Below are 112,861 nucleotides of genomic sequence, written 5' to 3' on the forward strand. Positions count from 1 at the left end.
GGGCCAGCTCTTAGGAGATAGAGGGGACATCTGAGGCAGAGCGAGAGAGAGGGAGAGACAGGAGCAGGGAGAATGAAAGAGAAAGAACGAGCAGGGTTAGAGAGACAGAGGGTGAGAGGGGGAGACAGAGAAGGAGAGAGTGAGGGAGACAAGGGAAGAAGAGAAGGAGGGGCCGCGATTGCACGCTTTCAACTGCCTTTTGTGGGCCTCTCTGCAGATGTCACCAGCTGTTCCCCTGCACGGAGGGTTCCAGAGCGTGGAACATCGCCTCCGGCCCCGTCCTCGGCCACCTTTCAAGTGTCAATCAGACAGGAGGGGTTGGGGGGGTGCGGTGACTGAGGGGTGGAGGGCCGGTTGAGAAAGGGGGGAGTTTGGTGGAAGGGAGGCAAAGGGGGCCAACAGACTGGGCTTCGGTCACTGTCCTGAGAACAGTGCCAGCGATTCGCCATTGATTAAGCCCCCCCCTCAACCCGCTCAATAACAGAGAGGATGGAGCCAGCCGTGTGCGGCGTGCAGACAAAAGAGGCCCGTGGGCAAGGTTAGCTGGAGATCACACGGCTGCAAGGCTACTGCTTCCACAGCGCTACCGTTAGCCATAGTGTTAGTGATTAGCGATAGCCAATGCCCCCCGACCCAGCCCCTCCTCCCCACCAGTGCTCCTTGGTTCAGCACACGCAGAACCGTGAGGGTGACCTACGATTAGTCGTGTGTGTTGCAGCGGGGAGGAGGGCGCGCAGCGGCGGGAGCAAGAAAAGTTGTCATCGCCAGTGAACAAGCAAACATAAAAGAGGCTGACATATGGCGTGATTGACACTGAGACAAACAGTGTCTAACGACGAGGAGAAGGTGTGCTTAACACCGCTTAACCTTGGAGCGTCTAGTCGGCTGACATAACTCCAAGACACTTTTATTGACGACATCAATATCTACTGTACGCGGTGTGTGTATAACCTTCTGATCCAGCCGGGGACGATGGCGCTGAAACCTGCAGCACGGAGCCGTTTAATCACCCAGACAGGGTCAGTGGTAGAAACCCACAGACAGGAACCCAAACAATTCTTCCAGGGTTTATATTGGCAGACAAGTCCGCGTCGAAAAATGGTGCCGCCGTCACGTTAATGTGGTATAATTCAAAGGCTGAAAAAACACGCTGATTCCCTGCTTTCATTGACAGCCTAAAGTGAGAGTCACAGACTCTCAATGCATCTTATCAGGCAGTGTAAGTAGGTCTATTATACACACTATTGCCGCTGCCCTGCTGATAACCTCTGTGCCGAGGCTGTAAAACAAAGGCCTTTGAAGAGGAGAGGAACCGGTGGATTTCGTGTGATTTATGTCTTCTGAAAACAAGATGGCTGAGCAGAGGTCCCAGACCACGGCTGACCTCAGTGCTTCCTGTCACCTCGTCCTGCGCCTGCACCAAAACATGCGCACAAAACAAGAACATTCATCATTATACATGCATTCATTAATAACTCGATCTGGAGAAAACACAGCTGTGCCACCACATGGAGAGATAAGCATCATGGTTATCATGGCAAGACAAGAAATCTTGAGATCTGTTGCATTGTATGTGTTTCCAGACTGTCGGCTGACTGTCTGGCCGTCGAGCTCTGTGCCACTGTGAATGAGAGGAAACTGATTATATATAGAAAACTGTTTATATTTAGCTCTGTGCTGTGCAAATAATGTCATTTCAATGCCTTGTGCTAATCTTAAGGAACAGCCTTTCAGGAGCATTTGTACACAGGTTAAGGTGTTATATAATTTCCATTGCTGATCTCTCCAAAACAAAATAACAGATGTCTTTTTCTTCACTGAAACGCCCTCGTCGACGGGTTCGTGCTCATTATGGATCGATCAGAAAGATATTTCCTGTCTCATGAACAAGAGATGACCCCTCTTCACGTTGTCGTCACGAAACAAAAGGAGGCCAAATCGCTCCTGCCTGTCAGACATGTAGCAAAACACAACTTCAGTCAAGGGGCCAGCACTTTTTCCAAGGGGTAATATCCTTGAGCATTAATCACACCAGTCATAAATCAAAAGAGCGTGACCACCCCTCCACTTCAGCACGTCCCTCCTTCACTTCCCATCCTCTCTCTCCCTCCTGTGCTGTGCATACACTCTGCAGTCTGCACAGTTAGAAAAAGTTGAAAAATCATAAATCAAAAGAACGACCTCAGCTATCCTGCCACACGCCGTCCCCCCTCGCCACCCCCCCCTCCTGCCACACCATCACCCTCTCATCCTCCTCGACCTTCTACCCATCAAAGTTCATCAAACGCGTCAGAAATCAAGAGTGGCTTCCTCAATATTTCCTCATCATCCGCCCCCCCATCTCCCAGATTTGCAGCCACCACTGACTGAACCCGACAACCACCGGGTCACCGGGTCAGCGTGAGGTCTCGTGGCTGCCCGGCTGAATGTGTCTTTGTCTCACCCGCTCTGAAGCTCGGCTAACTTTGGGAGCCTGCTTACTTACTTGCGGAGGTGGCCCCGTGGTCACAGAGTCCCGTGTTTTTCTGATCCCCTCCTGCAGAAGTGAAAAATAGCAGGAAACGTATATCTGTCATTGTCCATTCAGGAGATCACCTGTAAGGAAACGAAGCGGCCAGCAAGTGCTGACACAATCATCCCTGCGCCTAGCAACACATCCTGGTTCCGGCCCAGACGCGAGGGACCGTACAGTACGTCTGAGCTGCTCCGCTTCCTGCCCCACAAGGCAGAGGGTGGGGGTGGGGATGGACGGCAGGTTATCACAGGCTGAAGGGGGAATTCTGGAGAGAGAAAATAAAGACTTTTGTGCTCTGAGGTTACATGAAGCATTGAAAACAGGGTCAGACACACTGAATCAGATCATATCTAGCAGTTTTTCCAGCCCCATAGTTGCAAAAAGCACCAATAAAAACAAAAATAAAAGGTCAGGGGAAATGCTACCCAGGCCACATTTAAACAAAAAAACAAGGGAATCACTAAATATTAGACAGCAAAGATGAGACACTCGCAACACCTGCTTTGTGTGATTTTCTAGCTTTTGATTTGGACCCAGTTCTGTTGATGTACCTCTGTCAGTCACGCATGTTTTTTCTTTTTCTTAACCCTGACTCAGCGAACGACCGCCGTTTGATCTTCTCTGCTGTTGTGATGTCGTGTTCCTCCCATTACAAAGAGTACCAGGAAACGGTGGCCCCTGGAGAGATGAGAAAGAGACCCTGTTTATCCTGAGCAGAACCCATACTCGTGATTACAACCCAGCCCTGCACCTGGCCCCAGTGACATGCCAAGCACACACGCTTTGGTACCCTCCCCAACTGCGTGCGTACACTCACACACACACACACACACACACACACAGGCGTGCACACACACTAACTTGCTCCAATCACACAAGATGAGCCAAAAAATACTATGTATGCACGAGTATGCACATGCAAGATAACTGTTAGACTGTGAGAAGACAAGTATCCACAAGACTGTTAACATCCACACTCTTATATGAGCATCTTACATTGGTTTGATTTTGATGCTGAAGAGCAGATTAGACATTTTGGGTAGTGGTTTGTTTTACATGTCCGTAATTCACTGATAATTTCGATGTTATAATGTTTTAGTGTTTCTTGAAATAACGATAGAGACAGTGTTCATTTGGGACACTTGAAATGAATGAATTCCCATTCAATTCTTGTCAAGAGTGTTTTGGTCAGTGTGCAGCAGCAGGTAAGCTGAACATGTGAGAGTGTGAAATTTGTCTGCAGACAAGCATAAAAGTTCCAACATTAAATTCATAATTTATTCCAAGATATCCATAATTATTACCAAATTACCTTGTGTTTTTTTTCTCCAGGATACTTCCTAAAAAAATGGTTATAGATCTATAAAATGTTTCTTTGAGCTGTAGCCTTTAAAATAAGAAAACAATAATTAAAAATATATCTCAGATAGCACACCGAGCTTACCCTAAAAATATGCAAACTATACTAATGTTTTAATTTCAGACAAACTAATCCGATCATTCAAACTCATGATACTATCTGCTTCTGAATAAATGAAAAAGGGAAAAAAAAACCTCACTAAATGTATTGCTTTAATTTATTAATGTGCACTATATTTAGAATATTTTCACCACTTTACCTTCCTGTCTGGCAGCCCTTTCTGATGACAAACTGAATCTGTTATATCGCTCTCTTCAAAGCCACCAGACTCCTATAACAAAAACAGTAATTTTACCTCACAGAAGAAGGGCTTGCTGGTGTCACGCTTCCTCGATCGTTAGTTTGTTTGAGCTCCACTTTTTTAGTTTGGATCCAAACTAATGTGTTTAGACGCCAAAGTCACACAAAAGCACAAACAAACCAAATACAGCATACACTTAAACCTACTTTTAGTGGGCTAAAATATGTCTAGCTGCTGCCTCCAGTCTACAGCAGTACATTGTTTAGCTTCCTACATCAGTGCTCCTGCTGCTCCTCCAAACTATGGCACGCTGACCGCCATCTACTGTAGGTGATACACCGACTATGGATAATATCTCATGGAACCCCATTAAAAAAGAATCCAGACTGACCCTTTGAAGTGTTTATTGCTTGAAGACCTCACCTTTGAGAAGTTTGGAAAAGCATTAATGGTGTTTCACTCGTTGTGTGAGCTCTGAGGAATTAAAAAATATACGTCAGTTTTGAAAAGTTCTGAATGAACGCTTTGACCTCCAGGGTCACCAGCACCTTCAAGGCATGTTTCTGCGATTAAAACAAGCAAAACGTGCACTAAATCTTTGCTTGATTTCTAACTTGTGTTTTCTTTATGAGTTAATAAAATTGTACTAATAATGAAACACAGCTATCAGCTTTGAAGCAGGTTAAAGGGCTTCCTCTCTGTGGGATTCAGGTCTCGCACGCACACACCCTGACACACACCGCGTGCAGGGGCATTGCTTTCTAATAATTTTGAAGGGGGCGTTTACATCGATATGCACGCTGGCCCGAGCTGAACTTTACTCACAATTGAGCCACAAGCCAAAGGGAAGTTTTTATTTGTATATGATCTCACCCAGGACACATACACGACACTCATCCTAAAAATACGCTGCCAGAAACCACCAAACATGTTGAACTGAGGCCACAGAATCCAGTTTGGCAGCAGGGGTTTGTGCCGAGCAGCCGTCGCAAAAACAGAAGCGCTCTGACATCTCGTCTTTGTGCTCGTGAGGAGTCACATTGCAAACCGGCGGAATCAAGAACTTTTGACGGGCTTTTCAGTCTCTTTTCGAGCTTGAGGAGCTGCAAGCTGCATGTTTCGTTCTCCTTTTTTTTATTTGCCTCTTCTTTTCTCAGCAGCACTCAAGTTCACTTACTCAGTGTCCGTTTCTGTTTTCTCCTCCCGTCTTGCTTTTTTCCAAATCACTTATTCTCGCCTTTGAATTTAGGCAAAACTTGGGAGAGAGAATTAATTTGGAGGTCTCTCTTTTTGCTTCTCTGTCATGCACTCACATTTACAAATGCCTCTTCTTTTTCTCCCTCTTTGTGGCGAGCTGGCTGCCAGCTCTGGAGGAGCTCCATTGTCTCTTGGACCAGCACCTGTCACCACAGTGTTAAAATGCAGAGGAGAGGGGCCGTATGGTGTAGGACGCCCTCAGCAGGCCACTGGATATGTGTGTAAATGCTTCAATTTGCACGCACGCACACACATAAACACATGCACATACTCACAAGTTATTCCTTGTTAAAGTGGGGACGGGTGTGCTGGAGGTGCCGTGGAGGTCATCGAAGCTGTGTGCGTGTGTGTATGTGTGTGTGTGCGATTAATCCACTGAGCAAAGGCAGTTTGAGCTGTTAAACAGCTGAGTGTCAAAGGGCTTTTATCAGGGCGGACACATACACTCACACACATATAATTCACACCACCGACACATTCATGTACCGTCCAAATGCATCAAATTAGACTGTATCTGCACACTAAGTAGATGGCAGAGATATCATTATGACAAGGACACACACTTCTTCCAGTACGTCTTGCGCCCAGTGCTGCGGTGGACCCAGCTGTTGCTACTTCTCACTTTCAGAGAACACGACAAGAGCATGTGATGAGGACATGCCGCAGCAGTGCATGCATGTGTGTGCCATCTTCTTTCATCGCTTTTCCTCTTCTACCTTCCACTTTTCCGGCTTTTGATTGTAGCTTAACATATGTCGCGTTCACTTTTCAAGAGTTTTTATATGCTGCATTTAATTGAATGAACTGGAACCTAAAAAGTAATTCCAATCATATTCAGCACATGCAATGAATTATTAACACTTTTTTTCTTTTAGTTACATCATGTAGTGTCCTGTTAGATGTTAAGTTCACCTTGACACAGTGACAGCTACACTGCGTCTTTCAGTATTGATGTTACTGGATCAGCTTCTGAAAAAGTGAAACCCCACACAGGCATGTCACAGTTAAAAAGCTTAGCCGCTGAAGCGGTGGAGACTTTGTCTAAAATATAGCAGTTAAGATGCCTTCGCTTCTCAACAGATTAAAACTATTTTTGACCACAGTTCACAATTGCAATTATATTCACTAATGCTGCCATTACCAAGAGAGAAGCATGTTGTTGTCCACAGTAACTGCAGTATTATCCTCTCAGAGAAGATGTAAGTAGCACTGCAATTATAACTTCAGCAAAGGAAAATAGACTGACAGTGGGCTGAGCTTCACTCACTGCATGCACAACCTCAAATCTCTGTCAGATGTAAACCTGCGGGGAATATTAGAAAAGTAAAACTAGTCTGACAGTGGCGGTGAGAGACATGTCTGCACACCTTAGCCAGTGAACAACAAGATATGAGAGAAAAATTCAAATCGATTGTGTACTTCTGGCAGTAGCAGCAAGACTGGCAAAATGTGAATAAACAATCAACAAAAACCAGGCTCTAATCACAGGCAAATGTGTCCATCTGCATTTTGCGAAATGCAGCCTGTGGATCAGGATTGTGGCATTTTTGGGCTTTATAATTTTGCTTTTAAGGGTATTTCTTTATCAATGTATGGCATCACATTAAAGCGAGACTCTAACAGAGGCCACTGTAGACACAAATGGTAATTACAGGATAATAGCACATTGAATCTTCTTCATTTTCCAAGATGCTTTTGAGTCAGTTGCGTCAAAGGCCTCATTAATGGGAAAGCTGAATTGGATCACAATGAATGGGACCACAAGCAGGAAACCAGAAACATGTCTGCTGGTATAGAACCATGTGTCTACAACTAGTTTTACTCAGTAATGTCAGTCGCAAAACAATATTTAACTCTTTGCTAGCATTAGCTAAAATCATACCAGACCAGGCGGAGCTGTCGCGACAAACCTCACTGAGAAAAAGTTATACAGTCTTGATATAATCCAGACAGAGGGCAATTCAAGTCAGTCACACCTTCATAAACGTTGAATGGTGAAACAGTGAGTGATGAAGACAGGCTGTCATATCCTGCCATAAGCTGCTTAGCATGCAGACCATGTTGTGACTGTGTGTCCGTGCATTCATGGGCAAGAGCATCTTTTGTACATTGTTGCACATTTCTCATGTCTCAAACGTATACATGCACACACGCACACACACACACACACACACACACACACACACACACACACACACACACACACACAGGCAGATCTACTCAGAAACACAGACTTTTGCACAACATGTCCTCCTCCCCCAGTATAACCTACATCTTTATCTAAATAAAGGCATGTTTCAGATTATCATGCTAATGCGAGGCATTGTTTACCAAACCACTTTCCTCTGGCCTCCTAGACCCTCCTCCTCCCTCCTTCTCTCCCTCCTGTCCCTCCCCTCCTACCCCCATCTCTGCGCGGACCTCCTGATTGTGCATTTGCAGCCCCCAAGTCCTCCATCCAGCCATTATCTCCTCTTATCTCTTTATAAGTCCCCATCGCCCCTGCCCAGAAAATGTCCTCATATTGTTGCTCCGGAGGACTTAAGACGCTCTTGGCTGCAGTGAAATGTCCTAGCAGATGTTTCGCCATTTGAGTGCTTTTTATTGCCTGGGCTTTCTTCCTTTGAGAGGTGGAGGGAGGGAGAAAGAATAGGATAGATGGAGGGGAGCAGGGATGGATGGAGGGGAGGAGGTTTTAAACATTAGAAGGCCAACAGCTGGTTGCTTCTCCCTCCCTGGGTGCATTAACCTCTTTGGCCCTCTTGCAGCAGTGCCAGTACAAGGAGCCTCTCAGCATCTGGAGCTTAAGTAGGGCGAAAATATCACTGTCGCCGCAGTCAGGGGACAGCAAATCCTGGAAACAGGCTGGAAGATGGAAGGGCAGGTCATGCCACCGCGAATGTAGAAGACACACCAGTTTGAGTGTCTTCTGCAGCATAAGGCTACTTTTAAGCCTTTGCTGAAAACTAAAAAACATCCATTAAAATAGTGAAACAAGCTTGCGTAACTGAACTGTAAGCTCTACTGAACCCATGAACACTACTTGCCCAGCATCAAGGACAGCAACTGGCAATTAGCAGCTGAAGAGTCAGATATTTCCCTCAGGAGATCAAAGCCTAAAAATCTAGTAGATGTTTGACTGAAATCCACTGGGTATCCAGAAAAGTGACTCTAAATGATGCTAATGTTGCTCCGTTTTGCGACGTTGCTCCTGTTTGCCAAGAACACAAAAGCTTTCTAGGATGAAAATATGTCAGTGAGACAGCTTGTTCCACTTCCCCTAAGGGACCAAAAGATAAATTATTGCTCCTTTAAGAAGAGTCACAAACTGCAAGTGAGATAAACTTCTAATCTCACCTGTCAACACTCCTTTGTTTTGCATGCAAAGACATAAAAAGAGGCCCATGTCGCATGAATAATAGTGCAATTCCCCGGAAACTAAACTATTCCTTTGAGTTATAGATATGTATTGAAGTATTTAATCCACTTAGTCGTGTTTACTTACCGACTTTCATATCATTATTGGGATGATATAATATGCACATAAAACCCCAAATTAAATGACAAACAGAGAGGTGAAGTGCAATCAAGCAGGGACCTGACGCATTAATTGCAGAGTGTTCGAGATGGACCTGAAGGCACTCCTGCTGCATACACACACACTTTACACACACACACACACACACACACACACACGCAAGTCAGTCGCCATTCAGCTGCCATCACTTTGAACATCCAAAGTGTACCTTTTCTTGAGTAAACAGGCCAATTGTCTGTGTCTCTCTCAACCCCTCGGCAGCTGCTTCTCCTTAAGCCACTGCCATCGCTGTCATCATTACCATCATCATCATCATCATTATGATCATCAGCCTGCTTAAACACAAGACAACAAAGGTAGAGACACACAATGGGCCTCAGTAGCTTTGAGGAACATATCAAGGCTTAGTGAGAGAAAAGATAGAGGGTTTACCGTCTTTATGTGAATGGGCAGCCTTTGGCTCGCGCAGGGCTTGGCCCTTTCTTCATCTTTACTCAGTATTGGGTGTTGTGTGCTCAAGGGAAAGGTGTGTGAGTGTGGGTGGGTGAGAGCATGACAATAGGGGCAGGTGCTCCTGAGTTTACCTTCCTACAGTTTGTTAGCTCAGAGAACACACACGCAAACACACAATGCTCAAGGAGAAGCGTTCTCTCCCTGACACTCTCGTCCGTCGTCGGCGTCATGATGATCTCTTCCTTTTTTGGGATGAATGTTTATCATATCACTCGCGTCCGGAAGTGACAGCGCTTTCACGGCTTTGCCATTGGCACAAGTAGATGACAAGCGCCCACTTCCGGTGTTGAAAACGCACATAGCACACTGTACTCCCTGTTTAAACCCACTTATTTTATTTAATTAAAGCAGCACTCCGCTGATTATACGTGTCAAAGTCAATTTGCCAGTTACAGGGAGTTCAGCACAGCTGGTGAAAACAGCTGCATAATCTGTGGATCTGAAGGGAGCTTTCTAAAGTCGACAAAAATTTGTTAAGTCTCAAATGCTTTTAAAAGACGCTACCAGCTTTCATCAGGGTGAGTTTATGATACATGGTTTGTAAAACTTGGCCCATGCTGACGTCTAAAATTCAGCCGCTGGAGCACCAATTGTAACCATTCTTTCCCTAATCTATCTCTCAAGGAGATAGATTAGTAAGATTAGTATAGATTAGTGTTTATGCTCGCTCTGAATGGCCACATGCACAGTGGGGTGAAAAGCCTGCCGCTATAGAGAAAGGAAGCACACAATATGATTGAAACACGAGTGTAATGGAACACATTTTCTCTCCTGAAGTCTAGTGTCACACACTGTTGTATGAAGGATGTTCCTAATAAGTTCTTATCCTGATGACTGAAGGAAAGATTAAACTTAAACTGAAAGTCTAAAAGTGAGAAAACTCTCTATAATGTTAAATAGTGTATGGAAAAACATTACGTATATTATAAGAGCTGTTTGAGACTGCTGATCACATTCTTGACAAGGAAATTGTATTTAAATACAGCTGAAATGTTTAAATGTGGACACTGATAAAATGAAAATAATACGTTTAACTGACTCGTATTTCTGTTGCTGACTAGCGAGAGTACAGTGACAGTAAACTGACAGGAAGAGGGGAGAAGTTCAAACCCTGCTGACTTTCACACTGCTGCACACCTGGACAGCTGCTGCATGAAGTTGTCAGCTTCAGAAAGGTGTGGTGCTTCTAATATCTAGCAGACTGGCCTCTTCTTCCTCAAGCCGTCTCCTTCTTCTTCTCTCACTTTTATGTGTACAACCGATTGCAGCAACGTCTCGGAGCACAGACTGTCATCTGTGTTTTTGAGTGATTATTGGTTTTCACCTCTCTGTGATCGTTTCATCTTGGCTTTGAGTGTGACCTTTTGAAGCAGCTGTAAACATTTAGCCTGTAGACATGGTGGACACATTCGACAACTTTATGGAAATGCAGTACTAAATCATTAAGTTTCTGAACTTTTGCAGTTGCTGCCTGGATCTGTAGCAGCACAAGTTGAATTCAGTAAACCGAAAATGGCTCAAATTCCTCCCGCTGAGCACCTTTATGAATCATTAAGGCTAATTATTGTGTAAAATTTCTCTCTCTCTCTCTCTTTTTTGGCCTTGTTTACCTCTTCTTCTTGAAACGGAAGGAGCATCGAGTCATTTTCTGGCAGCCGCAGGAGATGAGGGCTGAAATTGCAGGAGCAGACACTTCCATGGCCAAGTCTCATACGGCAGCACAGCTAGAAATTAATTAAAACGGGATGAGAGAGAGAGGGAGCAAGAGAGAGAGAGAGAGGGGGACGAGAGAGAGAGAGAGAGAGAGAGAGAGAGAGAGAGAGAGAGAGAGAGAGAGAGAGAGAGAGAGGAACAGACGGAAAGGGATCACAAGGAAAATAGAGACACGCACAGTAAAAGGATGCCGTGCAAAAGCATTGTTACTTGTGTGTGTGTGTGTGTATGTGTGTGTGTGTGTGTGTGTGTGTGTGTGTGTGTGTGTGTGCGTGCCGGCTGGCGTGTGAACACCAGTTGTCCTCTGTCGACTCTGCCACAGTCAGACGTGGGGAACAGTGCGATCCTGACACAAATCCTTGGTAAGGGTCCTTTTTCTGCCCTCCCTCCCTCGCCCTTTTCTCTTTGCCATCAGTAAATCCGGGTTTCACTACAACTTAAGCACTTAGCTGTAATCCCCATGAAGAGGCGATAGCCCTGCACAAGTCACTTTTCGACCATTAAAGGCATACAATAGGGGCGTGTTAGGGACTCACTTAAATGGATTGAGCACAAAGCCTGTGCTTGATAAGTTTTTAGCTGGGAAGAATCCGCCGTTTACACCCCTCCTTTTGTGCATTCTCTTAGATGTACTTGTCTCAACAGTCTAATCCGATTTTATCCCTTTTTTGCGTTTGTTTAATTCCTGCAGCACAGAAAGGCTTTAGAATATGTCCTATTTCTTTCTTTCCCCCTCTCCCTTTTTTTTTCCCAAACAAATGTCACAGTGAAAGATGCACAATGGAGGATATCTCTACCCACTTCCTACAAACGAAACACAGGGGATGATGGCCTCTTCTTGATATTTCCAGAACTGTCCCTTCAAATTAAGCCACTGTTTCTAATCTTTTAACATGGTGCATCAGCTGGACTGAGGGGGAGTATTTTGATACGCTTGTCTCCCTTGGACCAAGGCTGCGGAGGAAAGTGGACTCCAGACTCTTCAGAAAACACTAATACCCATCATCCTCTGGGGGCAAGGAAGAATGCTTTCCGATACCGCTTATCAAAGCAAGAACACTGAAACACAAGCAGCCAAGAAAAGAGGCCAGGGACAAAACCGGCATTGTCACTGCTCGTCATTTACACACTGGTCATAGAGGGGCATTTCAGAAAGACAAGCCACAGTTGTCACATGTGAAATCAATTAAGGGTAGAGCCCGTGGAAATCCAGGGTTGGGGATCACTCCGAGGGGTGATTGCCACAAACAAGTTCCAGACCTGAAGGTCAGAGTGGGAATTTTGTATATTCAAGGACATGGGAGTCGGGGTTTGGGCCATTATTATTATTGCATGTCTGGAAACACCTGCACACCCCAGTCCCTGCAGTGTTTACTGGTCAAGAACAAACCAGGTCCTCTACTAAGTGGTTAAAAAGTTTGATGCACATGTGTCAGATGAAGTGTGCTTGTACTTGCTATCAATAATCCCTCAGTGATCAGTGAAAAAGTCCAATGCCATGTGAGTTGCTGTCAGTTGCTTGCCGGCATTGACCCTAAGACTCTTTAAAAGGCCAGTAAAGAAAGTGCTTTTAGTTCTACAGACAGATAAAGCCTGACAAGAGTGCACAGAGAGAGAAAGCGAGAGGGACGCCGCTAAGTCGTTGAGAGCCGATCTAATCCAGAGGTTTGAGTGTTTGCCACTGCCACCATGTCTTAAAGCAGATCTCAGTAGGAGGTGGTGAGATGCTCCTCAGGGCTCAGGACTCTAATGGTTTGATTAAGCTCATCCAGCCAGGCCTGCGCTGCAGAGACTAAACCTCCATTTAAGGACCAGACAAAGACAGGACCGCCGGGACGGATAAGAGTATTAAATCTGACTGCCAGGCTCACAAACACACAGATGTAGATTGTACACAGTGTATAAACATACACACACACAGCCAGTGAGGGTAAGTGTATATGTGCATCACACACAGCAGCAGCAGACCTTCCTGTAAATGCTGTAGCACTACAACTTGTATGCACATAAATACAAAGAGAACTACTGTTTGCATGCTTTTAAACTGAGCATAAATACACAGATAAGCATGAAATATTAGTGAGTTATACTGACAATACTGACACATCATCATGCATAACAATAATGCTACACACACACACACACACACACCAGTGTGTTTTTCATGTTCAGCATTGTTTTGGAATATAAAGGGTTAAGTCCACCAGCTCGCTCTCCCTGACTTTGCTGGCTGGGCTGTAAGGCTACTAAGTAGCAGCTGTCCACCTGGCGAAGGAAGACCCTTCTACTGACACACAGACACACACACACACACACACACACACACACACACACACACACACACACAGAGACATACACGTATATGCCCTGTTGAGGAGAAACTAAAACTCGCTCACACTCGCCTGTCTACATGTTCGTGCATGCACAAACACTCGCACCGACTCACACACACACACACACACACACACACACACACACACAAACACTTTCGTGGAGGAGAGGCCCAGATGGTCAGGGAGCAGAGCAGTGCCCAGTGTCAGTGAGAGAGAAAGAGAGAAATGGAAAGAGAGAGAGAGAGATAGGGAGAGAGTGAGATAGCTGGAAAGAGAGACGAGGGACGGCAGCCAGACCCAAGTGGAGGAGCTGAAACAGAAGACAACATCACACCAGTTCAGCCGGCCAGAGCTGCAGACAGACTGAAAAAGGGGCCATCTCTGTTACCAAACACACACAATCTGTAATCACATGCCTCCACTGAACTGTCGTCTCCACCGCCGCTTCAAGGTCTTCATGACAACAGAACATGATTCAAACATTTTGGAAAATATGCGTGTTTGTTTTGTTTCTGAGAGTGAGATGAGGTACAGACCTGGAACCAGGAGGCAAGTAGCTTAGCTTAGCATAAAGACTGAGCCAGACTGTGTTCATAGTTGATTATCGTTTGTGATTTAAGGGAGAGTTTTTTAGTCTAATTATCTCTTGACGAACAGCAGTTCACCTGTCTGTGCGGTGTGTTCATTGGTAGACATGTTTTTTAACTTTGGAGACAGTCAAGCTAACTTTTCCCCCTGCTTCCAGTCTTTATGCTAAGCTAGGCTAACCGTGCCTGACTCCAGCTCATGAGACTGATATCAATTTTCCACCTTTCAAACCATTCAAAAGGTTGAACTATTAAATGAAACTACGTGAAATGTATTTTATCTATGAAACCAACGGGCAGCACAACAGTTTCAAACAATGAGAGAAATAAATACGAGCAATTGTTGAATCTAGTTCAGCCTACATACTGTATAAATATTCAACTGACAAGCACAAACAGGAAAACGGGGGGAAAAAACAAAGGCAGGCATCTGAGCAGCGAGTTGTTTCTGGGATGTGAAACCCTTCGTCCAGATGGCGATATTTTTTTCCAGCTTTAATTCATTTATTTCATGTCACAGTTGTGCTTTGATCGCTCCTCTCTAATAATTAATGTGGTTTTTGCTGCGCGCTGCTCTTGAAGTCATTGTTCCAGTCTCCGCTGCACCAACGTGAGCTGGCTTTGACTTCTACACCTGATGGGAGAAGCGCCTCGCTCTCCCCCCTCAGCTCACCCTCCTCTCCTCTGTCCATTTATCTGTCTCTCTATTACTTTTTCTCTCTTTCTCTCAGCTTTGAATCGTCTCGAAGGGGGTCTCGCTATTGCTTTCACACATTTGTGCTGACACACACACACACACACACACACACTTGGACTGTCTGGTGTCTCTCCAGAGTGGTTGGGATACAGTGGTTGGCATGTGTCACTCATCCATTATTGATCAGATCCAGCTGCCATCATCTACAGATCACTTAGAGATACACCATTGTCTCTTTCTCACCATCACACTCTCACACCCAAGCAAACTTGCTTGTTCGCTCACTAACTCATCTATTTTTCTTCGCTCGGCTTATTGTCCCATTGGCACTCAAAATTGACTATTAGGTTTTGCTATAATTATTCCCACACCTTCTTTGGATTACTTTACATTTTGTCCACAAGAGAAGGAATTTAATTTCTCTCCCAAAATTCAAAACACTCTACATCTATAATGTACATGTTTTTATTATTAAGGCTACATGATCAATCACACACACACATCCAGCTCCCTCTTTGCAGCTGCAGCCAGTCAAAGGTAGCAGAAATGAAAATATATATAGGTGTTTATAAAGGGTTTATTAATTAGAATTATGCCTTTGTGGATGGTTAATAAATGTTTTACTAATTTGTTTAATTGCCCCCGTTGTGATACTTTGCATTTTGAACTCTTTAATTCTTTGGTAAGAACTCGCTGAAACGTTACTTATATCTCCACATTTTTCAGCCTTTTAAAGAGAAAGAAAAGCAAAATGATTATCAGGCCAGAAAGATCTTCCTTGAAAGCACTATTTGATCACTTCCCAACCTCAAAAAAAATCTGTATCTGTACCATAATCCATTTATTAACTGCTAATTAACTGCTGATTTAGTTCATTTTAAGAACTCTTCAGCATTTATAATCAAGTCTCATCCTGGAGCCAGTTAAAGGTTTTTCACAAGGAAAAGTTATTACCTCTTCAATCACTGATCTATAAAGCATCAGCATGATCAACCATTAAAAATACATGTATTTACAATAGTATAAACCCTTTACAAATGGTGCCGTATTAGAAAGACGTGAATTCAAGTCTGTTTGTAGACACAGGCTCATCCCACATGGACAATTGGCATGGGGCCAACGTGGAAACCCGTACACAAATCCATGTACAGCCCATATTTCAGCCCATGCAGTTTTCATGTAGGACCCAACTTCAAGCTGGTCTTCTGTATGTTGCCCGGTTGGGGCCCACCTTCTACCAAGTGTAATCCTGCATGAAATTCATGTGGGCAATTGACATGGGACCATTATGGAATGTGTGGACAATCCCATAGAGGGCCCATTTTTCAGCTCATTTACTACCCACATGGGCCCCACATACAAATGTCAGCTGGGTACAGCAGCAATTCAAAGTGCTTTAAAGGAGAAGAAAACAGCAGAAAATATGTTATAAATGGAGGTCGTATGTGACAGGTAAAGAGGCCTCCGTGGACAGAAAATAAAATAACTATATCAAATCCGAGCAGAGCTTCATCCACTGTTTTTTTATTACTTTGCTTTTGTGTGCGCTGCTTTGTACACTTGCTCCAAGAGTGAGTGAGGGGGAGCGAGAGAGAGACACAGAGATGCACTTGTTGGTTGAAGGTTTAGGGGGTAAGAAGAGGGGGCCTGAGAGAGACATGGAGGGAGGAGGGAGAGTTTGCCCTCTGCAACATATCCACTCAACCATGTCTGTTCTCAACCCCCCCTCTCACTCCTCTCTGACTCTCTTTCTTTTTTTCCAAATGCAAGTCACCGTGAAAAATGTGCTGGTCCAATATTTGCACAGAAGTGGTGCTGGGACAGGCAGATAACCTATCAGTATTTGAGTTTGGCTTCCCATGCTCCAAATAGCCATCCTCCGCCTGTTTAGCTTATTGATTGGCTTGGCAAGAAACTAGGTCCCCTCAGCAGTGACCAAGGTCATACAACACATGGACTCTGTGCCACCCATCCAAACCCCCCCCCCCCACAACACTGCCACAACCCCTTGAACACCCACCACAATCTCTTCCTCCTCCTCATTTCTCTCTCTCACACACACATGATGTGCACACATGCATGTTTGAGTGGACCAGTGTGGATGCATTCGCTCTATCAGACATACTTGCACAAAGGGAAAGGCACAATATAATGAAGTCTCAAGTGTGGGAGCTTTAGAAATGAGGCGCATTAACACTCACACTGATTCAGGGTGGTTTGTGAATGGATGAAAAAAAAAAAAAGAGATGTGTCATATGGGATGTTTAGTTTTCCTCTGTTAAACATTTGCTGTCAGGTTAACTGAAAAAAATTACTTTGATTTGAAAAATATTTGAAAAACTTATTTTTTTGTGTAGAATTTGCATATACTAGGAAAAAGCTTGAAATGCATGAATTTAAATACTGTACTGTACATCTGTGTGTGTGTGTGTGTGTGTGTGTGTGTGTGTGTGTGTGTGTGTGTGTGTGTAATGACTCAGGGTATGGACCACAGGCAGCGTCCTCCACTCCTCTGTGGGAATCAATGAGATTGAATTCTGAAGGTTTTCTCAGGGGCATCAGCCCCGCTTGTCGATACTGCTCAGTGTCACAAGTGCATTTTCTACACACACATTGCACACATACACACACACAAACACACACACTTCCAGTTCACTGTCCCAAGCCAGACCTCTCCCTTGCTCCTCTTCTCAGCATCCCCCTCACTACATCTCCCGCTCTTCCAGTCCTCAAATAAACTTGCCCCATTTTTCACATCCTGTGTTTATCTGCATCACCCCATCTTTCACTATCTTCAGCCTTTTGATCTCTGCGTTATTTCTGCTTTCATACCATGTAGGAGTGTTAGGATCAAACATCAGTTGCGCTTTGTTTGAGCTCATAAACTCACAAGTACAGTATGCAAAGGTTAAAAATGAACTTGAACTTGCAAAAGTTCCCATTGAAAGTCTCTTTTTTTCATGGAGGTCAGTCAGAGATCAGCATCTCCGAAAGCAAAAGGGATTTCCTGGATGCATGAGCAGGGCTAATATTTGTTACTTCAGCCTCATTGCTCCAGTTTAGAGGCAGTCTATCTGTTCCATTCTCTTCCTGATTTGTAGTCAAGTAAATGCAGACAGTGTAACCTGTGGCCGGCGGATGATGAGCGAGACAAGCTGTGTGATTTATGACCGCTGCTGTGATGTTCTGCCGTGTTCCACTGTGACATATATTCCTGATATTCCCAGAGTCCTTGCTCAGGAACCCACCGGGCTCTGAGGGGTGTCAGCTGAACCCCCGCCTCCAGTTTCTAATTTGAAAGGGCCCTTGAATACCTGCTGGCTGCAGGCTAAAAGTCACACACACAAACACACAGATACAGTTGATACACACATAATCACTTACCGTTGCACTTAAATATGGCTCTGGGGAGCTCGAGTGTCATTCTCCGGGAGGAGTGAAGGCCCCTGGGCCACAGCTGTGTGTGTCTGAGTCCGATCTGGTATCCTGCCACACAGAGGGAGGCCTTGGAGCCCGAGGCTTGCCTTGAGGCTACAGCCAGGCCTTGAAGGACATGAGATACACAGAGAGGAGATGCTGCCTCCCTCCTGCACCTCGCCAACAGATTCTAACAAGAGACGAACAAAAAAGAGAGACTGAAGTTTCTCTTTTGATTTCATGTTTGCTCTTCTATAAATACACATGCAAGTGTTTTTTTCATCCACATACGTGTCCCCTACACCCTCCACACACACACACTTTGAGTGTTAGCCCCCGTCGCCAAACAGCTGTCTGAGATGTGGCAGCGTGGCGCACCCATGCTTCATCATTGTCATCTCCCCATCACCTGCATTCCTTCTCCTCCTTCGCCGTCTCCTCTCCATCCCTCCATCCATCAGTATTTTCAGACACAGGGCTCTGACAAGGGCACATCCATCCCTTGGTCATACATCACCTTTATATGGTGGAGGGGGTGTGGACAGGAGGGAGGGGGGACGCGGTGCTGTCCCAAACTCCTTCACAAGTTGGGACAGAGCCAAGTTGCTGTTTGTCCTTTTCCCGTTTCCTTTGTGTCTGAGGAGTGGGTTTCTTTGTTCAGTGACACCCCGACTTGTTTGTTTGATTTTCTGTTGTCGTGTGTCCCAAAAGCCAAAAGATATTTTTATTATCAGCTTTCTTCAAGGGTCATTATTTAGGTCTAATTTTGGTGTAATCAGTAGGCTTTTAAAGGGCTGCATTTCATGGTGAAATCAATTAATTCAAGTTTGCAAGTTTTCAAGTTCAAATGACCTTTAACCTGCAATTATTCGACATTGACTGGCACTGGCTCTTGACAGCGCTGACCTCAGAAAGTCAGAGAGAACAACATGGATGATGCTAACATAGCTTATTAGTTGTGTTGCAGCATCCATTTTCATTTAACCTTCTCTGTCAGAGTATAAATGAGCTCAAAAAATGAAAGTTTGCAGACAATTATTAGACAGAAATCAACGGTACACATACATCGGTCAAACAAACTGTGTGAAATTCTTGTCTTGTCTTGGCCGAACTAACAAGCTTGCCACTGACCAAAAGTCAACTCAGAAATTAGTCTCTGTTAGCCCGCATCTAACATGCCTGCTAACAGACGGACAGCTTTTTCCCTCTTAAATAAAACTTTTAATTGAAATTATGTAAATTATGTACAACCCAAATAACAAAATGCTAGGGGAGACTAAAGAGCATAGTTTAGAGACAACAGAAAGAAGCTGTGGAGCTATTGTGACTAACTTGCCTAGCTAGCGTGTTAGCAGTTAGCTCACCAGCTATGTTACTTAGCTTGCCCTCTGTGTAGCCACTGTGTCACCACACCTCCAGAATCAAATATTACACGGAGATGCGCAGATGAATTTTGCTGTGATGTGATCAGGCCTTTAGTCTTAGAGTTAAGAAATCAATTGGAGGTCAAAGGTCAGAGTAAGAAAAGGAGAGGAAACGTCAAAATAGGGGACACTTTTTGAAAAATCACTTTCAAAAACAGAACTCAATATTTCCCTGCACCTCCTCGGTTCGCCTCTTCCCTTCAGTCTGATGCAACACTTTACCTCGGAGGGTGACTCCTGCTGACCCTGCCTCGCTCCTCCCTCAGCTTTCTCCTCTATCCCGTCCTCTCTATCCCTGTCTCCCTCACCTGTTTCTTCACTTTTCACACCTGGGCTCTATTCTTGGCTTTTTTGTTTACTGCTTCTGTTTTTCCAAAGTCCCGTCCTCCCTCTCTTCCTCTTTCCCCCCCTCTCCTGCTGCACCATCTATCACTCACTCCCTCCTTCTCACCTCTCCCTCTCCCTGCTACCTTCTCTCTGTCTGTCCTTGCTCTGTTTCTCCTCTGGCTCACCTCTCATTAAGCCCCTGTGCCTATTGCCACCATGCCCAGTGTCCACCCACACGTCTCACACCTCTCTTTCTCGCTTTTTGTCTCTTATCTCTGTCCTTTCTCTATCCATATTTCTATCATGCCCTTATACTCAAGCTTGATCTTACATTGATGTGAGATCTCATAGCTGGACTGTTTGAAATGGATAACATTTGAAATTGATATAAAAAATGTATTTATCAAGTGAAATGAGGCTTCTCATTAATCCAACAAACTGCCAAATTGACATTCAAGTATATGCTAGTTTATAATATTTATATAATTTAAAGTGACATGAAACATTTCATCTCTCATCCCTGTCGCCTTTTACAAGTGGGCAAATAATCCTGGACTGTAAGTTATTTTCCTTTGTTATTGAAATTACCATGATCATTGTGTGTATTGTCTTATACTGCTAACAGAGACAGACAGAACAGCATAGACATATATTGTAAAAACCAATTTATTTTCTTCTTTATTTTGTGTTTTTTTCAATTGCTAGACTTTAACTTTAGATGTTATCATATTTTTGTGAGATGTCTTTGTAAGTCTTTACATATATGCAAATAATTTTACCAAACAAAATGGTAACACGTAAAGAGGCGTGTACATAATGTCACCCATGTGCTTGTAGTATGCATGTGGATCCCATTTACATAATACCTTCATTATAGAAAGGAGAGTGCAATGGAAAGAGCTTGAATAAGGCTATTAACATGACCTCTTGTCATTTTGATGAATCCTTTTCAATTGAGGAAAAGTCCAAGAAGCTCCTTATGTACACACTACAGCACATTGATATGTAGTTCTGCAGAAACACCTTGGAGTTTACACATGTCGTACAAGCGTGCATGCTTAATGAAGTGTCCTGAAACACAAAAAATAATGGATGAGGCCAAGGTTGAGGAGCTGCATTTCTCAATGGAGCACTGGAAATCTCCAGTGTTTCCTCCGCCAAGTTCATTTTTAATTATATCAGGTCAGCCTGGAGCGTATTGTCATGCTTATAGCACTACTGCTTCCCCCAAGCAAGAGCCACCTTTAACATTTGCATGTTGTCATGTTAACCCATGGTGAGGTATGTTTAACCTGAGGGAAGCAACAAGCACTGTTGGGAAATTTAATATTGTATACACAGTTGTTACTGTGGTTAAACTGTTGCCAGAACTACATTGAGGATTTGTATATGATTTTAACAGACACCTGCCAGCCAGTCAGAAAAGAGTATTCTCTGTGGTCGCGGTACTCTCAGCCTTTAAGCATACAATACATCATACATCAGTATCTTACTCGCAGCGCCCCTCTCTCCCTCCCACATATGTATGTGTTTAGATCACCCGGCAGCCTTACCTTGACCGCACGACTCCTCCATTGATTACTGCCTGTACTTCTTCGCTCGAAAACACAATGCATCACAAAGACCAAACTGTCCGTGAAGGGCTAAAATAATTGTTTATAATAGACCCTCCACTTGCAATGACAAGAGTGCTATGATGTGTTTTAGGGTGTAGACAAGAGCTCCCGCTTTGTGCTCAGGTAATTTTCTTTCCAGGCGTAAGTGGTCAAGGTCTGGCGTTTTAAAACGCATGTGAGCGATGCGGTGCGGTGTGGGGGAACCGTATTGTTTCAGGAGATGCGCCAATGTCCATTTGGAGAGCAGCAACACTCGTCTCCCCACTTGAGGAACAATGGAATACACTTCAGAGATGCTGCGTATGAAGTATGTTTATGAGTGCGCTCGGACAATGGCGGACGATGTTACACAACACAAGAAACGGGTTTGGCTCTGAGAGAAATGAGGTGGACCCAGCAGGCATCCTTGACATTCACTGATAATTAAAACCCGTTGACATGGTGAGAAAAAGACTGATTCACTGGCGGTGTTTACAGTAGCATATGATTGCAGAAAGAGCTGCAGCCACTTTGAGTGCAGGAGAAAGTGGGCTGGAGTCATTTGGGGGTGGGGAATTGTTGAGGTACAGTGAGAGAGAACACATTGTGTTGGTGTTTTGTTTGACATAAAAGCCTGCTAACAGCCACTGTAAACCAGGAGCTCTGCCAAGACTCACAGGTGTCATCGGGGATCTGGCTACGTGCCACAAAGAGAAGACCCAAAGGCCCCGAGGCTCACCTGGAGGTGTCACCCTGCTGCAAGATGTACCAAAACATCGAGGGGAAGGGGAGAGGTCAGGAGAGGATGGCGATAAGGAGGAGATAACATCTGAAAGTCACCAAACGTGTCAGCAGCAAAAAGGATAGATGGTGGGTGTATATGTGACGCAGACTTCACTGTATCTAATGCTTAGAGAGGTGAAATGATTATGGAAAGGAATTTTTCACTCTAATTTGTTGGGTGATATAATGACATGTTAATGATCCCAGCATCTGGCCGTTCCATCAAAGGTGTATATTTATACTGAGAAAGAGAGGGTAAAACAATACAGCATGCAGAACAAATGCCTTTGGTGAGGTCAGAGTGTCTTCTAATGACCTCATTTACTAACAACAAACCCTGCAACCAAGCAGGCAAACACACAGCACAGCAAGACCTCTCCTTTATCCCTGTGTGTCAGTGGACGGAGGGGAAGAGGGATGGAGGGAGAGAGGGGGCCAAGAGGGAATAAGGAAACATGGAGACAAGAAAGAACGAGCAAGAGACGAGATAGAGGTGGAGAAAGTGTTGGCTGAGGGAAGCGAAAAGAGAAAAGAAGAGGTGGAGGCAGCAAGGTAAGAGAGCCTAAAGGAGCAATGCAATCAAACAACACAAACACAGTCTCCGTGTGACTGCTCAACCTTGCCAAAGAAAATAGGTTACCTCTGCTTCTCCGGGTGCCCAGGGGAGGCGCAAACTGGCAAGAGTTGTGCCCCTGTGTCATCCTGCAAACATTTAACCACAAAAACTGCCCCGCAACACTGCTGACAACCTCACCGCCTCCCTCGTAACACATGACAACATGTGACGTGTAATGTGAAATATGTTTTATGTGCATACAGTTCCGCACAACATTTTTAGGTAAGTGCGCACTCTAAAAATACATAAGAATTACATCACACAAGCTGGATGTTCATTTCATCCGTGACAACTACAATGAAAAATATTCATTGATCCTTTTTTCATGATGAAAATGAGACTAAAACGAAGCAGAAAATCACATTTAAAAAAATAAATTGTCAGTGAACTGAAAACTGACTGATGAATGGACAAATGAACGTCTCAGCTCGTCAGCAGCTGGTTAGCTTAGCTTAGCTTAGCTTAGCATAAACACTGGAAACAATGGGAAACAGCTAGCCTAGCTCTGTTCAAAACTGAAAGCATCACTCATGAACTCAACATATCTCTTTTAATGTATGTAAGAAACTTTGCTGCATATAACCTCCATTAAAACTGTGGATTGTTGTTTTGACATTTAGAGGTGCTGGTTTGTGTCTGTGAGTTTGTGTCTCTAGGACAGAGTCAAACCAGCTCTTTTCCCTTGTTTCCAATCTTAACGCAAAGCTAAGCTAACAGGCTGCTGCAGCTAGCCTTATATTTAAAATAAAGCTAAAATATAAAATATTTGAAAGACAGTGACAGTATTGCCTCAGAATGCTTAAAAGACAACAAAAATGTTATTGTTGAAATCTAAACTAAGATGTCTTTACTTTTTTGTTGACATAAACTGGACGAAAATGAACAAAACCACTAAAATGTGACTAAAACCAGAATGAACTTGTTTTTGTCAGAAGACTGAAATCAAATCATAATCAGGTGCCAGAATTCCCAACACTGGCTGTATGCAATTCCACTCGACTGAAATGAAAAAGAGGAGCCGATTCAACTGCAAAGGTTCACTTCTTTTCTTGACAGTGAGCATAAGTGCATCCAGCCGTCCCTCCATCCCGCTCTCCTTCCATCCATCTGAGCATCACTAAAGCCCATCTTAATCTCCCTCTTCCACAATCACGGAACAAAGAGCAGAGTGCTGGCAGATCCTTGTTTTTCTAACTAATGTCGATTACATATTTGATAAACATGCATTTGCATTAGCATTAGCCGAGGTCAGGATTAGCAGCGTTCATCCTCAAACTGTTCTGTCTCTATGCTTCGCCTGTTTGTTGATCTTTTTTCTGGCGGTGCCTTTTTTTTTTTCCCCTCTCCTGTTGTTTGTGGCCATCTCAAATCCTAAAGGACACGACTCCACACAAGCGACGGCACAAATATTTGAAAGGGTGATTAAAAATCGTTTGGGAAAACAGATTATTGACTTTTTTTTTTTAAAGCAATCTGTAAACACAAACAGGCTGCTTTAAGGAGTCAGAAGGGGTCAGAAACAGTCACATTTTATCTGATCGTTCAGATTCCTCCTCACTTTAAAAGTCTCATGAATAACATCAGTCATCGGTTTGTATTTTACAGCTCAGATTTACTCGATCCCTCAGTTTCACGGACCCTTATCCCTTGATATGTAACATTTTTGCAGCAAAATCAACAAGTATAGAGACACACACACGCACCGAAAAAAGGATTCGTAAGTACTTCATAAATGCCCGTCTTCGGTCTTTTCCTCGCCTCTGCACAAAGGAAATAAAAAAGGAAGAATTAGCTCCAGACAGTTGGGGCTCACGAAAAGTTTCAAGTGCCTCTGTTGACCGCACACAAAGACACTGATCTGCTTAGCAGGCTTAAAACTCTCTCTCCCTTTCTCTCTGTCTTATGTCAGGCTCTTCCTAAAACCCTTCTCATACCCCCCATACACACCCCACACACACACACACACACACACACACACACACACACACACACACACACACACACACACACTCTGAGATGCCTCGAACGCCGCGGCCCAGATCACTAGTCCTGAATGAGGATCTTAAAGACCTCTTCCCAACCACCTATTAAACAGCTTAGAGGCATATAATTGTCAACCAGACGCTTCTCTCCAAAATGGGTTTTTGAAAGCCACATTGTTCCTCTCTGCCACCAAAGGTTGAGTAATCCTGAGGCTTAAGCAGCCCAGAAATGGTCCGTCTCATTCTGTTTCTCTCCAGCTAATAAGATCCTTCCCTTTATGAATACTCCTGCTGTAATTGTTTGACATTAATGCTAATCAAGCCTTTGTCTTTCTTTGTAACTTCTCCACCAGACTTGCAAGTGTTTGTCTCACATTTCGCCTCTGCTGTGCTCGATAATTCTTCCTCATGAAGCATTTCCTCTTGAAGGTTTGTTTAGAAAAATATTTCTCTGGGAAAAAGGAGGGCAGTAATAATTGGTGATAATTATAGAACATTCAGAAAAGTGTATGACGAGAACAAACTGATGCCATCGTGATGAAACAGAGGAGCCGCATTAGTATCCAGAGTTGAACCTAATTGCATTTGCGGAAAACAGTATCAGACAAGAATCAATCAAGGAGTCCTGTGGCCGCTGCTAATCAGATTTTATTAGTGTCCTTATTGCTCGCTCATGGATCACAAACGCAAAAAAGAAATTAGGCGGCGACTTTCTCCGACGGTGCGCCTGTTTTAATTGGAGAGATGACAAAACAACTGCCCTGGAAGTCTTGATATCTGGAAGATAATTTAAGGGCCGGAGTACAAACGAAGTGAAGAGAGGAAAAAAAAAAAAAAAAAAACACTCGCTCCTTAATTAAAATGTTTTGGTCTCCTTCCTCCCTGACCAGACAATTACCATATTAGAGGCCTATTAACCTTATCAACGCAGGCAGAAAGACCCAGAAGATTCTGCCTCTAATAAAGCAGGATTGTGAGACGAAGACATTTGGTTGATTAAACTACATCGACGCAACCCTGATCTCCATGTTTCACTGTCTTGGTTAGTGGACTCATTAGTCTCTGCAAAATGCAACAAGGCTGAGTTTTCTGAGGACATATTGTACAGAAATTCATACATTAATGTAAGATTTTTCCCCTGTTTTATTCATGTCATTTGGTGCAAGGGCTGAAGAAACATGTCCGTATTTATTCTCTGTGTCTTGCTGCCCGTTCGTCCTGACGACTCAACAATGATCTCCACAGAGAGGGATTTTTTTTCCTACATTTCCATAAAGACAAGTGCACCTGCAACACTGTTATTTCTGTCACCGGGAACTTAAATAAAACGATTCGAGAGATAAGAATTGTTCAATTAGCTTTCATTGAAGCCAAGTGATTGGTGGAAATGAAATCCCGGCTCTCCTGCTGGATCTCCGGGTCGAGGATTTGTAGAGAATGATTGATGTGATTGGTTGCTTGTCCCTCCGAGAGTCGTCCAATTGCTGGTCCATATGGACCCCTCTGACCCCTCCAGCCTCTTCATACTTCCAACTCCATGGCTCCATTTAGCAAACAGAAGCTGCTAAAGGACTGCTAAGTTGTACTTCAGTGGTCCTCCAGTCCAATCACTCATTTACCTGAAGTGATTTTATCACTCTCCAGAGATAATCATGGAGAGTCCGACACAAAGTGCTGGGTTATTGAACTGACAACGAACAATTAACAAAGTTACAAACCTTGTCCATGTTCAGGCTCTGCGTTTGAGGCATCTTTAATAAGGTATTACTGGGGTGAGTTTGGGGCATAAAAAGTGCTTTATTTAGATGCTATGATGTAAATAAATTCTGCTGAGTTAAAACTAGACATTAGTCTCTAAGTAATGGACGATGGATATCCTCTCCAGATGGATTTCTCTCTGTCAAGTAGCTCTAAAAGGTTTTGGGATTTGTGGAGTGGGCATGGCCACTGGTTTTTGCATTTTGGGTCCTGCACTCGCAGTGGTTGGTCTGAGGGGAGATTTTAAGAGGGGAATTATCTGGAATGGAGAGGGTGGAATGAAGGCGATTTGTGTGTATCTTTGTGTGCGAGTGTGTATGAGAGAGAGAGAGAGAGAGAGGGAGAGAGAGACCATGCTTCAGTGGTCCCTTTGGTCAGTGTGCAAAAAAAAAAAACCCACAGAGGGACCCGAACGCATGGAGCGTTTTTGAGAAGGCTGCCTGCATCAGCTTTGCTCAGATCTCCCCTAATCCTTCCCACTTGAACCTTAGTCCACCACAATCTGCATGCCAACAGATTAACACAATATGCAAAGATAATTCAGCCGGCCCAGGACTGACAGTGATCTCGCAAATCTCTGAACGGCCAAGGGAAGATACCTTCCCAAAACCCAGATTAAGTCCACAGATCTGAAGCCTTAGACCCTCTTAGGGCATATATTAGCATTACTGCTGGATGCTTTATTTATATATTTATCTGATTTTAAAAACAGATAATGCTGCCTGGTCAGCTTGAGTGTCACAAAATCTGCCTTGGGTAGGATGGAGGGATGAGACCATATCCCAGATTGAGGGAGGAAGAGCAAGAGCGGGAGGTGGAGACAGAAAGAGAGAGCGCTCGGTAATCCATATTATATGATGGCGAGGGCGAGGGAATTATTTAAGAAGCTCTTTGTTGTACTCTTTTTGGAAGTGTCGTTTGGGATGGGATGAGGGCATCCGGGCCTATTCTGTGACAGATTATGTGATTTCAATTAAGGAGATGAAGATTGAAGATTGGAGAATTATGACTTCCATTTTCAGGGGGTGTAAAATCGAGAGATTTGGGTAGGAAGGAGAGAGAGAGGAAGACAGAGAGATGGTATGTGAGTTATGATACAACACTAATGTCACCCAAATGTTCAGGCAAACCAATACGAGTCTTCAGCAGGCTGAGTCGAGTGTAAATGTAGTGCAAAAATCCATCTTTTTCGTTTTGACGGACTGTGCTGGACGGATTCGTCCTAAGTAGTTGGATGCAGTTTTGTTGATGAACTACGTCATTGGGAATAAACCGACACACACACGGAAGCAGCCTGTCCTCACTCAAAAAACAGTCGTAATTGTCATCTGTGCAAGCAGTTTACCACCCATATTTCTATCTATTGTTAGGCTGCAACCTCTATGGGCAGTGATAATTATGATGGGAGCAAAGGAGGAAGTCGGCTGTAGTATAAAGAGCAAGAAAGTCTGTATATGGAGGGGGTGGGGTGGATGGATGAGTCAAACAAAAACAGGACTTTCACCCAGAGAAAGTCAAGTTTGACTTATATTAACTTACGTAACCACCATACAGTACGTACTATATGAGAGTATTCAACCCAGTCGCCACACAAGGTTATTGGATGAGTCTGCAAAATGCTGGACTATACGTTCAGTGACTCTTTGTGTTTTCCACATACTGTCATGGATCAAACTGGCCTTCCTGAGGTCCAACGCCACCAGTGTTGGAGCCTTGCTTTGCTTTAACACAGGACTGTTTTTGGTCTGAACGCCTGCTGAGTCATCTACCGTCCCAATATCAAAACCCCGACTGTTGCCTCACTACATATACGGCCCATGACCCCCTGCACCGGAACAGAACATTGGTTTTGGACAACCATTGTGAGGCAGCATCATTCATTGTGGACATAGCTACTTGTAGGATACTGGGCTGGAGTACTGTATTGAGACAGGTGTGGAAAAGCCTCCACCTCTCCTGTGGAGAAACCCTCAAGTATGTCAGGGGTTTGTCCACAGACACACACACATTAACTAAACAGACAACATCCAATTCGAACAGCCTTAATTTGCATCTCCACTCCCTCAACTCATAACTTTTTTCTTTTTTTTTGGGAGAGGGTGGTGGTGGGGACGAAGTTGCCAAACTCCTTCCCCATTGTGTTTTTCCCAGTGCGGTGCTGGGATAGTTTGGAGAGCTTGCTGTGTTCCCGCGGCGACAGACTGCGGCCCCTCTCTGCCGCGCTCAAGGGCCCTTGAGGCGGCCATTATCTGGACGCCCGCCTCGCTGAGGCATATGGGTAATTACTGAGCTAATAGAGTGATGGAGGGAGAGGCAGAGGCAGGAGCCTAGGCCAATTAGATGATGCATTAGTGCTCTGTCTTTTGTAAGCACCTAATGTGTGGGGAAAGGATGGGGTAGATAGAGAAAACGTGTCATTTCTGAAGGGTCAGGATCCTTGAGCAAATGCAAACAGTCTCTCTCTCTCTCTCTTTCTCTCTCTCTCTCTCTCTCTCTCTCTCTCTCACACACACACACACACACACACACACACGCACACTTATGGGACTCACTTGTGCACAGTAGCTGCACACACATTCACATAAGCGCGTGTGCACAAACACACGCAGACACTGAGACCACATTTGCACAATTGCACTTAGAATGCACCAAACCACACATACACACACACACACACACACACACACACACACACGCAAACACACACACACACTGATTACTGTGCTTTGTTTTGCTCTTTTCTCTAAGTGTCTGAAGAGTGTGAAGTCGTAATTATTGAACACTCTGGCTCTACCTCATGCCTGTATTCGGAGATACACACATAAACACAAACACACACACACACACACACACACACACACACACACACACAAACCAAATGCAGATGAGTCCAAATAAACGAGGAGACCCTGCCCAGTCTATTGAGGTCTGCTATGAGAATCCACTCCATCAATTACATTAAAGAGGCTGCCTAATGATGGCCACAGCTGTAATCACGCTCAGCTGAAGCATTTTACACCCCGCTTCTTTGTTTTCACCTATTATCATCCATCCCACAAAGGAGAGAAATGCTATCTCAAGCATCGGCACAGTGTTTTGAGTTAAGAATGTGCTTTTTGTCATCATCCAGTTTTGTCAGACTGTGAATCAGTGTTTTGGCAGTTGCAGCTGGAGTCATTGAAGTTGGCAGGCAGCGGGAGCAGCAGAAAGTTGTCAATTTGTTGCAGAGTTTTTCGTCTTTCCGTTGTTCGCTCTCACAGGCTGCAGCATAAAAGGACAACTGGCTTCAACTTTTAAAAGCAGTTTGGATGTAACACTCGAATATTAGAGATTTACCATCTGACTTATAGCTTTAATAATACCTTTAATGCCCCAACTATAAGATCTACATTATAATTATCGCAGTGAATTGTGATCTCGACCTCTCTAACTTTTGTAAACAGCGAGGACTGAGGCACACATTATGAGTGCCAGTCTTTCTCAGCACCACAAACATGTTCTCTTAAGAGCTCCATGTCATTAACTTAATTATTATTCCACTGTACAATTAGCATCAAAACAATCTCATCAAAGGGTGAACAGAGCCAGGACTTTATTGCTGGACGAAAGCATGTGATTAACACTCCAAATCGATTTCATTGTTACACCTGCAACAATAACTCCGAGGACCTTTGCTTTACTCTCCATGTCGCCTGACTGAGGTGGCCGGCCACTTCAATATCAACCCCTCAATTACAGACATACAGAATGTGTGTGTTTTAGTGTGGCGCTGAATATTGCACGAAGCATTGTTATTAATTCAATCCCAACAGATGAAACTGTAATAGCCATGTATTATTGTTCCCTATCAGAAATAGCAGCTCTCATTATCAAACAAAAGACTCTATTGCTGATATCATTATCAAAAGGGGAAACGGAGGAGGGGGTCTATAGCTTTCAGTGTTTAAATGACTTTGTTTCGCAGCCCCTGAGTGCGATTTTACTGTTGTCGTGATTGGCATGTACGTTTTTTAAAAAACAGATCAGCTTCACATCTTTGACCTTGTTGCTGCTGAGTGACAATGTGTGAAGTTAGTGGGCGATTATTGGTAATGGTGAAGCCACGGCTCTTGTATCATGTGGTTTTTGTTTTATGGTGGAGGTGGAAATACCTTAATTGCACCTAATTCAAGCCCATCTTTGATGAGGAGAGGGGTGGTGGGATAAACTCAACTACGCTTGCATTTTGGCAGACGCATTGATCTTTTGTGCAGGCAGGAGTAGCTTCGGGGAGGTTCAAAGACATTCCCCGACTGAATCACCTTGAGGAGCTTGCTTCAGGCGGTCTTAGCTCCGCTGACTCACAAATGAAAGCGGCACACAGACGGTAGCTGGCATGAAAATATGTTTTAAAGACCCTTGAAAAGATAGTGTGACCGCTCAACACAACCTCAGCCACCCAGGCATGTCTCATTCATGCAAGTATTTGAACTCTGACTGCAGACAACATGTGGAGAACCGAGTGCTGAGGTTAATTTTGAAAGTATGATCAAACCAAGGAGCAGAGAAGGAGGGAAACTAAGATTTATTGGTAGTAGTACTTATTCCAGTCAGACACGAGCCAGCAGACTTGATCTCAGCTACTCACTGACTTTGCACTAATTTCTATGCATAGAATCAGATTTATCTGCTTGAGCTTGTGCAGTTCATACAGAGCCATTACAGACCGCGAGCACCGACAAACTCCCAGTAATACACAAGTGTAATCGCAGTTAAACAATTCTGAAATTACAAACTCAAAATACCAAATTATATTGTCAACCATGTGAGCATGATTTGTAGATTTGTCTTTCCTGAAGATGAATTCACTTCTTTAAGTCTGATATTTTGTCTTTTTTTCTACTACTTGATCACTGAGCACCCGTGGCTCCATGTGAGATATTGAGAACTTTTGTTAATGGGATTCAATCTATATTAATAACGAACTTCATGTTTTAGCAGCATAAATTTGAAATAAATTAAATACAATCAATTTTTGATATGATTTATGGTTTTATATTTTTTCTATGATAGCCATTCAATCCATATACATTCTGAAATTATCTCTCTATATAGTTATTTTTAATACACTAGTTTTTGGCTAAGTTCACCATTTCTATGCTGCGTCCAGGTTGCTTCACAGGAAATGATGCAGGATGAGAGCCAGCACTGTTTTCCCTCCTTGATAATAGTTTATCAATGAGTTTGCTCACTGTGATTATAGTGGCCAAAAATATTAGTGACAAACTTTGACATTGCACGGTACAGGTATAGGTAACAATGGGCTAATGACATTTTAACCAATCCCCCGTCTGCGTAGTATGTGTGTTAGAAAGATTTACATACTTTACATAAGCCTAACATGCTGTGTAAATACTGCTCAGCAAACAAGACGGTGGGCTCAGCCTCCTCTTTCAACCCCTGGCTGTTAGTGATACAACTGAGTAACGGACTCTGGGACAGCGGAGCCGCAAACAAAACACATGCTAATGTGTGACCTGGCTCTCGAGTCTCACCTCCTGCGATAGAGAACCATAGTTCTCAAGTACAGCCAACCTGGTCCTTAATCCATCAATGGGAGGCCCTCCTCTCCCAACATTCAGACACATAACCATCCTTCCATCGTCCAGACAGAGAGCCCTCTCCTCTCCTCCTGAGCCAACCCCCCCCCCACATAGTGGCCCCTGCCCTGGGTAAGACCAGTCCCCATCTCCTCTGGGCTGAAGGGCCCTTCAGACGTCTACTGAGAAAGAGCAGAGGGGTGGGAAAGAGAGGAAGAGGAGACGAGCAAAGAACAGAAAAGACTCGAGAGAGGGGAGAAAATGCTAAAAAAAAAAAAAAAAAAATGACAGAGATGTGAAAAGAGAAAGATTGAAGGAGGAGGTAGAGGAGATGAATATTGCATTGGACCCCTGAGGGTTATGGCTATAGTTCATGTTGTGTATTAATGTGTGAAGCGTTAGTATTCTCTGTCATGCTAATCTCACTGTGTTTCTTTGTTGTGTTGGCTGGTGTCTGCTAGTGTCACATACACTCATCTCTTCCTTTGCTTTCTTCTCTTTATGTGCTACCCTTTTGGAGTGGACGATCAGAGGGAGTAATACGGGGTAAACAGTGCTGTTGTCTAAAAGGATCACATTTGAATAACTAATACACTGTTAGCATTAGCATACATTAATTATTCAGCCCTGCAAAGGTGCTAGCCATTTTCCAAATAAGCCTCAGTTGTTTTTTCAGTTGCTGTTTACAGAAGGAATGCTTCCAGGAATCAGGACACATGAAATGAAAAAGAAAAAAGGAAACTGTTAAAAGCACCTCAGCTTGCTATCATCAGCTCTGTAGACCCTTGGGCTTAACGGAGCTACGTCCGCCCCTCGTTTCGCATTTTTTATGCAGCAATCAAAGAGGACATTTTCAGAGGTGTGGCAAGTGTTGAATAGTCAGCAAGCTGTTTTTCAGCTTCCTCCTGATTACTTTATCGGTTTGAAATCTTGGATGGGAAGAGAAATTGCGAGAGCGAGCCGAGCCAGAATTTCCTGGAGGTAGCATATCTCTCAAGTCTCAGTTGGTGTGGATGGAGCAGAGGAGGGGGATCTCCTCCTGCGTGTTTATCCACAGTAATCAGGAGTCTGTGGAGCAGGAGCGGAGGCTTGGCAGTGAGGGGGCCCTGCCACATTAGAGAGGAATGAATAGCAATGTGCCAAAGCCTGGCACAGCAGCACTTTAGACACAGCATCCTTTCTGATTTGGTCAAAACTTTAGGAAAGAGAGAAAGAGAGAGAGACGCTGAGACTGTTAATCTGGAGCAAACTGGACCAATGTTTCAGTTTTGTTGTGTTGTTGTTGGTTTTTTTTTGCTTTTTTTCCACCCTTCGCTCATGAACTTTTGCAGCAAAGCAATGGGGAGGAACAAAAGAAGCCGTTCTGGGTTGACAAAGAGGAGAATAGATGGTATGCGAACGACAAGCCACCATCTGCTCTGGAGGACGACCAAAATCTTGACACACTTCAGCAATCCCACAATCCCCTGCTCCAGGAGCGTTCCAGGCGCCCCATTCATACTCTCCCCTCCGCTCCCAGAGTCTGTGTGATTTCCCCCTTTTCTCTCCTCCTCAATTAAGTCATTAATTCCTTTCTTCGCCCCCCTCTTAATGACCGCAGAGGCACAAACAAGCCCTAGTTGCTTCCTATTGAGGCCCTGTGATTGGGCATAATTGCTGCGAGGGCCTAAGTATGGGGAAGCGGGAACGAGGGAGGAGGGAAGCATTGTTTTTTGGCGGCGACGAGGAGGAGAGCAGGGAAGAAGATGCACCCTTCCTCTCTTGACCTGTGCCACATTAGTGTCAGTGAACATTCGCCTATCCTGGATGGAGGCGCGATGACAATGAACTGAGCGAATCTGGACTTAGAGGGGGAGAAAAAAAGCCAGAATTTTGTTGTTTCATAGAAAACACAGGGGACTGCATAAATTTCCATGTTAAACAGCAGATCCTTTGTCCACCTCCTAATTATTATGACACATCATGTCTTCATCAAGCAAGTTTCAAGACTGCCATGTGTTGAGTGCTTGAGGGGGAAAGGTGCTTTTGTTGGCAGCAGAGGAAACCATCTTTTAAAGCAACCACGTGACTGCAACATCCATTAAAAGACCGCAAGATTGTGAACAAGAGCTTTGCAAAGAAGTGCTTTTTAGGGTTTTATTTGTTGCAAGATGTGTGTGGCAGTCACCTGATATATGCATGGCACCCAGCACGTCTTTCTGCAATCCGACCACATTGTTTCAGGCAGGCGAGCTCTTCCTCGCTCCAGGTTTTGGACTGGAGCTTGGTCCAGTTAAGGGAAGATTCAGGATTGGTTGTGACTGGTGCTGGCTCACAGTGTGCAGCTAACATCTAATGGCTTCAAGCTAGCAATGTCCACCAAGGATGCCCTCCAAGGGAGAGGGAGTCCAACATTCCACCCTAAAATCAGCCGTCTTGTTTGGCTGATTGTGCATTATGTGACCATCTGCAAAAAATGTTGAGTGTGTGTGTGTGTGTGTTGTTGTGCTTGGTTAGAGGGGTGGGGCTGCTGTAGCTGAGGGATGTGCAGGGAATTAGACAGTCTTTAATAACACATTTTGGGGATAAATGCATTTTTGAAATACTCACAGATTGCTCCATTTATAGATGTGGAGAAGTAGAAACAGAGAGAGAAACAGAAACAGAGGGAGAGGGGAACAGATATAGTAAATCTCCAGATTAGAGATTAGCCATAGTAGCAGATTTAAAGGGGTGTCTGGTCTTCAGCCAGCCTGCTCAGGCATCTATCTGGCTTCTGCTGGCCAGGCCTGCCGTGGCCCTTCTAAGTAGATCACTCAACCTTTACTGGGGACGCCGTGTTACCGCTGTTATCTCCTATGGTCTCTCTTTCTTTCTCTCTCTCTCTCTCCCTCTCCCTGTTGTCGCTCAGCTCTCAGAACAGGACACAAAAGGTTCTGCCTGAATCAGTCCTAGACAGAGGACCGGATGGATGGAGAGCATTTTGTCCACCCGCACTGGCTAGATCTCCAAGCTTTTTGGGCCCTTTCACATGATTTCCTCCCTCAAAATAAAGGTCCAAAGCCCCCTCGCTAATGTCCAGATCAGAGGAGCAGTTAAGCACCGCCGCCGACGGCTCAGTTTGCTAGTTTCGGGAGGGGTGGAAGGGGTGGAGGAAGGCGGGGTAGGCATATTTTCTCCTTTTTAACATGTAGAGGGTGGTGTAACATGGTGAAAGTGGGTGTTTGCGTGATGCAATGAGTGATGTTCCCCTTGGCCTAATGATTATCTTTGACGTTTTTAGGCCCTGTAAGCACTTCTTATTGGGAACTAATTCCTGTTTTTACATGGGTGTAAGTAATCTGCTGTAATCGTCACATTCACCCAAACACACTCACATATGTATGCACAGAAAAGCAGTGGGTCAAATAACTATTACACACCCTCGTGGTGTAAATCCCATTGAGGCTAAGCTTTAGGGGCTGGGCACAGGGGGTGGCTCCAAAGGTAAGAGGTTAAATATGATCTGTGGGAACTTTTACCGCCTCAGTCGTTTAACCCTTTTATACCTTTTTAATCGGTTTTAGAATATGTTTAAACAGACATTTTGGGCATCTGTTTACCTCCCAAATCTCTGGAGCATATGAGCTCATTGTCAACAGCTGGACACAACTGCAAGTGCACTGATCCAGAGACTTAATTTAAATAACAACACCATATTTTAAAATTACCTGCTGTGCATCATTTCCTAAAAAAAAAAATGATACCCATGGCTGCAAATAGATCCACTTAAAAAAAAAAAGTAGAAACTTTTGCGAGTGAAACATCAGGAATATTTAATTATGCTCTTGAAATGATGTGAAAAAAGACAGTGTATTGCACACTTTTGACAGAGCCTTAAACAAAGACTGAGCTGCTATATCTTGCCCTGCATTATTCTTCTCTAAGCAGCTTACAACCCAGTTGTGGACTGATACAGAGATGAAATCTTGGAGAGGCGTGTCTCTGGACCCAGGAAGCGGTGGCCACTGATTGAAGAATAGAGCTCTTGGATGGAGGATGTGCTCTGGGGGTATCACACACACCCCAAAAGACGGCAGGACACAATGAGAAATCACAGCTCTTTCACTTTCCGTCCATCTGCCCGCCACGGAGCGTGCTCAGTGTGTGCCACTTGGCTTAATTCTGTCCCATCAGCCACCACAAAAGCCCCCCCAATCCAATCGTGGAGATCAGACCTCGGCCAAGACCATAAGACGGGGAGCCAAGGAACAGACCAGAATCAACAGCCCATTCTCTCAAGATCACACACACACACACACACACACACACACACACACGCTCACAGAAAACAATATGGGGGAGAGAATGACACAGAGAGTGTGGACGGAAAAGTGAGGAATATTTTCACCTTTATTTCTTTTTCTCGACCGAGCCGACTCTGCCTCCAGGGATGGATGAAGAGATCAGGCAAAAGTCAAACAAAAAAACGAGAGAGGAAAAGTTGCCGTATGTTACAGCTGGTACGCCATTAAAAAAAAAAAAAAAAAAAAAAAAAACAGGCCAGGATGAGGCGAAAGATGAGGGCAGAAAAATGCTTTTCTCAAATACCACACATTCTTTCTCTCTCTCTCTCTCTCTGTCTCTCTGGTTCAGCCTCTCTCACTCTCTCACTCACTGACTGTTAATTGTGTGAGAGCAGGTCATCAGTAGCAGTGCATTAGAATAATGGAAATAGATGGCAGAGACCTACGGATGGCAACACAAGCCATCTTCCCTATTTGCATGGCTGTGTGCTCCGGGACAATTATGTCATTATCACAGACCTCTCTCTCTCTGTGTGTGTGTGTGTGTGTGTGTGTGTGTGTGTGTGTGTGTGTATGTTTTCTCTATGTGCGTGTGCTGGGTGACAGGTGGGCAAACGAAGCTATAAGTGCCAAGGAAATCTGAACTCTTTCACTTTCTCTGCTGTTTTTCGAACAGCATGTGCTGTCCCTGTTCCGTTCTCTCGGTCCCTGAGGTTTCCGTAGAGATGATTAACATTTGAATTATTATTAAATTATTCAGTTTTAACTCACCTCAACATCTTACTTGTTGTGATTCTTCCTGACTTCTCTCCAAAAAGTGAAATCCCTGCAGAGAATATAAAACTTTTGTCAACCTTAACAAAGCATTTTTTTTTTTTAGGATAGCTTAGCATAAAGTGAGTTAGCATGGGGAAAACAGTATGGTGTTTAATTTGACTCAAAACCAGGTGAGTGCACAGTATCACTCTCGCTCGTCACAGCAGGGATGGAAAAGACAGAGGCTGAAGTCTCCTCTCCTTTAGTTGATCACTGAGTGCTGACCCTGCTCTTTGATTGGCTGTTCGGTTTGATCACTGACATAGACACACAGCTGCCTGAGAGAACATGCATTTTCATTGGACCATCATGTTGGAAGAAGTAAGTCTGACACTAACGTACACTGAGTGCAGGACTTACTTGCCAGGACTGTACTCAAAGTGGAAAAAGAAAGAAAAAAGTTAGCGTGACAAGCAAAGAAGTGTTGAGAGGTTGCAAAGGCCCAGCATGCACTCGTTACAACCCTAGGCTCATGGGGTTGCATTTGTGCACACTGAGTAGAAATGCTCTTCGGTGAGGATGCTTTTCAGTACTGTTCTATGAGCTTGTGTCATGTGCACACTCTCAGTATTTATGGGTGTAGGTTTTAAGGCTAATTAAGTGCCACAAAACAGCTAGGTCACATGTAACCCCTGGTAAAACCACAACATACTGTTTTCACCAACAGATCCTGGAGGGTGAACTTTTTAGCCTTTTGACAGATCCAGGCTACAGTTCCCCATTTACGCTAAGCTAAGCTAAATAGCGGTTGTAGCTACACATCATATTGAACATTCAGATAGGAGAATGGTATGGATCCTCTCATCTAAACTATTCTTTTAACTCAAAACCTCAAAATCTTTGTGCTTTCATTTCTTCTCTTTTGGAATAATTTCATGCCAAAAAGTAGAATTTTTCCACAGTGTAAAGCTTTTGTCAGCCCTTAAAGTCAACAATTTTCACGCAACGCAGGGAAATTCCCATCTTAGCCTAAAGTCTCTTCCACCCATCACCTTGTGACCCTGCCAGGCTATACAGGGATCCAGACAAGGTCCTTCCTCTGTTTCCAGGATGCTGGTGAGAAAAAAAAACCCCAGAAAGGGTAAAAAGAAAATAGTTAAAACTCATCAATGACAGCGTCTTCCCTCCTTCCTCCTCTTCCTCCTCCACCCCTGAAAGTGGGGGCTTTCAGCAGTGGCGGGACCTCATCAGGGACCCCAGACTTAAGAAAACAGTGCTAAAAGAGGAGAGGGACGACCTTTGACCCAGACAAGTGTCCTCTGCCTCCGCTGTACAGGACTGACACTTCCTGTACTCATCAAGACAGGGAAGAGAGGGCCACCTGCTAACCATGCACTGTCACCTCTGTCATGGCGGATGCAGCGTGGGTTTGTGTGTGCGCGTGTGTCTGTGTGTGCGTGTGTTCCTACTTAGATTTGTTCCCACTGGAGTAAGTAATAACCTATTGAAATCACCACCAGCCAGGCGCTTTTCACTCCTCTTTCAAAACAGCCGGAAACATACAAAGTACATGTTTTTGATGGTGGCAGCCGGATCACGGCGCCGTCTGAATTTAAAAAATTAGTATTGACATGACAAATCTGAGCAGTTATGAACACGGACAACAAGAGGCCATTAAATCCATCAGCAGTCTTCAGGCTGTTTCGGTAGCGTCAGAGATGTTGGACAACATGCATTTATCTCACTAGCAGCAGGCATTGTGGAGAAAAGGTGTGAGGTCTTTTTTTTTCTGTGAAACCTCTTAGCGTCCCATAATCAGGAGTGATAATGTGTCTCATTCTATGCTAATGTGTGTGTTTTACAGCAATCAGGCGACAGGTGATGATAGCACGCGCTGAGAGATGTTCTGCTGTGTGCATGTGCGGCGGGTGTGTGTGCGAGCGCGCAAGTGTGGACGCAAGGCACCATTAGTGACTTCCCAGGTCCTCTTCAGGAATACAATGGGCGGCGAAATTGCTTTAATGGAAAAAGGCTAATGTGAGACGCACACACACATGTACACGTCCACACACATGAACACACCGCCTTAGCAAATCACTCAAGCCGGTGAGAGGTAGAAAAAGGGAGAATATTATCACTTACACTTGAAAAAATAGAGATGGAGGAGAGAGAATAGACAGCGAGGAGAGAGTTGGCGCTGCTCTTCTTCCACTTACTTCATGCTTCCACCCACTAGAGTCGGTAGTTTTCCACAACAGAGGCACAGATTCTCAAGTAAAGATATAGCTTTTTTTTTTTTTTTTTTTTTTTTCCTCTAATCTGTCTGCTATCCTTAAACAGGCAGGTGTGATTTGTGAAGAGAGACAGGAATGGAAAGAGTCAGATGTAATGACACCCATTCTCTGTCAGGGCTAAGACCATATGCTCATCACTTCCCCACATCTATAAGTATTTTTTTTTTCCCTCTCATGCCCTGTTGTCGTCATTCTTAACTTTAACTTGCTTTGTGTGAAACAGTTGAAATGAGTCGTGTTTGTGCTGCTCGTGTAGTCCTGATATGGCACTTTCACAGCACAGGAAGCAGAACAACAAGTCAGTGGAAGAGGTTCCTGACTCCTGTTTTTCCCCTCTGCTGTGTTCTTGCTGTTGCCTCATCCTCCCAAAATAAAAGATACACATCAGTTGAGCAAGATGAATGTGGGCCCATTAACCCAGATGTGGACCCATTTTAACACAATAAACACACAGTGTGTTAAATGTGTATCTGCTGAACTGGAACCTGCGAGGATCACTACTTCCTGTTAGCAGCTGGCTGCCAGGGCCCCGTGATCTGGACCCACTGAACGTACAATCGACTGAAGACAACTGATGCGCATTAGCATAACTTCAACAAACAACACACGCTCTCTTTTCTTTGAGAGACAGGTCCACACACACACAGACACACACACACGCACGCTCCTGCACTGCTCGGTAAGACGAGGCACGTCCCTCCTTTGCTTCTGAATGGTCTCATCTGTGCCCTGCTCAAGGCTGGCATGGCCTGCAGCATCTGTTTGACTGCAGGCCATGCCATAAGGTGCCAGGACTCCAAGGATCCTCTGCACTCCCTCAAGAACACTGCTCTACGCCCCGCTAACCCCACCCTTAACCCCTTTTCACCCCCTTTCACACCTCGCCTCAGACGCTGCTCTCTCACCACTAGACACCATGGTATCATGAAGTCCAGCTAACTCTGTGGCCTCCCGAAACCAGCTCTCCTATCCTCTCCCTGTCTGTCTCACTCATCACTTTGGTCTTCCCATCAAAGTTCCTCCCACCTGGTTCCCCCTTTCCCAGTCTCAGCTGCCCCCACCTTTCTCCTCTCCACCTCCCTGACACCCCTCCGTCCTCCCTTCGTTTCCGTCTGATGCCCCCCGTCAGGATGTGTGAGATGTCATCTACCTCCCTAATCTGCTCCCCTCCCCTCTGCCTCCCTCGTCTCCCTCTGAACCTCCTCCTTTGCTCTCTCCCCCGAGGGGCGGCGAGATGTCGTCTGGCTGGGACGGTAACTTGGGCTGTGTGTGTGTGTGTGTGTGTGTGTGTGTGTGTGTGTATGGTAACAGAATGTGTCTCATCACCGGGAAGACTTGCGCCTCGGAGGAACAGACAGATTAGCGGGTAGATTCTTGCTCCCAGCGCGGCGTTCAGGCTGCATTCGCAGGAACGTCTCCTTAACAAGCATCGCATTCCCCTCAAGGTCGCCTGCGGCAACCCCACAGCCCCAGACACAAGGAGAGGAGAAAGTGATCCGATGGCACTCCCTCTGATAGCTTTCCTTATCTCTCTCTTCTTAGCGGGACAGTGAAACTTTCAAGCCTCAACACAAACATGAGATGTTAGTGCGCGGCACTAACAGGAGCTCCTGCTGAGGCCTCTTCAGCCCTCGACAGTGTGGATGGAGTGAGCCAAAGGGGAGAAAGAGAGAAAAAAAGAGGGAGAATAAACGCCTAGGAGGAGACACGGTCAGGGGGAAGGGGAGGGCGGTCTTATGACAGAGGGGGTCGCCGGCTAACAAGCGGTGTGGAGCCACAGAAGGTGTGTGTAGCTGAGCGTGAGGAAGCAGTTGAGACAGCACAGGCCCACTGAGATGACCGTGGAGCTAATGCTATGTTAGTGAGCTGCTAACGGCATGCCTGGGCCCAGGCGCGCCGCCCTTCCACACGGATCACAGAGGCCCACAGTGCAACGAAAGGAGACACCTCAGGTCTGGGGGGGAGGTATTACTAGTGACACGTCTTTTGGGCACCGGTTGGGACTCCTTTACCATCTGAGCCTCTCGTGTCATGACTCACACGCAGGCATGTGGGTTATATAAAGAGACCCCTAAATCCAATGTGGCGTTGAAGGTGAGGTAGACCAACGCTCAGAGCAGGAAAAATAACCGGCACTTCAGATCGAGGTATATGGAGGACGCTTTACACAGCGAGACACCTTGGGTAATTTTAGTCGAAGGGGAGTTGAGACGTCTCTCAGGGTTTGCAGGCATTTAGGATGCACTTAGGCCTAGTCCACACGAGCACGGGTATTTTTAAATGGAGCTTTTTATATTTGTTTGGCCTTTCGTCTACACACAAATGCAGGTTATCTGTTTGGCATAGTTGACGAGTAGACAAGTCTTTGGTCTGTTACCTTCTTTGCTTACATGAGCCAACTTTGTGCAATGGTGGCTAACCTAGTTGACGGGACTTTTTACATGTTTTGCATGTCAGAATGCTACGGAGGTCACTGCTGCATAGTCCAACACTCTCGTAACAAAATATCACCAACGTCGACAGGTTTGAACAGCTGGTTGCAGGTAATAGCTAATTGCTTTTTGCAGACTTCTGATTGGCCAACGTGGCTTTAGGGTTATATCGCCCCCTGTTGGTTTGTCATGCTCTTGATAGCGCTTCAATTTATTTCAATGTATTTTCACTTATGTTATTTCATTAAATTTAATTTTAATTGAATTAATCTTAATTTCCATTCCATTTTATGTAATTGAATTGGATTTTTATTTCCCTTCAGGTTTTTTTTTTCTCATTCATTCTCTTCTCAGGAGCAATTGTTTTTCCTGCTTATCGCTGATTGCATTTTGATGCATCCTTTCAGTGATGCTACAGATGTTCTGCTGAGGGCTTCAGGCTAAAGTGAGTCAGCAGGTTTGTCAGTCAGTTGAATTAAATCATCAGTAAAGATCAAGAGATGAGGTATTTTTTTTCATATGCACTGGGCTTCTTAAATATCTTTGGGGAAAACAACCACAGACTGACAAATACCTCAAAGGTACAGTCGATTTTCATTCGTTTTTTTTTTTTTTTTAAATGCGTCACTCTTATTCAAGGGTCAAAGGCCACGCATGTTAAACACAACGTTTTTAGGGTGACTTCATATGACCTCAAAAGCCTATGTTTCCTGTGACCTCACAGCGACCCTGCTGTATTGAGGCAGGAAGGCAGAGCATCACAGTATGAAACCATACGGCTAATGAAGCTGCACCAGCATAGGTCAATGCCCTGTTTGTAAAACCACTTCAGGCAAATTTGAGCTTAATTTTGGGGTTGTGCTTACAGACACTGATACTTACTGAGAGTGACTCCGTGACTCCATGTGAACTGTCTCTCACAGTTACCTCATCAGTGCTGCAGAGCCTCATTTTGTTCAGTGTAGTGCAGGAGCTGAGGTAAGAGACAGAGCTGCTTTGTACTATCTGATCAGATTAAGGCGTGAGACAGCCCAAGGCAGGGGGGCAGTGACAAGTAGTATTACAGCAGTTAATTAAAATCAGACCAAGAGGAGATTTAATAAGACCTTTATTTTTATCTGGGGTGAACCACTTCTGCTAAGATATAATAGATTTTTATCTAATCTGTTTTTTTACTGTAGGTACATTTTGATCTATTTTTGCATAAACTTTCCTCTTCTTACACACAAATGTCAGTGGATTTGATGATGCATTTTGAAGAGACACATTTGTGCTATGAGTCGTAGCTGAGTGATGCTTTTGTAACACCAGTGGTTTTTATTTGTGGCTCTGTTCTTCCTCTGCTTATTGATATTGTTTGGTCATGGTCTCTTCCCCGAGGATGACACTGGACACTGGCTGCTCCTGCCTGTTACACCACACATTTCCAACAATATGAAGTAGAAGTAATGGGCGGAGAGTGGACAAAATGTATTTTCTGACTTTTCTGACGACATCAATGAACTAGCCTGGATTCAAAGAAAACCCCACTGGAGTAAATCATCCCTGTAAATCTTTTTACACCTTTGCCTGTTTTACAGTGCTGTTCACCTCTACCTTACCATGTGCTGCTTCTAATGTTGTTGACCATGTAGCTTGTGTGTGTGTGTGTGTGTGTGTGTGTGTGTGTCTGAATGGGGGTATGGGGGGATAATGAAGAGGCATTGTGTCTCTTCATAATGACATCATGGCTCTGACAGAAGCTGGAGAAGATGCCCGGGGTCTCAGAGCGGAACTCTTCAGCTTGGCGCAAGTGTGTGTGTGTGTGTGTGTGTGTGTGTGTGTGTGTGTGTGTGTGTCCATCCCTGGGCTATAGGAGTCCTCCTGGGCTTTGTGAACGAAAGTCAAACCGTCAAAGACAAAAACAAAACCTGACCAACAGCAATATGAAGCAGAGGGCAGGCCATTTGGCTGCTGCCCGCTTGCTGGTGCCTGTGTGTGAAAGCGATGGGTGCGAGAGCTGAGGGGGGGCACATTTGAAGGGAGAGAGAGTGAGAGAGAGAGAGGTGGGAGAAGACTACAGAGAAAGAGAGAGGGAGGTCCAGGAAGTTGCAGAAGGGGTTCAGGGGTCAATTCACCCTGCAGGTCTGGGTGACGCTTTCAGGCCTCAGAACGAGAGGCCTGTATTGCATCATGGGAGTCCTTGGCGTGTCCTCCTGATCTTGCCTCTGACCAGACGGATCCTTCCCTGTGGCTTTGTACACACGCAAACACACACACACACACACACACACACACACACACACTGTATATAAAACGCATGCACCTTGGTTCTTTGTGTGTGCGGAGCCAAATAGACAGTGGAGGAAGAAGTACTCAGATCCTTCACTTCAGTAAAACTACTCGTACAGCAGCATAAAAATACGATAAAGTACAGGATTATTACTGGCAAAAAGTATTGAAAGTAAATGAAATAATTCTGGAGTTGAGTATGAGCTAGTTTTAAAGAAATACTTCAACTTTTCAGGAAATACACTTATACAACTCTTGCGTCGGTAAATTTCAGGGTACAGGTAGCAGCTGGCTAGCTTGATTAGCTCACATAAAGAGTGGAAACAAGGGAAAAACAGCTAGCGTGGCTCAGTCCAGTGCTAACACTATCTGTCTGTCAATCTTCTCATCCTCTAACTGTCCACCAGAAAGCAAATAAATGTAAAACTGATACTTTGACTACTACTACTAGAATGAGAAAGGAAAGAAGAAAAATAAAAGTTTTTGCTACACAACTTTTCAAACATACATTTTTAAACTCCTGGTTTAATATCTAACAGTGTATTGAAGCTATTTTATGAGCTTATTGTGTCTTTTTATGTAAGATTGTAATCTGTGAAAAAGTGTGACCACTTTTGAGAGTTTCAGATATAACAAAGCAGCATTACACAAGAAAATAGATTCAAGGTTTGTATCACACGCTGTTTAAGTCCATATCAGACAAATTTGAGGGATAAGTGGAAGAACTTCTTCATGTGCAGCAGCAGAAAATAAGCTTGGAGGGATTCTGCGGCTGTTGGGAACACAGTGAAGGCACATCTCACATGGACGCTGAGTAAGATTGACAGGTTTCTTCTCTGAGCTGAAGTGAACCTCTCGCCCTGAGTGTGTGTGTAATGAGAGACAGGTCTTATGACAAGCACTAATCAGCCCAGACTCTTGACCCTGTGGCGGTGAGGCTGACACGAGGGAATACACCCCGGCACTGCTAACAGCTCCCCTGACCTGTGTGTGTGTGTGTGTGTGTGTGTGTGTGTGTGTGTGTGTGTGTAGAAGATGAGCATGTGTCATTTCAGGTGATGGAGACATCCCAGGAATGACTTCACATTCAGTTCAATCACGCAAGATGTGAATATTTTTTTAATATGTGTAAATTTTCTAAGGGTCCTACAGTTCTACAAGTCTGTATACTAACTATGAAGCTACAGCTAGCAGCCAGTTAGCTTAGCTTAGCAGTAAGACTTGAAACAGCTAGCCTGGCTCTGCCCAACGGTAACAAAATCTTTCTACCAACACCTCTAAAGCTCTGTTTTGGTTGTTTGTTTCATTTACGTGTTGGACTACTTCTTTGCCAGGAACACTAACTTCCTGGAGTCTCTGCTGGAGAGCCCTAACCAAGAATTAGACTAATAAGACGAGCACATAACCGCTCCAGAAAGTGGTGAATTGTTGTTTTCCGCTTAATTTTTTTCTATAGTTTTAACAAAAAACAAACAAAAAGTGTTTATGCTAAGCTAACCAGTTGCTAGCTCCAGCTACAAATATTCCTATTCCTCCGCCATGATTTTTAATTTTGCCAGAAATACAAATCTTCTGCAAGTTGTTTCAGCGATTACAAAGATGTAACATGAAGGGAGTCAACCGATGTCAATCATGATGAAAACTGCTTGTTAAATAGGAAAGTAGAAATAGAGCAGAAAAACTGCTTTGTTATGTTTCTCAAACTTATTCTCAAATAATCCAGACATTTTTAAGACTGGAAGCTGGTCATAGCATTACTGCATGAGTACCAATGAGTGCTTGAGATTTATCATGCTATGCGTGTGTGCGCGCATGTGTGCTGGCTCATATTACTGTCACGGTGACACTCAGCAGGAGTGACAGTGGCTTTCTAGGAGTATTATCAGTACTGCTGATAAGAGCGGCTGTAGCCTCAGAACACACACACTCCCACCTCCTTACGCAGTGAATCTACAAAACAAGCATCACTAGATGTACTGATCCAGGTGTGTTTATTGTTATCCAGAGTGCACTGACAGACTAGTACAGACATACAGCACAGACAAGAGTGAGCATTCAACAGGAAACAGAAAAGAAACAAAAATCTGATCCCACTGTGATGTTTATGTCTGACAAAGAGGGTTAATATGTGAAATATTGACCTGGTAATTTAAAGTACCTGCCAGTTAACGTGTATTAATCCGCAGTGCAGTGGTGTACAACACATCTACAGTGGAGTGATTATCTGTGTATTGTCAGAAAAATGTATTAAGATGCGTTTGTTACTATAGGCTCCAGTAAGTCTCGTCCCCATTATACAAGAAGTGATACACGGCATGTAGTGTGACCACGGAAATGTTTCTCACATGATTCAGTCATTTTTCATATTACAAAATCAGCATTAAGGTCTGCGTGTCAAGTTAGCAAAACAAACAGAATCAAATGAAAAGGATTTGATTGATGAGGCAGTAAGTGATTGACATGTTGGACATAGTAAAGGCTTCAAGACCTGGGTGTACCTTTCAATCATCTATTCAAAGGTATATTTACAGGACACACGTTATTTATTGTTCCATAGATTTTTCATTGTATTAAATATATTACATAAATCATGTTCTTACATGCAGAAAACGCAGTGTTGTACAGTGCAGAGTTTCCTCTGATATTCATAAAAACAAGTACTATCTGTAAAAGGGCTGGTTTCAAATGTGAGGTTCAAGCCTCATCCTTCTTTATTCCTTCTTGAATGAATGAATGACACACACTCACCGTCCACACGGGGAGAAAGCTTACACTCTCTGTTAAACTTGCCCTTTTTCCAGCTATGATCTATTAAATAATTCAATTTCAATACAACTAAATTCTTCACTAAACAACAAAACCTCCTACCTCATAGTATTTTGTTCATTTACCTTGCATAGTGTCCATCTCTTTTACTGCATATGTGGGTTGGTTGGCAGTAAAAGGGGTTGGGGTGGGGTGGGGGGGGTTCACGACTACGTTTACATGGCTCATGAAAAAGAACATTCCACTAATATTTTACATGCAGCCGTGCATACTCTGAGTCATCCGCCTTCTTGAAAGCTGCCAGGTGATATTAAAGTCTTTCATGACATTTAAAAGTCGCTGCGTTTCTCCTTATGTGCATGCGTCTTTACCACAGCCGAGCAAACTGTTGGCTATGCAACGCACAGAGCTGACCGTAAACAGAGAAGAGGTTGTGTGTCGCAAACTGCAGTAAAATATTCTGCATGCTCTGTATACATGTCCAAGGAACGCTCCTAAAACCCAAATAATATTGGCATAACCCACGTGTCTCAATTGGAAAAGCTCCATTAAGAATAAGGCCTGATTTAGAGGATCCGACTATGCTGTTTACATGACCTGTGTAAAATTGGGAATATTGTCAGATTCGGAATAATAGTGGAATATTACTGTGCATGTAAACGCAGTCAGTGTCGTAGGAAATGAGATGTCATATCTGTGTGGAGATCAGAGCAACACAATCTCTGCATCAAAAAAAAAAGCTCAACCTGTCTCACTCACAGCTAATCTCAGTGGGCTCCATGAGGAATGATCTAAGTGTTATACATGGCGATAAACTGAGCGTATTGCACGGGGGTCTTCAGGAGAGGTGACTTAGGTCTGTGTCAGTTTGAATGGCAAACATGCAGTGCTTCATGAAAACACAAGAACGTCACCTCCCGCTCTCCGTCGTGTCATTTTGGCTTACAGCTACTGTACGAGGAGTGTAAAAGCAACAATGTTGTAGTGGATCATCACTCGGTACCAGCACTTTCTGTAGAAATTATTGCACCACACATTGTTTTAAGTTCCCTGCACCATAAAGGTTGCACAGTAAACCCTTTATGTGATAAAGAAATGAGCAATTTACAAGGAAGGTAATACTGCTTCTTGGCAAATTCCACACACACACACACGCAGGCGCGCGCACACACACACTGACAAGTACACAAAATGGGAGATGTGTGCAGAAATGCATTATCTGTATTTACTGTACGAGTTCATTTGGGACAGCCAGTCTCCCAGCATGCAACTCTGGTTTCTGCAGTCCCACAATGCACGGCGTCTATTTGGCCCAGTCCACTCTGGCAAAAAAAGGGTGGGATTTGATATCATCCACACCTCCCACACCCGCCCCCAGCCTTTCCATTGGGTTGTATTGGAGCAACTACATGGGAGGACAAGACAGAGACCAAGAGAGAATAATTAAGTGTATATAAATTCAGTCATCACGCACTCAAAATACTTTTTTAAGGAATAATAAGTGATGCCATAATGTCTGCACATCCACTCCTTCACACCGGATTCATGGCAGATTTGTGCCACATTAGGCAGAAACAAATCCATGCTAACCACATTAATATACATCTGAAGATTACCAGTGCTGAGGATTTGCAATTGGCTTTAAGACATTAGCTTGGGTCAAGCTCTATGTGTAGGATGCGCGCTTATCTGTTATTATCTGTCAGAAAAATACATCTACTCTTCGTCAGTTCACGTAGTTACAGTGAGCTCTGGTTTTTAGCATCTTTGGTGAGGAGGTCTCACTGCGGTCACGTCCGTGCTGCTCTTCCCAGACATCACTCCTCTATCTGATAGGACTGTGACGTCTCTTACTCTCATGTTTTGTCGATGAAGATACAATTTTTGTAAGCAACACCTTTTTTTTGGTCTGTTGAGCCACTGTAGAAGGTTGTGGCAACCCAGGTCTTCGAGTGTGTTAAACTCAAACAAACCATTAAAACTCTTGTAGGAAATTACTCATTGTGCATCTTCTGCATAAGCTGGGTAATTTTAGATATTGCATATATGTATTTTGCTAAGCTCTGTCGAGGTTGAATTATTATTGTGTTTACCAACCAGTGACAGAGAGAAGTAACTTCAATTTATCTACAAATCTAACTCAGTATTACTTTAATAATAGCATGCAACATGCAGGATTCACACTCACAAATCCCCATTTAAGAACAGCAGTGAATTACTCACGTTCATGTTTCATGTTTCATCATCTTTTTGAGGTGGGGAAAATCTATTTGAGTGAGCCACTAAATTATATTCTGTTCTTGAAATGTTGAAATATCAACACACACACTGGCAGCAGCCCAGTAGACTCTCACCTGCTCCAGCAGAGATCTGGCCTCCTCTGAAACAGACTCGGGGATGTTGAGAGCGGTGTGGCGACCGATTCCTGCTGGATGGCACCGCAGCAGAGACTGTACAGAGGGAAGGAGGGGTGGAAAGAATAGATAACTATCAGTGAAAACAAAGAAAACCGAGAGCTAAAGGGACAGATACGCCGACACCCGCAGTGCAAAGGTCAATGCGAGAGCACCAGGACTGGACAAATAGGAGGAGACCAAAGAGCCCGAGCACCTGAAACAACACTGATCACACCAACTACAACAAGGCAGTGACTCAACTACTGTTGCTCTTTCTTGGAACTGCTGTGCGTGTCACAGAAAGAATGACATGTTTATACATTATACATCATTTACACTGAGCAGCGTTACTGGAAGGGCCAACAGTCAAGCAGCAGTAAACATGAAGCCGTTTGTATTTGTTTCTAGAGTGAAATGTAACCAGGTCAAACTGTCAATTACAAGGAATTGATGCACTCACAGAGGAATGAAAAAAATAAAAATAAAAATCTCCAAAGTGAGAGAAAGGGAGCGCAAGACCTGCATGTGCTTTTTCTAACCACAGACTGCAGCCCAATCGTTAAAATAATTGACAATAATGACCGTAATCACTACATGTTGCAACGGAACATCTTTCAGTGCATCAACACCTACAAAGTGAAAACGCTGGAGCAGAACGTGTGCGGCGAGAGAAAACTGTTTGTGTTGGGAGACCCTGTGTGTTTCCTCCATCAGTTAGGTCGGTTGCCTCTCTCTCTCTCTCTCTCTCTCTCTCTCTCTCTCTCTCTCTCAATACGTGCTGCGGGAGTTCTGGCTGGCTTCCTAGCCGCAGTCAAGACTGCTCCAGGCAAGATCTTATCCTGCAAGGATCAAGAGACACTATGTGTGCCTGTGTGTGTGTATACTTGCCAGCACTGTACCCAGACATAATCATCAAAGGAGACATCTGTGTGACTGACTTTTTTTTTTTCCCAGGTAAGTGGGTGTGTATTGTTCAACATAATAGCACTAACCTAACACCCCGACTCATGTTTGGGCCATTGATGGGAATCACTGATAGTTGATATGAAAATATGCCCACTGGCAATCAGTTAGAATTTATTCAAATTTAATAGACGATGAAAAATTGATGGGATGCTCCTGCACCTGCAATGGGTGTCGTGTGTGTGCCACTGTGAGCGTATTTGTCCTTCAAGAGAGCAGCAAGATATAATCAGCGTGTGTGCATGTACAGCATGAAAAGGCTCCTCTCTTCCCCCCATCTTAAAAGACTGTCGCTCAGACAGCCCTGATCCAGGACCAGCCGAGTTCCAGTGCCTTGAGAGCTGCGCTGGTCTTCACCTTCCACGCCGACCTCAGATTGGCGTGCTCAAAGCCCAGCGCTGCTCCAGGAGCCAGCAAAGAGGCCCGGGGAGAGCTGACCCCCTGGCCCAGCAGATGGAGCTCAGGCTGGGGGAGAAAGTCACACCGACACCCCTGGCACTCCCCGGGAACCAGGGTAAGAGACGGCAGCCAAGACGCACCTCACACACACTCCCACGCCACAAACAACTAACTCCACTCTACTCAAACACATACAGACACGCGCGCAGAATCACACACAACCTGGCATGACCATAAAGAGTGTGAGAGAGTTGAAAGCCAAGACACCTACAGACATCCCACAACACCTTAGCAACAAAGATAGTTTTTTTTTTGTGTCTACTTTTTGACTCACCGTGCCTGTCAGGAGCTCAAACAGGATGGCGCCCAAACTCCACCAATCGCACGCTGCCGTCTCCTCACTGATACCTCCCACCTCTGAAACAAGAGCGAAAAAGCAGGAGGACACTGAATTAATCAATGAATTAACAAGCAGAGAAATGGCTTATGTGCTGGGGAAGAACTCGGGGAAGAATAGCAAACTAGTGAATAGTAAAACAAACAAAATCACTGACTGATCCGAAGCTTCGAGGCTAAACGCAGAGGACCCCTTAGGTGATTACATCATTTTAGGTGTCTTGCTTTTAAACGCTTGACATTAAACACAGCATCAGACTGACATCTTGGATTATTTAATGTTTCACTGAATTGACACAATCAATTCAAAATGAGCACAAAAACATGGACACAGTCACACACAGACACACACAAACAAGTGTGTGTCTCATAAAAGGGTGATTTGCATAATAAAAAAGCAGTTAAATTGAGGAAACCGTCTGCTGCAACTTCACACCATCTGCATGACCTGACCTCAAACACACACACACACACACACACACACACACACACGCACGCACGCGCACACACTCACACACACACACCAAGAAATGTAAAGCAGGAACAAGTGAAAACAAATAGTATGTTTTTTTCTCGTTCCTGAAAATAATCTACCCGACAGACTATCACTTTCACTATCAATGGATCTGCTGATTATTTTCTTAATTAATCGATTCCTCCTTATCAGGAACAATGAATCAAAAATGTCACAATTTACTGAAGCTTATAGTAATTTTATCAAATATCTTTTTTTAGCTGTTGAACAGTCCAAACTGATTTTCAGCTGACAATTAAAAAACAAGAAAAGCAGCAAACCTTTTGCTTGAAAACACTGTTAAAAACTATTGAAAAAAGTAACAATTAAACAATTATCACATGGACAAATTGTTACCACAGACCCTGATGACAGTCTGTCAATGAAGGTTTTGTCTTGACAACCAAAACTTATGAAAGGCTCTTAATCATTTGCCATCTCTTCCTTTTCTAAAATCCTCCCTCTCTGGTCTAAACACACTTTAAAACACATAAACTACACAAACATAACGACCACAAAGACCATCTCAAGATGAACACTTCATAAGAGGCCTGTCCACCTTCAGTCTGGCTGCACGTTCTGCAGACTGATCCACAGCCAGTCTGACAGCCAGCTCCATGGAGGGCTGCTGGGACTGCGCGTGTGTTTTAAGTAAGACACAGAAACCAAGAGTGATGCCACAGTCAAAAGTGTGTTGGTGAGAGTGTGTGTGCGCTAGCTCCGCTGGGTACCAGATGGCCTCTTGTGCCGCTCAGCTTCCCTCTGCTCTCTCCACAGGGCCGGGACCTGGGGTCACGGCTGTGTGTGCCCAGAGACCAGGCTCCTCAGCTGAGGGAGCATAAGAGACAAAGACCCTCATCTCCTAGAGGCTGCTGGGAACTCCAGGGGTCTGCGCGGCTCTCTTGCAGCTAAGGTTAGAGAGGGCTATGATACGAGTTGCATGTTTCGTATACACACACACACATATACATACACATACAGCCAACTGAGCAACCAGTCTTCAGGGCTCCCCAGGACTACTGTTTTGACAGCCAAGGAGAGAAGATCGTCATTGAACGGACCAGTGATACCTGCGTAGTTATGCGCTGGAGGGGAAATACTGGACACGCACACACTCACGCACACGTCTCAGAGCAAGGTCGATGTCATCACAATGGATTAATGTCTAAGGAGCTGCAGGGAGAGTACAGTGGAGCTGGCTACACTTACCGCTCTGTCAGAGTGAGGCAGGGAGAAAGGGAGATAGAGAGAAAGAGGATGGGAAGGCAGAATTAACTGGATCCCCACCACAGGCCATGGGTCATTCATACCCCACCGTTACACTGTGCGATGTGTACATTTTAAAATCCGACCACACCTCCACTAACGTGCTTTCTTGAACAGCACATGAGAAACTTTAAAATGAATCACGGGAATTCTAAGAAAACAAAGGGATACTGAGAAGTTCAGATACAACAATACAGCGTGTTCACCTCACGGCCTCTTCTTCTTCCCTTTCCCCTCAACAATGCAGTTCCCCCTTGCTTTGTATCTTAATCACACTCCATCTCCTCTCTCCTGGGGGCCATAAGGAACTTTCTCTCTTCTCCTCTTAGACCGACTTCCCTAAAAACTTAACCGACAGTCATTGTTGAAAGAGGAAGTAAAGTGTGCGCAGGTAGGAAGTAAGGAGGGATTGGTGTGTGATGTTCCAAGACTGTGTGTGTATGCGTGTGTGTCTTATGAGCTGGGGAGGCTCAGTTGAAATGGTGCCAATTGTTGATAAAACCAAAAAGTTCTGTATTTAAACACTACAACAATGACTCATCTTCACTACGAGGGAAGATAAAAATAATCAAATCATAAAATAGAAGCACTTTCAGGGCGCAGTTTCTTACTTGAAAAGCTTTTCAAACAATGAGATGACGGCTCCGCGTCAAAAGGGGAACTAAACTTTATCTTCCATTAGATCGTGCCATAGCGGAGCAGGTAAAAAAAAAAAAAGAACAAAAACACAAGTATGATGATGGAGTCCTCAGTTACCTCAGAGGGGAAGAATATTGAATTTCCCTTTTCTTAGACGCTGAAGATAATCGGTTTCGGCCTTGCTTCCCTCTCAACAGAACAATAAACAATTCCCATTTCTGCTCAAATTAGGTTGCGTCACGGTCACTCGACAGCTTTTTTTTTTTTTTTTTCCTTATTAGACAAGAAAACATTAGCCATCAGATGTTTATGAATAGTGATGAAATGGTGAGAAAGTCAACAAGCAGAAGCGCAGAATAAATAGATGAATACCCTGCCACAGTATTTTCCAAGTCCACTCCCGTGTTATTTGGGTGTGAATGTGCGCATTTCAAAAAACATGTTTCCCTTCTTCTTGCACGCACACACACATACACACACACACACACACATACGGTCACAGCAGGCGCCCTGCTAGCTTTCTGGCAAACAGTCATAAATCTGTCATCAGGAATGAAGCCATCGCTAGAGCTGACCCTGTCTGGATAAACAGCAATACATAACAAGGGCAGGAGAGACACACACTCACTAACCTCTGCGTTAGTGTGTGTGTGTTCACAAGCACATACATCTACAGATAAGTGCACGGACCAAATGTAGGGTTAGCAGGTAAATACAAGCAAGCAGAATAGGCGAATGCCATTGCTTTGTAATAAGTGTGCTCCCACATTTACAACAACAACAACAACAACGGAAGATGGACATATGAGACACATAAGAAAAGAGAAAAAGTTGCCAGTGGCTGAGTAGGACAGTCAGTGGATGTTGAAGTGGCGCTATCACTTAACAACAGCTTAACACACCCCCTGCTGGCTGATTATACGTATTACATCCATTGATCCACATGGGAGCAACAGTCGTTTAACTGACAAGACCTTTCACACCTGGGCTGAGGTCATTCCAGTTCCTGGCTTTTCTCCCTGACATTTCACAGTTTTTACTGGGCATCTTCAGTCGTAAACCTGTTTTTAATACTTGTGTGGGCTGAATATAAAGCCACCCAAATGTCATTTAAAGATCCAATTGCGACAGGAGCTTCTGCAGATGACATGCAACTAATACATAAAGCCGAGTTTCTGAGTTGATTGTCTCCCCCAGCTCCTCTCAACATTCACAGATACTGTGTCCAACTTTGATTATACTCCGATTCGTCTTTAAACCAAACGGCATCTCAATTTTACAGCACTGAATGCATTCATTGATCAACCTCGACAACTTTGAAAGTGAATGAATTATTCATCATTCATTTGTAAAGTAACACATATTCAGCTTCTCACCTCTGAATAAGTGTTCATCTTTCCAGGTTTTATGTCATTTCAAAGTGAAAACCTTCCAGTTTTTTGCCTGCTGCTCAGATGAAATATGACATTTGAGGACAGCAGTTTTAAAAAATAATCAATAAATGATTTGATGGGGAAAACAACTATTATCCAGGACTGTCTTAACAACGCTTTAATAACTAACTGTAAGTCAAGTGTACATTTTTAAAATACAGAAATTGAAAACCCAATTCATTTTTCAATAGACGAGACTGTCCGGCACATTAAATGTCACCTTTCAAACCAAACATCCATGCTCTTAGACAAGTGTAAAAAAAAAAACTCTCACTACATATATTCACAAGAAAATTACAGCATTAATTAAACAATGACTTGAGTGGCAAACACGTCTCGGTTTTGCACTTAGACTCTGAGCCACATTATGCATAAAGCTCCTTGTGCTGAGCTTTACTGCTGTGTCTTTAGGTCATCTACTGCCAGCCACTATATGCCTCTATGTGCTTCTACTTCCATTAGTAGGCTTTTAAACATGCTGTTGCTAAGGGAATAAAAATGCACACTTTGGATATTAGACAGAGCATTTGTTGCTTTCAGATTTATTACAACAGTGGCATACTGTTATGTTCTAGTCACAAGGAGGATTTAAATCTGAAGTGACCTTCCTGGCTTGAGAGAGAGGATGAATATGAGTGATAATATAAGTGCGTGGGAGAGTGAATGGGTGTGAGGGCCATTGTGTACGTCTCAGAGTGTGTCCAGTGCTTCCAGCTAACACTTATCCACCCTGCATATTTAAGAAAGATGTAATTAAACACATCATGCATAATCCATCCAACAGCTGGAGTGTGAAGCCATGTGCTCAAAGCAGCAACATATTGGAAAACGCATCCGCCTATAGATGTCAAATGCGTGCGCACACAAACACACACAAAAACACACCCCCACCACACACACAGAAGTGCTAAGTAGGGACATGGTGCTGTAGTCTAGCAGCAGTTTGTTTTAGGCAGCTTGTAAACAGCATGCCAGAGCTGCCACAAGCCTGCTGGGGGCAACACATGAGGTTACCGCACAACTGGCTCACTGTTGCACAACAGCACACTCTACAGGACAACGACAGGAGTGCAACAAGATCCTGCTTCTTGAAACAGTGAAGCAAGAAAAACAAGAAATTTCTAATTCATCCTCAATATATTAACCACTGTGAGCATAAAATTTTAAATAACACTGCCATGATGATTTCTGGATGGATCCTTCAGATGACGTTCTTTTAGCCGTGAATTGGAAAAAGTACCTTTGTATATGGACTTATCGATCTCAGAGAGTCAAGAAGAACCAGTGCTCATGTGTTTCTACTGTCGCGAGTGGTCTCTGTACACTTGGATTATTCATGCTTGGCTATGAATGAGGGTTTTGTGGCCATGGGAAAGTGGCCTACTTATGGCCCCACATGCCTGCATAGAATTAACCCCACACAAATCTCCAAACTGACACACAAACACACACACAAAACGAGGTTCCTCATGAATTAAGTATAGAATGAGTGCATAAGAGACATCAGAAAAATAAAGCGTACGTAGCACGTATATGTGTATCTCACCTGGTGCACAGTACATATTGGCAATGGCCTCTTTGTCACAGGACTCCTCCACGTCACTCCAGCTACAAAAGTAGGTAAGCTGAACGTGGCCTGAGGAGAAAGGAGGAGACAGAAAGTGTTCAGCTCAAAGTGTATAACATTCATATCGTGCTCTGCCTCTTGTCAACCCCGTACAGTCAAGTGTCACTCTGACTGGCTACTTGTCAGTCTGACTCGCTACTTTTCAAACTGTTTACTCACCTTTCGAGCACTTCCTTCATCCGTTCCTTTCTGCCTCCCTACATCCCTCCGCGAGCTTTTCAAGCACGCAGCCCCTGCGATTACTCCTGTTTAGCGGCTACCCGTTAACGCTATCATTAGAACTAATGGTGTCATTAGGTAGCCGTGGCCATTAGCCTGGGCTAGCCAGACTGATGCACCACACTACGCCGTTGATGGGCCCTTTAGAACAATAATTACCACCAGGGAGACGAAAACAGCCACTCAGCTAATTAGACGCTTGTTGATAACGAGGTTGAGAGAGATGATTGTAGGACGACAAAAGAAGAAGTTGAGGGGGAAACTGTGACCTCCCGGTAAACCAACACTTTCGCCTCTGGAAGAGCCTTCATTTTAGCAGATTGAAAACATCATGGTTGACTACAGAGACAGTCCCTCAGTCAGACTTTCTGCTCTAAGACAGGAATAAGATCTTGATGTCATATAAGTTCTTACATTTTTGCTGGAGAAAACAAGCCAAAAAATATGACATGCACAGAGTACAGCAGCTTCAGACGGATGTGATTTTATGCTTGCTGTAAGAGAAATTTGAGCAGAACAAATATAATGATAAAGAATAAGTAAATAAAAAAACTCTCAATAGACCACCGGATAGCCTGTAAATCATTGCTCCTTCTGCAGCCTCTGTTCAGTGCATGACATTTCTAAATCAAGTTTATTGTAAGGTGACATCAAAATCTTCAAGAAGCATAACAAGATTTACTTAGAAGGTCCCTATTTTTGTCATTGGGTGCATGTTTTTGTTATAAAATATATGAATCCCTTGTTTGAGATCTCTGGTTAATAATACAGCAAGCAGATGTTTGCAGTCCCTCGGCCCATTCATGATAGAGGAAACCCAGTCTTAACTTTCTGAATTTAAACTGTATTGTAATGCTGCTCTGACTTTATATGTAACTTGCAATATTCCGGCTAAAATTATAAGAAAGAGTCTTAAAGTTTTTAAAGTTTAGGAGACCTATGGGACAGATGACAAGACAGTGGAATTTTACAGAACAAAATATTCTCAGAGGATTTCCTGTGTCCAGTGCTGTGTCATGAAAAAAGCTGTGGAGGTCTAACCTTGGTGGTTGAGCAGGATGTTGCTGGGGTTCAGGTCTCGACAGATGATGCCCTCTTGGTGCAGAGAATCCAGCGCTGCCACCATCTCCACGGCCCAGCATCGTACAAAGTCCTCCGGGATACGAGCTTGGGACGCAGCCAACGACAGCTCGTCCAGCTCTGCAAACAGCCGCGACACTTCTTTATCAAATTCGCTGCCACCTGTATTTCTAATAACTCTTGATGATTCACCATCGAGACCTAATAAACTCTCAACCGCCGCACAGGCTTCAGTCCCGTTTGTGGCTGGGACAGAGGCTGCGCTGTTGCCACAGGAGGTTGGAGCCAAGTCTGTATTTACTCTTGTACTGGCCTCTAGTTTCTCATTAAGCGAGTCAGTAACTGGAAGATCAAGGGGAAGGTCATTATTTTGGCATGCAGGGTGAACCACCATTTTGTCAGAGGCCTCTTGCCCAAACACCAAGCTGCAGTCATCCCACAGTGAGTTGAAGGGAGAGGAAGATGCAACACTGGTGTCACATGTTGCAGGGGCTGTATGTAAAGACGACAGCTCCTGCTCCAGCGGCTGCTCCTCCCCTTCCTCAGACTGGCTGTGAAGCTGTAAAACATCAGGCTGGATAAACTTCTGAGGAGAGGCTGTGGCCTCGAGGCCCAGACACACACCCGACGTCTCTAATTCCTCCTGTAAACAGTCTACAGTCCCACTCATTACAGGCAGATTGACCAAAAGGTCTGGTGGATGACCCTCATCCTCAACTGCTGCCTCTTGAAATGAGATGACAGGCACTGACTCATTGGAGCCTTTATCGCTACAGTCGAACCTCCAAAGCTCCGAGCTGTGGCCTTTGACCTCCTGAGCCAGCTCGGGAAGATCCTCTGTGACGTCCGAGCCCAGGTCGGATGTAGAAAAGATGCCGACCGGCTTGTGAGAGGGGCGCTGCTCTCCCAAGTCGAGACAGGCCACCTCGCTTGCACTGTCTTTGCTGTCAATACGGAAAAACTCCATAGGTGTGTGTTTGGACTGATCCAAAGACAGAGGCACAGCAGGGGACGGCAAAGGACTGAAGACGTCACTGTGTTCCTGTCCGTCGCCGCGGTATTGCTCAATGTCAAGGGTGTGGCCACTTTTCTCTGACGACTCGGTGAAAAAGCCAAGTTCCTGAGAGCTGATGGGTGAAGAGAGGCTGTCGTTGCTAAGCAGTGAGCGGCTACGCGAGGAAGTGGTGGTTGTCTCAATGGGCACTTCCAGTGACAACATTTCCTGTTCGCTCTTCTCTTCCTCCTCCTCTAGTGCATCTGGTTCTACTTTGTCTTGTTCATACTCGTTGCAAAGTGCCAAATAACTGTTGGTGCACTCTTCCTCAGAGGTGGCTCCAGAGTCTGACTGGGCCCCAATTTGTTCAATAAGCCTTGGAAGGAGAACAGTTTTCTGAGGAGACGTGATGAGGTCCTCCCCTTCCTTCTGCAGCTCTGAAACAGAATCAGAGCAAGCAACCGGTCCAGATCCAGAACTGACTGAATCTACATCCAGCTGTGGTATGGCATGTTGTGGCGAGTGTACAGCCACAGTGTGGCTCTTCTGGATGAAAGGGATGTCAAAGCTCTCCTCTGGGCTGGAATTCCGAAGGTACTTTCCAATGTGAGACCACAGCTTCCCGCCTAAAGATGAAAGAAACAGGGCATTAAAGACCAAGAAAAAAGGAGAGTGTCTCGAATCACAGCCACAAGCAGAAGTATTAAGAGGGTGAATTAGAAATTAAGAGAGAAAACTGCAATTTGTGGATAATTACAGCACATGTTTTTAGGAACTCAGCAATTTCACCTGTGTTTCAACTGGGGGAACCTTGGTCTAAATTTAGAACAGACCACAGTTTCCATCACCCAAAAAGCTCCTGCTCCGGGGGTAGCAGCAGTGAAAGTTGCTGCTGATGGTGTATTTATATCTAAACCACGACGAAAGTTATTTGAACGCAGTTATATTTTACGGCAGAAACAAGCCCAAACTAACCTGCTATGTGGAATGGCCCCTATTCAGACCCAGACACCCACAAATACACACACATTCCAGCAAAATGTTTTACCCAGACACTGTCCTGTATTTTCAGGCTGAAATACCACCTGCCCTGGGTTTACTGTAAGTCAGTTAGTTTATGATTTACCGGGCCCACTATAGGAGCCTCGAGTTGGGAAAAAAAAGCACAGGAGTCACCTTTCAGGCTGTGATAATTTCAGTTTTTAATGATGCTTTAGTGGTGCACAATACCAAATTAATTTGCAATTGTAATTGCAGGACTGGTTATCATCAACTTGGGACCAATGCTTAGTTGCCTGCGTTTGGTAACTGACTGAATACTGAGTGAATACGCAGGAACCACTTGTCACTATTTCCAAGGTGGATGACTTCCTGCTACGTGTCCAATTTACCTAATATTCACAGTTCTTCAGATGGTGTGAAAACACAGAAGAGACTTTTAGTTCCTGACTTTGGTTCCTGGGGCTCCTTAGTTACTGGGATGCTTTGGAAAAAGGGTCATTAGTTTCCACTTAGGAACAAGTAACCAAGGCAAATAAAAAGAGCCATCATGGAGCCAAATTTGGCTAAACAGGGTTGGTGGGCGTTTTAGGTTCCCAGTGTAATGTTAGCTTTTTGACTTGTTTCTGTCTTACAGACACACACAGACGCAGACACAGATACACACACAGCTGTAGTGTGAGCAATTGGAAGCCAGCATCTGTTGTGTGTGATGAGAATGGATAGGGAGTTCACAATGATGATAATGATAGCGGGGCAGCTCGATGGCTTAGAAAGTAAAACCATCCACATGTTGTTTTGTCCAATGTCACTCAGGTCACTGCCTCCCTGCGTCTGCCTGTCTATCCTCATTCAGCCCATCAGTTGCTAACAGCATACTATAGAATCACAAGGGGCAACCCTGGATTTTCGGAATCACAGAAATCAGATGTAACTGTGGTGAAACTATGCCTTTTCTGGCATTTGATTAGCTTTATTAGATCATGTCGAACAGCCCCATATGATAGCCAATACTGTCCACTAATAGTAGCACAGGGTGGTTATAGAGTGCGCCAGATTGAATAGGTTACAGGGCATTAAAAAATATGGCTGCATTTCATTGTACGCACTCACCCACACATGAGCTACACACACACATTCTAGAGTGAGTGGGATGTAAGGAGGCCCAGGTGTTGGCATAGCTAATGAAGCATGGCGCCACCTGGTATTCAGAATAATGACCTGTGACACACACCCATCTCTATCAAACATCTGTCTGGAACAAGGGCAGAGAGAGGGGTGGGAGAAGAGAGGAAGAGGGATCAGGCAAAGGAGGGGAAAAGACAGTTGGGAGACAAAGAAGACAAAAGAGGGAGGATGAAACTGATGAGCACGAGACGTGTGTGGCTTACCTTCAGCATACTGCAGCAAAAGGAAAACCGTATCTTCAGAGACGATGAATTTCCTCAGCTGCACCATGTGGGGCACAGAGTGAGGCATGATGGTCCTCTTGGTCCGCCCACAGTCACTGCTCTTCCTCAGACCCTGCAATAAGAAGGGAGAGGAGGAGGTGGTGAGTAATTAAAGGTGGAAAAAAAAATGTGCATTTAAGGACAGGAGGTGAAAAGGAAAATTAACCTAAATAAGGAGGGCATGAGAGGGGGAAAAGGAAGGTGAGTGTTTGAGTTTGTGTAGAATAAGCGTAAAAAAAAATAGAGGAAGGGAGTGTGGCAAAGGAGAAACCTCTCATTAAAGAGGTGCCAGCTATGCCCCATGGCAACCCAAAGTCACTGGATTCATCAAGCCACATACAGCGCGTGACTTTAACAGAGCCACACAAATCTATCAGCGCTACACGTTAAGTTCACATTGGCTGCGTGTGTGTGTAGGTATGGGGGTGTGTGTGTGGTGTGGTGTGGTGTGCACGTGTGTGTAGTCATCTGTGCCTGTGCTGTGCGTTGGCATCTGGCACACGTCTCACACCTGAGAGCAGAGGAGCTGACAGGGACAGGCCCATTAGAATCAATTACACCGGTCACACACAGGGGCTTCTGGCACACTTCACACTTACACTTACAGTCAGGACGACGAGGGTGGGCACTCACACACACACACACACACACACACACACACACACACACACACACACACTCTACACTTACTTTGAGGATGAACGTCTCTTGTGTTCTCTTGTCCATGACCAGAAGAACCTGTGATGGAAGAGTGCCATTAATTGCCAGGTATGAACAGACATACACAGTCTAAGATGATGTAGTGGTTATGTCCTCCAGAGCAGTGTTTTTCAACGACTGGGTCAGGGCACACATGAGGGTCACTGCAAGATAAATGTAGGTCCCTAAATTATACTAGAGAAATTGGCATTAACAGGTCGGATCCTGCTGTGTCGACCAAAGCAAGTCCCAGCCACATAACACTGACTGAAGGGAATATATAGCAGTGTGATGGTAAAAAAAAAAAAAAAAACAGGAAAAGGCAAAACCAGCTACAGAAAAAAACACCTCACACCTGAATTCACGAGTTCATTAATGGATGGCTTGATTGATAGAAAATTAAACAGCAACAATTTTTGATAATCTCATCAATAGTAATTTATCAATTATATTCAATTTTCTCTAATATAGAGATTTTCTGCTTTTCCGCTTTTTTTTAACAAAACAGTATCTTTAGAGTCTGAAGAGATTGCCTTCCTTGCATATGGGCAATCTGCCAATCACATGGCTCGTCAATCACATTTTTTGATCGTTTATCAGATGCAAAAACTCTTTAATGTGCTGAGAAATTTGAACATTTTGGAGCATGTGTTCCTTGAAAAGTATGTCACTACACAGCCGCGCCATGCTCCATAATGGACACAGTAATTGCTGGTGTGGCATCCCTACAGGAAGTCCCAATCCCTACTCATCTGTAAGCTCCTACCATCGCTCATTTCACTTTTGTTTACTTTCTCCCTCTGGCTCTTCCTAATATCTTTATTTCCTCCCTCCTTCCCTCTGACATCTCCATTGCTCTTCTGCTCCCTCCCCGTCTCAGGGGAGAGCTTGAGCATATGTGTGTGTGAGCCAGGCTGTGTTTGTGCGTACTGCGTACGTTTTGTGGGTGCATTCTCTCCATGTGACCCTGGCGGGGACCAAACAGGTGCAGGCTAAATGGATATGAATGGAGCTGTGAGTAAACAGAGTGGCAGAGCTAGCCAGGGCGCTAATATAATTAAGACACAAACATCAGGGAAGGGGGGAGGTGGGGAAGAGGGGCAGAGGGGGGGCAGTAGGGTGAGGATCTCTCTCCATCTGTCCCCTCTGTCCCCATTAAAAGTGAAAGGAGGAAGGAGGAGGAGGAGGAGGAGACAGGAGAGGAGAGGCGGGTCATTTCTGGATAGCATAGCTTCTGTGTTTTTTTGTTTTTTTTTGCTGTGTCTGATTTGTTTCTGACATATTGCAGATTTTGTACGCACCTCTGCGGAGTAACACATGTTGGTATGGTGTCAACATTTTCCTTGGGGTTTTGTGTGTGTGGAGGACGAGCATCATCGATTCAATGTTGTGTGCCGCTCTATGAGCTGCTTGCCAAGTCATTTCATGGCTGAGTGGTGAAGTTGCTTCGCCGGCAGCTGGTTGAGAGGACCAGCAACCTAAACTGACCTTGTGGTAGTCATAACTGACGCTAAACATACACACACTCAGCCCTTACCATACCATCCAGTAAATCCATTACGTTTTTATTGCCTCAGATAAACGAGATGGTTGAAGAAGGAAAGGACACAAGGAGGAGAAAACTGAAGATGAATGCTGTCCGCATTTATCTGGTCTGGGGAAATCATCAAATAAACGAGTGCCTGTCAGACTGGAGTGGAATTAGTTGATAGGACCGTGATTAACTGAGGGTTTTATCGGAAGAATTCTTCTATTCTGAATGTACCATAGAATTCAAGGAGAAAATTCTGATCAAATAAGGTGAAAAATTTAACACTGATCAACTTTTTTCTTTTACTCACTCTCAGCAAAAAAGACAAAATATTGATTATGATTATAAACGAAACATTAAAGAATTTCCAGACTTTTCAACAGTCAACTTACCTTATCTATGACCCCCAACACTCTGTAAGCTCTCAGCTCCTCAGATGGACTCTGCTGGCCTCCTCTGCTGGTGGACGGGCAGCACTGCGCCCCCAAAGCCTTGGAGGAAAAAAAGCATCATTAAAATATGATCATATTCATTACTGTAGGTGTCGTAACCTCTTACAAAATGAGATCCAAGGAACATGTGAAAAACAGCAACAGTCTGTGTAATAGTCAAAACAGTCTGCGAATATCACAAGGCAGACGATGTCTCATACAAACTCCCTCAACTCCCTCTCTTTTAGCTCTGATTTTGGTCTACAGTAGTGCTTGAGAGACGCATCTGGGGTTTTAGCTGCTAAATGCTCCACAACTTTCACTGCCATTTGGGGTGAGAGTGAACCAGAACAGTAAAGTTGCAGGTCAGACAGCTAAACAATAAGCTGAAACGCACTATAAAGCTCTGTAAAGAAGAGCGGAGCTGCACATTCAGATGATGAGTCTCTGTTGGTTAATCACATTTTCACATTGTTCTCTGTTGTCATTTTATAAATTGTATTATAAAAATATCAATTACTTTGGACTGCCAATGTCCATGATGAAAAGACAGGTTTAACAGTTTTCAACGCAGACTTGCTGTGATGTTTTCATCAGTAATAAACCCAAAAGCACCCTGATATACTGCCTCAAGTGGTTTGAGGACCCTGGTGGATGCATACGTATAAAGTACATTTGCATAATCTAACACAGACAGCATGCAGGCCAGCGACATTTCCCTCCCACTCACCACTGTCTGTGTTGATCCTTGACCCATGTTGCTTCTCAGATGCTGACTGGATATCTGCTCTGCACGCATCAGATACTCTGCGGTCTTCTTTTTCACCGCCTCTCGCCGCGTGGGACTGGGCTCACCTGAAAAGTAGTGGGTGAGATCAATGATTTTTCTTTACGAAGCAGCTTTCATAAGTGTGGGGTTAAAAGTTTCTGTACTAGAGTGTACAGATGTATCGCCTGTGAAACACTGAGCTAACCAGGGAGTCCGCTTAGTTCTGAGTTGGAGTTAAATTAATTTATTTTTAGCTTACTTCATCAAGTAAAGGAATTTTAAAACAGAACTGAATGATTCTGGCTATACTGCATGTGCACTTGAGTAACTGTCCCTCCTTTCTTTAACTTGGGGAACCAGAGTAAAGAAAGATTTGAAAACGACTCTTGTAGGTATAGATGTATTTTTGTTTTATTTTTTAAATGGCACTAACTGGAGACGGCTGGCCTAAGAGAAACATTAGTCTGTCCCAAACTGACCTTGCACTCCTTGCAGCAGCAGATCCACTCCGCTGCGGTAGCAGGAGAAAGCTGCCTGGAAGTCCTGCTCTTTCTCCTTCTGTACAGCCAAATGGATGAGCTCACTGGCTCTGTCTAGATAGTCAGACTTCACGTCCTTAGAACTGCCACCACTGGCTTTCTTCAGACTGCCAGAGAAGAGCGGCGTTCGGCCTGACCAGCTGACCTCTGGGTTAGGGGCTGAGGAGGCAGGGACGGGGGCAGGAGATGGGGTGCGGCGTTCATGCAGGGAGGGCAAGCGAGGACTGCAGCTGCTGCTAATGTTGGTGGCTCCCCCCTGTGGCTGGTTTGGGGAGGTGCGGCCTGAGGCCATGCCATCATCCAGCCCAGCCAATGAGTCTGTATCCACAGCCAGGGAGGTCAGGTCGCTGTCACTGGACGGGCCTGAAGAGGAAAAACAATGCTAGGGTCAAAACACACAGATACATACAGCATAAACTCACCCAATAATAAGTCTATATACGATTCTATAAAATATAAGAGCTGATGTATATGAGTGATGTTTTATGCATAAACAAACTTTACCTCCATACTCAGATGTGATTGTCAAATCATCTGCACCACTGATGTCTCTTTGAACTGAAGAAACAGGCAAACATCTGTGAACTTGTGCGAATTAACAGTCATTGTAATTTAAGAGTCAGAGATTTTGTGTCATATTACCGTCAGAGCTGCAGTCTGATAAACTGTCTGCCAGGAAGTCAGAAAAGGGCTCAGCTGGTCCAATGAGCTCCGAGCCGTCGTGGACTTCACCCCCCTTGAAAGCAATTAAAAACACTGCAGCTCATAGTCTCTCTGGGAGTATGTTTGTGTTTGTGTATGTGTGTGTCAGGGTACCTTGAAGAAATCTTGGATGTGCTGACTACTATAGAGAGCAGGGATATTGGCAGAGAACTGCAGCAGATCCTCAGAGCACTGTCTTCTTTCCTCAATTACTGAGTCATCAAAACGTCCTGCACATCCATACATAGACATAAAGATACATACACACCAAGTGAGACTGACTGAGTGGTAACAATGAGCTGTCTTAAGAGGGCAGAGTCATCACTACTTCTCCATGGTTCAAATGTCAAGGATTTCTACTCTTATAGAGAAGATTTTTAACACTAGCAACCACATGTTAAAGTACCAGAAGACCATTAAATAAACAAATAAATCAAACAGGGGAAGAAGGCTCAATAGACCTAAAAAAAAAAGACATGCCTTTGGTCTCTTTATCTTTATCAGGACTTCAATTAAAGGTGTTTTGGGAAATCACTTTCTTACCAAAAACTTTGGCCCTGGCAAAGGGAGGAAACAGCTCCGACTGGCTACATACATTCTTGTGCAGCTGCCAGAGGTTTTGATGAAGCTTCCGGAAATCACTGTACCTCTTCCATACTGTTATCTACAGAAAGAGAGAGACAGAAGAGAGATAGATGAAGATGAAGAATTGGGGAATCTGTAATTTTGTGTTTGAGGACGAGTGAAGCTTCACCAAATGGATCAGATCAATTGTGTTTAACAAACACTGCTTCAAGGAGTCACTTGATTTTGTACTAGTCTGTAAAAGATTCTCATTATCACTTTTTACATCTTAAAATATCTGAATCAGTCAAATGTTCATTAGGTTTTGTTAAAGGCTTAAAAACGTAAACTATAGAGCTCCATAGCCTGAAACTATCATGAGTCAAATGTTAGCTTTTGCTCTTATGCGACACGTACAACAATCTTACTTATATGACAAGCTAAGTCATCTCAGAGTCATCTTGTGCAAAAGAACTTACAGTAAGTCACAACATTCACTCACAAACCTGGATGAAGTAGTTCCTTACTCAGTGGGATAAAGCAAAGCATAATGGCCCAATGTTGAGAGGCAAGTTGAGTTTGCTAAAAGCCAGCTGCTGCTGGAAAAACTGGACTGAGCACCACTCCCAAGCAGGAGCACTGCTCAAGAATGGAGGTATGTGTTTCCAGGCCAAACTCTTTCACTGTCTCTTAGACATGCAGTAATTGACATCATCCCTTCTGCATTAGCGCTGTTTCCAGGCTACACTGCATTCCTAAGTGTGTGTCCAATACATGTGTTTAATACCACGTGCTCATGGATATGTTATGTGAAATAGTTAAATGTTCTGTAAAAGACAAAACAGCTGTTGTGAGCTAAGATACAACAGTCATTCGTTGATATTTAATCTTTGAAAAAGCCTGGGTGTCAGTATTCTGACAGAAATACAGTGAACCAGAAAAACGAAGCTTTGCTTTATAAAATCTTAGAAACATCGAGTCACACACAGCTCACACACCCTCTTACCACAAATTTACCGTGGCACTTTCAACTTTTATAGGTCTTTTATAAGTCAATTTATAAAATTGCATATTTTGAAGTGTGTAATTAGACTGGTCTTGAAAGGTCTAAACCAACTTAGTCTGTGATAATAAAGAACTTACTCTCTTTACATAATAGCAGTGCTTATCTTCCAACCTTGTTAGGAAAAATTCCTCCCAAAACATTCCATGAAACTCCCTTCTTTCAACAAAATCAAAAGTCACCAATGCTTTGCATTCTCACAAGTTCACAATATAAAAATAACAGCTGCATGTCTTACCTCTTGGACATCCTCTGGGTTCTTCCTGGAGATGATCTGTGTGGAGGAGGGAGAAGTAAACTCAAGGACATGTGAATGATTCCTATCTAAAAGTATGTTGATGCTGTTTTGCTGCAAAGACTTTCTTGCGAGGCTGGGACAAGTATGAGCGGGGACACAGCTCCAAGTGCGACAATGAGTGCATTATATAGGGAATGACGGAAGCCTTGAGTGTAAGAACGAGACATCACCAACATTCATAACAAGCAGGAAGGCAAGCAGGCGTCTGTCCAGACCGATGAAACTTGAAGTGTGTCTACATATCTGTTAAATCATTCCACACACTGGTTAACTGGAGATCTGACAGAATTGTGGATGAATAATTGAATATGTCTATCAATTTCATAATCAAAGGACTCACTTCTCTGTACCAGCACTTGATCTGTGAGTCGCTGTGTATTAGTAAATGGAACAGGGGCCCATTCTTACAGATTTAAGTCTAATTATGCAAAACCACTGGTTAACATGTCTGTTTTTTTTTTCCAAACTTGAATAATTTTCAGACTCTGGTAGCTTCTTACTCTGTGAGACAGATAAAGGGTATTTAAGATACTGATATGTAACTTAGGTTATGAACCCAGGCTTTGAGACTTCTCCATGCCAGCTTAAACGGTCTGATGTGGCCATTAGGATGCCTCACAACTTCCATTACTTTCTTCAAGGCATTTCTCAGGGAAACCTGCCTCAAAACAGAATGACAATATGAACCAGCTCTCTATTTAACATTAAAGTTTGGAAAGATTTTTGTCGTACGTAAAGATGTTTAACATTACCCCCTTAATGTTCGTCTATCGTAACGCTACATATGCGACTAACTACGCTAGCTAGTTAGCTATGTAGTGGTTAACACCAGGTTAACACATCGTTTAGGTCGGATTCAATCAATCTGGCTAATGTAAGTTAGCAGGAAGACAACCCCTGGGGGTAAAATAAAGAAAACATTTAAAACTACTGGCAAGTCTGAATGCGTCTATGGCGTTTACAAAAGCTGTTGCCATTGCCAGCTAATCCTCAAGAGGTTAAAGAAACGTTACTTGTGTTTGCATCATATTAGCTTAGTTAGCATAGCTCAAGCTACACAGCTAGCCACAGCTAACAACATCTAGCATTAGCCTTGCTGTCATCCTCTATTCACTTACCCTTGCGGTGACTTTGTACACAGTATAGCCTTTCTGGTGCTTTTTAGGATCCGTGACAGTATAAAACCGAGCGAGTTCTCCTCTGTCCCGCTGCGATATCATTCTGATAATGACAACATTGCCAAAGATACCAGCCAGCTAGCCGTACACATTCATACCCTGACAGTACAATGACAGGCAGGCAAATGTATTAGAGCTCCCCCTTGAGGAAAGCCTGTGAAACTACCTGCCTCAACCACAAGTTCTATTTAGTGCATGTAATGAACACCAAACAACACAAATTGAGTGATATATGCTAGTGCCGTTTATTACATACATAACCATGGAATATGCATAGAGAATACATGAGAAATATATGATATAATGTAGAGTAAGGCGATATCGCTAAAATCCTCTTTCACAGTCTATGTCATTTTGTAACAAACATGTAAATAATAAAGCTACTGATATCTGAATTTCTATCTTTATGTTCAAGTTATAGTGCTATAGGTATTATGGTATAATTAAGGTTCACACTTGGTTATATAAGCTGAAATCAAACTACCTTAAAACTGTATAAATTGAGTGTGCTGTTCACTGACTTGTCTCCAAACACATATGACCAAGCATTTTGTGCTTTCATGAGTTCAAAGTAAGACAGCAATATAAATCTTAATATGACAATCAAGATGACTGTTGCTAAATAATATGACATCTAATCTGTGATTAGCAGTTAATAGCAAAGACAAAGGAGATGTTATGAATAGAGAAAATGAAAACATAAAAAACATTACACACCCGGTCCTGTAAAGCTGAATGTTGGATTCAGTTGGATTCAACAGAGCTTTTATCAGCTGTGCCTCCCTTTATCAAGATTTCAATGGCTTGGATCTGATGTAAATACAACCACGTTACATTATTGCAATCCAGAGTAGCAAAAGTATGATTCCTGCTGGGTTCACAATCCAAGAGGTGCCAAGTCTGCTTGACGCTTTGTTGTTCTGACAAGTGACAGTTGGTGTCTTCATCATCTCTCTGACAAAACCAGTTTCGTAAAATAAAAAGTGGTTCTGTGAAAAAGAAAAGATGGCATAAGGTAGAAATAGCTATCTTTTATGATACTGCAGAAACCAAGCATGAGACAATGAAAAGCCTCTTTTGTTGTCACTGACTTGAGCTTAAACGTCACACACTGCATCGGAAGACAAATAAAGACTTGACCCTTGTCTTCATGATCCTTAGGTAGATGGTGGAGTTGATTGGAGGTAGAAAAGCAAAGACACAATCAAATAATTCAGACTCTTACTTACTTTGTCATCAGAGGCCATTTGGATTTGTGGAACGGCCTTTAACAAACTCTCATACTCAGCAATTTCATCCTGGTCTGACATGGTGGTCACCACAGACGTCCTGTCCGAGATTAAAAGAGAGCTACTTCAAGAGAGCATATTATGACACTATATCTGTATGTAACACAGATATAATAATGATAATCTATGGAGGGCTACATCTGTTCTTACCGGGAGTTTGTGTTCATCAATGGGTGCATTGTATTTGGATGGCTAATACATGAGGAGATCTTGATTGCAGGGTAGTAGAGGAGGAAGGCCAGGCACATCTCATCAGTGGTTGCTAACCCCATCTAAAGGAGGAAAACAAGAAACATGGCAGGTAGTAAAGACATGAGATTCTCAAGTCTTCTCAGTTGGATAACACTAAACAATACAAGCGCTTATGTTAATGTGTCCACCTCCATTAGGTTTACATTGAATTTCACACATCTTCAGCAGTCTTCATGTTACTTGCATTTCTTTTTAGGTTTTTCTTGGGCAGGGCTGATTTGATTTAAAGCACATTACAGGGCAATGACATTAGATCACACAGTATTAACTCACCTTGGTGACTTTAGTGCGATTGGTAGTATTGTAGGTGCACTCTACTGCAATTTCATCACCCTGTAATGGGAGACAGGTAATGTGGCATCATAAATTATAGAGCACTATAGAGCCCAAACAACTCATACGTTCCCAAACAACAGTCTTGTAACATATGGGCATAATATATGGGCATGGAGGCAATGCATACGTACCTGCTTGATGGTCTTGATGTTTCCCAAATTAATGATCTGCTGTATCTCAAAGTCATAGTTTTCATCCAAGCTCAAGAAGTCAATCTGTGTTCCATTTCTACATAGAGAAGATGTATGAAATGAGCACTCATATTTTGGAAATGGAGGCCAGATATGTGAAAGAGTCCCCAAATCTCCAATCTCTCTTTCTTACCTGTAGTGGCCAACTCTGACTTTCCTCCCAGCCAGGTGAGTATGCAACAGCACAGCGAATACTTGTAAATCAGGCAAAGGATTCACAAACTAGGGGTGGAAAGCAAAAAACACGAGGAACACAGTCATAAACAATAACAATAAAAAGACCTCTTGAGTTTTCTGTAATAACCACTGCTGCAGTTTGGAATCAATACTGAACCACTACAGACCTGAGAAATCATACTGGTATTGCACACTCCATAGGTGTGGAATTGAGAGGCTTTTGGAGGGATGTTGTACTGCAGATGGTTAAATAGCAGCAGACCTGTGGTCATGACGCCCACATCATGCTGCCGGAGTTGGGCTGTATAGTACAGTCTCAGTCCTGAGCTGTCTGTTCTGCCTGTACAGAGAGAGACAGATACTGAATGAACAGAATGTACAGACTAAAGAAAATACATATACTCCAGTACTTTGCTCATACAATATGTAACGAGCCATTCCTTAAACAGTTAAATCCCTCATAGAATTGGAATAAATGCCTAAACTCGAACCAATATTACATACATTATAATATCCCAATTCAAGAACTAGAGGTGTACAATACAGTATGAAAAGGATCTACAGTATTTACCTGTTTCCATGTTGGGATTATTGTAGTGGATTTCCAGCCTATAGAAGGTATCGCTGTCCTCACCTCCGACAGGAATACCTGCATTTTCTGGCAGCTCAAACACCTGAGTTTTAAGGCACAACACTGACATGGATACACACTGAAGATGACAGACAACAAAATGAATCAACAGAGTTGGATGCTGTCTCCCTCACCGCTCCTCCCACTCCCCATGCAGCCACCACAGTGAAACAGGCATCCCCGATGTCGCCCATGTAGCACGGCTTGTCGTAGGGCTGCGTCACAAAGGAAGGGCAGCGGTAGAGAAGCATGTGATGAACAATGTCGTGGTGCTCAATCACCGGTGCAACCTGAGGGGAAGTGAGAGGACAGTTAGTACAGAAGGTTTAAATAATGAAGAATTAAGGTTGAAATGATTATGAAAATCATGCTCATTGTTATGTTCATTTTTTAGGTATGGGACTAGTTTTGGATTACATCATTCTTATTCCAGCATCAATGATTTTTGTTCTAAGTACTTTTATTAGAAACCCCAATCCACTCAAAACCAGGCAGTATTATGGTGTGTAAATCAAACATCCCATGTAAGGAATGTCATTAACTTAATGCTTTTGATTGAAGGTGACTGAGGAGCGAAAGAAAAAAAGGGTTTTATTTCTTTGCTTTAATTTATTCATAAGGACAACACACATAATCCACATTTCTGTAACTGTGCCAGTGTCAGCCAGCTGGCTAATTTGCAGCTCTGGTCGTTCGGCGCAATGTTTTGAAATCTATAAAGTGCTAAAATGTGCATAACAAAGAGAATAAGATGCCATAAAGACAGCAACAAAGGCAAGACAGGAATTCTCAAGGCAGGACACAGACCATGCAGAGCACGAGGACACAGTAAGACACCAGGACAGTAACACACCAAACACCATTTCAGCACATAGAGCAACACACAGCTCAGCACCACAGTCATGCAGAGCAGCAATAAACAGCATTAATAATAATAAAAAAAAACTATTGTTACACTACTCTTTATAAAATCTTGAGAGATGTAGTTATGGGTCTGCAAAATAGCAATATACACATATACACAATACACAATACACACAAGCTGTGCAAGACAGAGTTTTAAGCCACAGCTTCTAATAAACATACTAGACTGTCAATAAAATACCAGAAGAAAGGATGATTACCAGATATATATGATGTTTTGTACTTAAGGTTGGAAACTTCATGACCTTGCAGTGGTAGTAGGTTTGACTGGGAGGAACAGTGATCTGTAAAAAATAGACAGATAAATAAATAAAGGTGTCAGAAGAAGAACATTTCTTTCCATCCATTCATCCAAAGTGCACATTGAGAACAATAAATCTACAAACTGCAAGGTGTTCCAGCTCCTGTCAGAGTGAGCTACCAGGTGAAAAAATAAAAAACAAATCCACTAATTTTCCCCCAATTTCCACAAGAACGTGCTGTCTATCATTGTCATAACTGGTTTGAGGTATTCTCACATTATCCACTGTGGCATTGAGATAGCTGAAGTTGGTTAAGGTCGTCCTGGTCATGTAGTTCAGCAGGTTGACTTCTTTGGTGCCTCGACGGGCCTGATGGTAAGAGATGTCATCTGTTGGTCCGTAGGCATAGATCAGTTTGATGGGCTGAGCCTATAAAAGAGCACATATTTACCCATGGGATACAAAAGACAACATGAAAGGGCTTTATTGGAGGAAAATGTATGTTACTGTATTAGCAAACCTGAAAAATCAAGCCACTCTTTACTTTTACTTTCCTAAACTTCAATGTTTTTACTCTGCAGTTTACTGTGTAACCACAAATGTCAGCACATACAGCCGGGTTTTATGTCCAGTGACATAAAGCATTTCAAGTGTTCAATGCAAAACAAAATCTCGTGCGCCTCTTTCTGTTGCTTCCATTGTCTTCATATCTGAAAACACCTGAATTCAAGATAAAGGACCTTAACAAAAGAATCCATATAATAGAGTTTACCTGGATACAGGCAGGAAACTTGATCTTTGCGTGGAGAATCACATCAGCAATACAAAAGACGGTAGCATTTCAAATAATGAGCCGTACGCTGAAGAGTGGATTAAGATTAAGGCTCAAGATCCATGGTGTGACACAACAAACAAAGTTTAATTGAGGTGCAATGAGTTGGTGTGTTACTGTTGCCATGGCAACGGCAGCTTCCAAGATGGGGTGATGGTCCACCATTTTTACAGAGCACGGTTCATCAGTTTGATACTGTCATTTGTTTCCAGATTTTTCTGACATATACATTGAGGTAATTTCCAGTTTTGTAATTTATTCAGTTTGATTTAGCATGAAATAAAAGACTGGATATAACGCTGAATACTCAAGTAAACCTTTGCATCAGTGGTCACTCCTTCTCCTTCTTTTTTTTTTTTAAATTATCTTTACTTAAAGTGAAGTTGATATTTTACGCGTGCAATACTGCTGCAGCTGCTCATCAGCTTTGCATCTAATACCACACGTGCAGAATATCCTGTAAAAAGTTAGAGATACGATCCGAATGTCTTACAGTGATGTGGACGTCTTGGTCATCACACGACTGGATGGTCCTCTGAAAGGTCACGATGGTTTGACCGTCACTTTCATTCAGAGAGAGGAGTGTGTAGCTCTGCTGATTGTCCACCAAAGGCATGGAGTTCCCTGTGGCATAATAATCCTAATGGACAGTGAGACACATGTTTGCTGTCAAACAGAATAGTTCAGCACAAGACATTTTTCCTGTTATTTCTAGAGCAATCCAGGTATGGGGGAGACAAACAAAGTGCTGCACATGTAGTAGTTCATATCTGGTGATGGCTTACTGCGAAGTAGGTTCCAGCAGGTCCAAGTCCCCCCATGATGATATCTGAGCCCTTCATGCCTCCGTTCGGACTGAAGCCAAAGCCCACCCAGCCTGTTGTGTTGACGATCAGCTCGAATGTAATGTTCCCTTCCAGCTTATCAAAGCCCCACTTTAGGCAGACCAAATGGTTCTGGTCCAGGTACTCCATGAAGGGCATGGTGTGGTCCGATGCTCCTGCAAGGAAGAACAGGTAGAGCAAAGGAATCAGGGAGCGCATGATGTCTCTGTGAAGGTGAAGATCTTCAAACTGAGCTCAGTGTTTGCAGAGCAGCCAAATACCCTCCCACCCTCCACCGACACACCTGCGTTGCTAGATGAACTCAGGTGATACAGGCAAAAAGTGCTCAGTCATGGAGCACTTGCCCTTGTCGAGTAGCACATAGCGTTTATTACTTTGCTGTGGCCTTAATCACATTCAGATTTTTCTGCTGAACTCCACTTTCAAATTCAAGGATTTCTTCAAAAGCTTATTCTCAGTGTTAAATCTGCAAAGTCACTGTCTTTGATGTGAAAGCAGAGGAAGCTCCAGCCTTCCACTCAAAGTATTTTCATATGATTACACATTCATATGCCCCCCCCCTCATTGAGATCCACCTGCTCCACCGGTTCTTGTGAGACCACTGCCGGCTTCAGGTGTTTGATATATGAGGAGGTCACGAGGAGGGAGCAGGAATGAAAGGTGTACCTCTCATTCTAGCCAGAGTCAAGCTTGTCGATATATTGACTCCGGCCAAAATGAAATACCTCTTGTCCCCTGTCTCTCTCTTTGCCACCTTCTCATATACCAAACACATCCAAAACAATTTTATAGGAATGTGAATAGTGTGATTATCCTTTGAGCATGGTACTCAGACCCTCAGCACTTAAAGGAAAAGTACAATTTTAGTAATTCAACATTGCCTTCAGTGATACACTCTTATTCTCTAATATATTATTATTATTATTATTATTATTATTATTATTACACTTCATTGCCTTTCAAGTGCTTCACCTTGATCCGCTCCAAGTGTGTCAACTTCCATTAGTTTCTCAAATGCAAACAAGTAACATTTTAAGGTTTTATTAGAAAGATTTTACCAACACTGAAAGGTGCATGCATCCACCCCAGGCCACAGAGATAGCAGTGAGGGCCTTGCTTGTCATGTAATAGCACGTTGATCCCAGCAGAGGCCGACTGCAGCATAATAAATAAAGCCAGGGTCACTCCCTTCAGCCAGTTGTTAACAACGTTGTCAGTAAACACACCACAGAAGCTGCCTTGTAATTAGAATAATACACCGGCATTTTAACTATTGTTTGGCATCAGAATAAAACCAAATAAGCGTAATGTTGTCGAGAACTCGCTCCGAGCATAGTTTATGTACTTTGAAAAACATCCTACAAACCATCAAAGAAATAATTAGGAGATTAATTAAAGTTTAAAAAAAATCTTAAGATTACGATTTTAAGTTACTTTTTTTGTTTTGTTTTGTCAAACTGTTATTGTTTCACAAGGCATATTTGCACTTTGACTGCTGCTATTGTTTCAGTAATCATTATAATAATTAACAGATTTATAGTTGCATTTTTTCTGGTTTATGAATTTAAATTAAATTACTTATTATTTGCGTTCCACCTTTTTTTTTTTTTTTTGCTTACTTTTTAGTTGAATTAAGCCAGATTCTGAGTCTATGTTATTTTTCTCAATAACTCGTCAGGTCTTGGAGGGCCGTGCCGGACCGAGCCTACCTTTCCGGTTTCTCCCCGCGGATCAGGTCACTCCCTCCGCGCTGTCAGCGGCTCTGTACGCGCTGCAAACTTACAGTCGCGCTGGAGCTAGTCTGTTCCCACCGCCTCTTTTCCTGCCGTGTTTGTTTGTGTGTTTGTTTTTTCAGCTTTTAAGTGGCAAACTGTTTTTAGTGATGTGTTAAAGTGCGCGGCTCGGCGGCTTTACAGCGGGAGGAGTTATTACCGAGTTTCCTTCGCTTTTAGTGGAAAAGCAGCGGGGGGAAATGTCCAGCTGAGGATTGGAAATCCTGAAAACCGCAGGGCCTGTTTTTGTAATGATTGATCAATGCTGCGACAATGGCGGTAAAGGTAAGTCACACAGCTTTTCCAGGCCCATTTAACGTCAACTTGGCTGTTTAACCTCCACCAGTTTCCACTGTCAGCTGCTGTTTTGTGAATAATGCGGGTTATGGTTGTGGGAGCTCGGACGGAGTTGAGAGTTTCTCGCAGTAACGTTAAGTTCACGGTGAACACTTCGCTCGATAAGCTTCATATTAAGAGTCAAAAACATTTAATACTCTGCTTCAGAGACGTTTAATGGACGCTTACAACTCATTCGTTTTCAGTAAATGTCACACGAGTGTTTTTGCTGTACATGGAAAATGTGTCTCATTAAGAAAGCGTCTTGTGACATTTTACTACCTTTCCCAGTGCGGGTCAGCTCTACCTCCGCGGAATGCTGGGAAATGTAGTGTTTACGGCTCGCTGATGCAGTACAGTCTGTGCACGAGTGATTGTCTTCATTAATGATCACTATTAATACAGATAGTTTTATTATGAGTTACTGTAGTATTAATGCAATTAGCAGCCTTTGAGTACTGCCATTATAGTAACAGGAAATAGGTGGGTGGGTCTCAGGCTTATTTTGATTTAATTTTGTGTTTGTTTCCAGATTCCTACACGTTTAGGTTAAATACCCCCTTCCAAACATGTTTTTATGACATGTAAAAATATTCTGCTTGCAATGGCAATTTTTGTGTGACATGGTTTTTCCACACACACACAAAAATGTTTTCTTGAAATTATCTTCACGCCTCCTCCGTCTTTGAAACATACAGAATCTATGAATATGCAAAAATTGTTCGTTTCAGATGTTTCACTGCTTCACGCAAGATGTCTCATACTTTACTGGAAACTGCGTTCTTGGTGTATGCATACTAGAGGTTTTTAGTTTCAATACTGGATTAGAGCTGTGGTGATTAATCAATTACTTGTCAACTGTTACAGTATACTGAATGTCTTTGGGTTGTGGACTAAAGAGGATGTTTGATTATGTCTTCTTGGGCTTTGAGAACCGGATCACAGTTTTCTGGCGTTTTATAGACCAAACAACTAATTGATTAATCAAGAAAATATTCAACAGTGAAGATAATCGTAGTTGCAGCCCTATATTGGACCATGATTGACTTCCAGACTAGTTTTAATGTCACAAAATCGTGCTCGTTGGTGCATGTTTTAAAGTCAAAATTCAGGTGAGCACAGGGAACCCTCCCCCCTCCTCCTGCAGACGACAGATCACACCACACCACGCCATCAATCGAGGAAGGTGTAGATCATCCCGGCCCGGGCTGACTTCACAACAGAAACAAAGTGCTTTCACTACGTAAAAATAACATCTGAGCCAGCAGAGCTGAGGCTGCGGCCAGAAACATTCACAAGTTCCTGTTTAAAATCGTCCCCCAGCTTCCTTGTCTCCTGGGAGGTAACACTAAAATAGATCTCTGTTCAGGGAAGAATAAGAAAGCCTTGCATTCCATCTCACTGGTTAATGAACAAGTTAGTTACATAGTTAGTTGGCCGCTGTGTAATGTGTGTATCAACATGTGACGTGCTGATAGGAACACGCAATCCACGTGAATTTGGGTAGTCAAATAAAAACCAGACATGAAGTGAACTGTGAAAGGTGAAGTCATATATAGAATAGTTTTCACTCTGCTGCCTCTCAGTGTTGCGTGTATTTGTGTGTGTGAGTGCCTTCGGGGGCCAAGGGGGGAGGGCAGATTTGTAGATGTGGGTCAGAATAACTGCTGGCTCCTGTGTTAAACTGAACCAGGTAAGCTGATGGTTCTGGCCTTGTTTTTACTTGATACTGGTGCCTAGTCAAGAGTCAGCATAATATACCCAGAAGAACTAGTTTGGCCAGTTTCACCAAACGCTAATATCCCTCCATAAGACTTATAACACTGAGGGTGCTATCGTGTGTGTACGTGCACATGGGCATGTGTGTGCACGTGTGTCTTGTCTCATGAATGTGTCCGTGGATCAACGCAGCAAGGCTTGTGTGTTTTTGCTCTTGATTGTGTGCAGGCAAAAGTTTTATATGACTTCACTGCTGAGCCTGGAAACAACGAGTTGACGGTGAAAGAAGGCGAGACGGTCACCATCACCAATCAGGTAAATCTGCACCAGCACTCCTCCACCCTCCAGCTCTGTGCAGGATCCCTCCATCTCAGGCTCCATTTTTTTTTCTTTTTTTTTTTTTTGTATTTGGATTGATGTAGTTTGCATTAGCTGATTATTCAGAATGGATCTGGTCCTAATTGCTCCTGTGGTTTGGATGTTGCACAGGGCCCTACTGCGATTTTGGTATAATCTTGATTAAATGTTTAAATGGTGCCTCACTACGAATATATCTTTTTTTCTAATAAGTAACATTTTAAGTGGTGGTATTTTCTGTTTAAAATACTAGTGTTAGTTCGCTATAATAGCTTAATGTGTTGTATCCTCAGCTTTATTTGACTCTTCCGGAGCATTGTCATCGAAAACTAACTGTCCAAAACTCACATGATCTCAGGTTGTCCATAAAAAGTGCCATAAACTCACACAGAGGAAGGAAGGATGAAAGGGGAAAAAAAGACTTGGAGCAAACATGATGTCATTACAGCCAGTCGCCAGTGGTTCAAAGGTCACTCACTGTGTGCTGACCTACATAGTTTTCTAATCAACGTCGGTCTAAAGCCAATCGGGACCTACTGTATGAGGGAAACACAATCTTTTTTCAGCTCTAAATACACTGAGGAGGAATTTGTCCGGGGAGATTTCAGTGTGTTTACAGATACTTGAGTAACCTGGCTGTTGTCAGCTGTTTGCTCTGACCTGAATTCTTAAATGACTTGTGAATGGTTTCCTTAACTTCATTAACTAATGAAGAGGAGCACAGTTACAGTAACACTGCTTAGAGATGCAAAATCACAGATATATTCAGCGTAGAAGTACATTAGAATACAGAGGAACCACAGGGGTTATTTGCTCAGCCTGTGTTTCTGTCATGTGCAGATAGAAGCAAACCTTTTACCAGATCACGAGCAGGCATCACTGAAAACCCATTTAACAAGAATGAATGGAAATAAATTAAAACTCCTCTGTTAGCATGCTCAGGCAAGCTGCATCCCACGTGCTAACAGCTAGCAAAAACCAGCAGAAGAACATAAAAACTGCGGGCTTTGCTTTCGGCTACTGTTTGCTGGAATATGATAAAAATCTGAAATATATTCATTCCAGTGATATAATATAGTTTAGCTCAGACAGTGCAGTAGTGTTAGCAGTAGTGTGGGCTGCTCATGTGATGGGAGAATGCACTGTGCTTGCAGAGGGTTGTAGTTTTACTGAATTCTTATTTAATGGTTTGCAGAGAAATTAGCTGTTCATGTGATGGAAGAGCTGGTTGCACTGCATGGTTACAAATCAATTAAATGGACATACTTTAAACCAGTATTGCTGTTTTTCTGTGTATTGAACTGGGTTTCCATGGATAACTAATAGACCTTCGTGCACAGTAACAAAACACAGTTCACTCTCTTATTTTTACCATCCTCTCACTATCATCCAAATGCTCCATTTTTTTTTCCAGCATCATTCGAAAATACTGTGGAAACAAAAAGACAAATCTGATTACTGCATATCAATGTGGGTTAAATCATGTTTCTGCAGTGCATTTAAATACGTTCTCCTTGTAATGTGTTTTTTCTCCTCAGTTGCCTGGTTGTTAGTGTAGTGCATGTGGTGCAGACACCTTCTCTCTGCAGTCCTGGACATCAGTGCTAACATGCTGTTTTGGGTCTCACTCTGTTTCAGAATATTGGAGGCGGCTGGATTGAAGCACAGAACTCCAGAGGGGATGTTGGACTGGTGCCAGAAGATTACATCGAGGTAAGACAGTCACTGAGTTTATGGTGGCTATTACATTATCCTGCAGACCGTCGGCCTTGAGGTCAAGATGCACTGTCTATATCAAAGTATAACCAAATATTTAACTTTTCACCCTCTCAGTGCCTCTGTCAGTTAGATATTTGTCTTTACTGACAGCGATATGTGTCGGCAGTCGCTGCAGACTGTGGTGCTGCCTCGAAACTAAAATCACAACAGGATGTGCCTCCTTCAGGGTTTTGCTGATGAGGGTGTTTGTGTGTGTGTCTGTGTGTGTATGTGTGTGTGTGTGTCCAGTTTGATCCAGAAACTCTGACTTCATCATGAGGATATGATTCACTCTGAAGACATTCAGAAAGAGACCCAGAGTTTGATTAAAAGTAAAGTCAGTGAAGTCTGTTTTGACAGTCCTGCGTCGCTCTAAACAACAGTTGCTGCAGCATCTAACAAACTAGAGTCTCTGTGTACAAGAGAGACGTTGATATTCTCCATCTGCTTGTGTGTGTTTGTCTGACCTTAAGTTACCTCCAGCTGCCCCCAGACAGTTTTGATTTGGTTTCCAAGTCATAAAAACCCACTGATGACCATTGCACTTGTATCTTATGTAATATCGAATGAAAAACACCAGGACACATGTTTCTCATGCAACTGCTTTCAATTTTAGTGCACTCTACTGGCAAAAATAAGATCTGCAAAAACAAGGTGCTCAGCTCTAAAAAAAAATAGCATTAAGGATTATGTGTATGTCCTCATGTTGAGAAGTTTTAAAACAGATTTAAATGTGTAAATTTAAGTGTCGCCAGCCAGTGCTATCAACACTTCAGATAAATGGAGAATGTTAAAAAGCCAGTTTGCAAAGCCAGGGAATACCAAGGAGACACGATCACATTACCACAGAAGAATGCACCTTTAAAAGCCATTAAATCACGCTGGGATATCTGGATGTGTTCTCCTAATACGACTGTTTTCTGTCTCTCCCTCTGTCTTTTATCCTTTCATGTGTAGCTCGGTAAGCAGTTTCCATCGTTCCCAGGAGCAGGAACCACAGCACCTAGTTTAGGAAATGTTGCGTCTTCAGACCTGTCCATCTTTGATGCCTACGCTCCCCAGTCAGCACCTGCACAAAACCAGGTAATGCACTCACCTAATGAAGGTGTGTGTATCACATCAGATGCCTGTTTGTTGGCGGTTTACTGACCTTTAGTCAGTGCAGTAGGTTAATATACAACCGTAAGTTCTTTAAATTCAGCAGCCCAAACCAGTGCTGGGGAAGTAACGGGAAACACCTGCAGGAGTACCAAGAAGAACGCGCCTGCCGTGTGTTCCCGTTCTCCCACTCAAAAGTACGTGTGACGCGGTGATGTTAAAGAAAAAGCCAAAAGCAGAAGTGAGCGATGAGAGAGTTTTACTGACGTTCGTGCAGCATGTGTGAACCCGAGAGATGCAGAAGTGAGAGCAGCTGCAGTGGAAGATATCCACCGTGGTCGAGTCATTTATAACCGGCGCAGGCTTTAGCTCGAGCAAAACAGAGTCAAGAGGAAATCGAGTGCAGCGAAATCTTCTGTCGTTAGCAGGCAGGAAGTTCCACGAATGTGAGCGTACTGCTGGATCAGTAGAAATTTGGGCACAGTGAGTGGTTGAGTCAGAGCAGGAAATGTGTCAGCCATCATCCCTCATGCTGTCTCTTTTCACCCACTCACACACACACATGTATATCCAGCATCACCTTAACCCATCCCCTGCTGAGTGTAAGCCTTCACTGCCGGCGCTTTGTGATGATGTCACCTTCTTTTCCCCTCAAGGTGGATGCGGGGGGCTTAAGTCCCCCGCCGGACACCCCCGACACCCCAGTTTCCCCCTACCTTTCGTCCCCTGATGAGGTAACCACCACTTGGCGGGGGGGGGGTTGGTGGATGAGGCCAGTTGCATGAAACCAAGGCCTCCACCCTCACCCGTCCTCTGCCCCAAGCCTACAAATCCCCCTCCTACTCCTACTGCCTGCAGACAGCATGATCTCACCCTCTCCGTTCACCTCCGTTCACAAACGCACGCCCACACGTCACCAATCGACTCCCACACCCTTTATTTCGATTGTGTGAATCAACACCACAGTGAAACTTCAAAAGCTTAAAGATCAGAGACAAAGATCTTCGTTTATCACACATAATTGACTAATCACACGATGAATCATGAGACCAGAGCACAAACATTTACTCCAGATGATGATCAGAATCTCACAAAAAATGGTAAAATTTTTGTCAATGACATTTTAACTGACTGTTGTTGTAAATATTGTCTGTATATGAAGGTGCTGGAAGACGTTCTTCCTTGTTGCACTGCTGTGTTCATTGTGCCAATGTCTTTGCAGCAAGTTTCTTTGAATCTGCTGGCTCATTTACAGTATTTTCCTGTATGTCTTTGTGCATTATGTGGTGTATTCAGTGACCCTGGTTAGCGTTAAGCTAACTGCAACCTACAAAAGGCACACGTACACTCTATTGCATGCCCATACCAGTTTTCATAGGAGTCTACACATGGGTCTGCCTTGCAAGCATGGCATGTAGCTGCATTTTCAGTTTGTATGTACTTAAAAAAAAAAAAGAGTATGCACTTAAGACCAGTAATGTTTGTGTGTGTTTGTGTCCACTCATTATTGTTAGCATGTGTCTTTTTTTGATGATGCTTGTTGTTACTGCATATGCTGAGCAGCATTTACAGACTACACTGTCAGAGTCGAGTTGATTTGTCTAAACAGATTCCCGGTTAGGGGCCAGGTCTGCATCATGTATTTGGAAAAGCATGTTATTCTAACACGCCTGTCAGCTTCTCATTAAACAGACTGGACGACCTCTTCTCTCTCTCCGCTCCACACTCGCTGTTTCGTGTCTCTGCTTCTCTCGTCTCTCACATTGTCACTCTCCGTCTCTTCCAGGCTAGTAATGGTAATGATCCCTGGTCGGTGTGGAACGCGGACCCTTCGGGGGGCTCCAACAACAACTGGGCGTCCAATCCAGAGGGCACCCAGACTGGGAAGAGTGCTGCGGACCCCTGGAGCTCCGTATCACAGGGCCATCCTCAGGCTTACCAGGGCCCAGGTAAGAAAGAGCTTTTCAGTTAGCCGCCATGATTGATTTTGGGAACTTAGTGTGACAGTACAGTACAATCAGTGCTTTCTATTTAGAAATTGTGAGTTTCATTCTTGTGGTTGTACTTGCACTTCTCACTGCTGCTATTCAAAACGTCAGGACGATTTAAATCAGGAAATGAGGACTATGCTGCTGAGTGCTTCTGCTTTGAAGTTAATGTATTTGTTTGCAGTATGATGTGTAACAGGATCATTGAAGTTTATTACCAGATTTCTGAAGTGCCATATGATAATACAAAAAATGTTGTGCTAAAAACAGATGACTGAGACTCTACGCTGTGATGTCTTAATGTGGTTGCAGGCACGTGAAGGTCACACACTGTTTTTAGCTCCTGGCATCATTATGTTGCTGAACAGTTGAGCTCACTGTTTGCAGAAAATTTGCTGTTTAAGCTGTAAGTGTGGTAGATATATATGGCTGGGGTCGTTCTGGAAAGACTTCCTGCTCAGGCCTCTGGAGGCTGGAGCATAATTCATCAATTAATTCAATTAAGCAAAGTCATGTTAGCAGTTAGATTATGTGGCTTGTGAAACGCGTTTGTGTTGGGATGCTTGGGTCTGGATTCTCACACAAGTAGATGCTACACATTTAGTGGTAAAAGGTCTCTGTTTGGGTGAAAAATGGAAGACATCCTGAATGCTTGACAAGAATAAGATTAGCTGCAACTGTTGTTAAAAATCTTGATCGAAACCAACATTTTCTGTTCACCCAGAAGATTACAAAACCCATGTTTCTCATAATGAAGTATTGGCCAAGTTGTCCTGGCAAAATATTCTTGAAATAAACCTCCTCAGAGATCCAGATGGGACTTACATAATAGAAAATAAAACACTCAGGTCAGAATATTGTCTCCTCTCCTTCTGCTTCAGCTGATATACCTTCAGAATATATGGCAAACCCTCTAATGTGGAACTCCAGGTAGTTTGATCCAGTATTTATTATGATTATTTCACCCAAGTCTTTCCAGATTTGCAGTGATTTGTGCCTCTGCTCCGTCTCTGGCCAGTCCCTCCAAACAGATGGTCCAGCATGTGGACAGGACGATCGAGTCATGATCTGTTTTTGCCAGACTGTGGAAAAGTTAGCCTCACACATGACTCAGAAGGACAAATTACTTGACCTGTTTTTTAAATTCTCCCGTTGTTATTGTAGAAAGAGAACTGGGGGAATAAATGTCAAGGAGAGGAATTAACTGACTTTTCCTTTCTTTCTCTCTTGCCAAAGACATCTACCCGTATCCTTACCTTATTGATTACACAGGTATCGCATGCATCGCCTGGTGGAAGCGTTTCCTCGTTTTGTGTGTGGACTGGCAATAAGTGCTCATGAAGACAGGCTCCAGCAAATAGTTTTAGGGGAATGAGTCTTAAAAGCATGTGTGTGAGGCTTTCAGTCTGCATCTTGATATTAACACTATATTTGAACCTTATTGTGACGCGTGACAGGATTATATTGTACATCTGATACATGCAATGTACAATACTAAACTACAGAACAGGTTTCAGTAACCTGAAACATGTAGAAAAGTATAGTTATGTTTGGCTTCAGCTAAGGCTAACAGCGGCTATGTCATCAGCTAGCTTTAACTTAATGATGGATTTTGTAGTTTTGCCAACTTCACATGCTGTTTTCTCTGACATTTCTCTGTCTTTGATAACACAAATGTCAGAAAAATCTGATTCTCTTCACTCACTATTGACCAACTGTGCAGTCATTGCGCTGTGGCTTTGTCGGACGGATGCAGCAACACACTTATGATTTCCTAACTTGCCTGTTGTGTATGTGGAAATAGTTTCATTCATTGCTTCAGGCCAAGTTCAGAGATCTGCTTCTGCCTCACAGACTACAAACTGCATCTGTGTGCTTTCAAGCCTCATGTTGACAGAATGATGTTATTCTGTTCTTACAGACGCAAGAAATGATTTTGCACCAAGTGTGCTCTCTGCAACTCATTTGTTTGTAGCAAGGGTAGCAGTGCTCTGTGTATGCTCAACACATTTGTTTCCAGTGCACGTCATTAAATTACAGGAATGTTTCTGGTAGTTTATAGTGAGTGCTGCGTTCCCTCAAGCTAGTGCAACTGCATCTGTTACCACAGGAAAAATCTCCTCTGAATCAATATTTAGGACCACAGAGTCAGACTTAGCAGAATATTTTGCTACTCATGAAATAAGAAACCCAAAATTAAGAAATGGGCGATTTCTCGATGCATTAAAATGCTCCTCATTATATCTACTTTAGATGATATCAGTCTGACTTAAGAATTGACTTAACAAACACTTTTTATCAAATACGTTTGATGTCCATTCCTGCTGGTGTTTTATTTATATAATAGAGCAGAATTTGCATCAGTGAATCTTCCCCAGCAGCTGTGAGTTCTCACTCATCTTCTCCAGTTTACTTGTACATTAACACGTTGCACAGAAGGTTATTGAAGAACGGATCATGGACTTTCTGTGTCTGTGATTTCAATCACAACCACGTGTGCCTGTATCTGCCCTCAGGAGCAGAGGATGACGAGTGGGATGATGAGTGGGATGACATGAAGTCTACTGGAGGTTACGTCGAGTCAGAATCTGGAGACAGTGGAGCAATACAGAGAGGAGGAGCTCACGCATCTTCAATGAAAATCTCCCTCAACAAGTAAGACAATAAGGCAGTACACTTCATGGACAACAACAACATGGTGAATGGTCTTTGTTTGGACCAAGCTATGCTTTAAAGCTAAATATATTTTATAATCATAATTACATAAACTGTATTTAGTCCTTTTTTGCTTGAATCAGCACCTATCATGAAAGGCACCCTGTGGAGTTACAGTGTGTCTCCTTGAGATCAAATAAACACACTGAATGCATTTCATTCCTCATTGAACATTTACAAAGGTGTTTTTTTTCCCCAATTTGAAACCTGCATGATTTACATCATTGTTTACTTACTCTTTCCTATATTTGATGGCACATTGCTGCATATCTTGGAACATCACTACAACCCGTGTGTGAAACCATTGGCAGGGATGTGTTTCATCTCACATAAAAGAAAACCAGAACGCTACTAGAAGTTGAAAACCACAGGAAGCCCTTAATGATTGTGACATTGATGAAGTAATTTGATAGCTGTGGTTGACATATGGCCACAACCGCTCAGAAAGCTGCCTCTATCATCAGAAAGTCCTCTGACTCTGAAGGTGGCAGAGTTAAAAAGTCTTCTCTCTTTTAACAGGTTTCCTGGGTTCTCCAAGTCTGGTCCAGAGCTCTACCTCCTATGCAAGCAGCTTGCTAAAGGCAAAGAGAAGCTGCCCATCTATGTAGGTTACCTCTAAACTAAATACAGCATGCTGTGTCATAGCACAAGTCAGTCACTGCTCAGGTAGATTTTTGCAGATGTTATAAGTTCTAAGTATCACAGCATGGTTTGACATGGTTTCCTCCCTTTGCTTTTGTGTGAACCCATGTTTGTATGCCATATGATGCAGCGTTGTTTTCTGCTCAGGTGGGAGAAGTTGGTCCGGTGTGGTCTTACCCAGAGACTCAGCTGGAATGTGTGGTGGCTGATCCCAAGAAAGGCTCAAAGATGTACGGCCTCAAGAGCTACATCGAGTACCAAATCACACCCAGTGTAAGTGTCCAGGAACAATTTTTTATTGTTGATACTTGTAATTGAGGAATCTGCTGGAGTTGTGTCCCAGTGTCTATAAAACCATATTATTGGGTTGCAGAACACAAACCGACCGGTCAATCACAGATACAAGCACTTTGATTGGCTGTACGAGAGGCTGCTAGACAAATTCGGGTCAGCCATCCCCATCCCCTCTTTACCAGACAAGCAGGTGACAGGTAAGCACCCGGCTCTGTGACCAACAGGTGTGAAAAAAGATTAAACACTGCTGACAGCAACGTGAAAAATGAATCTACTCTGTGCATCCTGTCGTTCGCTCCAGGGCGATTTGAGGAAGAGTTTATTAAGATGCGTATGGAGCGGTTGCAGGGCTGGATGACCAGGATGTGCAGGCACCCAGTTATTTCCAGCAGTGAAGTATTCCAGACTTTCCTCACCTACAAGGATGAGAAGGTGCGTTAATCCTCCTCCACTTCTTCTCCCTTGAGCTTTTTGATAATGTGTGCTTTTAATATTGTATCACTGAAGGATTGAAAGGTCCTGCTTTTATTGCTAAAATCAGCCATTTGATGAAAGGCACATTTGATTTATTCCTCAACAGCTGCACATAGTAAAGATGATTTGCACTCACTGAAACTCAGGTAGGGGAGTTTTATTACTGCTTAATTAAAATGAGTGATTCATTGATGCAGGACTGGAAGACGGGGAAGAGAAAAGCAGAGAAAGACGAGACGGTGGGAGTGATGATCTTCTCCACGATAGAGCCTGAAGCTGCAGACCTGGATCCTGTGGAAGTGTGAGTTTAATGGAACTACTCTGAACGAGGAAGAGAAGAGCCTGGCTCTGAAATCAGAGGCATTAATCGTGGGGCTAGTAGCTGTTTGTTCACCTGCTTGTGGTTTGCTGTGTGACAGGGAACAGAAATGTGAGCAGTTCAGCAGGTTTACCAAAGCCATGGATGACGGGGTAAAGGAAATCCTCACCGTGGGCCACGAGCACTGGAAGAGATGCACAGGCCGTACGTACACACCGAGCGCGCTGAAGCTAAATGATGTTTTACCACACGCAGGCCACACCTTCACTTTGTGCTGTAATAGCTGTTTGTATCAAAGAATGCTTCATTATGTCGAGTGTTTTGTCAACTCAAGAAATATTCATTCACACAGTGTGCGAGCGCTTGTGTTCATGTCTCGTGTTTCCTCCACAGCTTTGCCAAAGGAGTATCAGAGAATCGGCAAAGCCTTCCAAAACCTCTCCTCCGTCTTCACCAGCAGCGGATACCAAGGTATGACATCCCAAATGTTATTCTGAGGGACTTCAGAAGATTGCTGTCATCAACACATGTAGTCATCATGATTGTAGTCGCTGAAGTAGATGCAATTGAACTACACAGTCATTCATTATGTGGATGTCTGTTTTGAAACAAAGTGACACACAGATACTGCTAATAAACACAGTCATAACATACTTCAACCCCTCTCCTGCTGTAGGCGAGTCAACCCTGACCGATGCCATGACAGCAGCAGGAAAGACATATGAGGAGATCGCTCAGATGGTGGCTGAGCAGGTGGGTACCAGCCTGGTGCAACATACTGTGAGGGGGCCTGTTTTTTTAATTGTTTGCAATGGGAGCACAGCGTCTTTACAGTAGTGTTTTTCATGGCGACCAAGAAAAATGTTCAACTTAAAGGCTGCACACGTCACCCAGCTGTCCAATCACAGTGGAGGAGGGGCGGGACATATAGTGCAACACTTCAAACTGTGTCCGGCTCATACAAAAGTTCTCTTTGAACCGACCTCCACGATGGCGCTTACCGAGATGTTTCCTCGCCACAAAAGGTCATGAACCGACGTAGTCCAGCAGGTGCATCCTCTCTCCCAGCCTTCCCTTCATCCAGAGCGAGTCCTCTGCCTTGTGCTCACATGTTTACATGCTCAGTTTGATGACAACACAAACTATCAGAGTAATTAGGTACTCGCAGTGTTTTCAGAAGAGCACATTTTTAGCTGTAAAAAATACGATGGAGGACACAGCCCCTGATATCACTGCCTCAACATGCAGCAAAGGTCCTTGCAGGGATGTTGGATATGCTGCACTGTTTTTTTCAAAGGTCTTATTTTTAGACCCGTTTATCAACCGCATTGTTGTGCGTTCACCCTGACAGTAATCATAATGTCTCACCATGTCTGTGAACATTTCCTGCCTGCACTCAGTGTTTACATCCCAGCTGTGGTGTCTTAATGAGCCCTTTAACCCGGCGTCCTGCTCGTGAAGTCTGTATCTGTGGAGGAAGAAGCCACAGGAAAACTTTCCTCTCGTGTTTCCTGAAGCTTTTGTTGATTTGCAAGTTTTAATAAAATCAAACTTTGGCCTTTTTTTGATATCCCGGCAGCTTCCAGAGGGAGGATTCGTCTGGTAAGCTCGTGCTGCTCCAGACACTTTTTGTCAGTGGCGTCCTTGGCTTTAGTGTAGCGATGCCTGTGAATGGTAATGGCATAGTGATATGAAAGCCATTGTCTGCACATGGGTGCATCTTAGGAGTCTAAAACAAAGCAGTATATCTGTTGCATCAACCATACAGCTTTCCATTGATACATTTAAGCATAAAAGAAGAATGAAGGTGGATATTATATATAGCCAGATGTTCTGCAGGATACGTGGATATACAGTATCAGCTAAATATTACTGCCTCCTTGATTACTGCGCCAGTTCTATGTTGTTTAGCTGAATCCATGGTCTCTTAATGAGAATCTATTGTTAACTTGAGATCTTCTTCTGTGTTTCAACTGCTGTTAAAATTAAACCTTGAGAAGTTGCTCCTGTGATGTAATGTTTCCATGAATTCTTTCTTATCACTTGCCAATCAATGTGTTATTTCCTGTTTCAAATTTAACTTTGTTCCAAGTTTAGGTTGCGTTATCTTTTACGTTTCTGTCTTTGCTCCCTGTACAGCCCAAGAAAGACCTCCACGCCCTCATGGAGACCAACAATGAATATAAAGGTCTTCTTGGATGCTTCCCAGACACCATCGGAGTCCATAAGGTACATCAGGAAATAGTCTTCAAGTTGCTGTTGTAGCCTAATTGTAAAGCTTTTACTGAGTGGAGATTTATGCATTACTAATTTGAAAGGGGTCACACCACACAAACCAGTTGATGCATAAAGGTTAGTTACACCTTACACATGTGACCCCTTTAGTCCAGAGTCCAGAAGAGACAAAATCTTGTGAACGTCAGGTTTTCGTTTAGCTTCTTTTTAAACTCCTTCACCTTATCTGGAGGCAGACGAGCCTCCAGATAAGACGTCTTCATACAGCGTGACTGAAGCCTCCTGTGTTGTTCATTGTTTGCGTTACAGGCAGCCATAGACAAGGTGAAGGAGGCTGACAAGCTGGTGGCCACCGGTAAAATTACTCCTCAGGACAAAGTCACCATGGCTAAACGAGTTAGCACCATGTCTTACTCTTTACAAGGTAACACACTCACTCAGAAACATGCAAGCGTTGACTTTATTTTAATGTGGTATCTGTCTCACGCGCTCCTCCCCCCGTTTGTCTCCCACAGCTGAGATGAACCACTTTCATAGCAACCGCATCTATGACTACAACAGGATCATGCAGTTGTACTTGGAGGAGCAAGTCAAATTTTACGAGACGGTAATGGCATTTTTATCAACCCTGTCACAGTAAATTGCAGTCTGTCCTTTTCGTTGCCTTATTACCTGGGGAGCAGTCGCATAGCGCTTAGATACTCAACCGTCACGTGACCGTCCTCTGCTTTTGTACTCATGCGAGTTTTTCTTCTTCTGCATTGACAGATTGCTGAGAAACTGAGGCAAGCACACAGTCAGTTCACTACAATGTGAAAGCAACGGGCTTCAGTCTCGCACTACAAGACGAGGAGAGTTAAGCCACCCAAATATTCTTGCTTACACTGCATTCTTTTCCCTCCCTTTAATTTAAACTTCACGTCTGTCTTCCTCTTGCTCTTACCTCATCTCTTCCTTCCTTCTGCTCATGCCAACAGTGCCAGCTCATGCCCGCTGCTCTCAGAAGGCTGTGAACAGCTACTGTGCAAGAGGCTTTGACAACAGTGTTTGCTTTTTCTTTAGGGCCAGCAATGATAGCAGAACAAGGCACACTATCTACACACACCCTTTCCTCTGTCCAAGGTCCGCAGCTTGTGATACAGGAAGTTGCCATCACAGAGTCACATTCTATGGCTGTGAATCGTGACATTGCATGTGTCAAAACCCCAGAGTTTCTCTAACGTGATGCAGTTTTTCAGCAATGGCTGCAAACCCGTGCTCGCATTTTATCTGCCAATTTTAAAGCAATACTCTGCCGTTTTTCCATGTTATGGAAGGATTTACACGTGTTGCAATACTGCTGGCTGCACAGTGATGTACTGACACCAAAAACCAAAGCCATCCTCCCCTCTGTCAGTCAGCGACAGCAGGGGGGGGCTGATTTCTGAATCCAGCACTGACAACAAACCAGAGCTTTACTTTCTTTTTCTCTGCCAACATCCGGCCCCTTTTAATAATGGTATTAGTCCCGTTAACATTTGAGAGAGTCCTTACATCTTCAGTGCAGCGTTGCTTTATGAACTAGGCTTGGAAGAATTGGCAAAGGCAGAGTGTGTGTCCTCTGTATGTCCACTGCTGGCAGTCCATAGCCCCCTTTTCATCCTGCACTTCCCCAAAGGCTCACAGGAAGCTCCACCTCCTTCCTGACTCGCTCACGTGCCTTTGGCCCTTTGAGGAAAAGAGAAATGGTTGACTAAGTTGGCCCCCGGCCTGCGTATCATGACACTGCAGTTTACATTTCAGGAGAGAAGGCGAAATGTGTGATGAATGATATTTTAAGCGTCGGTGAATTCATACCTCCCTGCTGGCGGTGCCAAATGCGACTTCTCTCTCCCAACTCTCCTGAAGAAGATTTGTCCCTTTTTTGACCAGGTTTTGGTGTTTTATATGAAGGTGTAACAGCAATGTGAGAATCTGTACTATAAGAGGAGTTTGGGATGGAGCCATGGAGTATATAATGTATGCATTTTTGATTTTGCTTTTCACCACACAATTTTCAATCAGTCTCTAATCTTGTTCGCTCTATGTTTTCTTATCACTTGATACATGAAAAATATATATACATATATATTCTATCAGACCTATCAGGTGCTTCTTGTCACTGAGATACTATTTTATGTATAGAAGTATTTGCAATACAGTGTAACTCAAAGAGGAGCAGAAATTCTGTTTGATTTATTAAATAATGATTTGTACTCATCGGGACTTTGTGTCTTTGTGTGTGTTTGAAAGAAACCTTGTCTTGGTCTGTGCATGGTGTAGGACACACGACGCACTCTCCGACTTACTCACAGTAAAGCCCTTATTTGCCTCAGCAGATTCTTGCGTAGAGAAGGACTGGAATGAGAATGAGTTGGTAGCCTGTGCGAAGGGTCAAAGAGTGTGTTTGTGGAGGAGGTGAAAGAGCCCTTTTACCCCACATTCAGCTCTGGCCCCCATCAGGTGCAGCTGGATGTGTAGGCTGCGTGAAGTAGCCAGGCGAGGAGGTCCTACACAGCAGACAGCACATTCAGTCCCATGTTTGTCAGTTGTTTTAGGGCTTCAGTGGAGCTAGTAGCACTTTTTTTAAAGTTCCTCCCATACTACACCCATAAAATTTTGCCAATAAACTGATCATTTTATTATCTGGTTGTATAATTAAAGAGCGAACCTGCAGCGTTTTTTATGTGTCCTTTGGCCTGCAGACTTCACTGCAGCTCAACACATGCCTGCTACAGTATATTGACACAAACCTGCAGCAGGCTAAAGGTCGGTGGAAACCCAAGCGTGAAGTCATTTGAATGTAAGTAACACATACTGGATGCCACAGATAAACAGTATGCAGTCTGATAAGAGTTATCTCCTGTTTCCACCCACGAGTCAAATATTAGTTTTCAACTTAATGCTCCTGCAGAACTTGAACCATTGTCTTTATATGAAAGTGTCCTTCGTGTCACAGTTTGTACGTACGCTGTTTATTGTGCAGTTCATACAGAATGAATGTATACACAGTCCTCAAGTAGCACATCTTTGCCTGACCCTAGACTGTGAGACAGTAGCACTTTTTGGATTTATGTCTAACTCAGTGTTTTTATGTCCTGGCTTGTTTGCAATAATAATATTAAAACTTAAAATTCAATAAAAGTTCACACAATTCAATGTTGGCTGAAATTCAAACAAAAAATTGGATAATAATCATAAATATGCAATGAGCATACGCACCATATGCCGAGCATTCAATAAAGAGTCACGTGATCTGCCTGCCAGCTGCACGTGCCTCCTCTCCTCCGCCTCTTTTTTTTTTTTTTGGCTGGGTGGCTCATAGTGTGTCAAGGTATCAAACTAAAAGGTACAAAATATATGTAGAAAATAAGGAAGAACTCACTTCCTGTGACTGAATGAAAAAAGTCTGTGTCCCAAAAAGAACTCAACAGTATAAAGGTGGCCTCTTCAAGAATATGCAGCAGAAAATGAGTCCCCAGTTTGAGCGTACCAGTCACACAGAGGAGATGTTCAAGTTTCTCTGCAGGTTCACTCATTACAAAAACTGTCACAGCTGATGTTCCTGATGAGCTCAGCCAATAAAAAGACCACTGGACTGTCCCGGTGAGATGCCCACGTGTTCCTGTGTCCTTGTGTGCAGTGGGTCAGGGTGACAAACGGGTTCGGAAGTTGCGAGGCCGGATCATCATGCTGACCTTCCGTAGGGAGTAATAGTCAGAGTCTTTCCAGGAGTACCAAACAATCCCATCAGGACCCAGCGGCCCTCGGCCTTTAGGGGTGTAACGGCCTCCCTGCGGGGTTAAGAAGTAGTAAACACTCATGGCTTTAAAAGATGAAATTAAAGGGCCGCCTGTGCACACTTACCCTGTAGTAGACTCCATTAAGGTTTGCATAGAAGCACTGGTTGTACCACCACCCGCCATGAGAGATCTCTGCGCAGATGTTGCCACTGTCGGGGGTGCTGAAGCCCTGCTTGTCGTGGTACCAGCTGAAAGAGTCCTGCACTGTCCCACTGAAGCCAGACACATGGAGACGGTACTGATGCTCCTCATCTTCCACACTGCGCACACACACACACAGAGAAGCAGAAGGAAATTATGCAAGAGATACAGCTGGTTGTGCATGTTTTGCTGCAACATGCAAGTAAGTTCATGCGCTTGTCAACCATTTGTGCACTGGTGCATGACAGCGACCTGAAGCTCTGGTAGAGGGCATGTTTGTGCTTGTTGCTCCAGTCCTCCAGGTTGATGCGGAGGCTGTAGTCTCCCTGGGTGCTCAGGTCATGTATGTGTTCGTTGCCCAGCCAGAACTCTGAGTGAAGGTCACCGAAACCGTCCCTGTAGTCCCTCCAGCTGCGATCAAAGCTCACTGAGCCGTCAACGCGCCGCTGGATCACAGTCCAGCCACCACCTGAAGCAAAAAGAAGGCATCACACTGGAAGGGGAAGCATATGCCATGTCTAATATCCACTTGTTCCCATCTGGCCAAAGGAGGAGTACAGCTGCTGAGCACAAAGCTGAGTGTATGCTTGCCAACTTGTTTTTGTGTGCATGTGTGTGACTTACCATCTGTGTCCATATCACAGTAGACTTCCACAGGCGAGCCGGCCAGCGATGGCACCACCCTGTAGAGGCCTGATCTCCTCACTCCATTGTAGTAGATGGAAGCACAGTCTATGGGGCAGTTCCTCACATGCTGAATCTCTGAGGGAAGATGTGAGCCAGGTTGAGTGGCAGTAAATGAACAGTGGGGCTTTGGCGCCCTCTGCTGGCAAAACACAGTATGTGAGCCTGCATGTGTGCCTGTGGGAATGTACCTGGGTGCAGAGCCTCTTGAGCATTCATCAGAGGGTTGGGACGGACGATGTTTATCAAGCACCCAGGGCTTCTTTTCACTTTATCCACCAAGAGGGTCAGATTATGGAGTTGGTTCTGAACAGAAAAACAGAGAAAACTGTCAAAACCACACAGTGAACACAGGTTTTTAACAACATGCCGAAAACACTGAAAATGAAACAGTGCTTCTGATGGGTATACCTGCAGGTCTAGGATCAGAGTGCCCTGTAGGTGCAGCAGGGTGGTGGCCTCAGCATAGTGAACCTCCAGCTCATGGAAACGATGCTCCAAGGAGATATTCAAGTGGTTCCTCTCTTCACTCTGACAGCACACATAAATACCCAATCACACAAGCATGCACATACACAAAAGCACAGGCAACAACTGAGATCTGTGTAAGAAATGCTTGAAAACCATTTTAAACAGTTTCGTTAGGGTAGAAATCTGTATTTAAAATAGGCTATACCCTGGTTTAGTTTAAAAATCTATTTCTTAGTATCAAAAAATAGTTTAATCAGAGCGCTTAAGAGTCCATTAATACTTAGATTTTTACCCATCTGCACGACAGCTATAAATGACACAATGCATATAGTCTAAGAATTGATTTTAAGAAACTAACCACACATGTAACACTAATGTAACATAATATGTTACACACACACACACACACACACACATATATATTATGTAACATATAGTACACCAACTTCACCAATTTTAGTGTAATATTTCATTCATTAATAGAAAAGTAGCAGTTTTTGGCAATGTTGCTGTGCAGATTAGCAACACTGAACTTAAAAAGGGAATAAACAGCGAATACGCAAAATGGTTGAGTGCGTTTCTTGAGTTTTGTTTAAAAATAAAATGATCTTACATTTTAAAATGAACACGGACATGAATTCATTCTGTGTTTCATTTCGCTCTCTTGGCTGCTTTAAATGTTGCAGCACTGATGCGCTGTGCCAGCTGCAGCTTCTGACAGCTTCTCCCTGCTGTCCACATTCTGTTATGTGCTCATATGCAGTGGTGAAATGATTATTTACTTCAGTGCAGATTTGCTTTAGCTGAGTATGTCCATTTTATGCTACTTTAAACTGCTACTCCTCTACATTTTGGAGGCAACTGTACTTTTTACTCCACTGCTAATCTGATACTTCAGTGGCCTTGGAGATTTAGATCATTAATACAAAGTGTACATCAGCTGCAACATCAAAGACACATTAATGCATTAGTCATTAGAATCCAGTAACATGTGATTCTGAAATGGTCATTCTGCATAATGGGCGCATTTAAGTAAATCTGATGCTAATTTTTTTTTTGCACTTTTACTTAAGTAAAAGTCAGATTTTGAATGCTATTTTTTTTCCATGCTGCAGAAATGTACAGCAAAAAATATAACTGAAAGGAATCTCCTCCATGGGTGTGTCGGGACCCACTTTGGGAACCACTAGTCTGGGTCTTTGTAGATTTGAGCCACTAGATTTCTTCTAGTCCATCTCTGTGCACACACTCGGGAAGGGCGAGTCCTCTCTTTTGAAATTTAAAGGCAGTCTCTTCACTGTGTGGTCTATTCCTAGCCTGGACATGGAGGATAACAGTAACTCCCATTACCTCAAACCCTTGAGCCCTCTCCCCCTGCCCTGTCCCCAGGTACAACACATGTGCCCTTTCCACTATCAACCTTTGGCCACTGGCTGCTCCAGCTGAGAGTAGTCTGCATAGGCTCACTGCTTGAGACGCATGAGGCAACACGTGGAAGAGTAGCAGGCTAATCCTGTTAGTGACTAAGGTCAAGGACATGCTGGGGGGAAGCCAGCTTGATGACCAGGCATGACGTTACAGTGCAGCACTGAACGCAGCTAAAGTCATGTGCTTCCTGCACTGAAATACAGCACAGGAGAGTGTTTTTAATCACAGAGTGCTCCACCAAACTGCAAACCATCATCTTTTAACAGCCAGAGTATGCAGAGAACAATTTTAGGAGTGTTGACTCCTTCATTTCAAATACTGAAAGTAAATATTAAATCAAAGGATGTTCAAGGCTGATCAAATATTTCTGTCTCGTCTGAACCATCTCTCTGAGCAGAGGAACTACAAGAAAGAAGCAAATATTCCAGCAGAAGTCTAGCTTTGAAAAGTCAGATTTAATGCTGCTGACACAGAGGAGCAGAATGAGTTTACTTTCCAAATGAGCAAAAAAGTCAGTTCTGTTACATGTTTAGTCAGTTCAAAAGAAACAGAACATCCAGAGCTCCAGCAAGACTAAAGCCAGCACTCAAAGCGGTTGACAGGATTGCTGCTGATAGTTGACCCAGGTCTGCTAAGTCCATGTGGAAATGTCACCTGCAGCTCGAGGACTTTGATGCGGTGCCGGTGGTTCCTCAGCTCCTCCTGCAGCTCGGAGATGGTCTCCTTCAGCACCACGATCTGCTGTTTCCTCTCCTCGTTCTCGTGCAGCCAGTAGGAAACCTCGTCTGTGCAGCGAAACATATCCGGGCACTTCTGCTCATCGAGCTGAGGCAGCGTGGCCACCAGCCGACACATCCCATCCTCCATCACCTGTCGGATGGAGAACAACTTCTTAACTTTCTTCTGGCAAATGAATACATTTAATTGAATCTGTCAGATTCAAAGTTTAACTGCAGCAAATTCTTTCTTTCTTCAATGTCATGCTTGCAGACATTCATGTGTCTCACAGGATGAGTCTGACTGACTTTGGTCATCATCACCATTTGGTTTTTCTGTAGTTCCACCATTTTTGATTTTGAGTGAAATTGTACATATTGCATCAAAATTTGGTGCAGATGTTCATGAGCCTCAATATAAGTACCACTGTGTCTAAGTAGCCCCATAGAGCTGCCAGCAGGGCTGTGCACTCTTTGTTCAAGTGAAGCTGCCAAACATCTTTGTAATTTATGACCTGCACAGCAGAGCATCCTTCGTTTACAGTTGGCGATAAGACAGTATATATATCTTCATAGATTTCTGAACTGTCAGAGACTTTGCCATACTGTGATAATGCAGAGGCCATCCCTTTAATAGCTCTATGTGTGTATAAGGCCAGTGTGTAAATCTATAAACAAGAATGTTTTTTGGCAATATTGTATTGAAATACTAAAAAGAATTATAATAAAAAGAAATATTGTACTTTTAACTCCAATACATTATATTGACAGCTATAATTACTGGTTTATTTACATTTACATACTATGATCAGTTTATAAAATACAGTATGATATAGACTAAACCAGCCAAAAGGTATTTAAAGCAGTTAGAATCATCAACCGGCTATGATATGAACATATTTTAATGGCTGGAAAAAAGTAAAGAATAGAGAAATTCCAAATATAGGAATGTATAAAATATAGATTTAGACCATATTAGTTATCTCATGACCCCTCCGATTTATCATGACCAAATACATCTGTAAAATACTACTTGGTACATAAAGTTTGAGCTATGTTATAATGTATTATATAATAATATATCAGTCACAGCGGCCAACCATCTGCAGAATGAGTACTTTTAGAGAGTTGTACTGGTATTTTTATTTGAGTATTCCTCCACTGCTGTCGTGCATGTTTAATTATGGCAGAGCACTACATTCATGACATTACTTTTTCAGCACTGTAACTATAGTTGGAAATGAACCATGACTCTGATCCCTGCAGAGGAGAGATGCTTCCTCACAGAGCTGACACATCTCTGGAGTAAAAGGAGGAAACAGAAGTCTCTCCTGCAGCAGCTTCTTCAGAGAACATCACACTGCTGTACTACTGAATGTTTACAGTAATTACCTGGTTAGTGTACTCCCCACACTGGGATCCCCCGCCATTGCGCTGATTGGTAGCATTCAGGTTGTCTGCTTTGGTCTCTGGAAGCAACACGATGAGGATACAGAGAGCAGAGCACACGCTCCAGCCGGGAGGGTTTGTTAAGGACAGGAGAGACATGCCTGCTGCCTAGTTAGTCTGTTCCTGCCTTGAGAGCTGGGGTGGGACACTGGAGTGTGTGTTTCACCATGTGAGGCTCTGCTGGCTCTTCCTACAAGAGGAAAAGCAGAGAAAAGTAATGCATTATGCTCCAATTGTCCAATTCATTAAGCCAACAAGACACCTTTTAGCACACAGTTGTGTTCTTTCTCTGTATAGCTGACACACACCTTTGTCTCAGTACAACTAATAGGACATAAACTAGGAAAGTGAGATTAATTAGGAGGATGGTGATCCCCTCAGCCTATCACATTACTGTAGTTTGTTCACCGGTAACTCAATAAACACACTCACACACACACACACAAGCTTGCACATGTCACCTGCTCTTAAAGCCAAACTGAGGTTCTGACTTCAGCTCAGCTTAAGATAACCGCCTCACTCAATAGCACACATGTATTCACACAAAGCATGACAGCATGCAGCAAACTGAGGGACTGTGGAGGAACAGAAGTGCGTGTGCACTTGTAGAAATGGTGGCATACTCACCCCAGTTGCAGACCACCCTCTACCCGACTCCCGGCCCATTTCAGGCTGAGGGGCTCTCTCCATTTTCTCCTCCTCCTCGCTCTCTTCTTCTCTTCCTGTATGGCTTTCTCTCTCACTCCGTGTGCCTCATGCTCATCTTCACTCTTTCCCTCTCTCTCTCTCTCAGTGTGGACATCTTAGTCCCATAATCCACCTCTAAGAGGATTCACGACTGAGGGATGGAGGGTGGCAGACAAAGAGGCAAGCACAATAAAATTATTGGTAAAAGACACAAGAGGAAACGCTGCAATATCCATTTCCTTCTTAATGTTACCATTAAATCTGCTGCTGTCATGGGAGTCTTTATTGATTGTGTCAAATGCTGTGGCAATATGTACTGAAGTGGATTTCATGCTTTTAAAGCTTTTTTGTTTCTTATTGAATATTGCGAGGAATAAACTGATCATGTTTCACACACATCATAGAAATAAAATAGTCAAACTTTTTTTTAAATGGGGAAAATAAGGAATAGGGTCCGGCTGCAGAATTGAATATATGCATCAGCAAAACACCAACATACATCAGCGCTTACAGTAAATAAGCATCACCTACAGGCACAATAATCCTCCTCAAAGCTAGTGGTAATGAAGGCTGATGTGAGTGGGAGTGTGAGGGGTGCTGATCCAATTACAGCAGCCAAGCCGCTCTTTACATCTTTCTGCCCTCGACTGTGGCTCAGCTCAGCATGCATGGTCTCCTTGTTATAAGAAAAAACTAAATGCTATTGAAAGCACAATTATTTGATTTGATGGAACTATAATGCAATGGCTATTCAAGACCCTGTTACACATATTTTTTAAACCAGCTGTCTGTACTGTGAATGTACTATATCATTTTGCAACACTGCCCTTGGCAACCCTTTCCCACGGTACTTGGTCCTTAAAGACGCCCCGCAGAGACAGACTTCTGAGCATCCACCCTCCTGCTATTTTCAAAGGATTCTGCACATCACACAGAAGACTGGGCTGTGCTTTGCTTGGCCAGTGCAGATTAAATGCATACAAACTGGATTCTGCATATAAACTCTCAGGAGTGTAAAATATCCCTCATGAAAAAGTTTTGCTGCTGTATGCATGGGAGAGAAACCGTGTGGTTCAGGCCACATGGTGGCACCATGGAACAACTTAATTACCTGCTGGCCTTGACTGCAGGTAATGAGTTTCCCCGCTTTAAGTGCCTGCATGTGCCTGTATCACATGGCCAGGAGAGAAACGATTTGCTGCTCATTTCAAACAGAAGACACTGATGCCAGATATGAGCAGGATGCTTAAAATAAGAACTAGAGCAGAATTAATGCAGAAAATCTGCTAACCTGATGGTCCTCTGGTGCCAGAACCAAGGCTGTTTAAAGAGATGAACAAATTTCTAAATTATTGTGCTAACTGGGCACTTTTGTGTCAGAAAAAGAAAAGATGATCGATTTAACCCCATATTACAATCATTCATCTTAAAGCATTTTATCAGTGCACTAACTGCTGCTACATTTGACAGGCTCAGACCCACTAACATAAAAACATCTGCTCAGAAGATCAACAGCTGCTGACGGTGTAGCTTGAAGCGTCATCGGAAATCACTGTGTAAAAAACTTTAAACAAACTTTTAGGTGACGTTACCAAGATTGTGTTTCTTCACCGTTCAAAAGTGAACCAGTGTCGATTTATGGACATAAGTTGAAAGGAGCAGTTTAGTCAGTCCTTTATTTAGACCTTTTCAAAATGTAAGCCTGCTGCTCAAAGGTGAGTTCAGAATTTTTACCTTATTTATCGCCTCTGATACAGCCTTTAGAAATTACTTCATGTCAGTAACAACACAATGAAACTCTGTTTACTTGGATTATTTGCATTTAAAGTTCTTGCTGAATTATTCATCATAACAAAAGAGCAGGCTAACATTTGTCATGATGTTAAATGGCTTTTCTCAGCATGCTGACATCAAGCTAAAAAGCTGAGGCTGAGTGATGTGACAGTTCGACAGGATGCAGGACAGGTGATGGCTTTAAGATGGCTGTGGGAGGAGGAGGAGAGGGGATGAGGGTGGGTGATATGTCACCTCCTGTGCTGGGAACATGACGTGTATGAAGAGCACATGAATAGAGTTCACAAGCAACAAAACAGAGTTTGAATTGATTTATCCAGCTCTTCTCCTCTGACTAACAATGCAGGACATTTTGTTCAATAGCTGCCTGCCTGCATCGTACCTGGAGGCCAATCATGGGTAACTAAGGAGCAAATGTCCATTACACAGGGTGAAGTAAGTGTTACTAAGAGCAAAGCAGTTGTTCCTGTTCCTGGAAAAGAAACTACATGAATATACAGCATATACGTGCGTGTATGCAGCTGAGAAGCGAGGATAATCACACACACCCAGTGAACTGTCTAAGCTCTCACACACAGCGTGTTACCCCTTTGATCTGACGGAGCCTGGTCTGCATTCTCTGAATGAAAAGAGGACCAGAAGAAGAATGAGTTCAGAAATAAAACGACTTCCATACAGAGCGCGGGGCAGAGGGTCCCTGAATGGTTTGATAAGTATGGAAATCATCTAAATCATAATGATGCCATGGCGTCCGCAGTCACCAGATATCAACCCCACTGGACACCTACGGGAGATGAAGAGGAATATCATCCAGGAAGCATGTGTTTCATCCCTTCAGTCACGTTCCAGAGAATATATGCCAAGGAGCTTTAAAGCTGTGGTTGGTGGCAGCTCAACCCCTTTATGTTTGGCATTTTGTTTGTCACCCATGTGTATGTGCACATATCTTCACAAACTTCCTTTATTTTCATCCGGTCTTAAACTGTCTCTTCCAATTCAGGGTTTATGTTAGACTGTTCACATTCCCAGGTAGTCGAATACCAACCCTTTGTCACGCCCCTCAGAATCTCATACAAACACTCAAGACACCCTTGAGCCTCTGTATCAGAGGCACTCGGCTTTCAGCTAACTCCAGTATAAACCCATCTGCAGCAAAATTAGATGCTCAGAGCAAGAGGACAGAGGATAAAGCGTGAAAAAGTCTGCATAGTGAGGAGGTCAGGGTAGAGTAAATGTACTTGCTATAACCCAACTTTTCCGAAGCCTAACCAAGTTTTTTGGTGCCAAAGCCTAAAAATGTGATCGTTTCACAACATTAACTGTATGTTAGAAAGGTTTTCTGGAGGGTGTCTCATAAAGATGCTGGGGTACATTTTATAAAGCTTCAATTCAACACAGGTTCAAAACTAAAATTCCTGGGAAGTTTCCTGGGAAGCAAATAATTGGTACTAATTAAGGAAAACAGAAATTTACATTACTGCTCCATTAAACAACAGTAAATAGTGTTTACCTGTGAACACATTTCACATTTTTTGACAGACGACCTGCTGTGAGGTAAAAGACTCTCAAGGTGTTTCATTGAAGTGGACAAATTGAACATTGTCTCTATTTGCCCATAACATAAAAGAAATATAATTGATATAATTTTTCATCCGTTGCGTGTACACCTAACACCTGATGAACCAGTTTGTATGGACACACATATTTCTCAGGATAAGACTGAACTTCTCATTGTTTTTATAGTCATTTAATGAACTCTTCAGGGTGGTTTCATTCCAGAAAGAAACTGCTGGTTCACTTTACACTGACACGGGTGAGTAACGAAGTCAGCATTCATAGCTGTGGTTGACAGGCTGACATTTTCTTGAAAGACATGGCAAGCTCCTCATTAGCAACACAGAGATGGTACCTCGGCCAATTGCGCACAAGTACTGAACATTCAGGACATTTACAAGACAGATTCATCTTTAAAGTGACATGTTTCTGAATGAATTGTTTCCACCAGCGCGGTGACCTGCACTCTTAACCTATTGTTTTCCAATAAGATCATTTGCTACAGCTCTCCTTTAACACAGATCACAAGTCATGTCATCTGTTCGTGATGCGTTGAATACAGTGAGCGGCTCTGAGTATCTGTATCAATCAATATCAATCAGTATGCGTCCCCTGTCTGCACCACTCTCAGGACAGACATATATCTTAAGCACATGCTATTACACCAGGCAGTCACTCATCATAATGCAACCGTATCCATCAGATTTCTCTTTTTCATTCTACCTCATACTGTACAAACTCTCACACACATGCACACACACACACACACACACACACACACACACACACACACACACAAACAGCCTTAGAGTTCAAGGTCTAGCTTAACGCTTCTCGCTGTAATAAATTTGAGGAGACACTAGATTTAATCTGTTCTATTCATCACTATAGCCCCCTAGGTATCATGTGTCATGTCAGCCGTATTACCTGAATGCACCACAGGGGCAATGTTAGACTTGATCTAAACCTAGAAAAAGGCAGAAACAGCCAGAAGAGGAGGGAAGAGGGTCAGGCTTACACAGGCAGTTACCATATTTGATGATAAGAGACTCTGCTCTCATCATCTGAGACTGAAGGGGGTCACAGGGAGCAAATGAACGAGGCTGCCTGCGGTGATGCGTTTCATTCGTTTGGGGAAGGAGTTGAAAAGTCCAAGGCAAGCGAGTCATGACATGCCATTTCTCCAGCTGACCTTAAATGCAACATCTGGCCTCATCTTGGCTATGTAGGATTTTTAAATTATTTCATTTATTTGTTTATTTAGTGAAGTTAAACATAAAAATGCACCCGTGATCCTTTTCAAGAAAAAATGGAGCGCTTCACTTTCCTCTGCAGCGAGCACTAATTGCAGTCCACTTCAGAAACACCACCTACCCTCATTTACCATGTCACTGGTGTGTTGGTGCATTAGTCAAGCCTCACTGCCTTGCGTGAGGGGAGACTTATCCTACTCTTCCACACTGTGGCGTGGAGGAGTATGTTAACGCATGTCTTCTAATCTAGAGAGACAGAGGTTATTTTTACAGAACACGGTGTGCATTGAACTCACTCGGTTCAGGTACAAAATGGTGTTTTGCAGAAAATGTCGTAAAAAATTAGGACAAAACAATAGATCCAAACAATTGAACAAAAGTCTTAAACATCTTTTTATTATTTTTTTAAAGTAACGAAAATACGAAATTGCAAGAAGAAAAACGCTAATTTATTACAGGACAAAGCTTTCAATCACTGGTTTTATTGGTTACATGAGTAATAACTATGTCACTCTTGTTAAAATGACTGCAAATTTAATCCTGTATTGATTTAACAGCGACTTGAGGGCAAGGCAAAGAACCTGTAAACAAAACACTGACATCCTGGATCTTATTAAGTCGGTGAACTTGATTGCTACCACTAGCATACTTACACATGCAGCAGATACAGACAAACATTGGAATTCATTTTGAATAATGGCTCTGGCTGCATGGTCCAATATTCACCCTTTCAGTTCTGTTTTGCATCTCCTGATAGAAATGTCTGGCTCTTTAGCTGCCAAAGTTATGCAGTTCGCATAATCTGGTTCTGATTTCATATACTAAGCACTCAAAGATACCCATATATCATACAGTTAATAAAACAAATGGACTATATTGATATTGATGTTTAAGGTGTCTTTATTGATTCACTACATCAACTCATGCATTGCTTAATATGCAAGAATCATTCCACCTACAAGTTGCTGCTAGCTGCCGGTAGCCTTTAAGCGGCACATCGAATCCAATCATTTCTACTCCAGGCTAAAGCTAGCTAACATAAAGATGAAAAGGCAGCAGAATATCTCTTCTTTCATCATTCACTCTTCTGCAGCTTTCTTTATTCGTGAAGCATTTCAAAGAAACAAAGCCAGCCTGTTAAACTCAGCCAGCTTGTGCTGCATCCACAATGCCAGCAGGAAATGAAAGCTTGCTTAGCAACGTTTTCACAGCCTATTAGAGGAGCTTGACCTCTGGTTGCAATGCATCCTCAGAGTGGATGCTTTGAATGCAGCTTCACTTGCTTGGTACAAGCACTTAAATAGCACTACACCTCTGATTTTAGTGCCGAAAAAAAACTTTCTTTAAAGGGCACATTTCATTGCAGAAGGATGCATGTCAGCTAGACATCTTAAGATTGAAGCAGATTTGCTGTGTTGTATCTCAAGCAGACAGCTACATAAACCCTGAAGGGTCGATCCGTGCTCCATATGTCCTTCAGCTCTTCTAGTTGTACTGTTTGTGTCTCCAGAGGCCACAGCTGCCTTGCCCTTTGCACCTCAGGACAATATGCAACGTTTCACACATTCAGTTCATCCTGAACTGACAGACCAGGTTTGCGTGTGTGTGTTACGGTGGAAGGTAGGCAGTAAGCTCCACCCCTTCAATGATGTGCACCTATTGATGGCACCTGCACTCATTAGCGCAGCTGGAACTAATCGGCCGGGCTGCTCTATAAAAGGAGGCTTGTGGCTCTGCTTTAGTTGGGTGTGTGATACCGGAGGGTTAACACCTTCAGTTGGCTCTCCTGGTTTTGTGTGTGGCATTGATGAATGAGTGTGTGAATGGTCTTAAACTCTAGTGATTCTTTCTTTTCCACAACTTCAATCCCTCCTTTTTAGTGACTCTCAATTTTTGTTTTTGGGCTCATTTCTTTTGTTCTTCCATCATTTTGATAGAACCAGTGGGTGTGCGGATAAGTTATTCCCCATCACCTTTTAAAGACTCCAAGAGGCCCATTTTGTGTTGAGTGCAGTTTGTTTTTTTGTTAGTTTCCCCTACCAGCGACCGCCCATTAAGTTTGTTTTGAGGGGAAACGTAAGAGTGTGTGTGTTTGTGTGTGAGATCCACACCAGTGGCACCATATTAGTGAGAAAAGAACAAGCAGCACTGGCTTTAAGTCAGCACAGTCATTTTACCTCTGCATGTACAGGTACGCCCACCCTAACCTCATCATGCCATATTATAGAATACAGCTTTTTTTCAACCCACACAGTGATAGAGGGCACTGAGTGCAGACAAACAGGTGACAGTCAGTACAGACATAATCCTCCCATGAATGAATAGTGAATGAAAAGAATCTATTTATGAGAAGTTTAGATTCAAGTCAAACCAACAGGAGGACTGAATACAATCCCTGTAGGAGACATGTCCTGTCGGTTAATTGAGTGTTAAGGTTAGCATTAAAATCAATGTTATTGTGTTATTATTTTTGAAAAGCACCCCTGAAATCCCTTTGAAAGAAGACTCAAATAACATGAAGCAGAAAAGACTCGATGATACTCGATGGTACAAATCATCCAAGTAGCCGATTGTCAGACTCCATTAACCCTCACAAAAATAAAGATTTCAAGGGATGAAAGAGTGGCTGTGTGAAAGTGTCTGTTCTGAATTTCCCTTCAGGAAATTACTGTTATTTTATGACAGTTTATTTTCTCTAAAACCGCTGAAAAGAAACAAGTTTCTTTTAAAATGTGATTTGAAATCAAGGTCCACGTGGTGGATAAAGGCAGTCGTGTGGAATTTAGACACAATAGACACAATCAATTTTGTAAGATTTACTCCTCCAGCAGTTTTTTCACAGATATTCCAGATTTTCATCATCATTATGTTTCTGTGCAGCCTTTGTTCTTATGTGCATCAAGGCATTAAAAAAAACACAAAGAAGACATAAATTTTTAGTTCCGCAGTTGAATAGGTTACAAAAAACACCTGCAATAAGTTGTTTTGCCCTCAGCTGGGAGTCCTCTGCAAGAGGTGCAAATGTCATTATTTTTTCAGTATCTGACTACAAACCAATGAACGTACTAACATTTTGACCTGATGATGGCGCTGGAAGAAAAATTAAAGGATCACCAAAGTGAAAACTGCCAGTTCTTGTTGAAACATTTCCCTCAAAGTACACACCTCATGCTGGCACTGGAGCAAAAGTGTTCATCCTCTGGGGACCATGGATGCATGTACAAAATGCCATTGCAGTCCTTTCAATAGCTGTTGAGATATTTCAGTCTGGATCAAGTGGACTGACCAGCCGATAGACAAAACCACGGCAAAATACAACAGGAATGAGTCTTGCACAACCACAACTTGTTCTCTGATTCTTAGAAAAGGGTTGTTTTCTAACTCTGCTATTTTCTAACGCCAATCAAAAATTAGATGAAGACTCCTTATCGAATAAGACGACTGTTGTTTTGGTCCCCACTTGTTGTCCGTGAGTAGCCTCTGGGCAGCTGACGCACGGGGACACTCAAAGATCTAACAACAAGAAAATGGCCTGACATGAAAAAGACGGATAAATATAATCATTTTATAATCGTAGAGGTTATGTTAGACCTCAGCGGCGGTCAAAGTGGAGAGTCACAACACATTAGTGACCTGTTGTTCTGAAATGCTGTTGGTCCTCAGTGGCATGCGCCGGAGCTGAAAATATTCTGCTTGGTATGAGTGTTTTTGCAACTAACCCCCAAATGTTCCAACCTGCGCACAGTAACATACACTGTATTTGACATCAGTATTCACAGCACGTGGCTGCTCTCCAGCAGAATGAAGTGCTGAATGAATGTTTCATGAATGTGGAGTCTTTTTCTGTCCGTCCTCTCTACCCGCTGACGACGTAAAGGGACTGTGGTTTTCCCGTCATTTCCATTATCCATACAGACTCTTTCAGTGTCCGCCTGCGTTTCTCCTCCATAGATGAGGCCGCTTCCGTCATAACAACACAGATTCACCGATGGTCAGGGAAGGAGAGACAAGGAAAGGGGCACTGGAGAATGGGAGACATCAATGTTAACCGACAGCTGCAGAGGTAAATGCTGAGGATAAATGTAACCCTCTGCTCAATGCACGACTTTCACCTGAAAACCCCGCATATGTGAATTTTCTCTGAATCTAACTCTAAACATCACCACGTAGCCTTTCAGCAGCTCTTCAGTGTCTCATCTATAGAGAGAGGTTCATCTCAATATTAGTATCAAATGTTTCACCACATACTGTTGTGGTTTGGAAAAGACATTTGTGATCACCACTTGCTTACAAATTGTCATGCCGTTTCAAAATCTTGCTTTTGCTTGTGGACTATGAAACACCCACTGGCGCCAGTGTGTGAAGACTCTCACTTATCCAGGACATGATTGGACCTGGTTGGAGAAACTTGAAAACGTTTCGCCTCTCATCTCAGTTCTAACTGGCTGTTGTGGAGTCAGATATTTAACCTCCGTGTGGTTGCAAAAAGCCTCTTTCACTCCGCTTTCAAAGGAGGCTATTTATGTTAAAATATAAAACAGAGGGGGAGGAGGTCTATGAAACCACTCATCCCCACCTACAACGCTGTCCTTTCATCCCATCCCAGCAGATTTAACATGTCCTTAACCACAGCCAGCTGCAGCCAAGTGGCATCAACGATTGTAATAACCTCACAGAGGCTAAATACTGGGCACTCCCCACCAGCCAGTTAGCCCTGAAGAAACACCTTGAATAGGAGTTGAAACGAGGAAAACCCTCCTTGGATACTAAGCGCAACATGCTAATCTGTATGCTCTGCACTCTCTGACGTCGCAGTGACCTCGCTGGCCTTTTTTTTTCTGTTTCTCTGTTTGGTTTCTTGAGCTAAATCAGTGTACAACACTATTTTGTCTACCTTTTGTTATGTTCTGGAAGGGGGCCGAGCCGTGACCATGACTCGCACTGGAAGAGCTTTATGTAATCAAGTGTTGAGTCGTTGTATGTATTGTGAATGAAATGCTTAATCACATACTTAACCGCACTGCATGTGCTTAATTGCACTGAATTGGAGCAGCTGTATTAGCAGCAGTGGATTTGCTGCAGGCTCTAAGCATCGCATTGAACGTCCTGCTAATTAACATGACATTGTAGACAGGTGTAACGTGACATCTCCCAGATGGCAGATTTCATGACCTGAAAGAGATTCAGCTTGACCAGTGTGCATTTGAGGGTTTATGCAGTGGCTTTTAAAGCAGTTTGTATACCTAAAGGATTGTCAGATTTTTGAAATGCTAGTTACAGATTTGAGTCACGATCCACTTCTCCAGCCCACTGCACACATGAGCATGCATCCAGATAGAACCACCTATAAGCGCTGGAAGGAAATGAAACTGGGGAATATGAACTTGTTCGCTTATGCAGATATTCTCTTCACTCCTTGCGTCTGTCACAAACACCTTCTTATTTGGAAAGCAATTACTATTCCCGGGCCTTGCATTTTTCTTATCTTTGCAAAACAGGAATGCAACAATACTATATGTGCAATGGTGCATATATTTTATATACAGTATTTGTCTTGTTGATGCAGGATAGGCATCAATAAACTGAGAAAGCAGAGGCAATATTATATGCTTCCTTATTGCCTGATTCCTCAGTGTGTTTATATCCTATTATACCTCTGTGAAAGTGAAGTGTCGTTTGTTTTTACTCACATGAATACATTTTTAACAATTCGCAGGGTTGCAAGAGCTTTATAAAAAATAAAAATACACTGTTTTGCAGAGGTAGCTGGAAGAAGTACTATATTTATGTTTCAGGCCAAATCCACCTGAAATGTCTCTGGACACTCCAAGAATGTGGCCGTACATGAACAGATAATTTGGCAGCAGTTAATATCAATCACCAGTCCAGTTTGGTTGTGATTGCGGTCTGAGACTGCCCCCAATGATGTACTCCTGAGTTAACTTCGAAATACTAAACATTACCCTGTTTTATACAAAGAATGCTACAAAACTTTCATAAAACACTTTGTTGTTATGGAAACAAATATGGGTCAGGGTGGCTGATGAGGCTGTGAAATGACGTTCACAAATCATTTCACAGCCTGCAGTTGCATATCACCTTTTGTGTACAGGTGAATTTGTGCTGGAAAATTATAAGGTTGTGTTTTTGTACAGTAATCAGTGAGACCTGGACCGCAGTAACACTCCACTCTAACAGCATCTTGTCGCTTTTCCAACCTAATTCAAGTGGCACATAACGCTGTTTTCCAAGCTGCTGTAGCTGCAATATGTCATCAAGGTTTTCATCATACAGGAGTGGAAAGATTGGTTTCCACTGATTGGATGGTCAGCGTGCAATGTGCTGATTGGCCAGCTGAGACGTGAGAACAAGGTCAAACTTTTAGCTTGTAGCTTCAGTGTTACATTTTTTTTCCACACATTCACAAACTTGAATATGTGAGATTTTTTTCATGCACATTTTGCCCACAGGCACACAGAAGGTGATAAACAAGTGCAGGCTGTGAACTTATTTCATTTCACAAGCTGAAAATATGAATGACCCTTACTTGTTCCCATAACTTATCTTTCCATTATTGCTTGTGGCTTGTGTAACTTGTGCTTCCTGACATGTGGAGTAACAAGTAAACAACTTGTACAACTGTTAGCCTACATACTGTGACATTATTTTGACGGGATGTGCGCGTGGGCTAACTGGGTGTTAGCATGAGCCGACAGATGACGCATGAACACCAGGTCATGACAAACAGTGAGAGTGATAACTTCAATAATCGCTCAGTCCGAGCATCAAACCTTAACTCCATCCTCACATTGTCCTTTTAACTTACAGCTCACTCTGCTCACTTTGTGTGCTAGTTGCAGTGGCATGCCTCCTTTTTCATTTGGTTAATGATAATGACAAGAGGAATTAGTTTTTGCCCACTCATGTGTTTGACCATTGACCACCTGCCAATCTGTAATGAGAGGATTTTGCTGCCTCCAACTATTAGGTAGACTAAACAGTTTTTCTGGATGTCCCCATTCCTGGCAACAAGGGACTAATTACTGCTTAAAAGCTGGAGGTCCTATAAATGATTCAGCATACATTATATCAGCTAATATAAAATGCAGTCTTTGAAGTCAAATCTGAAGAAATTTGATCATTACTTAGGAGTTTATTTCCTTTTCCTTGCAAATACATAAACATACAACTTATTGTTATATCTTCTGTTATATATTATTCATTTCTTCATCATTTCCATGACCAACAATTCCTATGAAGAGGGCAACACCTCTGACTGGGCTCTGGGGGCTGAGTGGGATTTGGTGGGATGTGCACAGGTATGGGACAGCATAGTGAAAGAGCAACAGCCATAACAGCCTTCAGGTCTGTGTGTCACGCTCGAGCCTCTGTGAAATCAGTCCCTGACTGCCCACTAACAGGTTATACTTCTGCAATCTCTCCCATCCAATGGTCGCCCTGAGGCAGAGGAGCCACAAATCCAACCGAGAAATGTTATTTTGGACTGAATGGAAATAAAGATGTTCTTTTCATATGTGCTTTTCTTCGCAGTGGATTGCTTGGCGCAGGTTTCATTGTTGCATTTTTTTTCTCATGATGCATCTCACATTTTGCATGCTGATGTGTCCGACAGAGGATGGCCTGTGAACTAAAACACACTAACAAACAAGACAGAACAAACATTAGTTTACAGAGGGAAGAAGTGCTGCATGCCTTGGTGGTGGTTTATTTTATTTCCTTTTTTTGTGCCGGCCAACAGCACTGTTTCCCTCCTGTGCTCCTCTCCAGCCTGCTTTTCCAGCCACACTTTGTCCTCACACCTGCCCTGCATCAGCCTCGTTAGCCCTTTTCATTCATTGCATTCCACTCACCTGCTCCTCATCCCCTCATTAGTTTAGTTTGTATTTCAATTTTGCAGCAGTTCAAAAGAAGTAAATTAATAGCACAATTGAATAATCTTTTTTTCAAGGATTTCATACCCAGCAATGGATAAACAGTATTTGAAGATTCATTTTCCTCTCTATGCGCAGTTACTCTCACTGTTTTTACTGAGAAAGCAGAAGAAGAATATGTGTTTTGGTGTGTCAGGTCAGGACACAGGCTCAGTAAAAGTTGAAGGCATTAAAGTGACACAGGCGACAAATAAAAGGGGGAAAAAACACACCATCAAGCGTCTCAGTACAAGTCTCCGGCCATTCTTCCGTATGA

At 43.3% G+C, this 112,861-nt stretch overlaps 4 protein-coding genes across 5 annotated transcripts; 1 reads left to right on the plus strand and 3 right to left on the minus strand.

Moving 5' to 3' along the window:
- Positions 1–46,283: 46,283 nt before the first annotated feature.
- On the minus strand, positions 46,284–69,359 carry rps6kc1 (ribosomal protein S6 kinase polypeptide 1). Its single transcript, XM_076756184.1, has 16 exons — positions 69,170–69,359; positions 67,992–68,027; positions 66,670–66,790; positions 66,241–66,356; positions 66,067–66,160; positions 65,929–65,982; positions 65,365–65,787; positions 64,847–64,971; positions 64,078–64,176; positions 62,146–62,193; positions 61,396–61,528; positions 57,973–59,631; positions 56,632–56,721; positions 51,172–51,254; positions 49,434–49,529; positions 46,284–48,484 (listed from the first exon to the last, which is right to left on the minus strand). Exons 1-16 carry the CDS (start codon positions 69,269–69,271, stop codon positions 48,383–48,385), a joined length of 3,381 nt encoding a protein of 1,126 aa, XP_076612299.1. The 5' UTR covers positions 69,272–69,359; the 3' UTR covers positions 46,284–48,382.
- A 207-nt stretch (positions 69,360–69,566) lies between these two features.
- moxd1l (monooxygenase, DBH-like 1, like) lies at positions 69,567–75,146 on the minus strand. The gene is made up of 13 exons (XM_076756682.1): positions 74,889–75,146; positions 74,597–74,743; positions 73,548–73,700; positions 73,230–73,313; positions 72,240–72,395; positions 72,046–72,148; positions 71,642–71,814; positions 71,431–71,519; positions 71,238–71,334; positions 71,044–71,103; positions 70,669–70,790; positions 70,459–70,558; positions 69,567–70,218 (listed from the first exon to the last, which is right to left on the minus strand). Exons 1-13 carry the CDS (start codon positions 75,144–75,146, stop codon positions 70,060–70,062), a joined length of 1,701 nt encoding a protein of 566 aa, XP_076612797.1. The 3' UTR covers positions 69,567–70,059.
- Positions 75,147–76,686: 1,540 nt separating this feature from the next.
- Positions 76,687–92,898, plus strand: snx9b (sorting nexin 9b). Of its 2 annotated transcripts, XM_076756677.1 has the most exons (19): positions 76,892–77,005; positions 79,004–79,090; positions 80,771–80,845; positions 81,848–81,973; positions 82,645–82,722; positions 83,775–83,937; positions 86,493–86,631; positions 87,211–87,295; positions 87,481–87,606; positions 87,707–87,824; positions 87,929–88,059; positions 88,299–88,402; positions 88,521–88,624; positions 88,814–88,891; positions 89,097–89,173; positions 90,560–90,649; positions 90,965–91,079; positions 91,171–91,262; positions 91,424–92,898. In XM_076756677.1, the coding sequence occupies exons 1-19, from the start codon at positions 76,994–76,996 to the stop codon at positions 91,469–91,471; spliced, it is 1,848 nt and encodes a 615-aa protein (XP_076612792.1). In that variant the 5' UTR covers positions 76,892–76,993; the 3' UTR covers positions 91,472–92,898. The 2 variants fall into 2 exon arrangements, with proteins under 2 accessions (XP_076612791.1, XP_076612792.1); XM_076756676.1 differs by lacking the exon at positions 82,645–82,722 and having other exon boundaries at positions 76,687–77,005.
- Positions 92,899–93,640: 742 nt separating this feature from the next.
- On the minus strand, positions 93,641–100,129 carry LOC143336298 (angiopoietin-related protein 1). Its single transcript, XM_076756369.1, has 9 exons — positions 99,993–100,129; positions 99,309–99,555; positions 97,855–98,070; positions 95,713–95,832; positions 95,493–95,607; positions 95,242–95,379; positions 94,870–95,086; positions 94,541–94,736; positions 93,641–94,467 (listed from the first exon to the last, which is right to left on the minus strand). Exons 2-9 carry the CDS (start codon positions 99,462–99,464, stop codon positions 94,321–94,323), a joined length of 1,305 nt encoding a protein of 434 aa, XP_076612484.1. The 5' UTR covers positions 99,465–99,555; positions 99,993–100,129; the 3' UTR covers positions 93,641–94,320.
- Between the last annotated feature and the right edge of the window lie 12,732 nt (positions 100,130–112,861).

This window comes from Chaetodon auriga, chromosome 18 (assembly GCF_051107435.1).
Source record: "Chaetodon auriga isolate fChaAug3 chromosome 18, fChaAug3.hap1, whole genome shotgun sequence".
In the NCBI taxonomy this organism is placed as follows: Eukaryota; Metazoa; Chordata; class Actinopteri; order Chaetodontiformes; family Chaetodontidae; genus Chaetodon; species Chaetodon auriga.

What these genes read in the sequence shown, in the direction of transcription:
- LOC143336298 (XM_076756369.1), bottom strand. Translation starts at nt 99,464, where the DNA reads ATGTCTCTCCTGTCCTTAACAAACCCTCCCGGCTGGAGCGTGTGCTCT. An exon ending in GTGGGGAGTACACTAACCAG is followed by an intron (nt 98,071 to 99,308) that starts GTAATTACTGTA and finishes TCCATCCGACAG; the next exon opens with GTGATGGAGGATGGGATGTG. An exon ending in GCCCTCTACCAGAGCTTCAG is followed by an intron (nt 94,737 to 94,869) that starts GTCGCTGTCATG and finishes GTGTGTGCGCAG; the next exon opens with TGTGGAAGATGAGGAGCATC.
- moxd1l (XM_076756682.1), bottom strand. Translation starts at nt 75,146, where the DNA reads ATGCGCTCCCTGATTCCTTTGCTCTACCTGTTCTTCCTTGCAGGAGCA. An exon ending in TCAATGCCACAGTGGATAAT is followed by an intron (nt 73,314 to 73,547) that starts GTGAGAATACCT and finishes TATTTTTTACAG; the next exon opens with ATCACTGTTCCTCCCAGTCA. An exon ending in CATGGGGAGTGGGAGGAGCG is followed by an intron (nt 72,149 to 72,239) that starts GTGAGGGAGACA and finishes CTTAAAACTCAG; the next exon opens with GTGTTTGAGCTGCCAGAAAA.
- rps6kc1 (XM_076756184.1), bottom strand. Translation starts at nt 69,271, where the DNA reads ATGATATCGCAGCGGGACAGAGGAGAACTCGCTCGGTTTTATACTGTC. An exon ending in ACATCCAAGATTTCTTCAAG is followed by an intron (nt 66,161 to 66,240) that starts GTACCCTGACAC and finishes ATTGCTTTCAAG; the next exon opens with GGGGGTGAAGTCCACGACGG. An exon ending in AATCACATCTGAGTATGGAG is followed by an intron (nt 65,788 to 65,928) that starts GTAAAGTTTGTT and finishes TTTCCTCTTCAG; the next exon opens with GCCCGTCCAGTGACAGCGAC.
- snx9b (XM_076756677.1), top strand. An exon ending in TCAGGCTTACCAGGGCCCAG is followed by an intron (nt 83,938 to 86,492) that starts GTAAGAAAGAGC and finishes ATCTGCCCTCAG; the next exon opens with GAGCAGAGGATGACGAGTGG. An exon ending in AGTACCAAATCACACCCAGT is followed by an intron (nt 87,607 to 87,706) that starts GTAAGTGTCCAG and finishes ATTGGGTTGCAG; the next exon opens with AACACAAACCGACCGGTCAA.